At 39.0% G+C, this 144,179-nt stretch overlaps 7 protein-coding genes, 2 long non-coding RNA genes and 1 other non-coding gene across 10 annotated transcripts in view; 4 read left to right on the top strand and 6 right to left on the bottom strand.

Annotated features, from left to right (window-relative positions):
- The window catches only part of LOC144654317 (sodium channel and clathrin linker 1-like), a 19,566-nt gene extending 10,287 nt beyond the window's left edge, over window positions 1-9,279 (top strand). The window contains exons 17-25 of the mRNA XM_078514422.1: window positions 2,140-2,214; window positions 2,588-2,736; window positions 3,585-3,697; window positions 4,055-4,134; window positions 4,773-4,911; window positions 6,371-6,428; window positions 6,722-6,800; window positions 7,813-7,908; window positions 8,485-9,279. Coding sequence (XP_078370548.1) covers window positions 2,140-2,214; window positions 2,588-2,736; window positions 3,585-3,697; window positions 4,055-4,134; window positions 4,773-4,911; window positions 6,371-6,428; window positions 6,722-6,800; window positions 7,813-7,908; window positions 8,485-8,781 — 1,086 coding nt within the window. The 3' untranslated portion in view covers window positions 8,782-9,279. The remainder of the gene's footprint in view (window positions 1-2,139; window positions 2,215-2,587; window positions 2,737-3,584; window positions 3,698-4,054; window positions 4,135-4,772; window positions 4,912-6,370; window positions 6,429-6,721; window positions 6,801-7,812; window positions 7,909-8,484) is intronic.
- On the bottom strand, window positions 5,832-5,913 carry Trnas-gcu (transfer RNA serine (anticodon GCU)). Its single transcript has one exon. It is a non-coding gene; the product is annotated as a tRNA-Ser (tRNA).
- Window positions 9,280-24,063: 14,784 nt separating the features above from the next.
- LOC144655121 (trace amine-associated receptor 13c-like) lies at window positions 24,064-27,810 on the top strand. The gene is made up of 2 exons (XM_078515337.1): window positions 24,064-24,678; window positions 27,343-27,810. The coding sequence occupies exons 1-2, from the start codon at window positions 24,064-24,066 to the stop codon at window positions 27,808-27,810; spliced, it is 1,083 nt and encodes a 360-aa protein (XP_078371463.1).
- Window positions 27,811-28,882: 1,072 nt separating this feature from the next.
- On the bottom strand, window positions 28,883-30,515 carry LOC144654497 (uncharacterized). The gene is made up of 2 exons (XR_013570919.1): window positions 30,257-30,515; window positions 28,883-28,965 (listed from the first exon to the last, which is right to left on the bottom strand). It is a non-coding gene; the product is annotated as an uncharacterized LOC144654497 (long non-coding RNA).
- A 3,315-nt stretch (window positions 30,516-33,830) lies between these two features.
- Window positions 33,831-34,448, top strand: LOC144655120 (octopamine receptor 2-like). Its single transcript, XM_078515336.1, has one exon. It carries the CDS (start codon window positions 33,831-33,833, stop codon window positions 34,446-34,448), a length of 618 nt encoding a protein of 205 aa, XP_078371462.1.
- Window positions 34,449-35,010: 562 nt separating this feature from the next.
- On the bottom strand, window positions 35,011-37,718 carry LOC144655119 (uncharacterized). Its single transcript, XM_078515335.1, has 2 exons — window positions 35,987-37,718; window positions 35,011-35,633 (listed from the first exon to the last, which is right to left on the bottom strand). Exons 1-2 carry the CDS (start codon window positions 37,716-37,718, stop codon window positions 35,011-35,013), a joined length of 2,355 nt encoding a protein of 784 aa, XP_078371461.1.
- A 14,439-nt stretch (window positions 37,719-52,157) lies between these two features.
- LOC144655197 (histamine H2 receptor-like) lies at window positions 52,158-54,150 on the bottom strand. The gene has a single exon (XM_078515414.1). The coding sequence runs from the start codon at window positions 54,139-54,141 to the stop codon at window positions 53,197-53,199; it is 945 nt and encodes a 314-aa protein (XP_078371540.1). The 5' UTR covers window positions 54,142-54,150; the 3' UTR covers window positions 52,158-53,196.
- Window positions 54,151-55,990: 1,840 nt separating this feature from the next.
- Window positions 55,991-68,527, bottom strand: LOC144654300 (uncharacterized). Its single transcript, XM_078514400.1, has 16 exons — window positions 68,453-68,527; window positions 67,989-68,060; window positions 67,228-67,299; window positions 66,803-66,874; window positions 66,188-66,259; window positions 65,379-65,444; window positions 64,694-64,765; window positions 63,781-63,846; window positions 63,344-63,418; window positions 62,839-62,913; window positions 62,556-62,618; window positions 61,952-62,166; window positions 61,238-61,363; window positions 59,316-60,875; window positions 57,680-58,075; window positions 55,991-56,882 (listed from the first exon to the last, which is right to left on the bottom strand). The coding sequence occupies exons 2-16, from the start codon at window positions 68,057-68,059 to the stop codon at window positions 56,818-56,820; spliced, it is 3,066 nt and encodes a 1,021-aa protein (XP_078370526.1). The 5' UTR covers window position 68,060; window positions 68,453-68,527; the 3' UTR covers window positions 55,991-56,817.
- A 2,269-nt stretch (window positions 68,528-70,796) lies between these two features.
- On the top strand, window positions 70,797-75,802 carry LOC144654493 (uncharacterized). The gene is made up of 3 exons (XR_013570915.1): window positions 70,797-71,384; window positions 71,719-71,844; window positions 74,168-75,802. It is a non-coding gene; the product is annotated as an uncharacterized LOC144654493 (long non-coding RNA).
- A 3,314-nt stretch (window positions 75,803-79,116) lies between these two features.
- Window positions 79,117-89,052, bottom strand: LOC144655117 (ovochymase-2-like). The gene is made up of 14 exons (XM_078515334.1): window positions 89,030-89,052; window positions 88,756-88,888; window positions 87,227-87,356; window positions 84,998-85,157; window positions 84,448-84,620; window positions 84,123-84,146; window positions 83,823-83,979; window positions 83,207-83,379; window positions 82,486-82,719; window positions 82,021-82,138; window positions 81,315-81,386; window positions 80,181-80,252; window positions 79,761-79,832; window positions 79,117-79,192 (listed from the first exon to the last, which is right to left on the bottom strand). The coding sequence occupies exons 3-14, from the start codon at window positions 87,333-87,335 to the stop codon at window positions 79,117-79,119; spliced, it is 1,440 nt and encodes a 479-aa protein (XP_078371460.1). The 5' UTR covers window positions 87,336-87,356; window positions 88,756-88,888; window positions 89,030-89,052.
- Between the last annotated feature and the right edge of the window lie 55,127 nt (window positions 89,053-144,179).

Genomic DNA, 144,179 nt, shown 5'->3' with positions numbered 1-144,179 from the left:
ATTTCTTGGTAAATGGATTTCAGACCCAAAGTTAGATCAAGGAGTTGTTCTTTTTAACTATGGCACTCAAAGGGACACTTTCACGAGCTTCACTACAAAGATTCAAGAGACTTAAGACATGGAAACCTACAAATAGTGGTTCAGTTTTGTTGCTAAAAACAAGTGATTTTATTGTGTGACCATCAGGAACTTTAGATCTCAACTTGAAAAAGTTACGCTGACGTTCTGCCCTTGAGCCAAAACAGCTAAAAACTAATAACGGCTCCCCTTTTCCTTCAACACAGTTTGCTTTAAACTTTCACCTTGATGTTCTAGGTGCATTTCGTGTACGAGCGAAAGCGAAAGTACTTCGCCAATTTTAGTATCTTTACTGAAAGGCAGAAAAATCCCCGTGACAGTGTCCCTATCTGTTCGAACTCTAAAACCTGACAAGTTTCACGGCCTGAACAGCTGCTAGGAAAGTCGACAAGTGCCTGAAAATTGGACAAGGGAAAAAGATCGAATCTACCGGCAATTTCCAACAACATAAAGAACAAAGAAACAGTGACGGAATACTCCCCCCACCTTATCCCGCTCCTTTTATCCTCGCCCCCCCCCCCCCCCCCCCCTAGCAGGACGGATTTGGTTAAACATGTCTCGGGTAAAGCAATATAACGAAATCACTCATGCGTTGCGCATTTTTGAAAGAAAATTGTTGAAAATGTGAACGCGGTCTCAGGCTCGTAAGCGTGAACAAAAAATATTTTTTCTATTTGTATAATTTTTTTCTGTGTGATATCCTTGAAATTTCTTTTTGCTATTGCCATTGAATATAAGAAAAAAATTCCGTCATATATTACCTGAAATAATGTATGCGGGTTAATTTTAAAACCAGTTAATTTGTCGATGACATCAAATATGCCACTAGCATTGAAAATCCTTGTTGACATTTGCTGAGAGACGCGAGAGAGACGCTAAATGCTAAATTCTTCAGAACTAACTGCTTCCAGTCGAGATTTCGTCACGATATGGAAAAATCTCCTGCCAGGCCAAGAGATAAAGCGTGGATCTTTGAATATTACCCGGTAATTTAGCTTTTGTTTTCATTTATGTTCTGTTGAATGTCGTAGGAGTGGAGTTCGTTATTATTTCATGATTATACTCTGCTCGCTTCGGTGATCCCGTAATTTTCGTTTTGTCTGGCTTTTGCTGAACGTGGAAAATATATATACATATATCTTTATTACCTTTGGATCTCAGATTTAATTTTCGTCCCAGTGATCTTTTTTCGGCTCTGTTTTTACACAAAGCGTTGTCAGGTGATTTGCATAATTGCGGGTTTTAGTCTTATAGAAGCTAAGTAAAACGTGTAACAAAACTAAAAGACCGGTTTGTATATAAACGTATCCACATTATGTCACGATCAAGAAATTAAATCTCTAGACATGTGCCTGATTTTTCTTGGCCGGGATATTACATGAAAGATGAAATTCTGTTTAATACCTTCGTATCAATGGTAACGAACGGATCAAAATTTAAATTCGTTCACTTTCATGTTTACAGAATTTTGTCCCTGTTTCATATAGGCAAATGCCGTCTGGTCAGTTATTGTTTTGTAGTTCCACCTTGGTTTGATTTTGTTTCATTTAAAATACTCCACAAAAAAGTTTATTCTGAAAGTAGAGTACGGTTTTTTCCCCGAGGTTTTGTATCCACGCGCCATAATTATTGTGTGACACTCTTTGCAGTGTGTTGTCACGCAGTGTAGTGGGTCGTCACGCGCTGCTTCAAGTGAGTAGAAGCTTTGCGTGTCGATCTAGTGCTTGTTCGTCATTTTTAGAAAAGACCAGGTGAGACTTGAGAAAAGATCGTGAGCTAAACTGAACGCAGCGAATTTATCGAGTAGCGCTTTGTTGTGGGCGAGATACAGCTTCGTTGTTCACTATTTTATTTTAATTTTTAGTGCTTTGTAGGTAAAAGAAGGCCAGTTTTGTTATTTCCAGTACATTGTGTATTTATAGAAAGCTACAGTAAAAAGATTTTGCGGAAACGTCAATCTAATCAAACCACCGTGATACTTCTGGCGTTCGTTAGTTTTGTTTCACCTTTGCACCAGTGATATCGGCTTTAACTTGAACTTTGTAAAATTCGTTTTCTCAGGAAGGGGCGGAGAAACAGGCTCAGTTAGAGAGATCACTTAGAGAAAAATCTGCTGTGGAAAAGGAACTTGAAAAGGTGAGCTTCGCTTTTATCCCTCGTTATAGCACCGATACCGATGGTGATATCTATTTATCTTTATCTCTCGAGCCATAAGTCATTATTGGTGTGAGGTCGGGACTGTGTCACTTATTTTCAGGCGATATTCCAGGGTGAAAAATTACCTTTGAAGTTAAACGATCAGGTCTTGTGTAAACAGAACCCTAAAGTGCTTTTCATTTACCTCAATAAGAACGCAGTTAGTGGAATGAAACAAAAGAATTAGTTTTTACCAAAGCATTTAGGTCCAAAATATTGAGGGTCAGGACGCGACTCAAACCCTTTTCTTTTCTTTTTCGATTTCGGCATAATCCCTGTATGTAATTATGGCTATTTTTTAACTGTTTTTTAGTTGTATCAAGAGGGGCCGTCTGAGATTGCACGGACTGGTATGACTTTTGAGGAATTACAGAAACGGACCGGTCATGCCGAGAGAACCCGGGACGAGGCTTTACGGAGAGTGGACAGCCTCAATTCCACGCTCAAGAAAATAGAAAACAAGTAAATACACAGTGTGAACTTTATGGCTAATGTTTTGCGATTTGTAGAAAATTTGCGAGGACACAAGTCTGGTTTTGTGACGTGTTGAGAAATAGTGGAGCTGTACGAGCGTTGTTTTGAAGATCCTCATGATTGCTTTAGTACTATAATTTCCTAATTCAACTAGCGTTCGCTTGGCTTTTCAATTTATTATTAGACTGCACTCAACATTTTGAGATTCTTGTCATATCTAGTGTACAGTCGACTCTCTCTAAAACGGAAACCGTCGGGACCGGCTCCAACTGTCCGTTTGAAAGAGGTGTCCGTCTTATAGGGAATTTAGTTACAGTAAAATGACTGAAAAACAGCAGGAACGGTAGGGACGGGACCAACACTAAAAAAAAAAAAAAAAAAAAAAAAATTGCTATATTTAGGGAGGAAGCCACATCAGCGCTAGCTGGTTTTCATGCGGGTCCTCTGTCCAGGTCGAATTAGAATTTGGAAATGTTGGTTTTTCAGGATGGAGGAAAACCGGAGAACCCGGAGAAAAACCATCGGAGCAAGGCGAGAACCAACAACAAACTCAACCCACATATGGCACCGGGCCGGAATCGAACCCGGGTCACATTGGTGGGAGGCGAGCGCTCTCACCACTGCGCCATCCCTGCTCCCCAAGTATCCGTCTTAGAGGTGTCTGTCTCATAGAGGTGTCCGTTAACAGAGAGTTGACCGTACGTCTTTCTGGTACAGATAAATTTTTGTTGTTGTTGTTGTTGTTGTTGTCTAGTGTTTAAGGCGTTAAACTATTTATCCAACCCTCGTTGCGCGCTTGCCTTCGAACTAACTTTTGTCGCTACTTTCGCTAATAGGCACGAACAAGAGAAGTCTCAGGGTGCCTCAGAAATTGGCGAACTGCGGAGAAGAATAAAACAACTCGAAGAAGAAAATGAGGAAATTTCTGACAACAGACTTCAGCTGATAGGTAAGTTTAGCGCGGGCGCCTCGCATGTCTCTTGCACCCTTCCTTTTGGTCTTTTAAATTTATTTATTGCTTACGTGGTCCAGTGGAGATAAAAAAATTCCTCAACGCTGATACTGTAGAGAATATAAGGAAAGGGATACGGTGAAAACGCCAATGAATGGAGAAAGTAGGTCGTGCAAAGCTACAACGCTCAAAATGGCTTCGGGTATTGAGGGTGAAAGTTATTCAAAGATAACCAGATAAAAAGACGCTTTGTTTTGTAATTCCAGATTGGTTTTGGTTTTGAGTTCGTCACAATTTTCTGGCATTAAAAGCGAGCATTTACAAAGCTAAAGTGTTTTTTCTTCTTTTTTACAGATGAAATAGACAAACAAAAACGCGAGCTTCTCTCCGCCACACAAGCAAAGGAAGCCGCAGAACATCAGTGTATTACAGAGGTATTTACTCAAAATGTATTTTAGTGTTGCTGTTATTGTTGTTGTTACTTGTACCCGTTCAGTTCTTTAGCATGCAGGGTTGAGGTTGTGTAATACTTAAATTAAGTTAACTTTTTTGGACTCTTTTAACAGTAAAGCTTGATTCTTTTCCGACATTTTTTTTTGTGGTTTTCACAGTGCTTAGCCAATCAAACTTCTAGTAAGCCAATGAGGGTGGCAGGTCAAATTAGGCACGGACCATTGACTCATTCGTGTGGTTGTTCGCTTTCTGATTGGCTTAGAAGTTTGGAAACCAGTATAACGAAAAAAATTATTATTTTATGAAGAAACTGCACAATATACGGTGGGCGAGAGAAACACTTAACTAATTATCAAGTTGAAATTCGCCACCGCGTTTAAATTAAGCATGATGTTTTATTTTTCCCGCGAACGGCAAAAATTCAACTTCTGCCGTCTGCCGTTTTGCGTTCATGCGCGGAAATGAGTAGATTTGTGTTTGTCGAATTCGATTAAAAGGTAACAAAATGAAAAGCAAGCTCGCGTTCGCCGTCACCCGTATAACGTCATGCTTAATCTCTCTAATATCACTGAACTTCGCATGTAAAGTTGTAAGAGTTCGTTGTCTCTATTATTCGCAGGTAGCATCACTCAAGCAACAGCATGAGCTACGTGAAAGGGAGTTTGAATCGCGGCTACGCAACGTCGAAGAGATGAACAGGCAGTCAGTGAATGAACTCAGAGAAATGCTGAACGGACAACAGAAACTCGGGGCGCAGTAAGTGAACCATGAAAGTAAAGCACTGAAGAGAAAGCATGAGGGGATCTTTCCATGATATATCAACCTAAGCATTCGAAAAGAAAGCCCAAAATGGAAATAATGTTCCGAAGGGATTCCGGTGCAAACAAAAAATCTGAGTCCTTGCAACTTGGAACATTTGTACCCCTGCCCCTCCCCCTTCCCCCTCCATACACACACACACACACACACACACACACTAGATGAACTGGTACAGGGACAGAGAACTGCATTAGTTTAAAGTGCGTATGAAGCGAATTTTTTGGATGCATATTTTTAAAGTTTAACATCTTATAAGAAAACCCTGAACGTTTGAAAAAAAGAAAGGAAATAAATTGACGATTTTATAACGCATAAAAATTGCAGCATTTGGCTTCAAAATTGGCCGGAAAAATCGCGCGGCCAAAATACCACGTGATTCTTTTCGATTGATTCTGCACTCTTTTTCCTGGTAATTGCTTCGCGGTTAAAGACTAGTAGAATAAAGAACGTCGTACAGGCTCGCTGATGGCCAGTTGTAAATAAAATTTTGGATTTGATTTAAAGCTTTTCCCCGATCAACGGTGAAAAGCTGGCTTTGACATGCATTTATTGTGTGGAGAGCTTTGCGATTTGATGCCTATGTATATCAAAACCCTTGCTTATAAAAATTTAACTGACCACTGTTTTTTTGTCTGTACAGTTGGGATGGAATTTTTTATTTCATTTTTTTTTTTTGACAATTTTCAAATTTCCTGCCCGCTCACTGGCTTAATTTGTTGTTTATAAGAGTAGAGATACATTGCGGACGCCGTCGCGAATATCGAAAAAAAAATCCCAAAACTGTTAAGGACAGACGTTATTATTTATATCTTCTAAACGGGGCTCAAAAAAAGGAAAGAAAAGAAAAATAAGTCAGGTACGACGAGGATGGGATTCGAACCCACGCGTGCAGAGCACATTGGATTAGCAGTCCAACGCCTTAACCACTCGGCCACCTCGTCTTGTGGTTAGACTCCGCCACGTAAAGCATATAAATTACTGGTAAACGTGACGGTGGCCTGGTTGTGGCGATGGTCTTGTTTTCAAAAGCGTGAAACATACTATAGCAAACCCGAATGCTTTTGATTTCTACTTCTCCTTGCCGGCCGCAAATGATTTGTTCTTGTGTTAATGCTAACCCAAGATGAACGTTTATCGAGGTCTCGATCTCCCTTCTACAAAAGTGCATGTTTTTCACTGCAAATGTTTTGTAGAATTTTTACCTACTTTCAGACAAATCTAACAGACAAAATGTTAAACGGAAATTTCGCCAAAAAGCCACAGAACTTAAAATATATCTTTACGCAAATCGGTTCAGGTCTTTCGTTTTTATAACCTAGTGTCTACGCGAAATTGTTTATAAAAAGGTAATGTAATGGTAAAGTGATTTTTTATTTGCTTTGTTTGATCTGTTATGGTGGAAAGAGGAATCAAAAGCCGTAACACAGAAGTTCGAGCAAACAGTCAATGAGTTAAGGTGAGATTTTTTCGTGTCCGTCAAATCGTATTATTCTTTTGAACGTGAAGCAAAACTGCCTGCGACCGTTTTTAAAGGCGATTTTTGTAAAGGCGTTAAAGATTGCCATAGCAACCTAAAATTCAAATGGGGTACAGTGGAGCTATTAGCGTATGTTATAATAATTTTCACGAATTTGAATTAGGTTTTAATTTTGGGTCACAATAAAAGTTTAAGAAAGAGCTACAAAAGCTAAAATTGAAAACGTCAAATAGCCAAGCGAGTGTGAAGAATTATTTGATTATCTTCATTAGACAAGAAATCAACAAGCAGAAGAAAAGAAATGATGACCTCAATAGTCTGGTGAACGAAGAACGACAGAAACGTGAGCAGGTAATGACACAGAAACAAACATCAAATTAAATAATAATGCAAAAACTACTTTTTGTCTGTTCAAACCCGTTGGATAGAAGAAGCCCATGGTCTGCTGTCTTTTGTAAGCCCCTTCTCTATTAAGGCAGGGATTCACCTGAACGCCGTTTTCCTACCGGTTAACATGGGTTTAACTGAAATATCTCGTTCACGTTTCATAAAGGAATCCAAAAACCCTTCGCTCATCCCATATATCTATGCTTTGGGATGTTTTGTAAATTTTTGTTTTTTTGGGGGGGTGTGGGAGATAGTTTTTTTCTCAAACGATTAGTAAAAATTGAGAGAAACAAGAAATGTTGAAAATTTAATGCCGCTTTGAAATTAGAATTTGAAGTTAGAAATTAGGAGATGGACCCCAAAACAGACCCCTGACAACCTGGAGTGCTCTTGCGTGGAGGTCAACTATCGATTGTGTTCCAAAAATAATATTCTTTCTTTTACCCCTTATTTAAAATTTCATTCAAAGTCAGGTAGAATCCCACCTTAAGGCCCCTCCTTTCTAGTCTGTTAACAGAGCTATTTTCTCTACATTCGTTAAAACTGCGCAAGTTAACTATAACCTTTCATGTATGACGGTCTTTCAGTCACCTTTTATTGTTAATTTTAGGAGATGTGTCATTAAAAGGAAATAAACATTAAATACTGAAACAGTCTCCAATAGTTCGTTTTATGCGCTATTGCTGGTTGCTTTATACTTTGAATTAAGCCCCCCCCCCCCCCCCCCATTCCCAACCTCCAACAAGTCCCCTCAAAAGGCCTTAAAAAATTGAGAAAATTGAAGGGTGGGGAGGCGGGGTTATTGGAGCTTTTAGTCACTAAAATTAGTTTATCATGAGTAAAATAAAACAAACTGCTGCATTTCATTCTCTATTGACCTCAGTTGAGTCTTAAATACTAGGTCCTCTTAGGAGCCCACTACCCTGAGAGGGTAATGGGCTCCTGGTCCTCTAGCTTTAAGTTTTTTTTTTAATAGCTGGATTCTAAAGTTTCCGCGTCAAAACTGGCCCAAGAGAAACTTCAGAGTATGGTCGTCGACGCTGAAACAAGGGCAGATGCAGCGAGCTCTCAGGTGAGGAAGTTTTTTTACTTTATTTCGCTATTTGGTCATAACTACTTTACTGCTGCAGGGGTGTTAGGAGACAAGTGTTTCATTTTCTGTTGATAGAGCGGTTTTCGTTTGAGTGTCGTAAAACCAAAACCCTCTGGCCAATCACAAAGGACAAAGGCAATTCAGTGAACCAATCAAAACTTGAAGTAGATACATGTAGCCGTCCGCCTCGAAGAGCGGGGAAACGTGTGCGAGTGAGTCACGATTGGTTCTGATTTTGCTTTTGATTGATTGAGAAAATAGCGCGCGATTTTTAAACTAAGTACAGAGCGTAGAGAAGCAAAACCAATAGATTATTTTCAAAACTTAATCGAAAATTGCTCTGACATACCTAGTTCAAAGCAAAAACGTTCCAGCTTTTTTGTGAAATCTCGACTGAAAGGATAGTTGCTCTTAACATAAAAAATGAATGCAAATAATTTAAAAAGACGCTTTTCAAGTTCAAATGAGGAAAGACCTCAGTTGTTTTCAAAACTTTGGTGATAGTAAGTTTAATTAGGTTTCCGTTAATTGGTCATGGTATTTTTCCTCTTTTAGGTAACGACACTTCTTAATCGAGAAAGACAACTCTTACAAGAAAGAAAACTACTAAACCGAGAATTCGAGAGACTTAAATTAGAAAAGAGTCGTCCTGGGTCCAACAGAATCCGGGAACCTCCTCAAAGACTCTCAGACCTGCTGAGCACGGCTAACGCAGGCTCGTCTTTTCATGAGCCTGCAGTTCGTTTGGATTTGATGTCTCCGAGAGAAGATGGCGGCTACTCGCGAGAGCTTGACGGTATTGGTTCTAGAACGGCTTTCAACGGGATTTCAAGAGATAGAGTCATATTTTAATGAAACGAACAAAGTTTATTTTTGTAATTGTAAACTAGGAACTTTACTTAACCCGCACAGCAATTTGAGGACAATATGGACTGCTGTGAATCAGTTAAACTAATTTGTTTGCTTGGAGACTACAGAGTAGGTTGAAAAAAACGAAATGTGAATTCATCAGTGTTTTTGTTCGTTATTAGTAGGCGAAAAATGTAAGGTGTGATTAGATGTCTTCAAGGTTGAAGTCTCCGAGAGTTTATTTGCGGTAATTTCTTTCGTGCTCTCTGTTAGACTGCAAGCAGTCTGTTTCTTTTATTCCAAGGATTCTTTAAATTATGGAGCGAAAATTGCGGGAAAAAGAATGAGCGACACACACAAAAACAAGAAGTCAGGCTCGTCTCCCGCCCTGCATAACCGTGACAAATTCTCGCGAGATGTTTGCTCGAAAATTCCAAGGGAAGAATACCGACAGTTTGAATATCTCTTGCGCCTTGCAGTATTTCCACAGTACTTTTAATATTCCAAACCGGTGCAAACGGAACACAGTCGAACCCCATTTAAGCGGCCACCCATTAAGCGGTTACCCTCTATTGAGCGGCCAGTTATCACGTTCCCGAAAGTATCCATATTACACTTTCTTTCGTTCAAACAGCATAATCAGATTCTGCTTCATAGACTTCGTGCCTTACTTGCTATGGTCTTAAGTCTTAATAGAATTTATCGACAGTTGGATTTAAAAGCCCGTGCTTCGATCACATCACAAGCTTCGACTTTAAGTAAAGGTACTGACACCCCCGCTATTTGTAAAACACTTATACGGGGAGGCTCCGCCTCAAGGTCTAAACCCTTTCCCTTTCATACTCCATTTTTGACAGAAAGGGTACTCTTTTTGGGAGCAACTTAAAGTTGCTCGAGACTAACTTTTTTGCCAACTAGCCAAGTGGCTAGTGACAGCTTTGATTTCACTAGCCAAAACTTATTTTCTACTAGCCACAATTTTTAAGCATAGTTTTCTTTTAAGTGGGGGGGGGGGGGGGGGGGGTGCAACGGTGAAAACAGTGTGAGATAATGTTTAAACCTTGAGCCGTAGAATGTTCCTTAAATCTTCATGTTTTTTTTTTTCTTATAAAATTGGGCTTTGTTCTTCACTATAAAAATTGTACATGTACATGCGTTTTTGTCAACCAGCTTGTTTAAAGCTTCACATTCTATAATGTCAACAGTTTACTTAGTTATATTCTCTGAGAGACGATTTTAATAAATGCGGTTTCTTGCCAATGTCTGATTTTTTCACTACCCATTTTGGCTAGTGAAAGGCCAAAACCTACTAGCCAAAACTTAACAAATGGTAAACGTCACAGCGTGCACTATTGAGTTACAGATGCACGCGGGAGGTTGCTAAGCACGAAAGATGCGTAAGCATTTTACTAGCCTTTGGCTTGTTGGCTACCGTAAGTCTCGAGCCCCGAACTTTCGAGCACCTTTTTCAGAAATGTCGAGCAACCTTTTGAATAATTTCAAGCAACTTGTGGAAAGCCTTACGTCCACTCAAACTACGACAAAATACAAAGTAATAATAAATTAAAATTCACAATCAAATATTGTCGATAATAATGCCACCGGACAGGACAACGAGTAGAAGGCAAATTACAGAAGTTGTCAAATACCTTATTATAAGCATTTTAACAACGCGAACAAAATTTACGCGTTATAAAATTAACCGTTAACGCGAATGTAAGAAAAGTTAACGCGAATTTTTAAAATTCGCGTTAATAACATGTATCGTTAAATTCCCATCATAAGGAAGCTGGAATTTTCCCTAACATCGCGCGCTCCCATTGGCAACTTGGAGGTCACATGACATCTAACAACAAACTGCTACCCGCCAAAAGTCTCTGAGCGAGCAACATTGCAAAATCTATGACGTCAAAGGGTAACAGTGCACTGTTGCCCGCAAATGTTGACTGACGACCGCCATTTTTCTAAAGTCTTCGTTTTGCTATACAGTCAACTCTCTCTTAACGGACACCTCTATAAGACGGACACCTCCATAAGACGGACACCTGGTGATGGTCCATGCCGTTTTTCAGTCATTTTACTGTAACAAAACTCTTTGTAAGACGGACACCTCTCTAAGACGGACAACGGACACAAACCGCTAACGGACACGCACAAAAAGTTATTTTTTAGTGAAAAAAACTTCAAAACATGGTATCGACATATATCATAGTAAGTCAGCGCCTTAAGAATACCAAACTTACCAAAAACAATCCACTATAACGTATTACTTCTCTGCGCATGGGCACCAAAGAGGTAGTTTTATACTTACAGTATTACCGTTTGTAATGAGCAAATGAGTCGAATTCTAATATTATTTTTGTTCCACTTTATAGGTTTTGCTAAAGTAAGCGACTTAAAACAGACGTGTATCCGTTGTGCATAGCCGTTAAGCTTTTCATCTCAAAATTTCTGGTGTCAGGTTACCTCGACTCTCTATAAGGCGGACACCTCTCTAAGACGGACAGTTGGGGCCGGTCCCGACGGTGTCCGTCTTAGAGAGAGTTGACTGTATGACAAGTCATTTATGACTGGTCCCTCGGGAAACCAGTAAATTTTGCAGTCCCTCCAACCCCAATGTCTTCATCGGCTCCGCCTTACTATAGGAAATTAACGCGAATTTTAAAAAATTCCGGTTACTTTTCACCGTAGAAGTAGAAAATATCATGCTTTGATCAGCCAAGTGAAATCAAAGTAGCTGTAATATTATAGTTAACATTTCATATCAGACAATAAAATTGCCAAAAGGGCTCAAAATTGCGAATTACTGGTCGCCGATACGCCTAAAATTTCATCCTTGGCGACTAAAAATTCTGGTTTAAACGGCAATTTTCTCAGGTATCGTGTCTCTCCAGAATGTTGGAAGATCTTACTTGCTTCTAAAACATGCTAAATAAGAAAATAAGTCATATTGCACCATTCCATTCTCCGTACTTTGTTTGACGTAAAATACTCTATTGCCCTGGAAAACTTACAAATGACCGACTATCTTTGAAATCGCCCTGCAATATATTGCAAACCTTCGAGCATTAGGTATGTCATGTATGCATATGGATTGTGTCCCATGAAATGCATGGCTTCCAAAAACATGCTTGACAGCCAGAAAAAAAAAGCCTTGACAAAACAGCCTACAAATTCAGGCTAAAAGAAACCAAGGTCATGTTATTCCTTTTATATTATGAAGCTTGGTAAGGCAATTATTACAATTTTAACTAATTGTTCGTACATATTTAACCTCTGAAAACACAGTACAGTAAGCCCACATGTATTACGGTAGTAAAACTGTTCAAACGTCAAAAATAAACCATACCAAAAACTCGCTCTTTTCAAAGATATTAATGAAGTTAACACAAATGCAAGAGATGGGGGCTTCTTTTATCTTAGAAGCGGAGAAAAATTAGGCCAAAGTTGGTTGCTACAAGCGCCATTTTGCAATGTTAATGATTAGCGCTCTGCAATCCGAGTCGATATACCCTCGCGTTGGCAGCAATGTTACATGAATCGGCTTTACAACATGATTGTATCTACGCAGTTCGAGCGAAATTTTAGTCAAAGGCAGCAAAATTCTTTCGTATTTCATCTTCAAATATATTAATTCGAAAGCATTGAGTAACGTGCTAGAAAATACGTTTGTTTTTTTTTTAATATAAAAAAAAAAAAAAAGTTAAAAAAAAAAAAATCCATTATTTTCGCTGAAAATACGTTAACTGACATAACCGTATAGACAAGAACTCCCTTTTACCAGAGTACGAAAAGTGGTTATTTCTAATTTATAACCAACTTCTCCGCGGTTTTCGGAATAAGGTTATTACAAGAAAAAGGCTTACACGAACAAAAGTTACTGTATTTCAAGTAAGTAATGTTACTGCAAGTCAACGGCTGCGGTCACATCTACGACGTCTCTAGTTACGTGACGTCATACCTTACTGTAGTTAGTGCTTTCGGTCGTCTTTGCGGTCACACCAATGCACGCAGTTAACTATAGTTAGTTCTGATTAGCTTTTGAATAATTACGAATTAAAATTAGTTCACGACAACCCTTGTTGTTGATCTGTGTCTAGTTGTTTCTCTATGTCTTCTATTTTTGCACGGCATATCGGCGTTGAAGGAAATAAAATGAAGTAAGGATGCTAGACGCCGAAAAATTCAAGCTTTATACACCTTATTCCAAAAGGCGGCATCATTATCTTTTCCTATTGTTATTAGCCCTTATTGCCTCGTTTTAAGCCAATGATTCTTTTGATTCTGCAGATACGATCGAGGCACGGGCCCTGAAGACAAGATGTATGTCCCCGGAAGGTGTATGTTTGCTAACATTGGTGATATGTAATTTCTTGGCATGTTGTTTTTCTTTTTTCCCTTCCCTTGACGCTTTGTTTTGCATATTAATGTTCATCTCGCGCGTCCGAAAAGAATTGTCGCATTCTGATTGGTTTTTCGTTTGTAAACTTAACACTAACCCATGAACCCTGCTTGGGTATAACTATAGTTAGTCTGTATTGTTTTGGATCAGCGAGGCGTAAATTTTTTAACTATAGTTAGGGTGAACACAGAAGCGATCACATTACCGAAATAGCTAACTATAGTTATCCCCGTCTTAACTATAGTTAGTAGCCTAGATGTAACCGCAGCCATATTGTTAATGCAGAAAACACAACATGTGTAAACAACGAGCGCCAGATGAGGGTAATTTTGATCTTGTAAAGATCCTGAAACCGTTACTTGAAACCAAAAAAAAAAAAAAAAACTAGAGGAATTACTAAAGTGTTAATTTAGTGCCAAAATCCACTTATTGCCCATGGCGCTTTACAATAAAAAATACTTTTCTGCTCCCCCCCCCCCCCTGCTCCTGCTCCTGCTTCTGCTTCTTTTTCTGCTCCTGCTCCTGCTCCTGCTTCTGCTCCTGCTTCTGCTTCTGCTTCTGCTTCTGCTCCCGCTCATTCTCCTGCTCCTGCTTCTGCTTCTGCTCCTGCTCCCGCTCATTCTTCTGCTCCTGCCTTTGCTCATGCTTCTGCTCCTGCTCTCTGCTTCTGCTCCTGCTCCCGCTAATTCTCCTGCTCCTGCCTTTGCTCCTGCTGCCGCTTCTGCTCCCGCTCCCGCTCCCGCTCCCGCTCCCGCTCCCGCTCCCGCTCCCGCTCCCGCTCCCGCTCCCGCTCCCGCTCCCCCCGCTCCCGCTCCCGCTCCCGCTCCCGCTCCCGCTCCCGCTCCCGCTCCCGCTCCTACTTCTGCTCCTGCTCCTGCCTTTGCTCCTGCTGCCGCTTCTGCTCCCGCTCCCGCTCCCGCTCCCGCTCCCGCTCCCGCTCCCGCTCCCGCTCCCGCTCCCGCTCCCGCTCCCGCTCCCGCTCCCGCTCCCGCTCCCGCTCCCGCTCCCGCTCCCGCTCCCGCTCCCGCTCCTGCTCCTACTTCTGCTCCTGCTCCTGCTCCTGCTCCTACTTTTGCTCATGCTTCTGCTTCTGCGTCTTCTCCTGCTTCTGCTTCTGGCTCTGCTCTTTCTCCTTCTCTTGCTCCCCCTTCTGCTTCCGCTTCTGCATCTGCTTCTGCATCTGCCCATCTGCATCTGCTTCTGCATCTGCTTCTTCTCCTTCTCCTGCTCATGCTCATTCTCTCATGCTTCTGCTCATGCTCACGCTCCTGCTCCTGTTCCTCCTCCCCCTCCTCTTCGTATCCTTTATTTATCCTTGCTTTCCACACGACGTTTCCAAACTTCTGACCACTTGTTCTTCCCGCGTTTCTTTTCTTTTCGGAAGTTTCCTGGCTTTCGATATCTCTTCCAGAGTAATCAGCGTTATCTTCTCTCTTCTTTTCTTCTGGCTCTCCAGTCTTGCCCATATCGCTAACTGCCAGAGGATGGGCTTTCGTTCTAGACGAGGATGGTGATTGTTTTCTGTATTCCTTTTCCAAGCCACATTTCTTGGCTACTTCATCATTCCCTTTTTCTCTTTTCTCTTCTTTGCCGTCGTATAAATTCTGCACTTGAAGGTTTGACGCACGAGCTTCACCGCCTTTTTCGGCTTTCTTTAGTTCGTATCCGCTATCGTCACCCACTTCATGATGTAGTGGAAAATCAGCCTGCAAGTTTCTAATGGACAAAATCACCACTGCATTCCTCCGTTGCCCTGAATACTTTTGCCCTTTTTGATTTTGATATCTTTCAATTGCACACGCTTCTCGCCTTTCAACTCTGTCAACTTCATGATGTCGTACTTCATTGTTGCCGCCGCCGTTTAGCTTTACTTTGAAGTCGCTTGATCGAAGGGGTTCTTGAGAAACTGTTTGAATGCGTTGCGGCATCGGGGTTTTTGCAGATAGTAGATAACTGGGTTTAATGCGCTTGAGATGTAGAGACTGTACCAGGCAAAAAATGCAAACCAGGAGTCAGCCAGGTTTTCGTTTTGACCACCCACCACTGCATACAAGATAGAAGGAACATAACAGAGGAAATAGGCAGCTACTGTGATGGTGATGGTATTGATCGCTTTGATGTCGTCTTTTAGGCGAGCTTCAGCTTGAATAGGAGGCAAGTTCAACTCTGCTCTCTGTGAAAAAATAAAAAATAAGGAAATTTCCCATGGATCAGCGCAGTAGACTGACAAAAGAAATGGCCAGGGACCATTTTGACCATTTCATGGAATTTAACAAGCTTTGAGCGAGAAGCAAACGTTTATGAATGTATGTGTGTTCGAAATATTTGCGACTCCTGAAATGAAAATGGCACACAGCTTAGGTGTAAACTGTTACGTTCCAATGAAAACCCTTTAAGACGAATGTAGTCTTCTTACGTCCCTGTACTCTTATTGTTTGTTAACCGATTGAACATGCCGACAACAAAACCAGTCTCGAAACTAATAGCTTTAGGAACCACGCCGGCGACACCATGTAATGAGTAATTTCAGGTACATATAAAATAAAACCCCGAAGGCTGGTTTTTACAAATGGTTTTTAGTAGCGACGGAGTCCGAGTCAGAGTCCTAATCAGGAGCGCAGAGCGTTAAGATCTAATGAAAATCACACCGACGGTGTCGTTAGCAGAATTCCGATTCTGCTTATGACTGTGTCGCTTGTTCTCCAGTGAAAACAAGATTGTCGGAGTAGCAAGCAAAATGAAAGCTCTCAGAGGATCTGGCAACAAGAGGGGGGCAGCCAACGAGAAAATTTTGCTGTAGGTGTCGGAACACCGTTTTTACCTTATAAGCGTCCTTTTTGTGCGATTTGAAGCCTTAAATTAAAACGCTATGAAAAATTTATGGATCAATTTAGGTTTCTGGGAAAATGCTCACCTACCCCTCCCCAAACCTAACATTAACCCTTACTTATCGCTTTGGGCAAAATGTTAGGTTTGGGGAGGGGAACATAGGAAAAAAAAAAAAAAAAAAAAAAAAAAAAAAAAAAAAACCCAAAAATCTAATAATTTATTAATGAGCAGTTTCCCAGAAACCTAAATTGATCCCAAAAATTTATCTTTTCGGATGCGCTAGCTGGACATTCAATCTTCAGAAATTTTAGAGAGCGAAATATTATTAATCGAATTTTCCACCGGCTGATGCCTTCTCGAAAATCGTAGCTGGCCTTTTTTCGTACCCAAATCGACATTTCCAAAAAAAAAAATTTTCCCCCAAAAGAAAAATTAAAAAATAATCTTATTAATATTCATCACACTTTAATCCGAAAATCGTACTAGGCAATAAAGGTGTTCCGAACAGATATGTGATTGGTTTGTACTTCCTCTCTGCTTCAGAATGCGTCAGTCTAATATTCACTGAATCGTCAGCCACGGAATCGTAAGCGGAATCGAAAAAAATGGCAACGTTGTTATTCTTTCGACTCCGATTGCGTCGAACTTATAACTCCGCTTACGACTCCGCTTACGACTCTGATTTTCCATTTTTCACTAGGTAGAAAGGGCTCTTACGACTTCGATTACGACTCCGTCGCTAGCGAAAACCAGCTTTAGGCATTAACCTAAAATAAATGATAAGGTGAAATTTGTATATAGGTAGATTATCTTTTCTGATTGCCTTTCAAAGTCTAAATAGAAAAGGATATATGTATCACTTCACAATAAACAACGAATGCTAAATTGCAACAAGCGCAATTTAGCGCCCAGACACGAAAAAAAAAAAAAACATAGCTGGCCTTTTTTGTACCCAAAACTATCTTTTTATCTCTCCGTAACATCGAAACGGTCTGGTGGGTTCCTCTGTCACATGGGCCATCCCACAAAGACCATAAAATTAAAATAAATCACAAAAACATCTATAACGATCTAAATACCTCATTTTTCTTCTTCTTTATTGCGCGAGTTGTGAGAAAATACACAACTATGTCACAAATAATGAAGAACGCCACGAACGATGCGGCAAAATACTTAAATTGCTCAAAGATCGCCCCTCTGTATGCGTTTACATGAGCATCACCAAGATCGATATCGAGTAAAGGGATTGAGGACAACATCACAGCCACGACACTGAACAGCCAAATAAGGCTAACACAGACCAGCGACTTCTTTCTCGTCTTCCGGACGTGGTATTTGATTTCGAATGAAATGGCCATGTACACATCTACCATCATGGCGAGCATCGAAGTAAGGTTAAGCATCGTGAAGAGTCGATTCAAGATGCTGTTCATGATTGCCAAAGTCCTACCTCTGTACCAACTGGCTTCTAAAACGTTGTAAATCATTTGAAGCGTCAAGTTGATGGCTGCGTTAAACAGATCCACCACTGCGAGGTTGGCGACGAGAATGTTCGGAACTGTGTGTAAAGAGTTAAATCGCGCAATGATCGCCAGAACGAAACCATTGCCAAGCACAGATGCTGAGATCAGAATGACTGTGAACACGCTCATCACAACCTTGGTGAAAAGTGGTTTTGCAGGATGATGCGGCATTTTTGATTTTGTTTGAGTCCGAGTAGAACGTTTTTGAAACTCTTGTGTGCGAGGGCTAATGTGCACAAAATCTACGTTCAGAAACATTTAATCTGTCCTGGACAAAGCTTTCTCAAAACTTAATTTCATGTAAAATAATCAAAAGAAGAAACAAAGCTATCATCCATGCACAGTCCATCCATCATTGAGCAGTGACGGCCAGAACAAAATCATTGCCTAACACAGAAGCTGAGGTAGAATGTTTAGTAAAACGCTCATCGAAACTTTGATGAAAAGTGGTTTTGAATATGATCCATTTTTCTTTTGATTTGAGTCCGAGAAAAACGTCAACAAACTTTCGTGCGCGGGGGCACAAAATCTACGTTTAAAAGGCAATAAATCTAAACTGGACAAAAGCTTTTCTACAACTTAACTTCCGAATTTTTTGTTTAGTAAGTTTATTGATGATAGGTTTGTTATCTCGAAGATTTCTGGCCTTGGTAAAATCCAATTTCTATTTAATCTTTGTTAATTCCAAAATGTTGTTGGTTTGACCAACATTTCTTAGGTTCGGCACCTCAAATTTGCCAGACTTCGAATAAATCGGATAAAATCAACACTTTATTTATCGGTGATTGATTAATTTTTTGGAAACTTGCACCTGGCAATGTGCCGAAAAAAACATTTTAAAATTAAAGACCCTTTTAATTTACACCGGCGATTTCTAATGCAACTTTTGTCGGGCTGCCGCTTGCGATAAAAATGGCTCGAAAATCGCGTGCAAACTGGCGGCGATTTGTCGAATTTCGCCTATCTGCATGGACAGTGTTGTACTGTCGTGAATTGTAATAGAGTCGTTAATTGTACTACCAATCGCAAATTGTAATAACAGTTGTCGAGTGTAATAGCTATCGCAAATTGTAATAACAGTTTTCGTGGAATGTAATAGCTGTCGTAAATTGTAATAAAAATATTTACGTGAATAGTAATAATAAACCTATCGCAAATTGTAATAATTTGTTGCTGTAATTTGAAATACTCCAAGCTGTCGTAAATTGTAATAGCTCTGAGTATTACAAAATACGGCAATGTGTTATTACAATTTGCGATAGGTGCGTTGTTAGAGCGGTTTTCACTTGAGTGTCGAAAGTTAATTGCGTTTGATTTGGTTTTGCATTTCTACGCTTAGTGATTGGCTTAAAAATCTCGCGCCACTTTCTCAGCCAATCAGGAGTAAAACCAAAACCAATCGTGACTAGCTCGCGCACGTTTTCCCGCGCTTCGTACCAGCTACATGTATTTGCTTCGTGTTTTGATTGGTTCACTGGATTGTCTGTGTCCTTTGTGATTGGCCAGAGTAATTACTTTGGTTTTGGTTAACGACACTCAATTGAAAACTGCTCTACAATTCAAGACAATTGTTCTTACAATTTACGACAGCACAGTGGATTTTGTTCCTTTTACCGATTTTGTACAAAAAGTTAAGGTTAATAACTATTTTGGCAAGTGCAGATTTTATGTTTCAAAACGCAAATTTTGTGAACATAAGCACTCGCACACGAAAGTTTGTAGTGTCTTGCTCGGACTAAAACGAAATCAATCTATCGTCGCGTTTGGAAAACGTTCGCGTTTTATTAAAAAAATTGATTAATTTTAAAGTGCTAATATCTCGTGTTCATTTATTTAGTTTGTCCCAAAATTTAAAGTTTTATGATTTTTAAACATTTGTTATTTTGACTGCCAAAATTAGAGAAATTGGTTAACGTTTCCATACCCAGAATTCGATTAAAAAAATCCCACCTTCGCTCCCGGAAAAAAGCCGCGGGCCACCTTAAAACAGCTCACTGTAGTTCATTTGTCTAAGTGACTCCAAGATTAAATTTAAAAGAATTCTCGAGAAAGGTAATGTCAAACCTTGCACAATTGCTCAAAACACGGTTCCGTTTTAACTGAAATATAAATAACTTCAAAGCCATGTTTTCATTCGCGGGGTCAGCTTGAGTGCTTATGTTTTGATAAGTTTTTGTTACCTACACTCAAACTATGAAAGTGATAAATGATCATCGCAGTGAATTTCCAATTTAAGCAATTGGAATAAAGAAGCCTGAAAAAAAATTCAGGGCTTCAACGGGATTCGAACCCGTGACCTCCGCGATACCGGTGCGATGCTCTACCAACTGAGCTATTGAAGCCACACATTGGGAGCGAGGTCAATTGTGAGTTCATATTTTACCCGTGAGAGGAGTGAAATGATGTAATGTATATGAAATAATTCATATATGAACTGCGGATGGATATGAAAGTGATAAATGATCATCGCAGTGAATTTCCAATTTAAGCAATTGGAATTTCAGGCTTCTTTATTCCAATTGCTTAAATTCATATCCATCCGCAGTTCATATATGAATTGTTTCATATACATTACATCATTACACTCAAACTGTTACCATGCAATAAGTTCTATTATAACATAGCGCGCGCGCAAGCCCTATCTTATTCCAATTGAGCGATCATGGTATAATTCTTTATCTACGCACGGCCGTGCGTATATAAAATGACGTGTGCATTTGCAATTTAGCTAAGTCGGTCAAGTGTTATAGCTGCGAGTTCCTATCGTTTACTCAGAGTTTGCTTTAACCTCTCGTATCAAATAAGGGCGAATGGAAAATTGTTTTATTTTAAAATTCTCGCATCAATCCTTTTGGTCTGCGTAGTTGAGTTAACTATTACATTTTTGTGGATTTAGGGAAGACCGATTGCTGTATTTCTTGTGTTTGAACGCTCGACAATTTAACCAACTTTGTAGTCGTTATGTTATAAAAGAATTGGTTCATGCTTTTAGCTGTGCGTATATCGAGTTATGGACGCGGGAAGTTTGAAGGGCACTCAAAAAGCTAGAGTTGCTCTCGGCTCTCGCCTAGAGCAACTCATAACGCTTCTTTCGCGCTCTCCAAACTGTCCGCGTGCATCCATAACTCGATATACGCACGCTGAGCATGAACCAATTTATATTTGCATTTCCAAAACATAAACACGCCATTGTTCAACTCAGCTTAGCTCCGTGTTTTGCTATAGTTCTTCACGGATATAATTTTTTTAGCGAAAGGGCGATATGTTTTTTTATACTTTTAGTACCTATAACAATTGCCTCCGCTTGCCAGTGAATTTTCTGCTTATATTCCTTCATTGCCAAATAATGGATTAATCTATTTTCCTTGGTCGCAACCCCAGCGGGTGTTCATGTTTGTACAGGTCGTGCAAGGTACTTTTCAACCCCGCTAATTCGAACTCAGTTATTTCGAATTTCCCGTAATTTCGAACTTATCCCATTTCCCTTGAACTTGCCTTTAAGTAATTTCCTATCGGCTATTTCTACCTCTTCAGTTCAAGAGAACTCTTTAGTTCAAGAGTCGCCGTGGAAAATAATTTTTTTTCATAATCTTTCTTTAGCTATACCGCAAACTGACAGCTTCCAACATGTCGAATCTACCAGGCATTTGTTGTGCTTTATTGAGCGCTTGTTTTATTAAGGACCGCTTTGTTTTATCTCCGGCAATAAAGCATATTCCTGGCGTCATTTCAATATTTTGGGTTTGACAAATATGTTGCCGATTTTATTAATTTTTGCGGTACCTGTACATTTTTATTCAACGAATGTCCTGTAGATTTATCGAACACACCTCCTGGGCCGCTATTTCGAACTCTTTAGTTCAAGGATCGTCGTGTAAAATATTTTTTCATTCATAATCTTTCTTTAGCTATACAGTAAACCGACAGCTTCCAACATGTCGAATCTACCAGGCATTTGCGTTTGCGCTTTTGTTGAGCGCTTGTTTTATCAAGGACCGCTTTGTTTTCTCTCCGGCAGTAAAAACAGACTGATAGAAAATGAGGTTTTATTGCTTTACCACTATAAAAACAGTAACACTAAAAAGGGAAAAAGACGAAAAGGTGTAAATCGATGATTTAGGACTAGCAATTTTTAAAACAGACATGTATAGTTTCACGGATCATTTGCTAAATGGAAAAGTTGGTGTTAAAGTGAGGGAATTTAGGCACAACATCCCTCTGTTTTCAGCATAATTTTGGTTAGCTCTTTTGATTTCAGTTTGTACATGCAATTAAGGGACTAGTTTTACTCTATAAATCTTTTGACTGCTCCCATCCTTTACGGTCTCTAGCTCTCTTGTTTGGTTCACGGGAGAGGGGAGGAAAGGAACGTTTCTATTTAATTTTCCTCTTTTCACCATTCGTATAATTAGTGAACACTCTCAAAATTTATTTAAGTGTAGGTATTGTTTCCGCAATTTAACGTTACATTGCCATAGTAACAGTAGCAAACAGGTGTGCAGCTTTATTTGCTAATTAGCTTGATCCTGATACTGAAAGCCCTGCGTATAAATAATGAATGCTCCCCAAATTTATTAAAGCGTAAGTATTGTCTTCGTAATTTAACTATACATTAGCTTGGTACCAGTTTCAAACAGGCGTGCAGCTTTTTCAAAATGTAATATTTGCTAATAATCTTGATCCTAATATAGTGAAAGCACTAGTCTACGTATAAATAACGAATGCTCCCCAAATTGATCAAAGTGTAAGTACTGTTTTTGCATTTAAACTATACGTTGCCATGGAAACAGTAGCAAACAGGCGTGCAGCTTTTTCAAAATGTGATATTTGCTAATTTGCTCATTAACTAGATTAACTAGATCCTGATACTAGACTAACCAGATTAAATAGATCCTGATACTAAAAGAAGAAATTAATACGACAAAAACACAAGGGTCAAGGTTGCTTGCACTGTCGAAGACTGTCATTCTTATTATTTTAACACGAACTAACTGCTCTTATAATAATAAAAAACCCTAGAGTGGACCATTTCTATCATGTTTGTCAAAACATTGCCACATGAAGGTTCCCGGAAAATTATTTGATTTATTTAATCAGACTTTAGAGCCTAAAAAAACTACAATTTAATTTTTTTTTTACTATGGCCAAATTATTATTATTATAAAGGAAGATCCCTCCTACATCATACCATTTGCATTTGTTTTTTTTTACGAAGGAAATAGTTAACGCGCAAATTTTATAACAGTGCGAGAATCAAGTTTTATAGTCAGTTTTATAAAGCTTTTTTCCAATGCAGAATATATGTTTATAAGCGTAAATTACGCAAATTGCAAACAAAAGGTCTCGGGAGAAGCAAGACGATTTTACCGCAGACTAAAAATACGACAAAATGCATCTAAAAAAAATCACCGATAAATATTATTTTGATTTTATTCGATTTTTGACTAAACCTAACAAATTTAAAGTACCGTTACTAGTGGTTGTTAGTCTACATAACAAAATTTTGGAATCAACAAAGATTGAATTAAAATTGGTTTCTAACAAGTTGATTTCTGCGAGAAGACAAAATTAAAATGACAAAAACCTACAAAACAACAATTTTGTATGGAAGATGGCTTGAGATAGATAGAGAGTTTATTGAAACTTTAAAATACAGCATAAGGATTTAATTGGATAAAACTTGACAAATCCACAAATGCTAATCGCTAAAAAATATCTGAAAGACGATCTATTCATAAAAGCAAGTTTAAAAAGTTGAATTAATTTAGTTTTAACTAAACACAAGTAAAAACAAGAAGAAAAAAACCCCGACTATTTAAAATTAGTATTAAAAGACTGTTTTTAAACCTGTTCATTTTGCAGACGGGCATGTGGAATCCGGTCTGCTATTTCTTAGATTAAAATTACATTTGTTGGTCGCAGGTAAAATTGAATAATTTGTGCCTAGGTTTTTGTTTTTTTTACTGATTATTTTACAGGAAGTTAACTTTCAAGAAAACTTTTGTCCAAGGCAGATTTTTGGACTCAACAAAGATTAAATAGAAAATGGATTTTACCAAGGTCAGAATTCTCCGAGAAACAAAACTATCAATTAATGAAACCTACCAAACAAAAATTCGGAAATATGTTTTAGAAAAGCTTTTGTCCAGTGCAGAATTATTGCTTTTTAAACGTAGAATTTATGCCCCCGCGCACGGAAGTTGTGAACGTTTTACTCAGACTCAAATCAAAATAAAGATGCAAAACGACTTTCCACGAAGATTTTGATGAACGTATTTACGTATTACCAAACATTCTACCTCAGCTTCTGTGCTAGGCAATGATTTTGTTCTGGCTGTCATTGCGCGATGATGGAAAGACTGTGCATGGACGATAGCTTTGTTCGTTCTATTAATTATTTTACAGGAAATTAAGTTTTGAGAAAGCTTTTGTCAAAGGCAGATTTTGTTTCTAAACGTAGATTTTGTGCACGTAAGCCAACGCGCATGAAATGATGTAAAACGTTCTAGTCGGACTGAAACAAAATCAAAAATGCCGCATCATCCTGCAAAACCACTTTTCACAAGGGTTATGATGGGCGTTTTAACAGTCAGTCTGGCCTTAGCTTCTGTGCTTGGCAATGGTTTTGTTCTGGCAGTTATTGCTCGATTTAAATCTTTACGCACAGTTCCGAACATTCTCGTCGCCAATCTTGCCGTGGTGGATCTGTTGAATGCAGCCATTAACATGCCGCCGCAAATGATTTACTTCGTTTTAGAAGCCAGTTGGTACAGAGGTAGGACTTTGCCTATCATGAACAGCATCTTGAATCGACTCTTCGCAATGCTTAACCTTGCGTCGATGCTCGCCATGATGGTAGATGTGTACCTGGCCATTTCATTCGAAATCAAATACCACGTCCGGAAGACGAAAAAAAAGTCGCTGATCTGTGTTGGCCTTATTTGGTTGTTCAGTATTATGGCGGTGATGTTGTCTTCAATCCCGCTTCTCGATATCGATCTTGGTGACGCTCATGCCAAGGCATACAGAGGGGAGATCTTCGAGAAAGCAAAGTATTATGTCGCATCTTTTATGGCGTTCTTCATTTTCTGTGACATAGTTGTGTATTTTCTGACAACTCGCGCAATAAGGAGGAAGAAAAAGGAGGTAATTAAATCGTTATATATGTTTTTGGATTTATCTTAATTTTGTGATCTGTGTGGACCGGTCCATGTTACATGAAGTGAGGTTCCAGTTGTTTTTGAATCGGTAACAAGCAAACCCACCTCAATTTTTTTCTGGTTTTCAATCTCTTTTGTGAGGCAAGTTTGCAAGTTTTGTCAAAGTGGCAATTTTAGCCAGTTTTAAGGTTAAAAGGAAGGATTTTCAAAATCTCAGTTTTTTACTTGGAATTAGCGCATATACTACTTTTTCAAAATAATGGAAACCTTTTTGGGCAAATAACTTTTAGTTGTCAAAACTGGAAATTATTGCAGTTAGCATGTTAGATAATACAGGCCCAAGTTGTTCAAAAGGTAGATAACGCTCTCCATCGCATAAATCGCTATCCAGTGGATAGACGCAGTACGTTTTGTTATCTTATCTACTGAATAGTGATTTTTCCGGTGAATATCGTTATCTACCCTTTGAACAACTAGGCTCAGAATTATTGGTCGAGGAAAGTATAGACCATGAACGTGACGTCAGATCACGCCACAAATGCGCGTCGGCGAGAAATTTGTACGTTTGGTTTATCGATGAATGAAAGCAAATTTCATTTTTCTTTGTTTGAATCAAGTACGCATTTGCTTTCGGAAATCAGACTTGGACTTTTACTCAGGTGATCTAGATCTGTTGAATGAAAATTTACTACGCTTTGCATTTTTTTGTCTAACTGAGAAGAACAGTGCTAGCGAGCCGGCAGCAAACTGTCGAAGTTCAGTGTACAAGCGCTAGCAAGATCTTCAATCAGAAAAATCATCTTGTTCGAGCGGAAGGCAAACACAATCAACGAAAAAATAAAAGGTATTTAAAGTTGCAAATTTTTGAATTCTCGTCCATCTTCTTTTGTATCATTGTCGTATTTCTGTGTAATCATTACGTCACCCCGGCGAAGTCTCTTCACGGTCAGAAACCGCTTTTGATAAGTACTCGTTCGAGTTTGTTATTGTATAAAACAAATCGACCACATTTTTCTATGGTCTACACTCTTTTAGACCATAGAAATGACGCCATAAAATGTCTAAAACTTTGCAGCGAGACCACTCACCTTACGGCTTAAGATTCCACTATTTTTTGTACATTTAATGACATCATTTCTATCGTCTATAAGAGTTTATATAATAACCTGAATTCTACGCGCAGTTTGATTGGTTCTTACTTAAGATCTATTAGAGTACAGACACATAGATGTCGTCACGCGTTGGTGTGACTCGCGCGCGTGATCAGAGTTCATAGTCCAAATCAGAGTTGTCGGCAAAGTTTTTCAAACTTGCGGTGCCACAACAAAGCAAAAAAGTTCAGCTTAATTACAAATCTTCAGTGAGAAACAATACGCCAAGCATCGTTTACCTTTCGAAGCATTTAACTGGGCGAAACAAGCTTGAAGAAGACAGTGAATTATTCGAGAAATTATCCGAAATCTGTGTGAAAGTTTGACCGATGTTGTACAGTTGGACGACGCCACGGGAAACAACCGAATTGCGGTTGAACGCTTCGGTTAATGCTTACAGATTTGAACAACTTTCCAAATCGGAATAGAGGTTAGTTTTTTCATTAACTTTCAATTGACCATTTTTCTGTTTATTCAATCGGATTAACAGTGCTTCGTGTTAACGAAAACTTAATAGTGAAATCAAAACAACTTAGCTCATCGGTACGGCGGCATTGCTCACACTGAAGTGTGCTGAAGTCTTGTGTTATAATTATATAAAACAAATAGATTCCATTTTGCCGTGGGTCTGTTCAGTTATAGATCACGGAAGACGTCAAAATGTGGTATGAACATCAGTGACCCACTCGCCTTCGGCTCGTGGGCCACTTCTTTTGTTCATACCACATTTTGACGTCATCTGTGATCTATAACTGAACAGACGCACGGCAAAATGGAATCTATTTGTTAAGTAGACCATATAAAAATGTGTTTGATTTGATAAATAGATCAGCTTTTATTGTCTATAAAAATATTAAGGTTGCCCAGAACCCTTGCAGTCATTATTTAAGCATTTATTGAAAGAGTTTGCACGAACTGTGAGCTGATGAAAAGTCTAAAACCGCAAAGCAGTCTGTAGAATACGAGGCAAGACAACTGCGACTGATGCCGATAACAAACGAAATATTCATGTTTTTTTTCAAGTTCTTTGTACTAGTAATTACACGTTATTGTTTTTAACTTTGTGTGTTCTTCTCCAAAATGAAGCTAGCACGTTTCAAAAGTTTAGATTTTACATTTTGACTCTCTTAGAAGCCATTTACTTCTATGTTTGAAATCGAAAAAGATGTTTTGATTTATCACTAGGTTACATCATCATTTACTTCGGCGCGCTGTTCTATCTGAAAACTTGACACATGCAAAATCGCATTATCTGCAGTTAAACTGTTAACAGTGTAAAAACACAGTAAACGGTCATCTCTCAGTAAAATGACAATAATGAAGTAATTCAATCATCCCCTAGCATCCTTGATGAATTTGAGAGGAATCGATGTTCAAAATGTAGCGAATCAAAGCTTTACAAAATAGCACCCCGTCAAGAAATTTGGTCCCTGACCATTCCTTTTGTTAGTCTGCTGCTCTGATACATGGAAAATTTCCTTATTTTTTATTTTTCACAGAGAGCAGAGTTGAACTTAACTCTTGTTCAAGCCGAAATCCGATTAAAAGACGACATCAAAGCGATCAATACCATCACCATCACAGTAGCTGCCTATTTCCTCTGTTATGTTCCTTCTATCTTGTATGCAGTGGTGGGTCGTCAGAAAGAAAACCTGGCTGACTCCTGGTTTGCATTTATCGCCTGGTACAGTATGTACATCTCAAGCGCAGTAAACCCAGTTATCTACTACCTGCGAAAACCCCGATGCCGCAACGCATTCAACAGTCCGGATTATCCTAATATATTAGGACAGGGCCAACTTGGCTTTCAACCAATGGGAAGCCGCCTTTTGGTTTACCGATCGCATATCAAAACAAATCTCAATTTTCAAAATGGCGGACGAACGCAGACAGCGCGATGGTTTCCAGGTTGTAATGCGAACTTGTGGACGAGTATTAGAAGAATACGAATGTATATTTCTCTCTAGGAGGAATCTTTCAAGCAAGGCCAGTGTTCGAATCCACATTTACACACAATGCAACGTGAAGGACGGCCGTAGGAGCAAGGAGCTTGCACGCTGATCAATAGCTTCGACTGTTTTCGAAAATCAAATTATGTTATATTGAAATGCAATCAAATAGTAGGGTAAGTCATTTATGCTGTATTTTCCACTACAGTTGCAGGATTGGTTTCATTCAACTGGATGGAACTGATGCGTTTCATAACAGTAGCAGATGTATATTGGCTTGGTTTGTCATCCGATCGATCATACGTTCGTAAATTGTTACGTGCTAGTTATATTTATACATTGTTCCACTCTCGTTAACGAAGTTCCCAAGTACATCTATCTCTTGACTCAAAATTTTCTGTGATTTGTAGGTTGTTAGATAGTAGTATGAATGGTGAGTTTTGTTTTGCTCTTGAACCAAACAATTTTTGTAGGCAACACTGAATATTTGTAGTGTTTTCAAAATGCTAAAAAATTTTCCAATAGGTTGCACAAATACGACCATACATTTGTGAATGCTGTATAATACAGTGTACAAAATTGTCCTTGAAAATGACTTTTTCTTCGTACACATGGTATTGCATTAAAGGAAAAAAATAAATTTAACATGTGCTATTTTATAAAAAAAGCTGTACTGTTATTATAGTTTTCCAGGGGTGTATCATTGCACTGATTTAGCTTTTTGCAACATCCACTGGGTGCTAGGATGGACATTGAAATAAAGAAAACGTTGCAAAGTTGTGAATATTGGTTTCTGTTTATGCCTTACCCCAACTTCATGCAGTCATCACATAAAAACATAAAACTGGTTGAGTACCCTAGATAACAAACTGCTTACACTTAAAATGGTGTGTTGTGTTGTCCTACTGGTTATTTTTTAAGAGGCACATAGTATTTTGAATTCATTTAAAGATTCACCAAAACAAAATATGGCACAAAAATGTTCTGTAATGCAACACACTGAGCTTTGCAGGAGGCTGTCAAGAGGTGTGGGCTGGAAAGAACATCCCCCAGTCACTTGTATAAAACATAAAATGAACAGCAGTCAGAATGAGAGAAAAATAATTTCAAATTTATTTTCATTTTACAGTAAGTAAACACAAGTCTTTATTTGTTGTCAGCCAACTGCAGGACCTGCAAACAAAAATGAAATACAGCTATGATCAGTGTTCTGAAATATTACAGCATACAATAAACTAGTGAACAGCCATCAATAAAAGTTATTTTCCTTTCATAAATGGCAAAAGTTGACATGCAAAATCCAAGATACTATCCCATGTTTGAAAAACCAACGATGAAGCACACAAAAGACACTATCTGCTTTGAAATGAAAGGAACATGATCATTGTATATATCATGACTGCAATAGGAATTAGGGCATCACAGGTGTTGGCTACGACATTTGATTGCAGAATGCATACTAAAAGAATATATTGAGTTACCATTACCATTATTGAAAGCTAACCGTAAACAGGCTAACCGAAGTGTTATTTAGGCTAACCGAAGTGACTAGTAGGCTAACCGGAGTGGGTAGTATGCTAACCAGAGTGAACTTTTCACTCCGGTTAGCCTACTAGACACACCGGTTAGCCTACTATTCACTCCGGTTAGCCTGTTTATGGTTAGCTTTCAATAATGGTAAAGGTAACACAATACATTCTCTTAGGCTGCATTCTGCACATGTCAGACACCATTCGGAGAGGGGTGTGTGGAAATTTTTAAGTAATTATTGTATGGACTCAAAAGCAGTTTTATCTTTTCTATTACTGGCCACAAGGCAAACATTGTAACGGTATTTCAACAAACAAATTAATGATTTCCAAGTGAAAAATTGTGTTTGAACTTTGTATTTAGCATTCTTCAAGATTAAATGTGGTTCACAATTGCACTTGCCATAGTAAAAATAACAAAAAACACAAATTCTCCCAACTATCTATTGAAATTCTCATACACTGTCCTGTTGACATGAGGTTTATAAGCTAGTCAGTATGTGTATTAAACAGAAGTTCTCTATGAACAATAATTTTGCAATTTCCATAATTATTGTTGCTGAATAACGAACATTCCATATTCGATTATTCTCGTAATGAAAGTTGGTCTTCAGCCTTCGGCTTTTCGTTGGCCCAAATTATACAATAAATAACCCAATAATAGGAAACTAAAGCCGTCATCATTACTGCTAAAGAACGAACCAACACCATCTATAATGAAACTTTGGTTGTTCGTGGAACAGTTGTTTTGGTACGTGTAGTATTACCGCGTCATGATCACCGAACTTCTAAAAAAGTCTACCAAAAATCTAGGTTGTCTACCATGCTCAGACTTCGCACAATGAAACTTTATGGATGAAACAATCGGGGAAAATTATTTTCAACTCCAGGAAAAATCTTTGAATATAAGAAAATATGAACGATTCTTCACCTACCTTGAAACACGAGCCAAAATTCCGGCTAAACAGCACCTTCGTGGCGAAAAACACACGAAAAGTCGACTTGAAATCCTCTCAAAACATTTCCAAGATGGCTTCCGATCATTTGACTCACACATTTCGTTTCAAAGTCCCGGATGAAAGCTGAAAAAGCCTGGAAACAATCGATTGAATAACAAGGACCATTCGTCCGCCATTTTGTCCGAGAACAATAGATCCGTGACGTCATGACTGTCCTAATATATTGGGATAATCTGGACTGTTCAAGCAGTTTCTCAAGAACCCCTTTGGATCAAGCGACTTCAAAGAGAAGCCAAACGGCCGCGGCAACAATGAAAAACGACATCATGAAGTTGACAGAGTTGAAAGGCAAGAAGCGTCTGAAATTGAAAGATATGAAGATCAAACCGGGCAAAAGAATTTCGGGCAACAGAGAAATGCAGTGGCGATTTTGTCCATGGAAAACTTGCAGGCTGATATTTGCTCACATCATAAAGTTGGCGACGATGGCGGATACGAAGAAGAGAAAGCTGAAAAAGACGGTGAAGCCAGTGCGTCGAACCTTCAAGTGCAGACTTTATACAACGGAAAAGAAGAGATAAAAGAAGAAGGAAATGACGAAGTAGCTAAGGAATGTGGCTATGAAGATGAGTCCAGAAAACAATATCCATGTTCGTATAGAAAGAAAGTCCATCCTATGGGTGTTATCGAAATGGTCGAGACTGGAGAGCCAGAGGAAAAGAAGAGAGAAGATAACGAAAATTGCTTTGGGAAGGAATTCAAAAGTCAGATAACTTCCGAAAAGAAAAGCGCCATAACAAGTGGTCAGAAGTTTGGAAAAGGCTTGAAGGCAGCGTGGATAAATAAAGCGAAAGATGAAAAGGAGGAGGAGGAGGACGAAGAGAAGGAGGAGGAGAAGGAGGTGCAGGAGCAGGAGAAAGAGAAAGAGCAGAAGAAGGAGAATAATAAGAAGAGGCAGGCGCAGGAGCAGGAGCAGGAGCACGAGCACGAGCAGGAGCAGGAGCAGGAGTCGGGGCAAGAGCAGGAGCATGAGCAGGAGCAGGAGCAGGAGCATGAGCAGGAGCAGGAGCACCTTTACGACCAGAAGCATGAGTACAAAATGCAAAAGCAGTAGCAGTAGACTTGTAGTCCTAGATGGGCTTCTTAATATTTTCCTAATAAAACTGTTTGTTGATCTTCCTATCTAAAAATTCTTAACCAAGATTAATTTGAGCAAACGTAACCAGACAGAAAGAGTGCTAAGACCAGTAACGAATGCTGAATTTCTACATTCAAGTTTAAGGCTGATATTTCGTGTATAAAATTACCCTAAACGTTTTCAATTTTAGACAAAGGACGACAAACACTATACGAATAGGTGAGGACCAAGCAGTTTTGTCAGTGGTTAGCAAGAAAATAAATCTGAAACTTGACAATTTTTGGACGAAATTCAATTTCTAATAGGATTAAAACTCGATGGTTGAAAACCACGTGGTAAAGAAGGAAAACAATTAACGTCGAATCAAGTGACGGTTTTAGGTAAACACTTTCATTAAAAGATCAAAATTGCTCTCACATGGCGCTCGTTGTTGGCCGGTTTTGTGTTCTGTAATAATCACAGTTACAAGTAGCAACGTGTAAATTACTTAGTTGAAATACAGTAACTTTTGTTCGTGTAAATTGTCTTGTAATAATCTTATTCCTAAAAAGCCACGAAGAAGTTGGTTATTGATTAAAAATAACCAATTTCGAGCACTGGTAATAACTTGTTTTATTAGTTTTAGGGAATTCCTGTCAGATCAGTGTTGTCAGTTTAACATATTTCTATAAAGGTACTTGAATATGCTCTTTGCTCAAGTAAAAACGCACTCAGTTAATACATACGGGCTTTCTGTGTTTTCAGAAGTCTTAATAGTCCATTTTACAGTTGCCTGCCAAGTGACCTGGCCTTTGAATGGTAGTGAGGCTGGAGGTGACCTTGCATTGATACAAACCTCTCTGCTTTATCATGTAAATGCAAACTAGTTTGCATCAAAACAGCAAGATTAACACAACAAAAGCAGTGAGGTTTGTATCAAATCAAGGTCACCTCCAGCCTCACTTCCATTTAAAGGCCAGGTCACTTGGCAGGCAACTGTAAAATGGACTATTATGTAAGAATAATGAAGATCAAGAAATTAAAGTGTTGGTGCAAGTAGAACTCACAAACAGAGCGTGCCTAGTTATATTTGTTCAAGTGTGGGATTCGTAACGTTTGCTTGATCAAATTTCATGATATGAAAGAAATTAACATTACCTCCTTTTTTATGTCTTTATAATTTGATAAAAAAGAAAAAGTGTGTGGGGTGGCTGAAAGTTTTTATTTAATTTCCTTCTACCTCACCTGTACTTATAATTAATGAGTGTTCCCAAAACTGATCAAAGTTTAGGTTATATTGTTTCCCCACGTTAACTATGTACTGCCATGGCAACAGTAGCAAACAGACTTTCACCTTTTTTAAAATGTGACATTATTTGCTAATTAACTTGACCCTGATACTGAAAGCAAAATAAATTCGACAAAAACACAGTTCAACGTTGCTTGAACTGTCGTACAAAGCCTTTCTTAATACTTTACCAGAAAACAACCTCTCTTCAATTAACAAATAAACTTACATTGGACCATTTAAATCATGGTTATCAAAACATTGACACATGTTGGTTCCCAGGAAATTAACTCAACAATATATTTGGTTGTGATTTAATTTATCCGACTTTAGGCCAAAAACAACAAAAGTATTTTAACTACTACTAACTAACTACTATAGAAAGATCCCTCTTTCATCAAACCATCTGCAAAGACGTTCACTTTTGTTCCTTTTACCAAGGAAGTAGTTAACGCGGCTGAGTGAATTGTTTCGCAATTTTTTGAATATTTTATATCTATTATTCTATGAGAACTCAAGATAAAAAATCTCTTGCCCTGTGCAGAATTTATGTTTGAAAGCGTAAATTACGCAAACATAAGGTCTCGGGGGCGCAAGACGTATTTGTCCCGGACTAAAACAGAGACAAAATGCATCAAGCAAAACCACTTTTAATCAAGGAAACGTATGAACAAAAGAAACAAAACAAACAAAAAAAAGAGAAAAAGCAACTTAACGTGTACCTTAAAACGTGTTTATTGGCATATTTCCAGGTGCAAGTTCTCAGAAAATTAATCAATCACCGATAAATCTAGTTTTGATTTTATCCGAATTTTGACTGAGCCCAGCAAATTTGAAGCAACGTGACTAAAAGTTGTTGGTCAACGTAACAACATTTTGGATTCCACAAACATTAAATAGAAATTGGATCTTACTTTGGCCAGGTTTCGGCGAGAAAACAACGCTAGATGAGAAAACGTACTAAAGAACCATATTGCATGGAAGATGGCTTTTGTTCCTCCTACTGATTATTTTACAGGAAATAAAGTTTTAAGAAAGCTTTTTCCGGTGCATATTTTATCTATTGTAAACGTAGATTTTGTGAACATAAGCCCTTGCGCACAAAAGTTTGTAAAACGTTTTACTCGGACTGTTACAGAATCAAAATGTATCCTGCAAAACCTCTTTTCACCAAGGTTGTGATGAGTGTGTTTACAGTCATTCTGACCTCATCTGCTTTGCTGGGCAATGGTTTTGTTCTGGCGATCATTGCTCGATTTAAATCTTTACGAACATTTCCCAACATTCTCGTCGCTAATCTCGCCGTGGTGGATCTGTTTAACGCAGCCCTTAACTTGCCGTTTCACATGATCCCTAGTGTCTTAGAAGCCAGTTTGTTCAGAGGTAAGACTTTGGCAATCATTGCGACCATCTGGCATCGACTGTTCGCGATACTCAACCTTGCTTCGATGCTCGCCATGATGGTAGATGTGTACCTGGCAATTTCATTCGAAATCAGATACCGCGTTTGGAAGACGAACAAGAAGGCTCTGGCCTGTGCTTTCCTTATTTGGTTGTTCAGTATCGTGGCGGTGATGCTGTCCTTAATCCCGTTGCTGGATATCGATCTTGGCGATGCTCATGTCAACGTATACAGAACGGAGGTCTTCCAACGAGCAAAATACTTTGTCGCATCGTTCATGGCATTTTTCATCATCTGTAACATAGTTGTGTATTTCCTCACAACTAGCGCAATAAAGAAAAAGAAAGAAAAGGTATTTTAACTGCTATAAATGTTTTTGTGATTTATTTTAATTTTGTGGTGTTTTAACTTTTGGACATGATCTACAAAGACGTAATAGTATTCTGCATTTTTTGGTTGATAAAGGACTACGCGTTTAGGCTGTTTCAGGTAGAGTTATCAACTAGGTTCCAAGTTTGAAAAATTAGCATCTAAATGCCCTTTCCGCCTTCGTTCGATGTCTATTAGAAGTAGCCATAATATCCTTAATTTATCCTTTCCAGATGAATTGAGGGAACCTTGCCACTTCCTTAGAAAATTAGAAAAGTTTATGAGCAAATTGATATTGATAGAAATCCACACAACTTAGGACTTCAAAAATCTTTATTTCCTTCAGAGGACCGTATACTTTCACATTCTCGGTGCAATCTTGACAATCTTTTTGACACGCCCGTGATCCCACTCACGTTTTACAATTAAAAATCTAGAACCTTCTCACTCTCTCCCCACATGACTTATCTGCCAATTTACTTGAAGCATGTGACCAGATACGTGACACTCTCTCTCCCTCTTGACTCGTATGAGTCAAGATTACAGTCACAAGATCAGTCGTTTTCTTGTTTTGCCAGGCTGCTTATCCTTTTAGCAGCATCCAAAGCTGTCACTCTGCGAGGCCGACTGCTCCCCTGCAGATCTGCTGGTTGCACTCGATTTCTGTCTCGTCTCTTACCTGCATTGGGCCCAGCATGAACTTCAATCGGATACAATTTCTGTACAGTCCTAGTTATATAAACATCCCTCCTCTTGGTGATTATCCTCACATGTGCCCCTCTTACCTCATTTTCGCGTCCACAAATCACCCCTTCTACCACTCCCATCTTCCAGAGGCCTCTTTTCACTCCATCTCCTTGTACTACTACGACATCTCCTTCCTTAGGCGATCTTCCTTTCCCAGAAGTTGTGCTTTCGTTACTCTCCCGTAAGGCAGTTAAATATTCCCGCTGCCACCTCCTCCAAAAATGTTGCAGCTTCTTAGTCGGGTACGTGTGCCTCCTGGTATATGTTAAACTACTTTCTCCAAACTCTTCTTCTGACGCTAGTACCTCTGGTAATGACTGAATCCTTCTTCCATGAATCAAATGGGATGGGGTAATAACCTCCTCTGATGGGTTGTTGTCATCGTAAGTCAGGGGCCTTGAATTAAGGGTACCTTTAACCTCCACAAAGACTGTGGAAAGGAAAGGAAAGGAAAAGGAAAGTCTTCCATTTCCAATGACCTTTTACAAGCATCGTTAAACACTTTTCACCATCCTTTCGAAGAAGCCTGCCCACCATGGGGCCTTTGCTACGTTAAAACGCCACTCGATACCTTCGTTTACTAGTTCTGCTCTTACCTCAGGATGTCGAAAAAGTGTGCGTTTCTATCTCTTTGCTCCATGAACGTCTTTGCGTTGTCAGACATGATCAAGGTGGGAGTTCCTTTTCGCGCGGTGAACTAAAAAATGTAGGAGTCGAGAGATCTTCCACTAAGTCCAAGTGCAGTGCCCGAGTAACACAGCATGAGAACAAGCAGACATAAACCTACAGACTTTAACTGCTTCGCACGACCCTTGATATACATTGGCCCAGCAAAATCTACCCCAACCTTTGAGAAGGGCGGGGCCAGATTTACCCTAAATTCTGGTAAATTCGCTATCGCTGGTTGGGTATATGCTGTCCCCTCCCACTTCTTGCACGTCACACACAGGGACAATATCTTATTCACTACCTGTCTTCCATTGGAGACGCAGAATTTGGTGTACAGTTCTTTAAGAGTACTCTTCACTCCGCAGTGAAGGACCTTCTTGTGACATCTTTGAATTTCTCGAAATGTCAGGTGGTGGTCCTTGGGTAAAATTATTGGCTCCTTCGTTTTCGCAGGCAAATCAGGATACTCTAGCCGTCCCTTGCATCTTATCACACCCTTACTGTCTTCAGTCAGACCAAACTTGTTAAAAAGCTGCTTGAAGTTCTCTTGACCCTTTAACTCTCTTTGTGCTGCTTTTATCCAGTCAATCTCTGCCTCAGTCAGCTCTTGCAAGGATAGTAGTCCATGCTTCCTCTCTGACCTTGTCTTCTTGGCCACATTGAAGCAAAACCGTTTAAGCCTCGCTGTCACTCTCAAAACCATCCTTATGCAACTATACTTGCCAATTTCAATGACTTTGTCTATCCCAACAACCAGGTCAGATCGGGCCACAAGGATTCTGGTCGTCCTTTCTTCTTCTCGACCTTGAGTGGTTGGTGACACTGATCTTTCTGAAGGCCAACTCTCTTCTGACTCTGTTAACCAAGCAGGACCTTGCCACCACAATACATTCTGCTTCAACTCGGATGCAGACGTTCCTCTCGACCGAATGTCCGCAGGATTCTCTCGACATGGACAGTACCTCCAATCTCCTTTGTCACTCAGCTTCAAAATTTCGTTCACACGGTGCTTGACAAATTGTTTCCATTCCCCTCTGTTCATAATCCAGAACAAGGCAGCCTGATTGTCCAGCCACAGTTTCGAACGCTTAACCCTCTGCTGCGAGGCAAGAGCATCTTCAACATTGACCATAAGTTTCACTAGTATAAGTGTCATCATAAGCTCTAGCCTTGGAATTGACAGCTCCTTCATGGATGCCACTCTTGTTTTTGAAGTCAACTTTCGTACATATCTACCTAACTGGGTTCTATAAACAAGGTACGCCACGCCATAGTAGGCCTTCTTACTTGCATTTGCGAAACCATGAAGTGAGCACTCCACCACTTCCTCTTGAGGGTGGTCATAAACAAAGCGGTTTACATCAATGTTATGACAGTCAATGAAGCCCTTAATCCAATCTTCCACGCCCTTCTTGACCCCTCCCTCTAGCTGCTCGTCCCATTCACACTTCTGAAGACAGATCTCTTGGAATATAACCTTGCCACTCACCGTAACTGGACTAATTAGTCCCAAGGGGTTATAGACTCCTGCTAGTAGCCTTAATGTATTCCGCTTAGTGGCGGGTAAGCCTTTGGCGCGCTGTGCAATCGACGTCAGATCAAGAGTGATGACATCAGCTTCGTAATCCCACTCACATCCTAACACCTTCTGGCCCTTGCTTCCCAACTTCAAGCCCACAGAAGACTTAGCATAACTAATGTCTTCCTCTATCACCACATCTTGTTTATCACCAATCTGAGTTTCAGTTGCCATTTTGGCCCTTACCTGTGAATCATTTGTCAGCCATTTCCTGAGTTTGAAACCTCCTTCAGCCATTCGACTCTGAGTCTTCTGGCACAACTTCATACTTTCATGCGCTTTTTTTTAGATTTTAATCCTGGGTGTAACAATTAGTTTTCGTATGGGTGGGTTAAAGCGTTTGTACATTTTAATATTTTTAATCATAAAATATTGTAATATAGCTATTTTTAATTTTTTAATTTTTTTAATTATTAATAACTTATACTTATTCTCATTGTTTTTATACTACATTTTAATCATTGTCATGCGCTTTTTACATGAGCCTCCGGCTCGGATAGAGAGGGCAACCTCACCCCGCGCCATTACTTTAATAAATTGATTGATTGATTGATTGATTCTTGGTAGACAATAAAACTGAAATATTTTACAGCAGCTTGAAAAATATCTATTTTTTAAATTTTCGAGACGCCGTGGCGGGTCCAAAAGGAGAAAACTATTTGATGGATTCTAATGCGGCCAGAAAATCATTTTGAATTAAAATCAAATCTGTTTAATTCTAGCTTCGATGAAATTATTTTTGACGCGAATTTGAGTGGGTAGCTTTTAAAGAGACAGCCTCTTAATTATTTAATTAGCATTTCCGAATCCAGCCATAAAGACAACACCGTATAGTTCGATAACAACCCCTTGCCCCCTTTCGCTCGAAAAAAAGCCCCCAAATCTCATAGGCAAATGTCCTGCCAACATAAATAGGCCGCCGGAATATGAGTCCATGTATTTAGATAAAATTCTTCACATTATTAGACATCTTTTTTTGACCTGCTTGTATGTAATGCCGTCTCTGTATGTTGAAAGAAATGTATTTTCCAGGCTTTCAAAAGGAGTCGTTAGTGAAAATTGGGCTCATGTCCAACCACATTAACAGCATTAAAATACAATTTTAAGATTGTTTTCATGGACATGACAGGAGATCTAAGAGTCATGGTCGAATATGGCAACCGTTCTTTTGTGTTCTGCAGTCCGGATTTTTAATGGTCGCTCCGTTTGACCGTTATTTACCAAATTAAATTTGGTGCAACTAATTTGAATACCACGTCAGAATTTGGGCGGTCAAGATCATTTTGAGCCTTTGGACGCGGAAACAAACTGTTCACAGTTTTTAACGGTTTGTAGGCTCTCTTGTTGTCTTAAGATGTTGCCAATCTTTTTGGAAATGCCTTGAACATAAGGAAGTACCACGAAGCCATTAGCTGGTTAATTTAGCTAAAGGTTTTGACGGTGCTCTCTCGCACTTGTTTACGAAGTATGATGGATAGTTGTTATCGCGCAATACCGTCTTCACTCGTTTTTTTTCTTCGCGTTTCCCTTTCTGTGCGGAAGGAATGTTCTTAGCTCTTCGTAGCAGTGTGCTAATTATGGATCTCTTATGGCAAACAGGGTGATGATAATTGAGGTCAAGGTAACGGTGTCTTTCTGTGTGTGTTGACTTCCTGTAGACTTTCACTTCAATTCGTGTACCAATCCTTGCTGTAATAGTATCCAAGAAGGGTAGAAGGTAATACCTAAATTGTATGCTGGGATTAATGGAGTTCAGATGTTGATGAAACTCATTTACATGTTCCTTTTCTGAGAAATGTGTGACTGTCATCAACGTATCGGAACCACCACTTAGGAGGATGACAAGCTGTGGCGATCGCAATTTTTTCAATCTCCCCCATTACAAGGTCGGCTTGACAGTGCTGATTGGGGAGCTCATCGCACATACACAGATTTGTTTTTAGTAGATGTTATCGTATTTTTTTAAATCACGTGTAACAGCTTTTAAATGACAACTAATGAAGGCTTACGCACTAGCCAAACGTCTTGAAAGTAATATTTAAAAAACAGTCAGCATTAAACCACTAATAAACTATGTCATCCCCTGACTACAATTACACTATTTTAAAAAGGCGTTATCAATACTGTTTTCCGTTTTTGCGTTTATGGCCTTTAAAAGGGATATTTTTTTTTCAGAGAGCAGAGTTGAACTTGCCTCCTATTCAAGCCGAAGCCAGACTTAAAGACGACATCAAAGCGATCAATACCATCACCATCACAGTAGCTGCCTATTTCCTCTGTTATGTTCCTGCTATCTTGTATGCAGTGGTGGGTAGTCAGAAAGAAAACCTGGCTGACGCCTGGTTTGGATTCATCGCCTGGTACAGTGTGTACATCTCAAGCACCGTGAACCCGGTTATCTACTACCTGCGAAAACCCCGATGCCGCAACGCATTCAAGCAGTTCCTCAAAGACCCCTTCGGATCAAGCGACTTCAAAGAGAAACCAAACGGCCTCGGAGGCGGCGAAAAACGACATAATGAAGTGATGGCAAGAAAGAGAAATGGCGAAAAAGTTGAAAGCGGAGAAGGATACGAAGGATATGCAGGAAAACGAAGAAATGCATTAGTGATTGTGTCCATTGAAGACTTGGATGATGTTGGCGAAGCCGAAGCCGAAAAAGGCGTTGATGGTAGTGCGCCGAATCTTCAAGTACAGGATTCAGAAAAAGAAGAGGAAGCTGTAGAAAGTTATGACGAAGTACCAAAAAAACGTGGCTTGAAACAAGAGTCCAGAAAACGGCAGGCATCTTCGTGCAAAACGAAAGTTTATCCACAGGGAGTTATCGACATGGCCACGACTATCAAGCAGGAAGGACAAAAACAGGAAGTTAATGCTCACTGCACTGAGAGGGAAACCTGCGATGTTCACGATTCTTCAGGAGAAGGAACAAACGGCGTAACATCCTGTTAAAGGTTTATGAAAAGCATTGAGACAGTCTCGATTAATAAAGAGAACCAGGAGTATGAGCTTACGCAGGGGCAAGTGCAGGAACAGAAGCACAACCAGAAGCTTAGGCAAGAGCCAGAAGAAGGAGCCAAAGCAGGAGCAGGACCAGGAACCGGCAGAAGCAAAACTGGAAGCAACAGCAAGAGCCAGAAGAAGGAGCGAAAGCAGGTGCAGAAACAGACGAGAAAGCAGGAGCAGGAGCAGGAGCAGGAGCAGGAGCAGCAGCAGCAGCAGGAGCAGGAGCAGCAGCAGCAGCAGCAGCAGCAGCCAGAAGCACGAGGAAGAGGAGAAGCGCAAGATAAAGAAGCGCTAGCTGGACATTGAAAAAGAGCAGAGGCAGAAGTAGGAGCAGGAACACTGAGGAGCAGGTGCAGCAGCAGCAATAGCAGTGGAAGTAGTCAGGCCCGTAGGCTGGTTTTTGCCCGGGTAGGTTCGTTTTCTTTTAGAACGGACCATTAGTTACCAGTGTCCCACTAATTTAAAAAAAAATACCGTTACTGAAGAAGATTTTCCAGTTGTAGTCGACGGGGGTGAAGGTGGGCGTAACAGTTGACTACCGTGTCTAGCTCCACGGGGGTATCGTAGTGAATGTGCAGAAGCGCAAGGTTGGACAACCTTTCTTTTCCCATTGACGCTCGCATGTAGTTATTCAGTCGTCGCAACGGCGAACCAAAGCAGCCAAGCCTGACAGTCCTTTTTTAGCTGTTGTGAGTCACTCGGCTCCTCACGGGCCGGAGACAGCTGCTCCTCAGTATATATAAAGCCACAACTCTCCAAAATCAGTGAGAACGAGAATTTAAGGACTCAGAGCGCACTATCTCATGTACTTATTCGTTTGCCAGCTGGCCTTATCCTGATGGCTTTTAAATAAGAATTTTGTTTACCCCGCTACCGTCATGACGTGATTCAAAGTCATTTCTTTTAATTTCCTTCTTTGCTCTACTTTCCACAATGTCACGCTGTCCAGGGGAATTGGATGTCAATTATATTGTTTGCGTTAGGCTTCAGAGCTTAGCTTCAGATATATTTAATTTATTTATACGACCGCGACATATTCAAATCGGTGAAATCAACATCAGTTATAACTTGAGTCACACTTTGCTAATGGTTCCAGTCTGAAAACCGAAAAAGAGGGGAATACACGAGAAACGTTTGAAAATTAGTCGATATTGTTGAAAATCAATACAAATAACGTCAGTATGTTTTTATTTTTATTTTATTATGCGCGTAGGCCATATGTATGCTGTACCATTCAGACCGGACCTTTAAGAGCGAAATTCTCTATCTTTTTAGAATTTTCGGACAAAAAGGTTAAAATCGAATTTTTTTTTATTACGCCAAAAAGACCCTTTGGGTAAACTATTTTTGAAAATATTATGTAAAACTTCCAGCGAGTTTAATTTTTTGAGAAAACGAGGAAAGTTTGTAATTCGAGCTCATGCTGTCTGAACACCGAGGAAAACTAATTAATTGACAACAATTTCGTGGCATTTTCGATGCGCTCGTTCTCAACTTCAGAAACTTGCCTTGAGTTCATTTTTACATGAGTATTTAACCATCCCTAGGTCTTCCTTTTAAACAGAAAATCTTCCTGAAATATGTAATTGTTGACACATTTTCACCGCGTTAAAAATTCTATCGATCGCAATTTAATTTACACACCGAATTTGACCTAACTTCAGAGGGCTAGAACACCAAGGGTATACGCTTCTATCGGTAAAACATGGGTTCTTTGGAAAGCCCTATTCTTCCTTCTTATCATATCCAAAGCGTTAGTTTGGCCCGTAAAAAGTGAGTGCGCTAGCACGAAAAATATACAGGCATTTTTCACATGTTTCCGCCATAATTTCCATTCTGCAGTCAACCGGATAATGTCGAACTTAATTGTTAAAACGAATTAAATTTGGTCTTATGCTTCGCCGTTATCAGTTTCAATGAGTTAAATTTTTTGCTACAAAACTACAATATCTCAATTTTTAACAGAAAGGAACAGTTTTAATAAAAAGAAATAAATAAAGCAACAAACAAGACATGCTCACCTTCATTGTGCCGCCATTAATTTATGCGAGGGAAGAGAATTGTCGCTGTACATGTATGTTGTTTTCATTTCCACTGAAGCGTTTCCTTGCACTTCTCTGTTTTTAAATATAAGAATACCCTTTTTACGCATATACATCTCAATTTAGACGACATTCCTGACATTTAGCAAGAATCTTATCCACCAAAACGGCAAATTCGTGCTATGTGCTGTTTGACTATACTCGTCACGCAAGAGAATTTATTGATATCATATTTCCAACACAAGTTGACGTGACGTAGGACGGACCATTGAAATAACCGGTGGGGTGTTGACTTTTTCCAAAAAAACTGTTTCAAGAAAAAAGGGATGTGACATAATGCATAGTTAAAAAAAATAAGGTAAAGAAAGAACCAAAACGAGAAGTAGTGGTCATCTTTTAAAGAAGGAGTTTTTTTTTTTTTTTTTTTTTTTTTTTTTTGCGGGGGGGGGGGGGGTGGTGGGGTCGTATTTAACATTTGGATTTTGTGGGGGAACAGGGGGGGGGGGTGGTGGGGTCGTATTTAACATTTGGATTTTGTGGGGGAACAGGGGAAGACGTTCTGATAAAGAAATGGACAATATATTTAACAGGCATAATCAAATCCCTTCCCTTTAACCCCATCGGCAAACTAAACGGTCCCAGGAGCCCCCAAATGTCGCTGCAATGCTTGTGCCCTAGAATAAAATCCTCCAGACAAGTAGGCCAAAAATGTTTGCTCCCACCCTCCTCCAGCAAAGTACGGAACTTGATACAGTGTACGGGTTATTGGGCAATATATTTGCGTTGGCTCTTCGAGCTGGTGTCATTTAGATTTGCTACACCGCATTGAGTCCCAATAAGAACGAGAAAGCTGTCTGCGGTTGCAATCTTCTGTATCGGTTCTAGTCGCGGTGGTGTCTCGCCAAGTCAACCTTTCACGTAATATACGATCAGCCTTGCTTTCAGTTGTCTATATTTAATTGTACGCCCATTAGATAAATCTGTTGTTTTCGACTCAGGTTTTTTGCTGAATTTAGTATGAAAATATTCTTATGAACATTCTAATACTCGTTTATATCGTTTAACATTTCCGTTTAGTACGCAATGGGTATCTATTGATCATGTCAGTGCCGTAGCAAAGGTAAAATAAGGGAAGAGGGGCACGTGAGCGCCGGAGGCGCGAGCTGCCAGCGGTTCTGGGGGCATACCCCACAGTTTTCTTATTAACTAGATTCTTATAAATAAAAACAGTGTATTTTGATCTATTTATGTGTGACACTAATAGACGTCAACTATACTTCTTACAGGTGTAGGGTGGCTACACCTCGTATTTGTATGTCAGATCATGATGTTCCCTATTTTTGTATTACCGTATTTTCTCAATTAAGCACCCCCGGCGATTATTTCGAACTTGGATTGGTGGACCCGGCGTTTATTTGAAGCCGGGGTTTAATCCGGGCCGAGCGTTTATTAACGGAAGGCACATTTCTGTCAAATTTTCAGATTGATTTGCTTTCAGTCGATCTCCGAGACCAAGGGGCAGTTTTTCAAAGCAAGGCGATTTTGCTCTTCGTTTTGCCCCGAAAAACTTTCCCTGGCCATCTAAGTTTTACAGTTTCCCAAAGGTTTATTATTGCGTATTGAACACGTTTATGTTGCAACCATGATTTATGACAAAAGGAACATAAACGGTATTTTAACTACACAAAAGAGCACGAAGTTAAAGGTTATGGATACAAAGTTTTAAGTTCATAAACGCCTCGAACTGAGGGTTTCTCGTGATTTCAACGCCTGTAAGCACTAACACAAGAACGAAAATGCGTCAGTAAGAAAGACGGGAATGCGAAATCTGCTAGGTGAATAAGGTTATATTTTGTTGTACAACGTCCATCCTAGCTACGTTACGCCAGCGTTCATTGAAAATTCCAAAGTAGCATACCGTACTAGTGCCATTCATAGCAACGAACGAACACTCCCGGCGTTTATTAAAAAATAAGCAATTTTGACCCGGCTTTTATACGAGGCCGGCGTTTAATCGAGGTCCGGCGTTTAATCGAGAAAATACGGTAATTTAAACCATGCGGCGGCTGAAATTTTATCCGCCAAACGTAAACCGGACGACCATTGCTAATTTCTTTTGCTTGTAGCTGACCAAGAACCCTGGTGAACACTTTGGGAGTAGCACGAAAAAATGCGATTAACGAGAATAAAGGCAAGCGGAAAAAGTTGCAAGGGTTTTCTGCAGGCGAAGTAGCGGAAAAATTTATTCATTCTCCCTGTCTATCAGAACAACCCAAAACTCTTTCTTTTCTATTTATTTTTACACATATATATATTATATATATATTGTTTGATTAAATTATTTATTTACTTATTTATTTATTGATATATTTATTTATTTATTTTTTGCGCTGCTCCAAAACTAATACCTGAACTATAAACCGACTGCCTGAAGCTATATCAAACCCGCGGGATCAGGCTACGGCTTGTTTCGCGGACAAAATTTCACCAGGTCTGTAAGAAGAACAGTGGACGTCTATATCTATCACATATAGCAAATCGATTAATTTAATAATTTTCCGCTAAGTTGCTGTTTGTGACCTATTAGTGACCATTAGCTGGAAGGGGGTTAGTGGGCCTACTTGTCTGTAGGATTATATTCCAGGGCACAAGCATTGTATGACGTTTAGTTTTTGCCTAAAGATACAGGCCTTCAGTCGTAACGCATGTAAGATTTTATACGCAAGAATTATTATAAATATCATAACTGAAATTCATTTCTCTGGTCAGTTGTTTTCTGTATTAAGCGGCATTTGGGGGCTCCTGGGACCATTCAGTTTGAATGGGGTTGAGTCAGGGAGGGATTTGATTATGCCTGTTGAATGTATCTCCCCTCTCTTTATCAGAACGTTTTTCCCCTGTTCACCCCACAAAATCCAAAATTTCTAATACGAAACCTTCTCCCACCCCAAAACTCCTCCGCTAAAAGATGACAACTACTGCTCGTTTTGGTTCTTTCTTTGCATTATTTGTTTTTTCAACAATGCACTATGTCACATCCCTTTTTTCTTGAAACAGTTTTTTTTTGGAAAAAGTCAACACCCCACCGGATATTTCAATGGTCCGTCCCTACGTCACGTCAACTTGTGTTGGAAATATGATATCAATAAATTCTCTTGCGTGACGAGTATAGTCAAACAGCACATAGCACGAATTTGCCGTTTTGGTGGATAAGATTCTTGCTAAATGTCAGGAATGTCGTCTAAATTGAGATGTATATGCGTAAAAAGGGTATTCTTATATTTAAAAACAGAGAAGTGCAAGGAAACGCTTCAGTGGAAATGAAAACAACATACATGTACAGCGACAATTCTCTTCCCTCGCATAAATTAACGGCGGCACAATGAAGGTGAGCATGTCTTGTTTGTTGCTTTATTTATTTCTTTTTATTAAAACTGTTCCTTTCTGTTAAAAATTGAGATATTGTAGTTTTGTAGCAAAAAATTTAACTCATTGAAACTGGTAACGGCGAAGCATAAGACCAAATTTAATTCGTTTTAACAATTAAGTTCGACATTATCCGGTTGACTGCAGAATGCGGAAATTATGGCGGAAACATGTGAAAAATGCCTGTATATTTTTCGTGCTAGCGCACTCACTTTTTACGGGCCAAACTAACGCTTTGGATATGATAAGAAGGAAGAATAGGGCTTTCCAAAGAACCCATGTTTTACCGATAGAAGCGTATACCCTTGGTGTTCTAGCCCTCTGAAGTTAGGTCAAATTCGGTGTGTAAATTAAATTGCGATCGATAGAATTTTTAACGCGGTGAAAATGTGTCAACAATTACATATTTCAGGAAGATTTTCAGTTTAAAAGGAAGACCTAGGGATGGTTAAATACTCATGTAAAAATGAACTCAAGGCAAGTTTCTGAAGTTGAGAACGAGCGCATCGAAAATGCCACGAAATTGCTGTCAATTAATTAGTTTTCCTCGGTGTTCAGACAGCATGAGCTCGAATTACAAACTTTCCTCGTTTTCTCAAAAAATTAAACTCGCTGGAAGTTTTACATAATATTTTCAAAAATAGTTCACCCAAAGGGTCTTTTTGGCGTAATAAAAAAAATTCGATTTTAACCTTTTTGTCCGAAAATTCTAAAAAGATAGAGAATTCCGCTCTTAATGCTGTACCATTCAGACCGGTACATTAATGCTACACCATTCAGACCGGACCTTTTCAGGCGGTGGTGGGGGGAGGGGGGGGGGGGTTCGTCCGAACCCCCGAACCCCCCCAGCCTACGGGCCTGGTAGTAGGCGAGCAGTAACAGTAGTAATAAGTAGCAATAAATGTAGCACTAGAAATAACAGAAGAAGTACCAAAAGTAGTAGCAGTAGCAGTAGCAGTAGCAGGAGCAGTTGTATTAGTAGCAGTAGCAATAGCAGCAGTAGTCGTAGCAGTTGAATTAGCAGTGACAACAGTAGCAGTAGCAAGAGCAGAAGCTGTAGCAGTAACAGGGGTAGTAGCAGCAGTAACAGTATCGGACTCAGAAGCAGTAGCAACAGTAGCAAGAGCAAAAGCAGTAACCGTAGCAGCAGCAGTAGCACTAGCAGTAGCAGTGGCAGTAGCACTAGCAGTAGCAGGAGCAGAAGCAGTAGCACTAGCAGTAACAATGCCAGTTCGTAGCAGAAGCAGTAACAATAGAAGAAGCAGTAGTGCTAGCAGTAGCAGGAACTGTAGCCGTGGCCGTAAAAGTTGTAGTAGCAGTAGCGAAACAGTAGCAGTAGCAGCAGAAGCAGCAGCAGCAGCAAAGAGTAGCAGGAGCAGTGGCGGTAGCAGTAGCAATAGTAGTAGAAATAGCAGTAGAAATAACAGTAGCAGTAGCAGCAGTAGCAGTAGCAGTAGCAGAAGCAGTAGTAGTAGCAGTTGTAGTAGCACTAGCAGTAGTAGGAGCACTAGTAGAAGTAGTAGCAGTAGCAGTAGCAAATAGTAGCACTAGCAGTAACAGTAGAAGTGGCTGTGGCAGTTGCAGTAGCTCCAGTAGTAGTAGTGGGGACTTTAAGGTTTGGGACGCGACAGCTTTTAGAACGCGATTGCCGAAAACCGTCCTGGGACAAAAATGCCGTTTGTTAGAGTAAGAAACCATAGCTATTGTTTTTTAAACTTATCGAAGGCGTTCAAACGGCGAAATCCAGATAATGAGATCGACAGCAGCAAGAAAACCGTAATTGTATGGTAATGGCCTGGAAGTGTGAAATCGGCCGGAGCGGCAAAAACAGTGAACCGTTAAAAAAAATATATTCGCTGGTCCAATTTCAACACTGGCTTAAAACATTTTCCTATGTATGGTGAGTAACTTGCAGTTTGTTTTAGATTTGTATCTTCCCGGACCCTTGAGAAACTGGAATTCGAAAATGCCTAGTTTTGCGACTTTTGAAAATGTCAGGAAGCATGCCTTCTTAGTTTGCATGCAGATCGTGAATGATATACAGAGAAGATTTGTTCTAGTATGCATTTAAACAACCAAAGGACAAGTGTTATGTTGATGTAAATTAGAGTCTGTTGCTTGAATAAATCTAGAGATATATGCTGCTAAAGTTGACCTAAAATCACAACTTTTGTCACGCCACTGGGGCAATTTTTTTTTGGGGGGGGGGGTGGGGGTGGTTTGTTCTCGAAAACAATAAAGTCAATCAATCAAAAAATGTTACCATGGTTACTAGTTAGGTAAGGCCTCCATACCGTATAAATATGACGGAGATCGGCCGACCCCCTTCTTCCGACATTTTGCAATGCAGTAGAACCCCGGTAACTCGAACTCTGAAGGGAAACGAAAAACAGTTCGAGTTAGCGGGGTTTCGAGTTATCGGGGTCGATTGAATATTTAATTTACCAAGTTAATAATTGATAGTTAACTGATTTTTCAGCACTTTAGTGTACAGTACAGTGCAAACTTAACTTATCTCGTCAGAAACTCTAACACGATCATAAACTCTTATGATAAGAGTGGAAAAAGGCTGTCAAATACGTGATCTGTTCGTTGCTCTAATCAATGGGTAACCGTGCCAAGTTGCAAGAACCGGAATTCGAGTTATCGGGGTAAATTTGACCCAAATTTTGATCAAGGGAAACAAAATTTAGTTCGAGTTAGCCGGGTTTTCGAGTTATCCGAGTTCGAGTTAACCGAGTAAAAATGACTGAAAAGTGAGTTCAAATCCAAATGAAATGGAAGTTAGTTCGAGTTAGCGGGGTTGTTCGAGTTATCCGAGTTCGAGTTACCGGGGTTCTACTGTATTGCCTGGATCTCCCAGTCAGAAACTCTTAACTCAACCGTGACACAGTCCCTTTTCAAGCCACTAACAATATATTATATATCTAGAAGTACAGGTTTACAAGCTTCAGAGTAAACATTTTAAATAGTCATTCAATTCTAAAACGGTTTTTTTTAAATGTTTTCAAGTTTTCTCTGCATTTATGCTGCTGCAACTCGACAAAAGCTAACTTTCATTACCAACAGCCTTGAAAAAAAAATTAGTAAAAAGCTGAGCGAACGTCAAAGACAGTTGTAAAATAAACCCGCAGAGGCAAAGCCTTGCATTGTAAGTCAACACAGACTTTTAAATAAGCAATTTGTGTTGGCTGTTGAGCAAATACGCCAGGCCATTTGTCAAACTCATTATTCAAACGAAACACCATTAAGCTTTTAAAAATTAAATTCAAATGATCACTGAGCCCAAACACCCTAATTGTTTATTTAAAATGACTTGAAGCCTTTTCTATTTACGAAGTTATGTTCTTTAAGCCTTCAATAGCAGGGAATGACCCCGGCGTTTAAAATTTATTATTTTAAGATTAAACTGGCTCGGTTGTCAGTTAAAACCGGTTTGACGGTACAATTCAGAACTACTTAACAATAAAGCTTCTGTCTTTTGAAGTTGTACTTCTAACCATCTTTCTTAATATAAAGTCACTATATTTAAAATGCAATGTATTACCATCTTGAAACTTTTCTGAAGTTCCAGTACTTCCTTTCGGCAAGTGTGGTTCGCTGAGCGATTCTGATGTTTCTTTGCTCGTCTTTGAAGCAACTTTCTTGGTGTAATTGTTGGTAGTTTTCTTCTTAATAAACGGAAGTTTCACAGAGTCACTTACAAACATGTCTGCAAACTTACTAGCTTTTTTCCTTTTCGACGGCCTCGCGTAAGGATCTCTAAAAACAAGAGGCGTGTATTTGTGAGCTTCAATTTTTGGTAACTTGAGGCCATAGTTCGCTTCGTCGAAAATGTCTAAATTGTACGGCACCTCGTGGACAGTTACCAAATTGTCAGCGAAGCAAACTTTAGCTTTGTTTAAGCCCGTTTTACCCGCGTTTCGGCGTTGAGAGTCACTAGAAGTTCGGCGAGATTTTAACTTCATCTCGAAGTCTCGATGTGCCCAGTTAGTTAACGTCATAATCGTGGCATTTCATTTTGTTGTCAGTTGCTCCTCATAAAGCGACCATTTACACTGCGAACAAGCAGTCATCTCTGGACTCCATTTTTTGCGGCATTACACCTAGTAAGAAACACCATCACTTCATCACAAGGAATGTCCATTTGCCAACACTCCCCGAGTTCATAGCAGAGCAACTTTGCTCGTATATATAGGCAGCACAACAAACACTTAGTTTACGAACTCTTCAAATCCTTTCTGCCTTAATCATCTGGAACAATAGTGTAAGCAATAGATCTTTTCACAACTTCCAAAACGTCTGCCACCCTCTTGTGAGGAACCCAATTTTTCATATTATGATCACGAAATGAATTGTAAACATCTTTGGTTGTGCCTTTGTTGTTTTATGGAAAACGTCTTACAAAAGTCAACTTTGTTAATCCTTCTTTGAAAGACGTTCTAGTCTTTTTTGTCCATTTCATTTGTTTCACGCAGGATTTTTTCTTTTGCTGTGACGAAGGCTCGATATGTCACGATTTTTTAATTCGGCTTATTAACCTTGTAAACTTGCAGTTGATAATCAACTAATTGCAAACTTTTAAGGGTGCGCGAAAGGCGACGTGAAGAGACAGATTTGATCACCACACACTACAGAATGTAAATAATCTTAACGAAAAATACTTGTATAGTTTGTGTATTGTCACGACTCAAAGCACAATTTAATAGACCTCTAAAAAGGAAGCCTTTAATCTCTCTTACAATAAAGTAATTAAAGTGTCCCTGACTAGTGTTTGTTAATTTTAGTGTTTTGCAAACAATACACCAAGTTTTTTTGACGATATTATTAAATTTCAAATGCTAAGAGAAGTGGGTTATTTGGTTTAGCAAACAGTGAAATCCCTAAAAGTCCCAAAATGTTGAGAGTCCTAAAACCGTTTTTTTAATTTACACATATCAACGGCTTGCCTATCCCTAAATGTACAGGTTTAGATACTGCCTTCAGAAAGCACAACCTTTACAATAGCAAATACTAATCTGTGACCACACAAGCTGCGATGGGTGTCTGTAAATGGGGGGGGGGGGGGATGTGGGGAGGAGGCGGGGAGGGGGGTTGGTGTTAGGGATGGTGTGGTGAATAGAGATACGCAAATCCGCCGATTCGTGCTACTTCTTGGCCCAATTTGCCCACCCGCAACTATTTTTGCTCAAATCTGGATCTGCGTTACTTGCCTTTTTCAAAAAGTTTCTTATTATTGCTTGGTCATACCGAGGTTACACTACAATGCTTTATGAAACATCGATAATGCAACACACCTTGGAAAAATATACCGAGAAGACCCAACACAAAAACTAAGGCCGATCATAGATCCGTGACCCGAACGCTTTAAAGAACCACGATCCGAACTTTAAAATCGGATTGTGTTTCTCTACAGGCGGATTTCGGAATCTGAGCTAAATTCTCAGTCGATCCGCAATCCGCCGTCTTTTAAAAAAATCCGCATACTTTCTCACAAAATTAAATTCCGCAATTGGTGCGCTTTTAAAGGCCAAATCCGAACCTTTTCGCCTACCCCAGGGCCCGGGCCAAACCTCGCTTTTTCACATGAGTCGAACCTAATGCAAATGAGCAAAACCTATTGCTTTCGGTCATTTGCATAAGTTTCGACTTATGTGAAGTTCGACGTTTAGCCCGGGCCAAAGCGATAACTAAATGAAGAAAAATGCTTTATAGCAATTTATGGACTACATGTTTCAGGATTTTGCTCGATGTTTTGCACTCAACTTGGCGTGTTCCCTGTGTGGTCTTTGTACTTTCCGGTTTCCTTCTCGCTCTTAAAGGTAAAAAAGAAAACAAAATCGAACAATGTACCTTTTAGTGAAAGTGCGAGACCTCATGGAAATGAATTCATGCAATTTATTGACAACTCTGCCATTTTTTGACGCTTGCGCTTCGAGGCAGTACTACGGTGATTTTGAAGTTTTTCAGTGCTTGGCAAACGTCACTTAGTGCCTGCAGCCCCTTCCTAAGGATGGCAAGAGGTAGTAAAGAGGTTGAAAATAAAAATCCTTTCCAGAACTAACAAATTATTTGATAGTAAACCAGATGGCGAAACGACCTTTTGTCGTAGAGCAGCGAATATTTTTCGCCTCTTGTTTACGGAATAACTTTAGTTTATTGACTAAAAAATATATACTTCGAATATTTAAACGATAACGTTAATTTATATCGATAAATTTAAAACGACCAATGACAAAGAAAAGCCTTAATTATGTCATATCACACGGTGAATAAAAGCCTTGTCTAATAACAAGGTGTCCAATAACGAATTCAAGTTCCAATACCTTGCTCATAATTGCATTCCTTATAACAAATTATTCGTTATTTATGTATATCTATATACATTTCCCAAAAGGGGTTTCTCTTTGACTTCTAACTTACAGAGATGATTAATAGTTTATAGGTTTCTCTTTGTCTATTTTTCTTGCGATAAATTAGTAATAAGACTTTCTGTCTTCTGATGCGTCGAAAGTCGGCATGTAATCATACCCTTGATTAAAATCTGACTCTAACTTCGCCGAAGTTCAATTTTGTTTATCTATGCATAATTACAGAACGAAATTTGCTCTACACAATGATAAGCAATATAACTACGGCCCTGCCTCGTCCCCAGGCGTCCTCGTCCTTGGTCGTGCACGGTTCGCTTGGCGTTGTGGGACTGACGTGCACGGTTCGCTTGGCGTTATGGGCCTGATGCGGACGGGAAAGCGGCGCGCTCGCGGCTCGCTCCCTAACCATCAACCCCCGCGCTCCCTGTTTTCCCGCCTTACCGCCTCAACGGCGCCTGGGGACGAGGCAGACTACGGCCAATGACTAAGTCCTGTTCGCCAAGAATAAGGCAATTTATAATGTACAATAGGACATATGGTGTATGGTCACGAGCTATTCTTACCAAAATATGCCCAGTAGAGTTACGGTATTTTGTTTTAGAATACGCTACTAGACTCTACGCATAACATTGAAAAACGTAAAGAAGTATTGTGGCGAGGACGCTTAAAGAAAAACAAAAAGACTTGTCAGGTTTTCTTCTTAATATATACTCTGTGCCGGGATTTAGATATACAGTATGTTAAAATTGATAGAAATTATGAATTATATGGCAAAAGCAATAGACGACCTATTTACATGTAGGTACTTTTTTATTTTAAGAGACTGGCAAAAAATCGATTGAGTTAATGACTTATCTTCCTATAAAGACGTTTGGATGTGTCCTTGGACAAATTTTTTGATTAGTTATCACAAGTCAGAACTTTCTTGTAAGCTTCTCGGAAGCGTTTCTGTGTCAAACCGTAGATCACAGGATTAATAGCTGCATTTGCCGCACCAGTAAAGGACAAAATGAGGTAAACTTGACGTTTCAGCGTGTATTCCCCTTGAAGTATGTCCCAAAACTCGATGGTAAAACCAGGGATCCAACAAATCAGGAACGCAATCAATACAGCAAAGAGAATTTTAGTGATTTTGACTTCTTCCGCAAATGATTTGTGAATGTCTTTGTGAAGAGTGGAGTTTGCAATTTGCGCGAAATGAGCGCGAACTTTACGGAATACCTTGTAGTAGCAGAAAAGCACTACTGGAAAAGTCACGGCGATAAGAACAGAGTAAGGACCAAGAAGAAGAGCTTGTTCCTTTGCGCTTTCGCCTTTACAGGGGAAGCAGGCTAAAATACCAGGATGGAAACAAAACTTATGCCAAACATATGCAATAATAAACACTCCAGAGAAAACTCCACAAGCCGCAATCGATAAGAGGACGTTGTTTTTGGTGTATATCCTCTGATAAATGTTCACCGATCTAACCATTTTGAAGTAGCGATTAACCGCTATGAGCGTCATGTTTAGAAGCGAAAAGCTTGCAAAATAATATATTAAGCTGCCCTGTATCTGACAAATTGTATCGCCAAAAGGCCATCTTCCCAGAATCATTGCTACCAAAGCCAAACTGACACAAAGTAGTGTTAATAGCAAGTCTGAGATTGCTAACGTGACGATGTAGTAATTCTGGATTGTACGCAGAGCACGGAATCTGTAAATTGCTGCACAGAGCAACATGTTTCCGATCAATGCTACTGTTACGACCATTGAAGCTGAGGTGAATTCAACAGCAATTAACCATGTTTCTCTGTTCTTTAAATCCTCTTCGATGCTTTTTCTCCTTTCCAGTACATTATCCATTTTGTAAGTTAAAGATGAATTGGGGATTTGCTTCTCTTCTCTTTTTCAGATTACAGGGTTGAATTTTACCTTTTTTACTAGTGCTCTGTATCGCATATTTAAATTCATTGCATAATTTAAAGTCGAAGACTGGCACATTTAAAACATTGCGGTATCCTTGACGATTTATTTGCAGGGGGTGAAGTGGTAAATGACGTTTTAAAAATTGATGTACGTTAAACAGTCGCTCAGTCTAAGGTACTCCATTTCATACAATGAAAACACTTTGGGTTATGGAGTGATGTGTTAGAAAAATGGAAAACATATCGGCTGTATTTTGCATTTAGAGAAACCTCAACTTCACATTTAAACTTTCTTCCCCAAGACAAAGTCTCCTTTCTTATTTCTTATTTATAAGTAATTTAATTGCATATTCTTATTTTCGCAGGCGAGTGTAAATAATACTCTAATTTCGCCGCCACTGTTTTATGAAGTTAGGAAGACATCGTGGAAAACTTGTCGCAAAATATTTCACGGCGATTCAAATTAGTCAAAGAAATAGCGACAAAATAATAATTACAAGACGCACTCGAATACAGGCTTATCTATTTATTAAAATAGGGGACAATGTGTCGTTTTTAATTGATCTATCCGCGTTAGTTTACTTTTACTTACTCGGCAGGGGAGAAAATTATTTATATAGACCAAAGATTATTTTGTATAAGCCGACAGTTTTAATTTGTAGAAGCGCCTGGTTAGCCTGATGGTTGTAGACATTTATGCCCTTTCATCTAAGACGACGGTTGAAATAACTTTCTTTTTAATATAACTGTTCAATCTCTGCATGATGATCCCTTGTACTGCGCTAGGAAAATTCACAGAATGAAAATTGGGATTTACATGGGATTAAAGGTGGTTAAATCTGCTGTAAAGTTAGGTATCCAGCTTAACACCATCAATTGAATGTTGTTAAAGGTGGTTAAATGTGATTTAAAGTTGGTGTAAAGGAGTCTCGTTATCCGCCTTTAAACTTGAGTTTAAAGCTGGCATAAAGATCAGCTTTAAAAAAACTTAAGCAAGCGTAATGCTGATTAAATTCCAAATATACACCAGCTTCACTAGAGCTTTACACTTCAGTAAAGTTATGTTTCATGCTGTAAAACTCCTGTAGCATTCAAATTTTCAGAAGCTTAAGCGATGATGGCCTTAAATCATACTTAGTTTAATCATACTTAGTATAAATATACAAGCATCGTACTAATCAGACTTATTTTTGGCCAGTCACGCAAGACTAGGGCCTGTTTTATATGGAAGAAAGTTGTCCCTGGTAAGTGGGTTATTCTCTCAAAGAGCCAAAAATTAGCCTCCCGGTTTTCTGCATACCTAACAGACTTGTTGCTTGGTAGCATTCTCGTTCCCAGAGCACGCGATCCATTTTGACTGCTCCAAGGATCGAGACCTCTGGCCGGCTCCAACATTGGAAGTCCGCGCGGAATTATTGCTAAATCTGACAAACCTGTTTGGATGAAAATACACAACGTGCACTCGGCGCGTCAAAAAAATTTGGGATTGAGTGCCCTGGTGACACGAATGCCCTGATAGGCGTGCAAAATTGCCAAAATGTTTACCTGAGAAAAAATTTGGCTGCCCCCCCCCCCCCGCGGTCTCCCTACCTTCAAAGCGAGTGACCCTCCACCCAGGGTCACCTTACCCTACCCCCCTCTCACACAAACCAACTTTGCGATGTCTCATATAAACGGTTCGCAGCTGTTTATAAAGAAATGTATGAAAAGCTTTCTCGCCCAAAGTCAAGGGTAAAAGTCCGTATAAACAGGCCCTAATTTGAACCAAACTGGGGCCTGCAGTTTGAACAAGCAAGAGACCATATTTGTCACCCTCCACAAAACAATCCAAACTATTATTCCTACTTTTGTGTTTTACCAATAGAAAGCTTTAAAAATATCTACATATCCCTTTACATCCAAGCTAAACCGTGCCTTTTATAGAAAAGCATGCGTGCAACCTCGTTGAAAGGTCTGAGATACGGTCACAGCAAATAAAGAGATAATAGAGTGCTTCTCTGTTCTGTTAAAATTACAGATAAGGATTCGTAAATAAAAGCTAAACAGCTTACTTAAATGAAAATGCCAATACAAAGATTACATATTTCCTTTGTCTCATTCTCATACATATTTACTAAGGCAGGTTTGAATGGTTTATCTTAGAAGTAAAAGATTATTTCTGACAGCTTAACAGTCTCGAGCTTGCAGTTGTTCTGTTTATAAATTTGTACACCACCAAAAAGCCAGGGACGTTTCTGGTAGATATCTTGCACTTACTGACATAACATAAAGAAAACCTAAAGGAAAGTTTGTTTAATAAAAAGACAGACAGTAACGTTTCTTGACCTGGCCCCATTTATCTACAATTGTCAGGGGTGTCACGAGTGATTAAAAACAACTGGCTATTAGATGATTGCTAAAGTGATCATAAACAAATTGCGACCTCTTTGATATCTTTACACAACCTCTTTCTTCTTCCCGCCCTCTTAGGAACGAAGTTGTCTTTATCTTATACACTCTTCTATCGATGCTTGTTAGTTTAATTAAGATGGAGACAGGTATATATTTTGCCTCCTAAGTTATTCTCGCTAGCGTTACTATAACCTAGTCATGTTATGTAGCTTGCGATCTCATTTTATCCAGATCCAGTACTTTTTCCTTCACTGGCTTCAAAGCCAGGCCGATTTTGGGAACCGAGACCTGCAGAAAAAAACCGTACACATTTAACAGTTAAACCGGAATTAAATATACACATCGTTAACACAAAGTTCAAGATTATATCCCAAGGAAGTCAAACACCTATTCGCAGAATTGTTTTCTAGAATGAATCCAATCCGTGAACCCTGAACGATAATTGCTGTATTTTTTGGAAAGGTTCTTCATGCCGTGGTTATACTTTAGCTGTCACCACTATTTCATTCTATGGTATTGGTAATGGTTTCCTTCTTGTATAGCGCATTTCCCAAAGCTGAATGCACTTCACAATTACAGTCACGGGATGAGATGGCAGGCATCAGCATATCAGGTGCCTTTGCCAGCCGCCATCCGTCCATGTATATGATCTCGTCCCACCTCCCAACCCATGGATACGTGTGAATAGGACAGACCACAACACTGGAAAACTTCGTGTCCTACTCTATACGATTACTGTGTGGGTTTTTTTAAGTCCCCTGCTTACCATAACACTCACTGAAGATGCAGGAGACGGGGCCTACGGTTTATCCCGTTTATCGTCACGGTCCTTATCCGAGAAAACTAGAGTATCTAACCATTTGCAGATGTCATTGCAAAGGCAGCACGTTCTCTTTCACCTAAGACCCTAATCTTTCTAAGCTTCCACCGATGGTTTGGCGCTCCTCACTAAATGTTATACTGGCAAATATATCATTCAATAAAACGCCCCTGTTGATTTATAATCAATTGAACAAATTACAATGTAAATTACTGCAAGTGATATATATTACATATTGAACCCTATGTCCGCACTTTGCACTTACGGGTATTTACTCTTGGTATTTCGTCAATTTGCTCGTGTACAACGATATCAGCAAACAATAAAGACAATGGCTCAGTCTGTGTCCATCGGTGGCGTTGCTTGCTTCTGTATTCGGCTTGACAAATGCCATGTGCCTTTATTGTACCATCGTCACCTTGTTCGCTTTCTTCAAGAACAACATCAATAGCTCCACTGTTTTTCACGGCAGCAAGAATAGTTGGAACGACTAACTCATTTGCCTGCAGCTGCTCATGAAATAAATTTGTTGCAGCTAAACCACTGATTTCTTCTTGCAATTCTTTGAGAGGGAGAAGCAAAGCCAGGCAGCAAGACAGTGACCAATGCGGATTTTTTAGCCATTCCTTGAGGTTGTGATATAAGTTTAAAACGAACTGAACTAAAAGTAAAAAAGAAACAGAAAAAAAAAACACTTTGTGGAACACAAGACAAGAACAGACCGACAGTTGTTAGCTATTCCGGTTTACACTGGAGTCTAACAGCAACTTCTACCTATAACAGTACCGCAATAGCAATCGAAATTGCAGTCATAGAATTCATTTTAAATGTATTAATGTTTCTCTGGTTTAAAAGCATTCTGTGGTTAAAAGCATTGAGAGAAATGAAATAACTTGAAATAGGGCTTGCATTATGTTCAGATATTTGATTCCAGCAATAAAAACATTTCTTTCCCAAGAAAAATAAGAACTTTTTTTAGAACCTAAATAGAGGGTCTGAATGGGGGTACATCGATAACACTAAACACTTAAACTTATTTTTTTGGCTCTGTAATATGAAACAGTTAAATTTTAGGCAATTAAACACTAACAGTAAAAAATTCACTGAAGCAGTAAATTTTATCCAGAAAGAAACAAAAACGGCTCAAAAAAGGCCAATATCATTTTTGTTTAGTATGTGAAGAAGTTTTCGGCGATTTCCGATCATTTCGGGATATTTCCGAAGACTACCGAATATTTTCGAAGAGTGCCGAAGATTTCCGAAGACTACAGAAGATGTCCGAAGACTACCGAGTATTTCCGAGGGGAAATCCGAAAATTTTCTCTACGTTCGTGAGTGATTTTATCCGATTTTTAACAGCAAACACTAAGAATTATGGACAAATAACACTAAACACTAAACCCCATTCAGACCTTCTAAATAGCCTAAACTGATCCCAGTAGACACCATTTATATAAGAACCTATTTAGGCTTCCTCGAAAAAATACAGGTTCATATATGCGGGTTTTTACTGTATTATATAAGATATATATGATAATTAACGGCACACTAACATTGTAAAGAAGTGCTTTTGATCAGTGACCTTACATACTCGTAAACACTGATAAACCATCTAGCCTAAACATTACAATTACAGTGCAACGCGCCTTACCGTGGCCACCCAACAAACTTTTTTACAAGTGTGCTCTCGTATTATTATTATTTGTTTGACGAACACGACTCATTGCAAAGTGAAAGACGATCAAATAGATACTTGTTACATCATATTTATCAACAAAATCTAGTGAAAACGTAAAATAGTACAAGATGACACTTGTAAAAAAGTTTGTTGGGTGGCCACGGTAAGGCGCATCGCACTGTAAAACCAGCTAGCCTAATTAGTAGAAAAAGTATTATCTTACCAACAACAAGGCTGATAACCAAAGTATTTGCTAGAAGTATCAATATCTTAAACAAGACTGCGTCCACGTACGGGTCACTTGAGGCTGATATGTTCTCGGCAGGAATTCTACCCACAGCTCCAATACCCAAGTTGAATACGGTAACGGCAAGGGACACTGTCATCAAGCTGTTTTCAGTTACGTCCTTTACGGGTCTTATCCAGGAAAAGAGCATCCCGTACATCCCAGCCATAACCCAGGCCAAGCCAATATAAGACCTACTCTCTTGGCCCACAAGAATCAGACCAGATGTAAGGATTACTTTACGAGACATTTCAACCAGTTCCCAATACCACGAAACTTGTTTGTAATTTTCAAAGAGAAAACGCAATCCTGTGATCATTTCTGCATTAGTGTCCAGATAGTGAGAGGTTTTGGCGTCTTTTGAGCCTATTGGAACTCTTTGTTGTCTCCAAAGGGCGACGAAAGAAGCGGCAGGGAGGGCAACGATATAGGCACAAGAAACGTACGCGACGATCACCATCTTGCTGTACCTTGAAACATTGCACTGGATGCTATAGTCTGCTTTCAAGTACTTGTTACAAATCTCGTCCTTTTGATCTTGGCAAATTGTTCGGCAAGCAAATGGCAGGACATTGGCGGTCTTGGAACACGTGCTTAGGTACGTCACGTACAAGAAGAAGAATAAATTTTTATACACGAGTTCTTTTGTCTGTGAAATTTCTCGTGACTTTACTTCGACGCCCATGCTTTCAGTTCGTAAAATGATCATTTTTTGTACTCCGTAAGCAACACAAGAAAAGCCAATGACCAGAGCATTTATTGCTAACATCGCAAACAAATTTCCAAAGGCATCGGCGTTTAATCCCGGAAAAAGGCAGCTAGCGGGGGCTATCTGAAGTATATTCAGCTGGAGTATTTCTGAATACTTGCCAATGATTTGAAGGGAATCTGGCCATTTTATGTACGCAAAGGCTTCCATTATACCATAAGTGACTTGATAAAAGCCAACAACGATCTTGAGTTTGGATAAAAACATGTCCATTACAGAACAGCCTCGGTATTTCTTGGCCTTCCTTTTGCTCGTCCAAGCCAAAAAAGTCACAGTTATCAATAAGATCACTGCAATGATTGACAACTGCACCATCATCAACTTCTTTGATGGACATTTTTTGCACGTTTGCAATTGCTTAAAGTATCCTGAGCTGCAGACTCCACAGAGAGGTCCTTTGTAACCATTCTCACACGGGGAATCTAAACCACCCTTGCAAGATCCTTCTATTGGGCACCTATAAGGCGTTGGCATTGGAAAAGGATATTGTACGCTGAAACTATCCAGTGCTGGTAGAGGTGCCAACAGATTTGCCTGAAAACTTCTGTAGCGATCTCTGTATGTCTCATTCCTCCACTTCCACCAATATCCAGATTTCAATGAAACATAGTCATCTTTGCATTCCAGTCCTCGCCCACATTTGTGACATTTCTTGAACAGATGAGTTCGATAGAATCCTATCAAGCATTTACAAGCACGGAGTCCAGCGAAGAAGTCTGTTTCTGTCCCTGTCAAATAGAAATAGAATGTTTGCGCTTAGCTTTTATTTATAAGTAAGGGCCGCATTATTTACAAATAATGTAACCTTAATGTAGTATTTGTCTCATAGACCCGTGACTGATTGACTCATTTGACCCATAAGGACTTTATAAATCTCTGTCCACCCCAATGAACTTAAACACACCACCAAGCGAGCGTGTGCTTCACAATGCATTTAAAAAATCGTGTATACAAGCCCACTTGTCGAACGATATGCAGCAGTTATTGAACTCGTGCTCGCTTATTGGAAATAATAATTACTTTCTTGCATTTCGAAAATCTATTTTTTCCCTTGTCTTCGGCCAAGTAAATGATTATCCTCGTTGTTTACCTTCAGGACAAGCCTTGCAATCTTGAGGTCGTGTTCCTGGTGCTTTGTCATATGCAACAAAAGAACCGTTTGGGCATTTCATGCAGCTTTCTGACACATAGCCAAAGATATCAGAGTAAAACCCTCCTGAAAAGGAAGCATAATATAATTTAATCTTGCCCTCTTCAATGCAAAAGAAAGACTGTAAGATGTAATGGAAAGACCATAAGAGATGTGCTGAATGGAGGGGCGGGCGTTAGGGAGAGGGGGAGGGACGGTGAACGCAGTGGGAAGTAAAAGGCGTATTTCAAAGAATAAAGCCAGCTTGCATCAACAGCACCATCTTGAGAAAGAGGGAGAAACGTTTTTGTTTTGCTGGTGCTTTTTCTCATTTTTTTCTTATTTGTAGGGTCAACGCTCACAAGGAAAACAGAGGCTTTTTTAAATCAGCACTTAAAATTACCACAGAGTTTCTGCGCTATAATTGAATCTGTTTGGCTTCTTTGGGAACAAATTGTCAGTTGATACATCATTCCCAGCAAAGAGCTGTAATTGTAGATTTTGTACGTTCTTTCCTTTACGGAATCGTGCAATGACGAGACTGAACTTCCTTTTGTCTTGTCAATTCTCTAGGCTGAATGTCGATATCATTTAATAGACAACAAACTATTTTATATTCATCCTGCTCAGCCAATTGAGCCGGTCAATTGCGCTGCAAAAAAGCGCACACGATACCTGGAGGGCACTGTGTACATCCATGTTGGCCTTTTGAGGAAGAGTTGGAAAATGTTCCCACCGGACATGGTAGAAGAAGTGTATCATAGTCGCTGTGATTGGTAGAAACTTGTTTGAAGCCTGACGCCAATAAAGCGGAAATCAATGCTTCCTTCACTGATGCGTCCATGTGTCTCTTCAGTTTGACAGCTTCTGCATCGGAACCAAGAGAATTTCTAAAAAACGTAATTATATGCGTTACTCTTGATCTATTTGTCAGTATATTTTAAGATATTGAAGCTAGGCAATGAGGACATGTAAAGAGGGAAACACGAGTTTTGACATAAGGGTCCACAGCGAATTGTCATGCAGATTTATACTTTGAAACCTAAAAATGCGAAAGTCCCGGTGGAGGTTTACTGAGTTACCACCGTGTATATAACTGTATCCCTTTTGTGCTCAGGAATGAACCAAACGCAGAGTATCTTAACATGCTTCTAACAAAAATGTAGTATAAGTTCCCCCTAACTAGTGTAATCTATGACTTCACGCGAATTATTCCTTGTCTGTACAGGGCTCATATGCCTTACGAAAAAAGAACTGTCTGAATTATTAAGGTACTAACAGATATATTATGCTGCCTTCTGCGCCGTATTTCAATGTTCCAACCATTCCATTTCTGATAAACCTGAGGCCAAAAAAGGCAAGTCAGCATCGCCATTTGATTTTCGTTACTTGATTTTTGCTTAGTATTGAACAGATATTTACCGAAGGTGAGGTGAAATATCAGTGGAGGACTGATTTATCTAACATCGAAGCCGTCATATTCTATTAGCCGATACTCTCACAGTACGGCACTCCCATACACGTACATAACTGCAATATGCATCAAAATTAGTAGACGTTACATTTGAATGTTATGACCACGGAAATTGGCAAAGGACTGTAGGCTTAATATCTTTAGTTTCGTCCGCAGCAAATATCTGTTAAATAGATAAAAAGTAAATAAGTATTAGTTTAATCAGTAGATCAATCAACCAACCAACCAACCAATCAATCAATCAATCAATCAATCAATCAATCAACCAATCAATCAATCAATCAATCAATCAATCAATCAATCAATCAATCAATCAATCAATCAATCAATCAATCAATCAATCAATCAATCAATCAATCAATCAATCAACCAATCAATCAATCAATCAATCAATCAATCAATCAATCAAAACTAAATGGCCATATGATAAAATACTTATTGTTTAAGCTTGTAAGGTAAGATCGGACGGGAAAATATTTGGCTCTCGATGTGGACGCACAGAATTCGAATCGACCTCGAGTTAAATTTTCTTCGTCCGGCCATCCCACATATTCAACTGGAACATATTGTATTTACTGTTGTATTAAACTTACACTTGCAGTGGAAAGTAGTCAGTCTTCCTAAATGCCTCTGGATCGATTGTCGTTATAGGATTATCCGATAACATTCTTAAAAGTAAATCAGCACAAATCAGTACTGTTAAAAGTAACACAGAAAACGCCTAATTTAGTCCGTCCGTTCGTCCGTTCGTCCGTTCGTCCGTTCGTCCGTTCGTCCGTTCGTCCGTTCGTCCGTTCGTCCGTTCGTCCGTTCGTCCGTTCGTCCGTTCGTCCGTTCGTCCGTTCGTCCGTTCGTCCGTCCGTCAGTCAGTCAGTCAGTCAGTCAGTCAGTCAGTCAGTCAGTCAGTCAGTCAGTCAGTCAGTCAGTCAGTTGGTCGGCGGACCTGCAAGACGGTGGTTCCTGTATGCGTACTGCTGTACACTATACCTTATGAAGAAAAACTGAATTGCCACTGTTCATAAATACTCACATTATCCTATTCTGATAAAAAAAGGCTCGATATGGAATAGTCTTCAGTCGGTTCGCGCTAAGGAATCTAAAAGTTAAGAAAAATAACAGATGGCACTCATAAACAAATATTAAACCAAAATTATGCAAATTCACCTGGGTTTCAATTAAAGGAGGTTTTACGAATTAGAAATATTATAATATAATTAAGATGATTATAATAATAATGATGGTAAAGTTGATGATGATGATGACGACGACGATGATAATAATTATCACCAACTTTCAGTTTTAGTATTAAGCGATTTTATATTTATTTAATTAGTAATTTATTTATTTGTTGGTTTGCTTTAATTGCAACTTTTGGTTAAAAAAGCGGTTATTTAATAAAGATTGTATTTTCAAATTATTGCAGCTCGAGGGGCTTCTAGTTTAAAGGGACTATGTCACGGCTAAGTTAATCTCACGTTATTAAATTTTGCCAAATATTCGCTATGAAACTAAATGTTTGCATAGAAATTAATTCTTTGATACTAAATGACAAAACCATAGCTTCCTTGCAGCTAAATGTGTCTCCCGGGCGTCATAAATTGAAGTTACAAGCAGACAAGATTAACTTTGAAAACTGTTCCGCCGGACCATATTTCAAAAGCCCACATCGCAATCCGTTTCAATCTTCGACACTTTTGGCCATCCGTACCTTCTTTTGCATTTGGTGTGTTATTTAAATATTCCTTCACTGTTTTAAGAAGTTATTTTATACATTTAAACAAATTTGATGGTCATTTGCTATGCCTAAGTTTGGCTAAAATCCGTGACACGGTCCCTTTAAGGTTTCATGGAGACATACAGTTGGTCGAAGATGGAAGGCTGGCGTAAAACGACATTTGTTGCTGTAATTAGTACACTTACAAACATCTACCTATAATACGTACAGATAATCAATCTCTTGATATTTCACAAAGGTCTCGTTTGAAATGAAGTCTATCATGTTATTCTGCAAACCCCTAGTAATCAGCAAATTAAGTGATAAGGACGAGTAATATATACATAACGCAATCCTTGTTAATGAAGTTATGTAATGTGTTTTTTTTAAATGTTGACATAACAAAAAATTCTTTAAATCTTTTAAAAATTTCTCAATTTTTTCCAACATTCATGCATTAGGTGGCCTAATGTTTAGCGCGCTGGAATCCGGATCGAGTGGTGCGGGTTCAAGCCCTGGTCGGGGTCATTGTGATGTGTGGGCAAGACACTTTTAAAAACACTCTTGGTTCCCTTTCCTCACCCATGTGTATAAATGGGTACCGGTGAATTTAATGCTGCAGGTACCCTGCGATGGACTAGCATCCTATCCAAGGGGAGTAGAAATATTCCTAGTCACTTGAAGCTAGCTACAGAAAACAGGATTTGTTACAGCGGTATGGGCCGCTTGGCTCGAATGAACCCTTGACCATTCATACATTAGAACAATAATGACAAAGGGAAGGGATCTGCTGTTGACAAAAGTGGAATTTATTTACAAGAAATAATTTTCAACGGCCTGTGAAGTGTTTTAAATGATTCCATATAAATAATTTTGTTATTGGTCTCATGAAATCATTTATGTGAGATACATACAGCATCTCTAAGTTTACTCCGAATAATTGGTTTGGTAAGTATTGAATTCTGTTGTAAGAAAGATATCTGTAGACAAAAAAATTCGAATTAGTATTTGGGCTAATGGTGGCTGGTTTAACAAATTTATCCCAGGTATAAAAATTATAAAGTAGGCGAAGACTTACGTGCGGTTACAAATTTTTACAGGTATAAATCTTCTTAATAGACACTTCTACTAAAAATGCTCGAACTTCATGGGTTCTCTTATTGTTATCTATTTAACAAATATGGTAAGAACAAAAAAGTGGCCCACGAGCCGCTAGGCGAGTGGGTCACTATTGTTCTTACCACATTTTGACGTCTTCTGTGATCTATAACTGAACAGATCCACGGCAAAATTGAATCTATTTGTTTTATATAATAAAACTCTGATTTGGACTTTGAACTCTGATCACGCGCGCGAGTCACACCACCGCGTGACGTCATCTATGCGTCTGTACTCTAATAGATCATGAGTAAGAACCAATCAAAATGCGAGTAGAATTCAAGTTATTATATAATTGCTTATCGATCACGATCACGCCAGCGATGCCATTAAAAGGGAAATTATTCTAGTTTGGTGTAAGCCGTCTGCACCTTGTCCAAAGAAAAAATATCCTAATTCGAAACCTCTAATCTGTCATGTAATTGATATTGTGACATCTACCAATCAAAATGTCATCTTAATAAGTTACATACTTACTGAGATAAACCACAACCTCTATTTTTGTGAATATTTTATTTTCTATTTTATTTCAACCTTGAAAAACCTGAAATTGCGTCAAACTTACAGTACTTTTAAAGCTGTAAGAGGGTAGAATAAATTCTCAGTGAGGTTTTGGATCTTATTCGAGGCTAAGTTCCTGGAAAGAATAGGAAATAAGCAAGGAACAGAAGATCACAAATTAAGATACCAAATCTAAGCGTATGTTATGGTGTAAGACGAATACCTGACTCAGAGCGGGGAGGTGGAGTATGTCCACACAGACTTTAAACTTAAGGTTTGTAACTTTTTGAAAATGTTTCTTTCGTTAGGGGCAATAAACTAATGTGAAATCCTTCGTTGCTCCACGATCCAACAAGTGGCAACAGCAATCTATAAAAATTATCCTTTGTTACTAGGTCAAACAAAAATAAATTATTTAAAAAGTAAACCATCTTTACTAATCGAGGTTATTTGTAACATTTGATCCTCTAGACATCTAATCATCTGATCATTTCAGCGGTAATAATTTGGTTCGACATCTTTCGTTGCTCCACGATCCAACAACGGAAAGCTCACAATCTATGAAAATTGTGTTTTGCTAATAGGTCAACCCAAAATGAATTATTGAAAAAGCTATTTCTTCTAGTCGATAGTAGATGATAGATCTGATCCGCTAATATTATATTTGTGATACACTTACAGAGACTCTAAACCTTTCATACAACAAAACAGCTCCTGTGGTAAGTATTGTATTTCGTTATAAGAAAGATCTCTGCAGGTAAAAAGGGAGTTAGTATTTAATCTCACGACTGGCGTACACCTTTGTTATGCAGGCTTGGAATTTATTATTTTATTATCGCCCGAAAAAAATCGGCTTTAGTTTTTTCATAATTTCACGAGATAAACCGACAGCCACATTATAGTAAAAAAATCGACACCAGGTCATGTCTCTAGAAAAATGCGGGTAGAATAAAGCATTATTGTTATCGCCACGCTAGTGCGTTAGAAACTTTAACTGACGAGAGAATAAAACAAATGACCGGGGATACTGACCCTGTAGCTTTTTGCAAGGTTAATTTTTATCCATGTACGTTTAAATTACAATATTGCAGGTGCTTTGCTTACAGGAGATAAAGTCTTTGCGTATATTGGAATAACTTAGGAGAAAGGTGTTGAATATTGTTTGAAGATAGACACCTGAAAAGAAGATCAACAACAAAGATCACAAAACGGGAAGTTATGTTAGTCCATGACTTCACTGCATGAATATGTGTACGAAGGCGGCTAATTAACCCGAACTCATTTGCTATCACACCCAGGTTGACCTTAGGTCACAAAAGAGATAGTTATCACAATTGAGAACAGACGTTTGGCACAAATTTAAGTTTCAAGGCCTTATTAATCTGGACTTTCCTTCCTTTGGGGGTCAGCATTCCTACGACACAATTTAGAGGGTCTGCATGAATGAGGACTAACTGATAGCTGCGAATTATGAAAATTTTAACAAAAGCTGAGAAGTGACAATAGTAAGATCTGGTATCCGCAAAATTTAGTGAGAGCTGTACGTGTTATGTACATGTTTACGGAAGTCGATGCACTTGGCTACACCAAGCTAGTTCACGGAAAGGCACCAACATGGCGGCCGAAAATCAATGAAAACATCTGGAATTCACTTCATGCTAGAAGATGCTCTTCTTATAAAGACGAAGGATGCAATCGAGCTGGAAACCTTCAAAAACGTATATATTTAGGACCTGTAATAAATAGTCAATAAAAGATGAACACTCAGAGCCCTTAGCTTACGATTTTTGGAGTTTGGAATTTTAATGACGTCGCGTGGAAACAAAGAAGAAGTTGTTAGGTCTAAACAGTTTTGTTAAACTTACAAAAAATATAAACTTGTAAGAGTGGAAAATATATCCTGGTCAAGATTGCGAATAAAGTTAGAATCCAACATTCTGTAAAAATTTGGGAAAGAAGAACACAAAATGATAATAAAAGTATATACTTTTAGCCTATTGGAGGCCAAAAATTTATATGCTCATATAATCCATATGGGAGCATCCATATTACTTTAGTGGATCTACATCTCCATACACATTGACTGTTCTACAGTCCCATCTACAGCTCCAATATGGCTTGTATGGGACTGGGGTTTAAAGCAACCTTCGGGTTCGCCTCTGGAATAAACGGCAGGGTCGATGATTTAATATGACACCCTTGCGTCTGGCTATTCCATACTGATGAGTTCTGACAAAGACTAATCACTATTTTCTCAGAACATATATAGAAGAAACTTGGCCTTTGTAGTCTTTTAATTAGATACAGTACTTTGTAATAGTTTGCTTACAGGTATATCAGATATTTCACTGCCTTAAACACTCCATCAGTTAAAAATAAGATGTTGTTTGTTGAAATATCTCTGTGAATGATAAGACTATTGGAGTGAGTGTTACAAATTTCATTGAAGATTAGGGCGATTGTTTCCAGATAAAACACAAGAAAGTTTGTCACAGCAATAAAAAAGTAATTTGTATAAGGGGATGTATTATGACACACGATAAAAAAGAGGATAATACATGGTTGCGCGGAGATATGAAATTTATCTTCGAGTGTTCAAATTAGTAGCTCACGAGTGAGCTCAGATAAATTTCATCTCTTTAAGAAACCATGTACCATAGGTTTATATTATTATATAAACCTACTAATTACGATGTTTTTGATTTTCAAGATTTCCGACCATTTTCCTTAATATCGATAAACTTACATTTTCCTTAATATCGATAAACTTTGGCTCATTGACCATTAAAACATGACAAACTCTGGGAGCTGATTGGTCAAAAATGATATCACACTTGCGTGGATATCATTTTTATCCACACATGTGTGATACCATTTTTATCGATTTGCTACCACTCGATATACCACTGCAGTTTATATAATAAACGACATTAACACACACGAATCAGTTTCATGCACTTGGGTTTTAGATACCGTTAAAGCCCTATTCATTCCTGCAGGGTCAGGGCTTATAGAGAGGGGTTGAGGGCATGGGTGGATTATTTAGATTATATGTCAGTTAGGGTACAATTTTTATATTTTAGTGCCGTCTGGTAAAAAAATTTCCGAAAAATAGCAGCAATAATAAGTTAATGTAAAGGACCTTTGGATGAAAAATTTCCTTGTTCGTAAACTGTCATGATTTTCCATCTAGGGAAGGAGAGAAACTTAATAGAGAGGGATAGCTAGGGGTATCTAGATTTGGTCAACAGTGTTAAGATATTAGGTGTCACCATCACCGATACGTTGCATTGGGATAACCACGTTACGGAAATCATAAAGAAGGCCAACAAAAGACTATATTTTATCAAATTACTAAAAAGAGCTTGTGTCTTAAGAAAGGTCGTTCTTAACTTCTATTGTACATGCATAAGACCAGTTCTAGAGTATTGCGCGCCGGCTTTTCACCATAGCCTTCCCGCTTACCTAAGCGACGATATAGAACGTGTACAGAAACGCGCGCTATTTATTATCGATCCACAAGCGTCATATCAGGATATCCTATCAAGTTGTAATCTAAGCACCCTAAAGGAACGACGTTCTATCTGGGGCAAGAAACTCTTCAATAAGACCATGCTCGATAGTAGCCATAAATTACATAAGTTCTTACCACAGGAAAATGTAAATATGTATAACCTTAGAAGTCAACGTCATTATCAAGCATATAAGGCTCGGACCAATCGTTATAAACATAGCTTTTTTTCCTTCTATGGCAAATTTTTAATATAGTCATAATAGATTTTAATAGTTGTATTTTTAATAATTTATCTTTGTAAATTTTTACGCAATTCAGTTTTTAGACTGTCATGTAAGAATATCAATAAACTATCTATCTATCTATCTAGCCTAAGGAACGAAATCCCCCGGACTCTTCCCCTGCATCCGCCACTGATATCCCTTACAGCCATTCCAGATATGTCAGTTTGCGAAACAATCCATCTGGTAGAAATTGAATAGCGTTGGAAGAAAAATGCCTGTCAAAAAGGTATCCATAGACAAGAAAAATAAAGCAATGGAACAGTCAGTGTTTATGAATCTTGTTTAGCCTTTTTAGGCTAAAAGAGTCAAACGGAATGACTGCTGATTGTATCTTTCTTACAGTGCTTACAGTATTTCCAGATTTGTTGCCTTGTTGAACACCTCACTATGTAGAGATGTAATAGCGTTTGTAGAAAAGTCACTAAAAATGAGTTGTAACATAAGTAGGCACATAAGACCGCTGACTAAAATATATCACGGATCAGAGAAGGCTGTTTTTGACTGACTAACTAGACCTGGAGAATCTCGGGTGAAATGTGTGTTTTTGCTCATATAATTATCTTGTGGACAACCGAGTTTAACGGAATGAATTTTTTAATATTTTCTGAAATGTCTGTTATGCACTTACAGCACTCTTAGTTTTTTCAGGTTGTTAAACACTCCTTCAGGCAGAAATGTAATAGCATTCGAAGAAAAATTACTATAAAAATGATTGATAACATAATGGCTTAAAATTATTAAAAACGTGCTTGTTTAATTTTAAAATTTTGAAACGTTAAAAGTCTATAAATTATTTAAACAGCATTTGGTTATTCTAATAATTTTCAGAGTCAATGCTATGAACACGCGCATTCATTATAGCGGAGCTCCTTAGCGGCCCGTAAGGGCCGCAGAGCGGAGCACCATACCCATAAAAAAAAACACATGAAAAAAAAAAAACACATGAAATAAAATAGGAAACCTCTGCATCCGAGTTTTCATGGTCATCATGGCTAGCGGCATGCCTCGCGGGCGCGTACGGCGGCGTACGTACGTACGGTGTTGCGCACATCCGGGATCTTGAAAGGTCTTGACAACTCGCGCAGTACTGGCGCGAAATAATTTTGCAGTGTGAGGTCTAAACAGCTAGTCTGAAAGTTAGAACTTGAGACAAACACATTTATTTTGGCTCCTTGTTTATATGCCGATGACTACAAACGAGAGCAGGGTAAACTTAACTTCGAGGAAACAGGGTTTAAGCGATTTGCGACGGGAAAGAGATCGCGAGAGATCCAGAAAACCCGGACAGAAAGCAGGCGAAAAAGTATAGCAAAGCGCCTGTCGAACCTGGTAGCAAAGTAGCGAAGAAAAGCGACTAAAATAGCAAGAGAGGTGCCGAGGAAACAGGCAAAGAAATAGCGGAGAACAAGGGAACGGAGATAAAACGAGCAGACGAGTGTACCTACTGTGGCCAACTGGTGAAGGTGAGTACAAAACTGCAGTGTTTCCGTCATTTAATATCTCTACGTTTTGTCTTAAGCTTACTTTATACGCAAAGTAAGCTTATATTGACGGCACATTTTACTTGCTTTCGCCACTAAGCATTTGCTTGTGACATGAACAATGTTGAAAAATACTATTCGTTAAAATTCAGTTTTACCAGGTTTTACTGATCAAATAGGAGGATTTGATTATGTAAACAAATAATTGTTGGGCCTTCGAAGAACGAATTCACAAAGAATATCACTTCAACACATCTCGAAGAAAATTAAGCTTACGATTTTTAAATGCTTGTGATATGATTATTTTGTTTTACAGTGCTGGAAGAGCAGTTGAGATGAGAATGAAAGTGATGTCAGTTTGCACGAAGCACCTGGAATTTCGTTAACTCCGAGTGAAATAGATCGATTCAGTGTATGCAGTTTATTGATATTCATGATGGAGGTAAAATTACTGTTCATTTAGTCAGAGTAAATAAACTTCAGCTTCATTACTTAGCTCTTTCGTTCCCAAATATATTAAATAATCCACTTGTCATGTAGTTCTGTTCACTATTGAGCTTTCATGTGGATTACATAACAATGTCAACAATTTTGAGATTTTGAGGTCTGTTTTGCTGGTTTCATTCAGAATGTCAACAGTAAATGTTATATTTGTCATAAAAATATCACAATCTTGTTGTGGAATTTGGAAAATGCACACAACAAAGGTTAATGACTACTGGAAAACTGGAATCTTTGTGAATAAATTCATGCCATTTTAGACACTGTATGCAGCTGTGCATGCAAACTTATTATTAATTAAATGTGTATCTTTAAAAATCTTAGTATTACTGTTAAGAGAAAAGCTTTTAAGATGTGGCAATGTTTTTCCTATGCATGTACATGTATATATAGGGGTAGAGGGGAGGGGGAGTATTTAAAGGTCAAACCTTTTAAAGAGGGGGTGTAAGGGTTTGCAGTGATGCTTTGAGTTTATTAAAATATCAGGACCTGAACAATCGATGGAATCGATAATCGATGGCAATCGATAACAATTGATGACAATCGATATCAATTAATCGATTGATATTGATAATCGATGAACAATCGATCGCTAAAGTTTTTGTGATTATCGATTGTCATCGATTATCAATTTCATCGATAATCGATGACAATCGATCAATTAACTAACATCGATTTTCATCGATTATCAATATCATCGATTACCAATTCAATCGATCATTTAACTGCCATCGTTTTTTATTTGACTAGTATTTGATAAATATGTTTACTTTAAAACACACGGTCTCTCTTGTATGTTATATTTTATTAGCAACAACAATGATAACCTTTCCAAAAAATGTCAATACAACGAGAAACTTACTAACTTAACAGTAATAAGGCAATAATTATTTAAAACAAACGTTTTGAGCTTAAGTCTTATTCGCCTCCATCAACGAAGCGTACGCTTTTCGGTCTGGTTTGCTTTCGAACCAACTCCTGGCAAAGTAAATAGAAATCGCAACTTACAGAATTCCTCGCTGTCTAAGTACAATGTAATTTTTCTAAAACTCTGTCTTGTAGTCCATAAACATTTTCTCGCTCGTCCGAAATATTTCAAATCAAACAGTAGCAGAGAGAACTCAAAAATACGTCGTCCGTACGTCGGAACGAAAACGAGACAACAGTGGGAGTCTGGGGATGAGTTTCGCCTGTCACGTCCGCCATTTTTTACTCGGTCACGAATAACGAAGTGTCTTTGGAATTCTAGCGCTAGCAAACAGTAGGAAACTCGAATGAAAAACAGAAACATTAAAGCTTATGATGTAAACTTCATCTCAATGGAAAGGAGCTTTATTATTTTTTTTTACAAAACAACATATGTAAGTATTTACTTCATGCTTCGGATTGATTGTGTGTTTAATGCCAATCGATGGCAATCGATGAAGTTCGCGACCACCAAAGTGTGATTATCGATTGATCATCGATTGGCCGATGCCAATCGATGCCAATCAACAGTAATTAATCGATTGTCATCGATTGATCGATTGATTTTCCGATCATCGATTTTCATCGATTGTTCAGGTCCTGAAATATTTACAGTAGAACCCTGCTAACTCGAACTCTGAAGGGAAACGAAAATGAGTTCGAGTTAGCGGGGTTGATTGAATATTTTATTTGCCAAGTTAATAATTGATAGTTTACTGATTTTTAAGCACTTCAGTAACAGTACTGTGCAAATTGAACTTATCTTGCCAGAAACTCTAAAGCGACCACACATTCTTTTGTTAAGAGTGGAAAATGACTGTCAAATACATGATCTGTTCATTGCTATAATCAATGGGCAACCGTTGCGAGTTGCAAGTTCTGGAATTCGAGTTATCAGGGTAAAAAGTTTGACCCAAATTTTGTTCAAGGGAAACAAAATTTAGTTCGAGTTAGCGGGGTTTTCGAGTTATCAGAGTTCGAATTTAACCGAGTAAAAATGACTGAAAAGTGGGGTCAAATCCAAGAGAAATGAAAGTGAGTTTGAGTTAGCAAGGTTGTTCGAGTTATCCGAGTTCGAGTTACCGGGTTTTTTTTCTGTAGTTGACTTCGCAGTTATCAGTAAAAAAAAAATAGTCTGTGCTGATACATCTCTGTTAAATATATAAGGTATCCTTTCGCATCCAGTAGTTTTGCTTCACTTTATACAAGCTTGCGTTAAGTGTTTTGTTTTATAAATTATTGATTTTCATACCAATTAATCAATTTTAATTTAATCTGTGGCATTTGAATTTTTTCAGGGTTAACATGAATTTCAGAATTTGCAGAGCCACAGACACAAATACAGAATGTGGACAAGGACATCAAAAGAAAACAGGAAGGATTAAGATTATCCAGCTTGATGTTTGGGTGTCTTCATGATGCCATTTTCAAGAGACTAGTAAATTACATGTAAATTGAAATCAAGAAAAGCTGCAAATGAGCAAAGTTTATATTTTAAATGTTAACGTATTTACAGTGTACTTCAGAAAACAACTTCTTGATTGACCTGTCTCTTTCACATCTTTTTAGATGTAACAAGGGCATTATGAAGTGATCTTTTTAAGAATAATTTATGCAGCCAAAACAGTAACAGCAGAAATGAATGGGAGTTTAAAATTGCTATTTTCAATGTTTTGGCTGGTAAGAAACCACATGTGACCAAGCTAAAATCTCTTTGGCCGGTTAACATGACCTGTAAGTGTCCAAATATTTTGAGCCCTCGACTACACAGGACTTACATGTAGTTGTCTAATTACTGTATATCATAAGATCTTTGGTTGACCTTGGGGGAGGTAGTGAGTTAAAAAGCAATGTAATAATTTGAATTTGGATTGGTAATGCTGAAACTGGTGGTACTGTAATTCTTAAGTATAGACGTTAAAATCGTGATTGCAAGCAATATGCAATACCAATTTCATTCTTATGTGTTGTATGCTGCGTACAATTTATAAGAACAGCTATAATGTTAAAATTAGTGAAATATTCTAAAGCCAGATTAAATTTGCAGTATCCATTAGGTACCATGAAGCAACCAAATTGTGACTCATTTGCTTACTTTGTGAACTTCATGACGAATGGGCAACATGACTCCACAAAAATGTGTACAATAAAGCATACAAATTTTTAAAAGAGCAGTCAAAGTATTGATGCTTTTTTTCTTGCATAGTTTTATACACAAGCAAACATGATTCTATTTTTTCTGCGTAATCAAAGAACAAAACTGAGTTTGAGACACACAAACAATATTCTATCTTCCCAGAATTTTTGTTTTTTTATTTCTGTAAGTGAAGTGAAACCCCTTAAGAGGAAGGGGACTCAAAAAGACATGTAAAATTAAAAAAGGTGCTATCATCCTTTTTTTGGGGGGGAGGGGGTGGGATGGGGTTACAGAATGTCCCTTCTTTGCTTCCAGTTAGTTTCACTCCGGTTTGCTTGTAGTTAGGTTCACCCCTGTTTGCTCGCAGTTAGCTTTATTCATCCGGTGTGCTTGGGATTAGCTTTCACTCTAGTTTGCTTGTGGTTAGCTTTCACTCCGGTTTGCTTGGCATTAGCTTATGGCAATATGCTGTACTAAACCCTTTGCTACATGTATGACCTCTGCCATTTCCATTCAAAATTAAAATATAGGCAAATAGTGAAAATAAAAACAAATGAATGAATGAAAAAAAGAAAATTAACCATATTCTTAATGTAGATGTATATTATTTCCTATATACTCTAAATGTTAAGTGCTTTGCTAATTTACCACGTGATATGCCTATCTACCCCAACATGCAGCCCTACTACCCCCTCCTTATCTACGAAGGTTACATAATTACCCGTTTTGCAGCATAATTTCCCATCCAGACTTCTGGATCATAATGCTGTCGGTGGAATTAAAACGTTTTGATTGATTTTGTTTGTTCTCGGCTTATTTGGTGTTGCTGTATACGGTACTCCCATATAAGGGCTATACGGGTATGTGCTGCTCAACAGGGTATGCCTTTTTCCTCTCTGACTCTGAAACAGGGTATACAAATCACTCTTTTGACTGTGGAACACTATCAAGTTTAGCTATGAAAATCCGCTCCTCTCATTGGTTTTTCTCCAAGCCACAGACAAAGTCAAGTGAGCGCTTTGTGATGTACGCTAGTGTTTTTATATCTATCTTCATATATTTTTCATTTGTCTGCAACAGGGTACCTATTTTGCACTGTTTGTCTGGAACAGGGTCGCAAATTGAGCCGTTTTTCTCTGGAACAGGTCCAGAGTCTCAGCGACTCAGTGGCACACCCCTTGAGTAAATTTTAGGGAGTACCTCTTCCCCCCCCCCCCCCCCGGGACACGGTAAAAAAAGTAAGTAACAATATTAAAATTTATAAAAAAAAAAATAAAACGAATATTATATTCTTAGCCTTAAAATTGTACAATGGCTTGAATTCAGGTTTCAACAAAGTGCAAAATAATTAACTGGGGAGCTCCGCTTTTAGGCTTGCCTAAATCTATATATTAATACTCATTAGCACTCATTATAGGCCCAAAGGGCCGCAGAACGGAGCCCCATAACCATGGATAAAGGACAATCATGTGTGCATTTGATTTTTCAAGGTCGTCTTGCTAGCGGCATGGCTCGCGGGCGCGTACGTACTTACCAACAACGCCCAACATGGCAGCCAGTGTTACAGTACACCTGATAGTTTTTTAAGAAAGATCGCTTTAGCTAAATAACAAGTCTTGTGCTTAATAATGGTAATAGGACTGAGTGGAGTCCAATTCGGTCTGTAATCATACGAGTGATAAACAAAATCGGACGACCGCGAAGCGGGAGTCCGATTTGTTTAATCACGAGTTTATCGGGCTGCTGATAACCAATCACCGATCGAGAATTTTGTTATAGTTTTGATTAAGGTGAAAATTGACCAATATGATCTATTGCCTGGACGACAGAGTTAAACGGTGATCCATTTCTTATGTGTTTGGTATGCCATACACTTACAGCCACACTAGTTCGGTTGCATTGCCAAAAACCCCTTCACGTAGAGATGTAATAGCATTGGAAGAAAAATCACTGTAAAATGATTCATAACATAAATGACATGATAAAGCTCTCGATAAGGCAAGATATTCGTCTGTTTAATTTTTAAAAAAATCGAACCGCGATTTTAAGCATTCTTAAATTAGCAGATGTTTTTGACTATTTAATCGTCTTTTTGTAAAACAGTAAGAAAACGTTCACGCAGTTGATCCTCAGTTTTGCAAACTTGATCCTCAGTATACGATTTTCGTAACTTTATCGAAGCTCTAAAAATAAACACATACACGACCTGTTCGCAACATCGGTGATTAGTAGCTACTCGTCTATAATTTTTTGACAGTTCCCAAAATTTAACGAGGCTACTTTTGTACTAATCAGGGCTCTACATTGGAAAAACTGGATTTTGCTTACAGAAAGGTCAGTTTTACTAGGTTGTTAAACACCCCATCTGGTAGAAATGTGATGGCGTTCAAAGATAACTTCCTGTGAAAAAGAGTAATGCAGTAAAAGAGAGGGAACAAAAACAATAGTTTCGTAGTTGAAGGCATCGAGTTTGTTTTTACTGGTTTTTTTGCAGCAAAACATAACTTATTAAACTTCAGCCACACTACACTTACAGGTCAGTAAGTCTAGTCGAAAATTTGAACACATTGTACGGTAGAGATGAGAAGGCGTTACCGGACAAATCCCTGTTTTAAACCAAAAAAAGGATGAGAAGGAAGTCGAAAGCAAGAGCGAGGAAAAGAAGGATGAAGATGAGAATTAGAATGAAAATGTGAATGAAGTTGACGATAAGCTTGAATATGGCGATGATAATGATGATAAGGGTGAGGACAGGGGGGGGGGGAAAGAAAGTCGGCAATTTTCTTTGAATACATAGCAGTGCCTGGAAACGGTGCAAGTCTATGTCAATCAAGCCGTTGATAAGAAAGACGTCAAACCAAAGCTTTGATTTTTCAGAAAGATTTAAATGTCAATGACTGCGTGCGTGTGAAATGCGAATAGTCGCGGTGTTTGCATTTGATGTTTTACGCCGCGGAGATGTTTTTGGCATTTTCAGCTAGATTTCTCACCTAATGTCTCACGTCACTGAGAATGTTTTGGCGGCGTGGAATAACAAGCGAAAAGTTTGTCACGGTTGAAATTTAACAACCAAAAGTTGGGAAATAATTCAGAACCATTGGAGTTATTTTTAATTAGTATAATTCACAAGCCTTAATTTTGCCAGACTGGTCACCGTTATCACTGTTTGTTGTTTTGATGTCCGGAAGACTTCAAAGGAGCAATCAAAATGCAAATAACTATTGTGTTTTGTGCACGGTCAAGACCAAATCATGCGAAATAAACAATGAACTTTGTCAAGCTATTCTCTATGCCCTTAGCAAGCATTGAATAGCTACTGCGCAGTCTCGGTTGCCCGGCACCGCTATGATTACTTTTTGAGTCGTGTAACAAAGGAAGTTTCTTCCCTTCCCCCTGGGTGAGAAGGACGGGAAGAAAATTTAGGTGGAGACGGAGGAGACGGGTTAGTGTGGAGGCGAGGGTGTGGATGAATGTGATCGCGAGGCTGAGGTAAAAGGTAAAGCCTGCTATCGAGGCTTGTTGCTCATCAGGCCGGAGCTTATCCCGGTTTCTGTAGCATTAAGCGGCTAGGAGTATTGCTATTCCCCTCTGGGATGCTATGCTATCGCAGAGTTACCCCAGCAGAAAAATCGCCGGTACCCATTTAAACACCTGGGTGGAGGATGAAACTATGAGGGTAAAGTGCCTTACCTAAGGGCACAACGCCGTGCCCCGACCGGGGACCGATCGATCCGGAGTCTGGAGCACTATCCATTAGGCCACCGCAGAAGCACGCCTCATGGCGAAGGTTGAGAGATAGGATGGAGAGGATGAAGATTAAAATGAGGGTAATTGTGAAGACGAGGATGAGAAGCAGAAGAATTTCCCCTTTCTATTTACGAAACGTGATCTACAATCAGAGGAGCCAGGTGTTTTATGAGGGCCGTTGCTTAAATTCTTTTCTTGTAATCATCATTCCTTAATTTTAATACTGCAGCTTATAATACTAAATAAGAAGTGTCCAAGCGGCCCTCAAATAAAGTAAAGTCAATTCCCTCCAAAAACGAGCTTTTACATTTCTGTAAAGCTTAAAAGTAAACCTTTAATTTATTCGGGGTGTGTTTGTTCTACTTACAGCCATTCCAGATACTTCTGGTCAATGAACAATCCGTCAGGCAAAAGAGTAATGGCATTGGAAGCTAAATTTCTGTGTAAAACATTACAAAATGCATTACTGCTCATTTTAGATGATTATTTATCTTCCGACGCTGATTCCGCCTTCTCCTAAGCATAATTGTTCTGAATTTTGTAAAGGCTTTTAACTCTAGAATGCTTAAACGTTGCAAAGCTGTTTATTCATCACATTTCGATGTGACAATTAAATATCCAAATTTGAATTTCAAGATACTTTTACCTCTACTTTTCCAGTAAATTGGCAGTGCCACTGTAATAGTATGTTTTTCAGAACTTTCCATTGCTTTAAAACATTTTGTGTTGCTTTGTGCTATTTTATGAAGTTATGAGTAAAATGCAAGTTAACTTGTTTTGACGTTATATGACTTATAGACGTCTATGACATCTTTGACGTCATATGATGTAAATTGTTAATGAAAGTATAGAGTTTAGCTTTAATTTTTAAGAATATTCAGAGGCAATGTTTTTTATTACCCAAGTTTTGAAATTTACTATGGCAGAGCTCTTACAGATGACGAAAATAACTTCCAGACATTTGTCGGCTGAACGATTTTGTATTGGGGGTGCTTTATTTTACTTACAGTGTTATTAATCTTGTCAGGTTATTAAACACCCCATTAGGTAAGGACATAATGGCGTTTGATGATAAATCCCTGTAATTGAAGATTCAAAATTGCATTAGGACGCAGTAAGTTTAACCGTCACTGACTCTGACTCTACTTCCTTAGCATTCCAAAAATTTACTATAATAAAGCTTGGAAGATGACTGGAATACTGAAGTTTATGTTGTATGCTGGTTAAAAACGGTTTAAAACCTCAAAGACCTATTGTATAGTCGAACCTCTTATGCGGGCACCAAAGGAAACAGAGATAATTCTTCGTTTTATAGAGGTAGAAATGATTAGAATTCTGCTTTCTCTAAGACCAAGTCAGTGAAGTGCCCTCATAAAGAGGCCTCTGTAACGGTATTACAGGTATTTACAGTACTTCATTTCACTTACAGTCCTCTTAGTTTTGTCAGGTTGTTGAAAACGCCGTCAGGAAGAGACAAAATAGCATTCCAAGATAAATCCCTATGTACAGTAAAGGAAATGCATATATTTAATCTTATCCAGTCACTAAATTAAAATATATAAAAAAAATGATAATCTTCGCAAGATACTACTTCATTTCTGTTATAAGTATAATTTCCAGAGGTGAACTCAAGAATGGGTCATTCTGATTGGTCGAGAAGTTCGGTTTATGATGCTGTGTTCACCACGCTAGGCGGTGAATAAAGCATTTCAAGGCTTGTCTACTAAGCCATGCCAACTTTTCCATCCAGGAAAGTAAAAATGGCGGCTTTTGCTGAATGAAATGTTCGCTTTTTCGAAAGAAATCACTCCAAGTACTGGATGTTTAAAACACTGGGAATTTTGCAAGTTGACTACCAAGGCTTCTGGACCGAAAATATTTTGAAAGGCATTAAAATTGATCGTAAACACGGTGGCTTTGGAGATCGCACATGGCAATGAGAAACTCAGTCAGATATATCGATTGACCAAACATGATTCAGTTCTGATTTCTTTTGACCGGAGCTGCTCATTTCGAGAGGATTCGCACAATTGTTCAGAAGTCACCAACAATTAGGTAAAGGTAACAGACATCTTTCTTTTCCGTACGTAGTGCTTGTTTTGTCCCGTTTGTCACGTTTGCAAAGCGAGAACTTGTGTCTGTTTAATATTTTCGTGTTTTCTACTCTAATTTTGCAGTTCTTAGGGGGGATTATTCAACAATAATCACTTCGCCTTCGGCGAATAATTGTTAAATGTAACTAAGCGTTTCCACGAAAACAATTTTTTGGACTGACTGCTTCACCCGAACAGGGCATTTGTCATACACTGTTTTCATTTTAAAAAGTTATTCAGTATCTCTTTAAGACATCGTACACGAGGACGCATTGTAATGCCAAAACAGGCAAAGACGAATCCCTTCAAATAAGATTTCATAATTATAAAAGATGGAATACCGAAGCTTTAGTTCGTTTTTGGAGATGAAAGGGATAGTTTTTCCTCCCTCCTCCTTCCCTTTCCCTCGCTTACGACAAAACGGTCAGGCCGAAAAAAAAAAACAAACCGATTTATTATTTTACTTACAGCCATTTTAGTTTGTAAAAGTCATTAAAAATCCCATAGCGTAAAGACGCAATAGCGTTCCGAGAGAAGTCTCTGTGGAAAGGTTTCACACAGTAAGTGAAACTAATTAAAAGCAATTATTGGATGAGGTTGAGCATGATATGATAGCGATAGTTATCAAGGCCAAAGTTTGTGTTATTCACCAAAGCCAAATGCTAAACGTAGGCAACCAAAAAGAAGCATTTTTAATCTCGCTATCAAGCAAAATCCGAATCCAATATTTCTTTAACCATTCATCTCAACACTAATGTGTTTGTTTCCAACGTTTTGTAAAATTTAGAGCACTTGGTGACTTTTCGCCAGAGCCTTTTTTCGCTGATCACAATCTGCCAGATTGTGGAATTGTGCATTTCTTCACCACTTGTTTAGCGGATAATTTTACATCAGATGTTTGCCTTGCCACTCTAGGAAACCTTGAGCTTGTAGGCGGAAATTTGCACCAAGAGGTTCCCAGACGTCACGCAATATTACATGCATAAACTTATTAATCATTTCTACGTGCATGAATTCCAGCCTCTAATGCTGAGACACAATGCCAACTTGAATTCTGCGGGACTTAAATTCGGGCTGAACAACGACCGAAAAACGAGAAGTCTAAATTATGTAATTGATTTCATTAAAACAGTTATCAATGCATGTAAAGAGGTAAATAAGTACACAATCTTACATTTTATCAGTAAATAATGGTGTGCATTTAATAAGTTCTTCAAGTGGCGCCATATTCCTGCATGGGAGAACATTGCCCCATTCTTGGCTCCAAGAAGGATAGCAAGAAGGTCCACAATCTGAAAACAAGAATGTAGTCAATAAATGGCTCACCAATTTCATAGAGAAACTGCTTAAAAAAATCAAAAGAGGGCATTTGCATGATTTCATCGCTTGCCTTTAACTACCATTTCTCTATTTCTTACAAAAACAAAATTGCCATTAAAAAGCCATTTTAAAAGGAAAATCATTCGTTATAGCAACTTGGAACTGCCAGCATAAATTATGACCTGTTAGAGGAGTTAATCTTTGTTTAAAGAACACACTAAGCTGCTTCGTACAAGTCGTTTCATTCAGTGCTCAATTCTAAAACCAACGTATTGTCTAAACCTTAAGCACTAATCGTTTTCTTTCCAAAAAGTCTTACCGTTGAAGATGACTAAGAAGTTTCTCACGTCAGTTCCATGCTTGTTGGTGGCTACGCAAGTGTAGTTTCCTTCCTCATATAACTCGATAGTTGCTGTGTTTGTGGTGTTAATCAGAGTGGTAGATTTCCATACTATTGCCGTGTGCATTGGAGGACTTCCGGTCGCTAAACATGTTAGTCTGAAGTTTAATAACGATCGCACAACAGCAGCCGGTGATGTTATCTTGGGTAAGGCTATTGAGAAAAAAACCGTTGTAACACAAGTTATCGAGTCATATTTTTTTGTTTTTAGAGGGAGTCAGTCAGACAGACAGACAGACAGACAGACAGACAGACAGCAGACAGACAGACAAACAGACAGACAGACAGAAACATAAACATACAGACAGGTGGAATGAAGGGAGGTCGAGCCCACACATAGACGTACTGATCGTTGGACAAATAGGTAGCTCTATTTTGTGGACGGTTTTCCTCCATATTTGATTTTTCAAACATATCTGCCAAGGACTGGCCAAAAGACTTTGTAAAAACTAGTGGGAAGATGTGGAAGTTAATCAAGCAGAATCAGAATTGAAATAAACGGCAGCGATACCATACAAATTCCAATAAAACGTTTACAACACCCTGTAGTTAATCTTAGTTAACACTTAAAAATATTGTAGATAAATTTAATTTTCAATAACTGGCCTATCAGGTATCCTTTGCCATTTGTTATACTTACCGATTGGAATAAAGGTAACAAATACCAGAAATCCCCTTCTTTCAATACTGTAGTCTGAGTGAAATGTTATTACTGCGAAGTCTCCAGTCACAAGAACATTTCGGCCAGTCTTCATACCACAGTACGCGCCAAATGTTTTGTTCTTTTCATTTGTTATTTTTAAATAGTCACAGCTAAGGGAGAAGAGTATTTGTTAAAATGCTTTTCCACACACCACATGGACACATTTCGAGACAAAAAATGTCTTCCACGCATGAAGCTGTTTTCTTTTATGTTATAAGTGGGAATTAGAAGGATTAACGAGGGCATTTTTACAATTAAATATTTGTTCAGCTGCACGAAATTCTTTTATCTTAACTTTTTTTTTTCATATTGTCTTAACACATTGTTTTTTTACTATAGCTCAACGTTTGGATTTTTTAATATTGTTAGCAAATTATTATACATTAGATCATAACTTTTTATCATAGTTTTATTTATACCTTAACCTTATATCTTAGTTTTTAATTCAGTTTGCATAGAAGAGCCAATATTGTTGGAATGCAAATAAACCATTATTATTATTATTATTATTATTACAAAGTAATAATGCAGGCAATATTGTACTGTTACTTACAAACATGAAGGACCATCCTCCATTTCAAAATCCTTGAAATCAATTTTCATTTCCATGTCACGTGGAATATTCACTGAATAAACGCAGTGCATATTTCTAGGATATTTCTTTGGATGCCCAGGACTTCTCAGCGAGTTGTTTACCACTTTTCCACATTCTAATATTAAAGCAAAAAGTCATCTGTTATTTTACGCATATCTTTGTTTTTAGATCCTTTTCTGAATCACTTTAGGGTGAGCTAGGCATTCTCGATATAAACTTTCAATTTGACAGGAGTTACACATTTTAAACGTTACATACCAGCCGTGGGTTGCGTATCATTCCCTGCCAAGGTAAAAGCATAAATTACTGACGAAGAAAATTTGGCCATAATACTATTCATAAGCATAACACATATTCAGAACCTTCATTACAGTTCAAACTTAACTAAAATTTAAACTAATTACTTTACGGTGTTTACCTATAATTGTTGAAATCGTTGTATTAAGACAATCTTTTTTCTGAGGTTTGAATATTTTTGTAAAATCAAACTTATCCTATATAGTCAGTACCTCGCATGGAAATCAGACAACTTTAAGTTACCCCGCACTAAATGATGGAAAGAAGACATTACAGCTGTACTTACCATGTGGAACGGGAGTAAAAAACAATTTAAATCCTTTTTTCTCTAAAAAGAAGTCTGAATGAAATTTTATGACTGCCGACGTTCCAGTTACTAGAACAGCTTTTCCAGTCCTGTGACGACAGAACACACCAAATGCCTGACCTTTGTCGTTAGTTATCTTCAAATAGTCGTCCCTGCCAAAAAAGGAGGAAGTATGTGGCGCTTTACAAATAAGATAATCTGTGGAAAAATACATTTTTTGATATAATGTGACAAAGTGTGTGATGACTTATATGTGAAAAAGTAAGAAGCATACCACCCAGCTGTCCACTCGTTGCAATCGCACGAGTGCATAAATTTGAATAGGTAATATATCAGAAGCTTATTGTCAGCTGCCAACTGATCGAAGTCTTGTTAGGTTTGTTGATGAGATTTTTTAACACTGCATGACTTTTTGATATACCGTCTGCGCCTTCTTTAAGTAATGTTTTCTTAAGCCAGCATCATTTGGGAGAAGATGTACTTATTTTGCATTTCAAGAATTGTATTATATGGTTTCACCTTTACTTACTTGCAAGATGAAAGATACCCAACGTCGAAATCACGAAAGTCAATTTTCAGTTCCTTGCCATCTGCAATTGGAACTACGTATTCACAGTCCATATTGCTTGGGTAGTTGTTTGGATAGCCAGGACTTATCAGTGTATTGCTTACCACTGAGCCACATCCTGCTAAGAACAAAGTATAATTCTTAAAACTCTCTCTCACAATTTGAATGGGCAAAACGTTGTTGTTAATGTCACAATCTTAGTTTGCAAACAGCTACCACTACCATTACAAAATAAAATTACACACGTCATTTGTTAAAGCATAAAATATAAAAATGGTTTAAACAGATCTAAAAATATAAAAAAGGATACTCTAAATTTTCGATCGCCTTCTGCGGTCTTCTTCAGAGAACGATGGATTTTGCAAGGTTCGCAGAATTCTAATAAGTTATTGTTCGCTGCCCCTCTGGGGAGCAACTAGCGATGCGTAAACCCTGGGAAGGGCGCTCTTTCGTTTATAGTGTTTTTGTAGAGGAAAGAATGTAAAGACTCCAGAAACAGTCTTTAGTTTTATTTTGTTAAAGCATTCAACATTATTATGGCTAACCCTACTGTAAAACTAATTACACGTATATAGCACCCTGAAAATACCGAATCTGGTGAAAATAATTGAGGTTTTGCAAATAGTACCAAAACAATATTGGCGTAATCGCTCCGCAGACTTATAATAGAAGACACGTTTATTTGGACAGATAAGTCTCCCCCCCCCCCCCCCCACCCAGCCCACTCGCCTGCATCTCGAAGTGTTCGTTGGCAAGTTTTCATGAAAATTGAAATAAACAACATTGAAGAGGGCAGAGGGGGACGGGTGGGAGAATGTGCTGAGCGCTTGAAGTGTCCCAGCTAACTCGGATTGCAATAAACAACATTGAAGAGGGGGAGAAGGGAAAGAGGATGTGCCGAGTGTTTGAAGTGTCCCAGCTTATTGTAACTCGGATTGTAGCTAGGCTTTTATAGATTGTGCTCCTAAAAGTGGCATATTATGCTACTAGCAGTGCTCAAAATTTTGCCAAATTATGCAAAAATTATGCCAGAATTCCCAAATTATGCTTCTGATTTCCGAAATTATGCTCACAAAATGACGTAGATTCTATACATAGAGGTGCGCAATAACGACACCAAATTATGATGTTTTTTAAATAAACTGTTGTTGTAAATTTATTTGTGTTTATGGCAGTTTATCACGGCCGTCAGCTGTCCAAATTAGCTGCTCGCATCTCTTAACCGTTTGTAAAATGCCTCCAACGACTTAACAATCACAATTGTATAGCTAAAACACGCATTGCAAGAACAAACTACCTAAATTTCATTTATTTCTGTAGAACGTACACCATATTTACTACATTTTATGAATTTATGCTCCAAAAAGTGCTAAAAATTGCTAATTATGCCGTGGCAGTGCTCGTTTCACAAATTATGCTTTTTAGCTCCAATTATGCCAAAAATTATGCTAGCACAATCTATAAAAGCCTAATTGTAGCTGTTGCATCAAGGACAAGAGAAGACAAAAGAGGAAAAAAGAGAGATGACTTTCCTGGAATAAACTCCCAGTTTTTGTGTTTATGCGACACGAAATCCTCCGGCTTGAACACAGGGACGTGTAAGGGGAATGACTAGTAACAGAGAGACCTGACATGAAGAGATGCGTAGAGCACTCTGAAGTTGGAGAACAGAACATCACTCTTCAGTGACGAAAAGAGGAAGGCTATTTTACGAGATTTCACGCACGGCACGGCAAACGCTGCTACCACCCAGCAACAACCTTTACAGCATGGACTTTTTCCTGACGTATGCTTACTACACTATTGTCTAAGTCGAAAAATCTTCGGATCTTCCTCGGCAATCTTCGGCAATCTTCGGATATCTTCGGAAAAGTTCGGAAAATGTTCGGAAACATTAGTACGTCCTTCGGACAACATTTTGCAAATCTTCGGAAATCTTCGGAAAATGGTCGGCAATCTTCGGAAAATTGTCAAATCGTAATTAGTAGGTTTATATAATAAACAGAATATTACATGGTTGCTTGGAGATATGATATTTATCTTCTCGTGTTTAAAACGATATCCCACTCGTTGGCTGCGCTCACTCGTGAGCTATCGATTTGAACACTCGAAGATAAATTTCATATCTCCGCGCAACCATGTAATATCCTCTATTTAATAACAATATAAACAGCAAATATCTGTATTCACCTTGTATGGCGAGAGCGTTGTCCTTTTCACTCCACATGGAGGCCAAAAGTAAGAAAAGTATTTTTATGATGCAGAAGCTAAAGGGCATGTCGTCGATAATCGCACACATGGCTTACGTTTTGAAAGGAACCTTCCTACCTGTGGAAGCAGAAGAAAAATAATTGAATAGTTATGTAAACAAAGCTTACTGTTTACCACTCAAAGTCTCGCTTTATACATGTAAATTTGGTAAAGATTTGCTTATGTGAGCATAACGTTAAAAGGAACCTGTCTGAAAGATTTTCACGTTTTGTCGAAATAGGAGACAATTTAAATAAAATGCAGAATTTATGTAAAACGTATACTTTAAAACGTATGTTTAACTTGCTCATATATAAACAGAAGGGATATTTTTGTACAGAATTTCTATAGCATCATTTGACTGAGGATTAAAGGGGAAGTATCTCGTGGATTTTGTGTAATTTCAAAAACTAAGAAACAATTCAGTGTTAACAAAAACCTTAAACAACGGCCCAGGTTTGTTATAAATTACCACCCAGGGTACTAAAACTGTCGACGAGAGTCGACGAGTGTCTCTGGTCAAGGAGGTAGAGGATCGAAATGAATTACAACTTGAAAAAGGTTAGGCTGACTTTTTCAAGTTTTCGCATTTTTGTTTCCAAATTACGTTAGAAACGATCAAGACATGTTCCTCTTTAGAGATAATTTGGCTGATATCTTTCACTTTATTCTTTAAACAAGCAGAGGTATTATAGCACAGTTTCGACGAAAAACAATCAAAATCCCCTTGATACTAGAACAGTTTTGGTCTAAGACAAAATAATCAAGAAGTAATTTGCGTTCTTTCTTTTTAACATTCCCATCACCATTTGTTCCAAAACTGTTAAATAATAGTATTGAATAGATGCTGTATGTTTACTGGGATTCCATCTGTTGAACGATAAAATTTTTTTCTTGACTCCCTAAGAGTAGCGATGATTAAAGCCGTAGCAAGACAGTGAGTAAGGAGGACTGAGTCTGCGGAACAGGACCGGAACAGGTTTCTGACTCTTCTCTTTAAATTTGATTTCCTTCACTATAATGCAAGGTTGGAGTCGTTGAAGCCCAGATACATTTCGACTGTTGATCGCCAGGGAACCGCGGCTATTAATTTTAGTATCAAAGTGCTAATAAATCTACCATCTGAAGAAAATAAGAGGGACATACTGACTCATGTTTACCAAATGACCGTCAGATAATGGACAAAATTTATTCAGACTAACATCCCCTATTGTAACGACTCAACCATGTGGGCCCTCTGATCAGGGACATTATTATCTGCCAATATGTAGCTGAACGTGGGTTATAACCAAATGTTATTTGACTTATATTTAGCCTGAAAGCAGAATTAAGCATATGATTTCCTGTCAATTCAATCAAAAACTTTCGATACAATAATAATGAACATTTGTCTTCTGATATTTATGATATACAAGCGCGAAGTCGTTGAATTGTATTTGGTTTACTTTTCTAAGCTTCTAAGTCATTACTTCTCACCTTTATTGATAAATGTAGTCAACAAATGGTAAGGAACAGCAATCCAGAAATGCTTGGCTCAAAGTTTCCCAGTCATTCCTCAATGAACGCAGGCTGCAACCCACTCTTAGAAATTCATTTGCATTGCTAAAAACAGGTAGAGAAGTTTATGTTATTCGAATAGAGCAATAGGGTAGTTTCGAAGTACGTTCTACAGATCCCAAACAATGAAATGAAGTCGAGGTTGAGGGGATAAAACAAAAGAAAGTTCAAATTATGCCCCCGAACCTCGACTGAATTCTTGTGTTTGTGATCGGTGGAAAGTAATTTGAAACTAGCCCCTAAACGATTAAATATTTTTTTGTGATAACTGACTAGTGCAAAAAGCATGCGCGAGCACAATAATGACATTAACAAAGACCCCCAGAATAGATCTTTTCATAAATAGTTTTCTGTTTCTCTGTTATTATTAAACTTTTCGCAGAATAAAGACCTACTGGAAGCTAGGTCTTTACTCAAAATGTGACCTTATTGTTTTTTGTTTACACAAATTTTGATTCAAATGGTGTGAGCTCAATAGGGAAGCTAAGGTTTCAAATTATATGCTCCCAAAGTGATATAGTTAGTAATACATCTCTTTCAGGGACAGACGGGCACATAAAAAATGTTGAATATTTAAATTCTTGAAAAGCAAGCATGGAAGAACAACTGTGGCACATTAACGCGAGTCACTTGATTCGTGTTATTGTAATGATTCTTTGCAATGTGTTTGATAAAACCAGCATACTAGAAGTGAGGTAAAATTAAGGATTTTTTTACCAGAAGTAATAAATACATAATTTTTAAAAATCAGGCGACCTTTGAGGTTCTCTGACTTAATTCATATGGGAGAGAGCTGTGACTAGCAGTTATCCGCTTACATAGTTGTGTCTCATGGCAAACGTTCCTTGGCCTCTATTTATTCATTCTCTATTTCATTTCTGTAGTTCTCTTCATTGACGAAAGTATAAAAGCAGGTGCACATTTAAATGACTGATCTCTGATTGATTTGCTTCCATGCAGACTTCCTTAATTACGAGGAGCAGCAGCTAAGAGAATTCATTTTAAAATATTTAAAAAACTTTTATATTTCGGTGATAGACACCCTGTTGATCGAAAAGTTCGCAATAAGATTGGCGCAATTTCTTCGCGTGGTTTAAGCGATTTCCCCAATCATATGTAAACTTCTCTTGAAAAAAGCGTTAAGTTTCAAACTGATGTCTGCGTCAGTTCATACATATAGGGCGTGAGTTTAGCCTTTCAAGCGCAATACAGGCTATAGAACGCAGAACACCTTTTTTTAGAATGCTCGGTGGGCCCTGGAAACTTGTCGTCAAATACTAGCCAGTATTTCTGACAAGTTTAAAGATGTTTGTTGATGTTCGTCAAAGTTCATAAATTTAAGCAGGAAGAGTTACGTTGTATCGAAACAAAGTTATTAACTCAGATAAAAGGGATAACTTAATACTAAAGCTTTGAAATGGCTCTGACTAAGCAGGTGTCTCGTACAAATTAAAACCGCCTGCTTACAAAATAATAATAATCCTTGGGCACTTTAATTGTCTCCTCATTTTTCATCCCAGACATCATCCCACGCACGTCTCGAGATACCCACAGACTTTTTCAAGAAAAGCACACTTTGTTCTGAAGTTCTACATCTTTAAAATTTGAAGATCTAGAGGGATTACCTATAATCACCATCAGTAAAAAATTAAAGTAAAAAATCAATCAACAGTTCAAACACGGGTTCGGTCCTCGATCGCGTAACATTAAAACAAGAGAAAAGCATGCATCAGAAACAAACTGACTTTGAACTTTTGAGGTTCTTCTGCCTTTGATTGCTTATTAAGCTTATCGACCGTGCTGTAGTCGACCACAACTGAAAAAGTTGACTCAGTGATTTTCTTTGCTCAAGTTGTGTCCCAAAACATAATTACGAGTGCTTGGCCGCCACGAGTTTTACCATAGTTCTTCCCAAAGTTGTGTATAGACATTTTGAAGGAGAATCAAGCAAAAGTAGAAAAAGTAGAAAATAAATGGTTACAAAAGACTACAAAAGAAGCTATAAAATGCGTCAAGAAACTGAAATAGAATGTCTCACCTTGGAATTCGTTCACTTGTTTGTGTGATCACGAACCTAAGCCGAGCAATACCGAACGATTCGATGTAAAGACGAACTATCTAATATCTTTGTCAACTTCGCTTTGAAGCTAATTCGTCCCGGGGGTGCTAGAAGGATATTTAAATATAGCGATGCAATGTGGACACTGCAAAGAACTGCCGAAAAGTCAACACTTTGTAAACACAAAAGGTATTGTTTGAGAAGGATTTTTTGTAATTTCCGAAGCACGTACTTGTTCGAGACCATGACTAAAGACATCTCAAGTCCGACAAATTAATGTTACCTCAACACCCTTTTACACGTGACTACACGCATTACATTTATTCCTTTCACGACAAACTCCTCGTTTTAAAAAGTAAATCTGCGTAAAAAGAATAGATTTGCATACAGAAAGTTAAAGATCCGTAAAGAACGGCGCGTAAAGATTCATTAAATGATTTCAAATAAGACGCTTAAAAAGACTTACTGTGCAGAAAAAGAGACAGAGGTACGTAAAGAACAGCGCGTAGACATGCATAAAATATGTAAAAGACGAGCACAACGTTCGGAGCGAAGCAGGTTAAAATGGTTAGATATAAACATTTCACTTTTTTCTATTATGTCTTTGAATAAAAAGTAGTGAATTTATGACCATCTTTATCAATAGCCTTTACGAAAATGAAATATCATTATTTTTATTCTTTACGCCTTCTCTGTTTTTACTCACCTTCACCAAACGAAGAGTGTTCGTTAAGGTAAGCATTGTAATTACTGTTCTTTATGCAATAGGTAAAGATGCGGTGTCGCGATTTCACGCTGCGTTATTTACTTCAGAGAGGAGATTTCGTAGCAGAAAATAACCCTGACAGTACAATAAAAAGCCGGTTCCCTGGCGATGAGTAGTTCAAATGGCCCTGGGTCATCATGTTAGGTTTCAAAACAGTTGTGGTTCATTGTTTTCTCACATTTCAAATGACTGGTGGAACAGCTCCAACCGTGTTTTATAAGAAAAAATAATTTTAAGAACAAGAGTCAGAAATTTATTCCTGCTTAAACGTTGCCCGTACTAAATAACTTGCTGCAGCTTTGTCATCGCCAATCTTATGGAGACTAGACCAACTTTTTTTATTTATCGTTTAACAGATGGAATCCCAATACAATTCAACACCTATTCACTATTGTTTTACTATAATTTTCTGTTGATTACATATTCGCTCACCTTAAACTGTCATCAGTAAATCCTAACCAAAGTTTACATGTAAATAGGTGCGATTTTTTCATGTATTTTACTCCGTCACAACGCGACAGTATATTAAAAGCCAGTTACTTGGCGATCATCGGCTCTGGATATCATTGCTAGTTTTCAAAAGAGTTGTGCTAAAACTTTCTTCGCAAGTAAAATAACTCCAGACAACCTTAACGAGTGAAATGGCTATTAAGCATGGCAAACTTGAAAGGACCAAACAAAGATTCCGAAATTTAACGAGCTTTCGAAAACGAGGTCTTGAGAGGAAAGAAGCACTGTGGGTACATCAGTGAAAGCAAGTAGTCTAGCACCCACTTCTAATTTAACTTCTTCGTTCCAGACGTGTGTTTCTTGAGCGCAAGAGCTACTTTTTGAATATCACTTTCTATTAAATGGCGGTGTAGTTTTAGGCCTACGACTGATCCTTTATGTTTCGAAGAGGTAAGATTTCATTGATCACTTTAAAAGTCAGCAAAAACTGAATCTTTGTTGGTAAACATTCTGTAACAATACAGCTTTCCGGGTCCGAATGTCTTCAGGGGTTTTGTGAAACGCACGCCAGAGGAAATACTTATGGGTTATACTAATAAATGTTATAATGTAACCCCTTCTTTTCGCGAAATTTGTCAGAAAAAGAGTTGGTGCCACCATTTGTTACCATACCACGTTTTTGTTTTCGCTCTTTACAAATAGAACACTTGTTGAAGGAACAAGACAGACGGGTCAAAAGTGGCGGGAAAACGAGGAAAACATACATGCATTGCTGCCCTGAATGTTGTAACATGATCATTGGCACTTCAGTGCTGTCCTATGATTTTACATTTTACCTCTAACCGTTCTTTCCAGAAGAAAATCAAACAAATCATGCCTTGCTGTCAAGACACTGGAACGTCGAAAAAAAAAAAAAAATCGCGGAGCTCGTCATATTTTCTGTCAACTCTACTTTGACTGTCCGTTACATATTTATTTACGAATTGTATAAACCCTCCACGACAAAGAGGAATAAAGCACTAAGTGACATTATTTTCGAAAAAATAATGTTTTTATGTTGTCATTAATCCTTCCCTCCCATCCTTTCATCCTTTAAATCAACTTTCGGTGAAGTCCACTAAATAAATACCTGTCACAAAGTTAAAAAATATAGTCCATTGGGAATATTCTCAAATGAATAGCCCTGCTAGTTAAAATAAACAAAGGACTGTCAGACAGTTTCAGTAAATATCGTAATATTTATTCATCTAGTTCAGCTTTCGTTGTTTTATGAGCATAATGCTATTTTGACTGCAACGTAAACGTTCTTCAAAGCTGCTCATTTACCATCTATTATTGTTATCCTCCTAGTATTAAGGTGGCTGCATAGCCTGCGAGCAGACTCACCTTGGGGCACGCGCGAGAGCGACACGTAAGCGGCAAAGCCGCGAGAGCGAGCGGCGTCAGCCGGGAGTGAGCCTGCATCAATCTCCGTTACATGTAATTTTTCAGTCCCACCCCGGAGACCGCAGGAATACTGATAAGCCAAATTAATTTCACCGGAAGTAGAAGTTTGTCAGGAACGTTAACAAGATATGAAATTAAATAAAATTACTATATTTAGAGAGGAAGCCACATCAGCGCTAGCTGGTTTTCATGCGGGTCCTCTGTCCAGGTCGAATTGGAATTTGGAAGTGTTGGTTTTTCAGGAGGGAGGAAAACCGGAGAACCCGGAGAAAAACCCTCGGAGCAAGGCGAGAACCAACAACAAACTCAACCCACATATGGCACCGGGCCGGAATCGAACCCGGGCCACATTGGTGGGAGGCGAGCGCTCTCACCACTGCGCCATCCCTGCTCCCCTTAAAAAAATTCTCTTTTCTTTAACTCAAGAAAGCACATTTCATTCCGTGTAACCTTGCTTCTGCAATCTGGCCCTCGATGATGCTAGTTAAGGAACAAATAACCAAGATACAAGCCTTCATGTTGCGCTGCTTGGCTGTCATTACGGATCATTACGTTGTTTTGGAAAATTAAACTCTTGCCAAATCCAGCCGGCAAAACGGCGAGTACATCGCGGTTCATCACCAAACTTTTAACAGCGGTATCCTGCATGCTCCTTTTTTAAGTCGTTTTTCACACCAGACACAGACTGGAACTTTGCTATAACATTAGGAATACATGCATACAGTACGCACTTATCATATTGTTGTTTGTTGACGACTGATTTACGACAACCCGCGGCAAACTGTATGACTCTGTGGGGAACTAAACGCACCTCTCGCACCTCATCAAACGAAACAGATTGACAGTTTTCTCACCTTTCTTGCCTTTCGGCCAATGGTATTTCACTTTGCTCAGGCAAAGTAGAAATGAAAAAAATTACAGAGATCAAAGCAGGCTTACTTTATTGGCGTCTCTCCACCAGTCTCTTCCCCACCGTATCGCTTCGCTCGCCACTCGCCAGTGCCCCAAGATATATTCGCGCGTGCCCCAAGGTGGGCCTGCTCGCAGGCTAGTGGCTGCATTGTCTTGGAAACACGCCACTGTGAAAATCTCTAATCTATCAAATGAACCTTAGCTATGATGTATTTTTACAATTACTTCATATACTAAAGAAAAAGTTCATAAAAACAAAAAAACTGACATTAATTTTTTTTGTCTGAAACAATACAGAACCTGCAGTTTACGTCTTTTGGAGCATATGCAAAATTCTAATTTTTACTTTTGCAGTCATGGCACGTTAAGTCAAACATTCTAAAATCGAAACATGATTCAAAATCTAACGAAACCAGTATATATTAACAGAATAAACTACACAAATTACAAGCTGAACATTCTCACCAAAAAAATGAAAAGCATTTATTCGGTAAAAAGTGTCAGCTGCTTACGTTTTGACAACTGGGCCCTTCTTTATCAGAACGTCCTCTTTAAAATCGAGCGTCTCAGTCACATTCAGTAATATCCAAAAGAGGTCTCCTTTGGTCCGTGCGCCGTTGAGGGCTCTGAAGCTGACGCAAGCATCCAGTCATTTGCCTGATCAGAAACACCAGCAACCTGGCCAGCTGAGACAAAATCGCAAAGATGACCAAACCAGACACTAACACTGGGACAAAAGCAAGGGCGCACACCTCAAACCATTCCAGAGCGTCCAAATAAGATCGGTAAGGCCCATCGATAGTGACACCAAATGACATCAGGGTAGCTTTTGTCAGATTGATGAGGGCAATCATAGTTAAAGCGGTAAGGGACAATGTTTCAGCTTTGTTAGCCAGTGGTTCTCGAAATGGTTTCTTCAAAACGTGATGAATGGTCATCAGTAAACATGCTGAAGCCATGGAAACCATACGTAACATCGAACTTCTTATGAACGAATGGCACGCGAGAAGAATAAATCTTCGACCGATCAAAACGCTCTCCCAGTAAAGCGTTCCTTTGTCTTCATTGTTTGGCGGACGGAAAGGACCATGAAGTACTTCCAAGACATCCTTGTTCTCAACTTGCGCTCTGGTGGAATTTTGCCCTGTTTGTTTCTTCGTTTTTTTAACAAACCAGTGGATGAGAAATGGCAATGGAAGCATGCAAGCAGCGAGGAACTCACTCGCAGTGATAGACGCACTGTAAAGCTTGGAGGACCCGCAGTAGAGAACAATAATAAAGGGAACCACGAACACTGCAATATAGGCCAAAAGAAAATACTGCCACCATTGCATACATGGAACATTTGCATCGATGAAGAGCCTCTTTGTAGATCCGATCGAGACGCAGTGCATTAGTTTCAGGGACGTTTCTGCCAACCTTTCGTAACCTAGTAGCAACACTTCCATGACAACGGCCATGTAATGGATAAGGGCTGGTGTTTCTTTTCGCCTTAGCGTGTTGCAGATACAGTGAATGCAATAGATGAGTACAATGTCAGTCATTGTTATGAAAACTGTACCGGAAAGGACCAACTGCTTACTCACTGCTGTCATCCCTACGAAGGGGCAACTCATTCCGTTGTTTATAGCTCGAACTTGAAAATTAAAAGCGGCAATCACTGGATAAAGAAATGACATTTTGTTTAGAAGCTTTTCCGTGGGACCGATTATGAGTAGCACTGCAGCTTGATAGAAATAGAATGTGATCTTGATGAAGCCGGTGCCTCCGCCCGATTGTTGATGGATGGAACCCAAGTCTTCGTTTCCAGGGTTTTCTTCTTTTCTTCTAAACCATAATATCTGGTTTGCAAGAAAACCTAAGATCGGAGGTTTTATAAGCATGAAGAGAGCTAGTCCAGTTGTCAACGAAATCGTCAAAATCCAAAAGTAATAGTAACCGCATTCCTCATTCTTATGGCATTCAGCTGAAAAGAGGGTTTCACTGTATCCTTGAGTGCATTTACCACACAGAGTGCCTGTTCTGTTTCCCTGACAGCTGTTGTATCCTTCTGAGTCTGTTGATGGTGTTTTACAGTAATGTTCCGGACAAGACATGAATTTAAGTGATGGCTGATGGCTTGATGTGAGATAACCCCAAAAGTTTCTCTTGGCAGCTATGTTCCTTTCAATGCAATTGGCACCGAACGGACATTGTAGACACTCGACTGTGTTGTTTACAATTAAACCACGTGAAACTCCTTTTCGCATACTGTAAAACCCCGGAGAGCACAACTGGCAAGAGTACTTCAAAACGGTGATATTTAATCTGCAAAAGATGTTGTTTTGCTCTGTATACACAAAATGTGTCATATTGTCCAATAAAAGCTGGCTTCCGATAGGACATTTGATGCTCGAATTATCATCCATGTGTACGTAACCTCCGTTGGAAATGTCTAGTACGGGATAGGGATTCTTTTCAGCAGCAAATGACACCATAGTTGTATTTTGAAGATTTATAGGTCCCTCACTTTCTGACTGCAAGAACGTCGATTTTTGAAACGTAATGCCGTTTCTTGTTGTATTTACTTTTGTTGAAGAGAATATGCAGTCTTTGAAATCAACTTGGCCAGTTCCATATGCTGAATGAACATGTCCTGAATGCTCAGCAGCGAAATTATTTCGGAACCTGCATCTTTTAAAAGTTGTGTAGCCATTACATATGTACACAGCACCAGTGATTAATCCTCCATTGCCCTCAAATAAGGTATCGTCAAATGTCACGTGAGTCTGATAATGCCAAAGAGGATGAACGTCTTTCTCTGTTTCCTCATTGACACATCCTGGACTTAGCTGTGTATCAGAACTTGAGATGACCGATACAGCGCCAGACGACATTTTGTAAACGCTAAACATGCTGATATCAATCCATTGGAATCGATCGAAACATAAACCATTAATAAAAGACGATCTTTTTATACGTAACGTTTTGTTACCTCGAAATAGCAAACCAACAATGTTGCATGGTTTCGAGTCAAATGTTACGTTATCCAGCTCGATAATGGCTTTCGAAAAACTAAGTATTTTCAAAGGTTCTATATAGATTAAAAATCCAAATGGGTTGGTTACAGCCTGTCCCTTAGTGAATTTGAAAATGGTGTTCTTAATTGTTAATTCCACTTGAGTTGGATCGGGTGATGTTGCCACCATATCACGGACATTATCAAGGAAGGTGCAGTTATAGATTGACACGTTCAAAGGGTAGGCTTCAGAATATGCATTTGGCAACAAATCCTTTATCATGAGTCCGTAATAGTGTGAAGTTAATACAATGTTTTTAAGACTTATGTGAAATTGCGAAGATGCAAATATGGCACAAGACTCATTGCCACTTTTGCGTTGACTAGATACAACACTGTCTACAATCGTTAACGTGCCCAGTTGTCGACTGTAGCAGATTACACCAACAACGGCTATTTTCGCGTTGTTGCGAGCAAACGTGCAGCCAGATATTGTCACATCCGTGTTGTCACCTGTGGTGATTACTGTCAGAGCACTTCTTATGGATTTGATGTTGTTTTCCCAGGAAGAGTCATTGATGATCACTTTGCCATTAAATAACTTGAGGATGATACCGTCGCACAGACCGTGAAATCCAAAGCAATCACGCACTTTGATTTCTCTGAAATTTGCAATCAACTTGTTTGTTACTGTTGCCTTTTCCTTTATTCGTGGCTTTTGATGAACCAAAATTGCACATCCAAAACCAGCGGCACATTCAGTGAAATTAACATTTGTGATATTTAGACTCAATTTTCCAATCTCACTATTAGCATACAAAGCCCCACCGCCTTTAGCTGTATTCCTGCGAAACCTGCTGTTCAATATGGCTACAGACCCACCTAAGGTCGAGGAAAAAAACATGGCTCCCCCATTTTCCTTTGTAAGACGCTGCCCGACGAATGAGGAGTTCTGAATTTCTACTTGGGCTTCTTCAGACTTAATTTTTATACATCGTAATAAATGGTTGTGAGAACATCTGATGTTGCTGAACTCAACACGTGCTTTCTCTGTGTCAGAATTTTACAAACTGTTCACCACGTGACGCCCTTTACTACCAGCCTTTGCCTTAAAAAAGTCGGAGATGGTATTGTTGAACAGCCTGACGTCATTATATACCTCACTGGTTTCGGCTGATGGCAGATCAAGATTAATAAAATGGCCATAGTTCCTGACGGATATGATGTTAGAGCAAGATATTTTGACATGTATGCTGGACGGTAGCGTGGTTTCTGATTGGATTGTTACTACACCCCTTGCAATTCGCCGATTGTAAATTCCATTTTCCGAAAACTTTGTCTCGCTCATATTTATGGCTAGAAACTGATCTTTGACTAAACCATCACTTTGCAACGTGATCTCCACACAAGTAGCGTTGTTCTTAAAGAAGGAAGTCTGCTGAATATTTAAGTGCATTTTGGCGATGTTTCTTATAAAAATGCTAACAGCAGTGGCCGCGTCTTCAAAAGAACAGTTTGTAATCGTTAGACTGTCACAATCGTGGAACATAAGTGGCGTTTGGCGGAAAGCAATTCCAGACAAAGTTATGTTCAATGCCTGAGTAGTCGACCACTTGATAAAATGAAATCCATCAAAACATGATATTAGTGGCGTAGCTTTCCAAGCCTCTATTTCCAATCTTTTCTGAACAAGAATTCCCGGTTGTCGTCCGTGCGTCATGCTAAGGTGACAGTCATAAGGATTTTCCTCGGTCCCAGTGCCATCAAGATAAATGTGTCCGCCCCAGTCCACTTGATGAACTGCTTTAGTGATAGACCTGCATGGATGACTGACTGTACCACAGCTTTCGGAATCGTGTCCACTCAGGGAAACATAGACATCAGTAAATCCACTGTATTGAGCAGCTAAAAGAAATATAATACGGTATAGTTTAATTAACTACGCTTTTTTATGATCAGTACATTTCATCAAACTACCGTATTTACTCGAATAACCACCACAGCGCTTATTAAATTTTACGCGCCTGATGTGCGGCGCTTATTTGACGGCGGCGCTTATTTAAAATTTGGACGCCACAGAAAACTAATATTTTGCAGTTATCTAAAATAGCGTCTCTTGAGTGTCAGTATTCGTCTCTTGCTGAAGAGAGAAGTGGCGCTAGTTGTCCTGGCAAAGTTCGCGGCTTTCAGAACATTTACAGAACTACGTATTGTAAGAATGTTGGATAGAAAACAAATGGGCGAGCGGTAAAACAATCACTTTGAACTACAAAACATCGCTTTTGATGGAAAGAAATGTCCAAATATGTTTTATAGTTGCTTTGTAGTGCTGTTTTTAGTTTAAGCGCCGTATCGGGACTGCGGCGCTTCTTAACTTTTTTGTCTCAGGTGCGGCGCTTATTCGGGGGCGGCGCTTATTCGAGTAAATACGGCATTCAGTAATTATAAAAGTCATGAACGTGTGAATGTGCATTGCAACACTTAATCAAAGAAGTGGCTGGCGAAAGAAATGAAAGTGTGCAAACTGTTTCCACTTCCTTAGTATCAAGATATATCGAGGACAAAGTAATTTTCCATTTCTGTGACATGTATAAGTTACGTGCGGCCAATACTGCTTAGTTCATATTGTAATTTGATTAATGCGTAATTCTACACGAACCAACAGGTTGTCCCGCAAGCAATGCTTAAACATTACAGAATTCATCCTTAATTGACACGAAAGCCAATAATAATAATTTACGATATGTAAGATTTCTTAAGGAATGTAAAGATTGAATGAATATTTTTATGCCATTTCCCGAGTTTGTTTTATTCCAATACTTTATTTTTTTGAAGACGGCTCGGATTCATCTCCTGCAGCTTTACTTTTGTCAATCTCACATTTTAATTATTCGTTCCCGCATCCAAAATTTTAAAGGAAATCATTTTCTCGTTTTCCGTTTCGAACGTGGGGACTAAACAACATAAAAGCCAAATTAGTTTTTTTTTAGTGTCGTGTAACTTGAAAAAACAATCCTCAAATGCATTTCCCATCACACAGTCCCCACTCACACGAAAATATTGCGGTCTCGTGATTACATTTACGTCGTTTTTGGTGCTTTATTAAAATGATTTCCTTCCTTCCTGGTTCTGAAAACTGAAAGTTGCCGTGGTCAAATAAGTCTCCCAAAATAATATATAAGGGATGAGTCCTTGGTGTAATTGCGGGAAAATAATCAAAGAGCTCTTCGAGCCACGACTGAATTTTTTTCACCAAGGTTTACGGTTGGTTTTCATACCTTGAATATATATGAGCAGCAGGTGATTCAAACATTTCTTTGATGCAATTAAATAATCAGAAATGTGGAAACATGCGTGACAATTGCAGATAATCATCGGTTTAATAGAACCCACGATGTATATTACATTGATATAGGATGTATTCGTCGCGCATGAATGAGTCTGTCGGATTAGCTCACTAGAGTGGTTGTCAGGATGTAGCACGAGGTGTTGTGATTTCAAATCCCGAGGGGTCAGGGTTTTTATTTTTCCTTTTTTTTTTTTTTACCCCGTGGCACTAAAATGGTTTGTTTATTATATCGCTTCGTAGGTATGCTTTAGAGAATAAAAGCATTTACATGTAAGCCGTAAAGTGATTACGCTGTAAATAAATATATCAAGACATATAGACTGATTCAGGTAAAAATGTACTTTTGCTGTTACATCTAAAAAGCTTTTTTTATTGCGAACAAGCAGCCACGCACTCGATCTCAGCCAACCCTCTGGTTTCTATATAGATCCATCGTTGATGAAGCCTATGTGAAACCCGATTTAATTTTCGAATGCTCGTTCATGTACGGCGCTAGCTCTACAGACTCAATGTCCACTTTTTCGGCTGTCGATTACTTTGTACACGTAATTTTCAGCTACCTTTTTGTTTTTCAAACTCCTTTAAATTTAAATGGTCGCCTTGCTACACTCTTTCTACTATTATGTCCGCTGGTCAGCGGAGTTGCAAAAATGTTTACAGGAAATGGACCAACCAACCAACCAACCAACCAACCAACCAACCAACCAACCAACCAACCATGTGAGTGCGACTGGGATAGCTACTATACTTTCTGACTTAAAAAATTCAGTCGTAAAAAGTACAGTGGAACCGCTATACAACAAAGGGTGAAGGGACTGGCAAAAACGTTCGCTACACCGTAGAGTTCTTTCGCGTATATTTTACTATTAGGGAAATGGTAAAAAATATTGTACTCAGACAGGGCCCACCACTCTGCAAAAAGAAAGGTGGTCTCTTTATGCCCTCCCTACTCATTTTCCAACCTTAAAAGATGGTGTCTTGTTTGTATAGCCCCCACTCTATCAGGAGTAGAAACCAAAAAAAGATTCAAACCTCCTTGTGCCATTCCTCCAGAAATAAAGGCTTCATGCGCACCTAATATAAAAGTCTCAACTCAAATTTTGCCCGTTTGGCTAATCACAGAGGTGGTATCTTGTGTAGCCCCACCCCTACACACGGGGGGTACTCGTCGAGTACACTTCTTGTAACCACTTCCCTTACTAGGACAGAGAATAACATTCGCTATTTCGAGGACTTCAATATGTAGAGTTTCGTTAAATCGCCGGAGGTTCCACTAAACAAGAAAGGAAATTTACGTGTTGAAAATTTAACTAATCCCTAAATGAGTCTAGAAAGGCTCATCAATAACATTTCTCTTGTCAACTTTCGACTGATTGCTGTCGAATATATTTTCGGTGAAATTACAGGAAATCTGATCATTTGATCATATAACTTTTTTCTGCAACATAATAAGTTAACAAAGTGTCAGTTTGCTTCTGTAATGTAATTCTGTAATTACCTGATTTCTTGTTTGATAGCGAAAAGAAGATCCAAACGGCCATAAAAATCCGCAAATACGCCATTGAAAAACACTTCCCAAGTGACGCCGAAAACCGAACTCGCTTTTCTTCCTTTTGTAGTTGCATTACATTTTCGAACTCCCTCTGAAGTGAATGCAGAAACACTTTTGAATATTTCGAGTTTAAGATGTTCAGAAACCGAAATATCTTGGGCATGGAAAGCGAAATATATAGACGTTTCCGCTAAGCCAACCCAGCTAAGTTTCCAACTCCGTTCTCGTTTGAATTTTTAAAAATTGACATGTTTTCGTCATTCGACGTGACATTTCAATTATATATTTGTTTCGTGATCTTTCAGTTTCGAGAAATTGCTTCAGGACTTGGTCTCCCTCCTTTCGAGAATGGCCATGAACTAAAAGCTTGGCGCCTCCCAGGGGCTTTTCTCTGTGTTGCCTTAGTCTTGGACCGGAGAAAGACCGCAAAGCAAACAAAGATATTTTCAAATTCAATCGCATGAGGATCCAACGGCTCCAAAGAAGGGTTAATGCTGTCAAACCAGCTGTAACAAGATGAAAACAGGAAAATGACAATCCATTCGAGACAACACAACATTTAGTAGAACGTGTCTTTCCTTAACATAGCCCATGGTAATCTCCTAAAGAGGAATCGCCTACAACTGGGGTCCAACCCTCTATCAGCAGCTTTCCAAATTCGCTGTACGGCCATTAATTTACCTAGCTAGCACAAACTGGACAGCAACTAGCCAAGGAAAACAGAGGTAACGCTAACAAGGGGGAACGTTAGGGGGACCAGGGATGCGGCAGTGGTGCGAGCGCTTGCCTCCCACCAATGTGGCCCTGGTTCGATTCCGGCCCGGTGCCATGCATATGTGGGTTGAGTTTGTTGTTGGTTCTCGTCCTTGTTCCGAGGGTTTTTCTCCGGTTTCTCCGGTTTTCCTCCCTCCACAATAAACAACACTTTCAATTTCCAATTACATCAGGAATACACGGCCCCACAAGCTTTAAACGTTACGGTGTCTAAACGAACGCAAGTTATTTATTTATTTTACAACGGTTGTATATACGTAACGTCGTGTGTGTTGCATAAAGGGGAGTTTTAAATTAGGTTACTATTTTGCAAGACATTTCTGTGCTGATTTCTGCTCACAAGGCTTACAAGGTTTTGAGAGAGTAGTGTCTTTCCTAGTAACACATCACTTGAAAGAAAGTGGTCTTGCGGCCACTTCTAATTAAACTTCTCCGTTACAGGCGTGTGTTTCTCGAAAGTACAGAGGACACTTAGCACGCGCAGAATTGTGAACCGTTAGAAAACCGTTGGCTTTTTAAAAACCGATGAAGGCCGTAGTTATTTTGTCCAAAGCTCTTTAAAGTTCTATTAACGTTGTTTCTGTCGCTAGCACAAGCCAGTGTGGAGCACAAATTTTATATTTCGATGTTAATCCATAACTGCAATTTTAATATTTTTATTTAAGAGTTGTATAAACAGTCCACAACAAGGAGGAATAAAACACTGATTATCATTATTTTTGAAAAATGTCTATACGTGCTCATTAATCCTTCCCTCCCTCCCTCTCTCTCTCACTCCTTCCGTCCCTGCCTCCCTTCCTCTCTTTCTTTCTTCCTTCTCTTGGCGCCTCTCTTCAAGGTCCCTCTGTAGACACATTTTGAACGAAAAAGTGTCGTGAATCACCTTTCGGTGAAGTCCGCTAATTCAATACCTTCACAAAGTTTAAAATATAGTCCGTTGGGTAAACGTGCAGACTAATAGCCCTTCTAAATAAAATAAACAAAGGACTGACTGACATTTTCCGTAAATGTCGTTATATTTATTTATCTGGTTCACCTTGCATTGTTACTTGTGCGTAATGTTATTTTCGCTGCAACGTAAACTTTCTTTAAAGCTGTTCATTAACCATTACATGTAAAATTATTTTCCTCTTAATATTTCGGTGACTGATTATATTGGAGACACGCTACTGTGAAACTCTCCAATCACTATAAAATAACTCTCCGAAGCTAAAATCTAAGCTATTATGTGTTTTTAAAACAATTACTTCATATACTAAAGATAAAGTGCATAAAATTAAACCGGGCATTTCTTTGCTTAAGAGTTTCGCTATAGATAGAAACTACAGTTTATAATTACACCTTTGGGATGCATATGCGAAACTTTAATTTTTACTGTCGCAGTCATAGCACATAGAGTCAAAAATTCTGAAACCAAAACATGATTCAAAATCTCACGAAACAAAAATATACTATAAGCAAAAAAAGGCAAATTACAAACGTAACAGAACATTCTGACCAAAAAAATGAAAAACATTTATTCGGTGAAAAGTGAGCTTTGTCAGCTGTTTACGCCTTGACAACTTGGCGTGAGAATGGCTGGGCCAGGACCCTTTCAAAGCGGAACGTCCTCTTTAAAATGGAGCATCACTTTTATATTCAGTGATATCCAAAAGAGGTTTCCGTTGGTCCGTGAGCCATTGAGGACTCTCACCTTGACGCGAACATCCAGTAATTTGCTTGATCAGAAACACCAGCAGCCTAGCCAGCTGAGACAGAATCGCGAAGGTGACGAAACCAGATACTAACACTGGGACAAAAGCAAGGGCGCACACCTCAAACCATTCCAGAGCGTCCAGATAAGATCGGTAAGGCCCATCAATTGTAATACCAAATGACATCAGGGTCGCTTTCGTCAGATTGATGAGGGCAATCATTGTCAAAGCGGTAAGAGACAATGTTTCAGCTTTGTTAGCCAGTGGTTCTCGAAATGGTTTCTTCAAAACATGATGAATGGTTATCAGTAAACATGCTGCAGCCATGGAAACCATACGTAACATCGAACTTCTTATGAACGAATGGCACGCGAGGAGAATAAATCTTCGACCGATCAAAACGCTCTCCCAGTAAAGCGTTCCTTTGTCTTCATTGTTTGGCGGACGGAAAGGACCATGAAGTACTTCCAAGACATCTTTGTTCACAGACTGAGCTCTGGTGGAAATTTGCCCTGTTTGTTTCTGTATTTTCTTAAAAAACCAGTAGATGAAAAATGGCAATGGAAGCATGCAAGCAGCGAGGAACTCACTCGCAGTAATGGACGCACTGTAAAGCTTGGAGGATCCGCTGTAAAGAACAATGATAAACGGAACCACGAACACTGCAATATAGGCCAGAAGAACATACTGCCACCACTGCATACATGGAACATTTGCATCGATAAATAGCCTCTTAGTCGATCCGATCGAGACGCAGTGCATTAGCTTTAGGGACGTTTCTGCCAACCTTTCGTAACCTAGTAGCAATACTTCCATGACAACGGCCATGTAATGGATGAGAGCTGGTTTTTCGTTTCTCCTTAGCGTGTTGAAGATACAGTGGACGCAATAGATGAGTACAATGTCAGTCATTGTCATGAAAACTGTACCAGAAAGAACCAACTGCTTAGACGCCGCTGTCATCCCTGGAAAAGGGCAACCAATTCCATGGTTTATAGTGCGAACTTGGAAATTAAAGGCGGCAAGAACTGTATAAATAAACGGTAATTTTTCAAGAAGGCTTTCTATGGAACCAACCATCAGTAGTTCGGCAGCTTGATAGAAATAGAATGTGATTTTGATGTAGCCACTGTCCGCGCCCGAGTGTTGATGGAAGCCACCCAAGTCTTCATTTTCATGATCCTCTTCTTTTCTTCTAAACCATAATATCTGGTTTGCAAGAAAACCTAAGATCGGAGGTTTTATCAGCAGGTAGAGAGCCAGTCCAGTTGTTAAAAAAATTGTCAAAATCCAAAACCAGTAGTTGTCGCATTCCTCATTTATTCGGCATTCAGCTGAAAAGAGAGTTTCACTGTATCCTTGAGTGCATTTCCCACAGAGAATACCCGTTCTGTTTCCCTGGCAGCTGTTGTATCCTAGTATCTCAGATGTTGGTTCTCTACAGTACTGTTCCGGACAACTCATGAATTTCAGTGATGGCTGATGGCTCGATGTGAGATAACCCCAAAAGTTTGGCTTGGCCGCTATGTTTCTATCAATACAACTGGCACCGAACGGACACGGCAGACATTCAACTGTGTTGTTCACAATTAAACCACGTGAAAGTCCATTTTGCATACTATAATACCCCGGAGAGCATAACTGGCAAGAGTACTTCAATGCAGTGACATTTATTCTGCAAAAGCTGTTGTTTTGCTCTGTATACACAAAATGTGTCGTATTTTCCAATATAAGCTGGCTTCCGATAGAACATTGGATGCTCGAATTATCATCCATGTGTACGTAACCTCCATTGTAAATATCCAGTACAGGATAGGGAGTCCTTTCAGCAGCAACTGACACCATAGTTGTATTTTGAATATTTATAGGGCCTCCGCTTTCCGACTGCAAAAACGTCGATCTTTGAAACGTAAAATCGCTTCTTGTCATATTCACTTTTGTTGAAGAGAATATGCAGTCTTTGAAATCCACTTGGCCAGTTCCAAATGCTGAAAAAATATGTCCTGAATTCTCAACAGCGAAATTATTTCGAAACCTGCATCTTTCAAAAGTTGTATAGCCATTACCTATGTATACAGCACCAGCTATTATTCCTGCATTACCCTCGAATAAGGTATCTTCAAATGTCACCTGAGTCTGATAAAGCCAAAGAGGATGCACGTCTTTCTTTGTTCCACTTTTGACACACCCAGGACTTAGCTTTTTATCGGAATTTGAGAGGACCGACACAGCGCCAGACGAAATTTCGTAAACATCATACGTGCTAACATTACCCCAAAAATATTTATCGAAACAGTAACAATTCATAAATGAAGATCTTTTTATGCGTAACGTTTTCTTACCTCGAAATAGCAAGCCAACAATGTTGCATGGTTTCGAGTCAAATGTTACGTTATCCAGCTCGATAATGGCCTTTGAAAAATTGAGTATTTTCAAAGGTTCTATATAGATTGAAATTCCAAATGAGTTTGGTACAGCCTCTCTGTTGGTGAATTTGAAAATGGTATTCTTTATTGTTAATTCCACCTGAGTTGGATCGGGTGATGTTGCCACCACATCGATGACATTATCGAGGAAGGTGCAGTTATAGATTGACACGTTCAAAGGGTAGGCTTCAGAAGATGTATTTGGCAACAAACCTCCTATCATGAGTCCGTAATATTGTAAAGTTAATACAATGTTTTTTAAGCTGATGTGAAATTGCGAAGCTGCAAATATGGCACAGGAACCATTGCTACTTTTGCCGACTTGACTAGATACGACACTGTCTACAATCGTTAATGTGCCCGCTTGTCGACTGTTGGAGACCACACCAACAACGGCTATTTCCACGATGTTGCGAACAAATGTGCAGCCAGAAATAGTAACATCCGTGTTATCGCCTGTGGTGACTACTGTTAGAGCATTACCAATGGATTTTATGTTGTTTTCCCAGGAAGAATCACTAATAATCACTTTGCCATTAAAAAACATTAGTCTGATAACGTCGCACAAACCATGGAAGCCAAAGCAGTCACGCACTCTGATTTCTCTGAAATTTGCAATTAACTTGTTCGTTCCTGTTGCCTTTTCCTTTATTCGTGGCGTTTGGTCAACCAAAATTGCACATCCGAAGACAGCCGCACATTCAGTGAAATTAACATTTGTAATATTTAGACTCAATGTTCCAATCTCACTTTGAGCGTACAAAGCTCCACCGAGTTGAGCAATGTTCCTGTGAAACCTGCTGTTGAAAATAGCTACAGACCCGCGCACTGTAGAGTTAAAAAACATCGCTGCCCCTCTTTCATTTGTAAGACGCTGCCCGACGAATGATGAGTTCTGAATTTCTACCTGGGCTTCCTCAGAATGAATTTTTAGACATCGCAATAAATGGTTGTGAGAACATCTTAGGTTGCTGAACTTAACACGCGTTTTATTTGTATTAGAGTTGTACAAACTGTACACCAGGTGACGCGCTTTTCTACCAGCGGTTGCCTTAACCAAATCAAATATGGTATTGTTGAACAGCCTGACGTCATTATATACCTCGCTGGTTTCGGCTGATGGAAGATCAAGATTAACGAAATGGCCATAGTTCTTCACAGATGTAACATTTGAACAAGATATTTGGACATGTGTACTGGACGACATATTGGTTTCTGATTGGATTGTCACTACACCCCTTGCAAACCGCTGATTGTGAAATCCATTTTCCAAAAACTTTGTCTCGTTGATATTCATGGTAAGAAACTGATCTTTGACTAAAGCATCACTTTTCAACGTGATTTCCACACATGAAGTATTGTTCTTAAAGAAAGAAGACCGCTGAATGTTTAGGCACATTTTGGCGTTGATTTTTATGAGAATACTTAGAGCAATGGACGTGTCCTCAAAAGAACAGTTTGTAATCGTTAGAATGTCACAATCGTGGAACATCAGTGGTGTTTGGCGGAAAGAAATTCCAGATAAAGTAATGTTCAGTGGCAGAGTGGTCGACCACTTTATAAAATAAAATCCATTAAAACATGAAATTCGTGGCGAAGCTTTCCAACCCTCTATTTTCAAACTTTTCTGAACAACAATTCCTGGTTGTTGCTCGTGCGTCATGCCAAGATGACAGACATAAGGATTTTGCTCGGTCCCAGTACCATCAAGATAAATGTGTCCGCCCCAGTCCACTTGATGAACTGCTTTAGCGATAGACCTGCATGGATGACTGACTGTACCACAGCTTTCGGAATCGTGTCCATTCAAGGAAACATAGACATCAGTATACCCAGGGTATTGAGCAGCTAAAAGAAAAAAGTGTAATACCGTACAGTTTAGTTTAATACAGTTTTTTGTATTAGCAGTATATTTGATAAGAGATAGAACGGCCGATGTCAAAATATTGCAGTAAAAGTCATGAACGTGCGAACGTGCGTTGCAACTCTTCATTAAAGAAGTTGCTTGCGAAAGAAATAAAATTGTGCGAAGTGTTTCCACTTCCTTAGTATCAAGATCTATCGAGGACGAAGTAATTTTCCTTTCTTGCCACATGTTTTACTGACTTTTGGCCAAAATTGCTTAGTTCCTACCGTAAACTGATCAACGCGTAATCCTAGGCGAACCAACAGATTATCCCGCAGGCAATGCTTAAACATTACAGAATTACTCCTTTATTACGATATGTAAGATTTCTGAAAGAAGTTAGGCTGAAATGAATATTCTTTATTCTATTTCCCGAGTTCGTTGAAGACGACAAGAATTCATCTCATGCAGCCTAACTTTAACTTGTCAATCTTACAATTTTATTATTCGCTACCGCATAAAATATTTTAAAAGAACTCACTTTCTCGTTTTCCGTTTCGAACGTGGGGACTAAAAACAGCATGAATGCCAATTTTATTTTCTTGTGGTGTCATGTACCTTAAAAATTACTCATTTTAACAATGAAACAAGCCTCAAAATTCATCCTTTAGTAATAATAAGTTTACCATATGTAAAATTTCGTAAAGAGGGTGAGGCTGGAATGAATATTCTCAATTCTATTTACCGATTTTGTTATTCCAATACTTGAATTTTTTGATTAAAACAAGAATTCATCTCACGCAGCTTAACTTCAACTCGCAATTTAATTATTCGTTCCCGCATACAAAATTTTAAAGGAACTCCCTTTCTCGTTTTCCGTTTCGAACTAAACTTTGACTAAACTGCACGAATGCTAATTTTTTTCTTTTGGTGTCGTCTACCTTAAACATTACTCATTCTAACAATGAAACATTCCTCAAATGCATTTCCCGTCATACAGACCACACTCACACGAAAATATTGCACTCGCGTGGTTACATTTTCGTCGATTTTGGTGCTATATCAGAATAATTCTACCTTTCTGGTTCTGAAACTGAAATTTGCATTGGTCAAATAATTCTCTTGAAATGATATATTATGGATAAGTCCTTGGTGTAATTGCGGGAAATAAAAAATCACTACAGTGGAACCTCCATATAACGAAGGGTCAAAGGACTGCCAAAAAACGTTCGCTATATCGAGGTTTCCTTATATCGGGGTTGTTTCTCGTATATTTTGCTTTTACTAGGGCAAAGAATAACATTCGCTTTACCGAGGACTTTGTTATGTAGAGGTCATTAAATCGAGGTTCTAGTGTAGAAGAAAGGAAATTTACGTCTTGAACGGAATTAAACTAATCTTTAAATAAGTCGAGAAAGGACAATTGGGCTGATCAATAACCTTCCTCTTGTCAACTTTCGACTGATTGCTGTCAAATCTATTTTCGTTGAAATTACAGGAAATCTGATCATTTGATCAGATAACTTTGTTCACTGACATAATAAGTTAACGAAGTGCTAGTTTGCTTCTGGTAATTACCTGATTTCTTGCTAGATAGCGAAAAGAAGATCCAAAGGGCCATTAAAATCCGCAAACACGCCATTGAAAATCACTTCCTAAGTGACGCCGAAGGCCCAACTTGCTACTCTTTCTTTCGAAGTGGCGTTACATTTTCTACTCCCTCTGATGTGAATGCTTTGTGCGTGAATGCAGAAACACTGTTGATTGTGTCAAGTTAAAGATGTTCAGAAACCGAAATAACTTGGGTATGGAAAGCGAAATGTATAGTCGTTTCGCTGAGCCAACCCAGAGATGTTTCCAATTATATTCCGTTCTCGTTTTTGAAACTTTTAAACGTTGACACGTATCTTCGTCATTGGACGCCAAAATTTAATTTTTTCTTGTTCTTCCAGTTTCGAGAGATTAGTTTAGGACTTGGTCTCCCTTCTTTCCATAATAACCCGTAACTAAAAAGCTGGGCGCCTGCCAGGGGCTTTGTTCATTAATTTCAATGGAGCAAGGAATATCTTTACTGTTAGTACTATTAACAGGAACTTGGTAGGGAATGCTCTAGTGAACAATTGATTTTTTATCGGAACAGGAAAGAAAATGCAACTGTTGGTAACTAGAAAAGAATCTGTTCTAAATTCTAGCTAGCGACTTTTAGTGTTGCACTAGCCAAGCTAGAAACGGAAAAAGATCGCAAGGCAAACAACCATAGTTTGAGAACCTATATATATTCAGGTAACTTCAAGTGTCTTTCAATCAGCTTAACTCAGATATTTTATTTTAATTACGCCGACATTATAGTTGTCTGTATTTCAGAATTGTCTTTTTTTGTTACTGAAACTAAAGTTAGACTATTATCTATTATCTATTGTCTATTGTCTATCCACTGGGGAGAGTTAAAAGTCAATAATTGAAACTTGAGACGTATACATTAAGGGCCTGTTTACAAGCAGGTGTGGTAACCCTAGTGCTAGGGTTACCCTAGCAGGAGGGTTACCCTTGCGCTCCTACATTTCTTCTTTTTTTTCATCGACGTGTTTACAAGGCAGCTAGGGTTACCCTAGCATTAGGGTAACTCTAGCTGAGCGCTAAGGTTACCCTAGCGCCAGGGTCACCCTAGCGCCTTGTAAACGCTCTCCCAGGGATAACTCGCCTACCCGGGACAACTTTATTTTGGCTCCAAGAAGCTAAATATGTTTAAAATACCGCCAAAATCAGCGAATTGTGACCAAGAAACATCGTGTTAATTCACAATTTGTCGTATTTTTGCGCTGGAACGGAATTGTTTTCGAATAACAGCTTCTTACGACAAGGTTAACTGAAGCGTAACCGGTGTAAGTTGTTGGGTAGTAGGGTTACCCTACCTGCGAATTTTTGCTTGTAAACCCGGGCTATCTTCTAACCCTCTTGCTAGGGTAACCCTAGCACTAGGGTTACCCTACCTGCTTGTAAACAGGCCCTAAATAGGCGAGTCGTATTTACGAAGCGGCAGACAAAGTAATATTTAAAACTTGCGAGGTAAACCGTCTTGATAATCGCCTCTAAAACGACCCAAAAAGACACAATAACACATGTAAATATTTTTATATTAATGATTATGTTAAAGCTAATACAGCGTTTGGTTGTCCTGTGGTGCGCACTTGATTGCAGCCAGTTTTCGGCAGAAGTTAATTAATTATAGCCAAGGATACACCGGCAATATTTTTGCTTACAACCCAAGGGATCGCTGCCACGCGGCCGATGCAAATTCATCACCTCGAAGTCGTGGGTTCGAATCTTCTTAAACAAGGCCAGGGAGCCCATACAAGCGGCGTGACTGTTTGTATGTTCGAAATATAAAGAAATGTATGGGGATATTGAAAGGGTCTTCTTATCGTAAACTTATTTCGAGTAATGTCTAACTTACCTCAGCTGCTGTCTGTTGTCGTTATTGAGCCTCAGAATGCCGAATTTGGGCGATTTGGAGGGTTTTGCGTTGAATGTTACTTCACGTTATAAGAAGAGAACAATGGTGCAAAGCTCGACCGCTCCAGCGCCAAGCCGGATCCAGCACCGGCTCCAGCGCCAAGCCAGATCAAACACCAGGTAAACTGAAAGGTTGAAGCTTCTTCTCGTCGCTTTCAATCGAAGATCCATTCAAAATCCAAGCGCTAACGGCCGAATAATTTTCTAGAAAAGCAGCTTTCGAAGCGACCAGAAACCGCGGACGTTATTTAGTGTTCCATTGAGCAACCGTCACGCTGTTTGCTCCGCGCTGATTGCATGATGGTAAACAATGCCCTTTTACAAACGCCTCATGTGGGACGGGAGCCAGGGTCATATTCGCAGCGGCGATTCATCGACTGACTAGTCTGGTGTGGGGTTTATGGCGCGTGAAGGAAACCCGACACGATACCACACGACGCCGACTCTCTTTTAGACTTGCTTACAAGTCGAGCAAACGAGATGCGAACGACTTTTGGAAAGTCTAACCCTCTTTGTTTGTGTGGTGTCGTGTCGGGTTTCCGTCACGCGTTTATTTTGACCTTAAGCATAGACATTTACTCGAAATAAGTTAACGATAATAAGGCCCTTTCAATATCCCCATACATTTCTTTATATTACGAACATATAAACAGTCAGGCCGCTTGTATGGGCCCCATGTGAACAAGGGCTTTTTTAAATAGTTTGGGGGCCGAATAACTTCACTCTCCCTAGAGAAACCGCCGACCGGTTAACTTAGTTGATAGAGGACCGGACTGTCGTGCGGGAGACTCAGGGTCTTGAAATAATTGAGGAGAACGCGCTGCCTTTGCATTGAAATTTGCAAATGGCTAAATATTCTTGACTTCTTGAATAAGGACGATAAAGCGTTGGCCCCGTATCCTGCATCTTTAGTGTATATGGTCAGCAGCGGACGTTGTTGTGATATGGCCTATTGACATGTATCCATGGGTTGGGTGGTGGGACGAGATCACATACATGGACGGATAGCAGCTGCCAAAGGCACCTGTAATACGTATACGCTGATGTTCGATCTAGTCCCATGCTGTAATTGTGAAGCGCATAAAGCTTCGAAAAGTGCGCTATAGAAAAACCATTACCACCACCACTTTTAAGCCTACGGCTCCAGGAATTGCTCTCCAGCGGGCTTGGGGGGCCTAGCAATTCATCCCTAGAAATTCGATCCGATTTCTTTCCTGTTTTTCGGTTTTTTAAATTTATTTCTGTAGAACTGTTTTCGGCTTTTTATCGTACACCATCACTTTTCAAACGCTGATGAACCATAAACAGGTTAATTTCCAAAATAAACCGAATGATTTGGAGGTAGTACAGACTTACCAACCGGCATATCCAAACAGAAAATGTACTTTACATACACTAGGAAGTAATACATTGAAACACAGCCAATGGAGAAATAAATAACGTACCTTTAACCAAAACCCAGCTTTAAACAGGAAGGGGCCATATTTGTCACGCCTTACTAAACTGGCTCAAAACGCGATGCGTTATAAGATGTTTAATATTTTTTTCTGCCAAAACTACCAAAAAACTATGAAAACATATACATATTCATTAACAAGCAGGCACAACTAGCAGTATCAATAACAATGGTATATTTTCCTTACGGATATATGAACACCTTTCTGTAACAGACCTGGTAAATTCCGATTTCGTGAGCTGGTATGGGTTAAAAAGATACCGTAAACACCCGCGTAGTTTCGTAATCAGTTCGACAAATTTTCCATCAAAGTGCAAAATGAGAAAGAAACAATTGGCCATCTTACTCGTGAATACTCGTGGTATTTTCTCGCTCGTAAAAGTATCAATATTACTGTTAAAGTTATAGGGTATTGTCGACACTGCAAACAGTATAGGAGCTGTCAAACTTGCAAAGGCAATGACCGGTACTCTCTTGTAGTTTTATGTTATATTTATTTACATAATTTTCCATAAATTAGCATCAGTTAACGAAAATTTACGGCACCTTTTCCGAATGTTCCCGCAGATAAGCCGCACCCCCGCTTTCGCGCGAAAATTTTTGGAAAAAAGGTGCGGCTTATCTGCGGGTTTTTACGGTAGTCATTTCTATTTTTCTCCAGTGGGGCGTGCCGTCCGCAGAAAAAAAATTCCATTAACTGGTCCAGGCCACATATATAAAAAAAACTATATTGTGATGACCTTAAAGCTGATTTCCAGTCCGTACTGCGCAGACTCGGGGTTTGTTTACGTTTTTGTTTTGAATTCGTTGAAACGTTACACTTCGGTGACAGCATACATGAAGTTTTTTAGTCCGCCATTACAGTTTGTTTGGTTCAAGAATTTCCGATGAGCTGAAACGTCGGTTTGAAATAGCGTCAAGGTTCCTCTACTCGTTATTATTTGTTCTGCAAGGATATCTGGCGTTAATAATGAAGAAACAGGTAAGTTTGTCGCGGAATTTTTAGTTTTGCTTGTAAACATTTCTTCGTGTTGGGCTCACATAAACATTGCAGCCGAGATTGCGCAGTACGGACTGGAATTCATCTTTAAGGGTGATTTTGGGCGATTTTGGAGAGACCACCTTTGGTTATTTAATCGCACGTGGTTTTATTCGGTTCCGTCCATCGGGGTCATGAAACGTCCTCGTGAGCAGTTTATATTTTATCCTTGGCAAATATCAATATTGCACCAGGTCTGTTACAGAGGGGTGTAAACATGTAAAGTTAAAAAAAAGTACAGTCGAGCACCTTGTAAAAATGTCTTCTATTTTAGCGGTAAATAAAACGAGAAAACTGACACCTCTGCGTTCTTCAAAAAAATCACAAGAAAACTGCAACTTCTAAGAAGCCGACAAAAGTTAAAATTCGAAGTCGACGGACAGTCATATTTCAGTACACTTTTTTACTGACTTATAAAATGGCAAATTTGAATGAACGCAAAAGAAACCAGCTGCTTTTTGGACAGATGTTCAATCATTTGCTGGCTTAACCTAAAAAAAAGTTCTCTAAACCAAACAATAAGAAAGAAACTTGATCTTAATTGGCGACGTATACTATTTTAAAAGAAAAAAGCAAATAACTTACGACGTATTCTAGGAATACAATGTTAAAAGTAACCTTTACCTTTGATCCCCATGGGAATAACATCCTGGCGATCTTGACCTAAAATTAAGGACTACATAATGATTACTTAAGTAGTGTGTGACATCATTGACGTTTTCATACTATACTTCTACTGCTACAAATATTTGTTATCAGTTCAAGGTTGAACTAGAAACTACAGTTGAGTATTGTAAAGTCATTATCAACGTCGTTTTCCAAATGGTTACATGCGCATTATACCATGACCAAAACATGCTACATGACACTTGGGCATGTCTTATCCGGTTCCAGTACTTCCTCTTTTGCTGATTCCAAAATCCGAGTCTGATTACGAGATCCCAGACCTAAAAAAACAAATTCGTGGACATTTTCATATAGAATCTTTAGAGAATTTAACTTGAATTAAAAATACAAGTCGAGTTAATTTTGAAGTTTTAGCTCACAACCACCGAAGAAAGTCGGACATAAATATTTATCCTTATCATCAGCTTTCAAGATGAATTTCATTTGTGAACACTCGAACACAATCCAGTGTATATATTTCTATCAGCGTGATGCTCTAAATGCCATGTAGCCTGATCTGCATGCTAGATGTCATGTTTTTAACAGTCACATGCATGTTTGATGGTCTCTCAGGATTCAAATATTTTTTGCTTATTATTCCTTTCTATAAGCTAGACATTTGTGTCTTAAAAAGAATAATCCGCATGCATGCACAAAAATCCCGGACTACAGAAATATTGTTTTGTCTCATGTAGCAAATGTGACACTGGCAAAAACACATAAATATGTGACAAGAAGGAAACAAATTTATAGTTTTGATTAATGAAAATTAGACACAATTTTACTTAAGTGATGGTTAACGAATAATAGATAATGCCGTTCCCCTGTACTCACAGGAGTTCACACGCGTCTTCTCAATTTGTTCATGAACCAGGGTATCAGCAATCGAAAGCAAATATGGATCTGTTTGTGTCCCTTGATGACTTCTTTTGTTACCGTATTTGGCGTCTTGAGAACTGCCACGCGTCTCTGCTGTAACATCGTCACCTTGTTCGCCTTCTTCCAGAGTGACATCAATAGCTCCACTGTCCTTTACAGCAGCGAGAATGGTTGGCACGGAAATCTCTCCTGTATCCAGCTGGCTTTCAAGGACATTCGTTTCGGCTAAACCACAAATTTCTCTCGGCAAGGCGTTTAGAGTGAGAAGCAAAGCCAGGCAGCAAGAAAATGACCACTGCGGATTTTTGCGCCATTCCTTGAAGAAGTGATACAGGCTTAAGACGTACTGAACTGAAAGAAAACAGGAACTAGAAAATAGCTATGAACGCAAAGAAATGTTGTGTAATATTTATGCTATAATATTTGTAACTGAACCATTTGCAAAATAACAATACGAATAATTAGTAGGATTTTTTGCACAACCATTTGCATTGGTAATTAAATGCAAAATAACTATAAGAGCTTATAAGGATTAACGTTTTGTCTGATTTTCCTGTTGGAATAACTTACAATTCTTCTGTTTCGGCCGGCTACTATTTGGACGACTTATCATGACATTGACAGAACAGCTTGTGAAACGTTCGTCCCACAGCTTAGCTGCGAGCAACATACTCCAATTACACTTAAATTCCAAATAAAAAATGTTGAAATTTCCAGATATGGATACTCTCGATGTGGGTGATGTTAGTTGGGAGAGGAGGGACTTGTAGTAATTTTAAAATCCATGAATGGATTGCTCGTTGAGAGACAGATTCATCCAAGATTCGGTTAGTAATTACAACTTATAGTTAGCTAGACTTGGCAGCGTTTGGGATAAGGTGTAAGATTTTTTTGTTAAGCATTCTCCAAAAGTTACTTTCTTAACCGCGATGCGGTACTTATTAGGGTAATACATTTCACTCGGCGTGCCAATTTTGTGAACCAAACTGAATAGGGGGAAGGCGTCCGAGCCAGTCAGAGTACGCAAAAATCGATCACTTATGTAACAAATACTAACGGAAGAAATCAAAACCTAATGAACGCACTCCCAAGAAGTTTTAATTATCTACTATATATTCATTTAGAATGCTTTCACCAATAAATTAATCTAATACGTAGTAAAAGTAGAATCTTACCGACTACAAGGCCGATAACCAAAGTATTTGCTAGAAGTACCAATATCTTGAATACGATTGCGTCCACGAACGGGTCGCTTGAGCCTGATATGTTCTCAGCAGGAATTTTACTGATAGCTCCATACTATTGCCGTGTGCATTGGAGGACTTTGAAAATCAGGCGACCTTGGTAGTTCTCTGACTTCATATGGGAGAAAGCTGTCATTTTTGTGTTTCATAGCAAAAGTTCCTTGGCCTCTGTTTCTTCATTTCATTTTTGTATTTCTCTTCATTGATGAAAGTAGAAGCAGGTGCGCATTTGGATGACTGATCTGTGATTGATTTGCTTACATGCAGACTTCCTTTATTACGAGGAGCAGCAACTTAGAGAATTTTTTCTCAAAAATTTTAATATAAGGTCTCATATTTCGGTGATAGATACCTTGTTGATCTAAAACTTCGAAATAAGATTGGCGCAACCCTTATGACGCTATCAGTCTACTCTAGAAACACTTTATTTCTTCGCGTGGCTTAAGTGTTTTCCCCAATTATATGTCAACTACTCTTTTAAAAAGGTGTTAAGTTTCAAATCGATGTCTGCATCAGTTTATACATATAGGGCGCGAGTTTAGCCTTTTGAGTGTTATGCAGGCTACAGAACACATTTTTGAGAAGGTTCGGTGGGCCTTGGAAAATTGTCGTCAAACAAAAGGTTTGAAATTCTTCGTTGATGTTCGTCAAACTTCATAAATTTTAAGCAGGAACAGTTATATCAAAACAAAGTTATTAACTCAGATAAAAGGGATAAGTTAATACTAAAGCTTTGAAATGGCTTTGACTAAGCAGGTGTTTCGTACAAATTAAAACCGCCTGCTTACAAAATTATATAAATCCTTGGACAATTTAATTGTCTCCACCCTTTCATCCCAGACATCATCCCACACACGTCTCAAGATACCCACAGACTTGTTTAAGTAAAGCACACTTTGTTCTGATTTAACAAGTTAAAACCTTTTTTGTAAACATCTCGGATTCTTTTTTGCATCAACCCTAGATCAAAGGATTAAAAGCACATTTTTAGGCACCATTTTGAGGCATGATAAGGTAAACTTGACAATGTAGTGTGTGACCTCCTTAACCCTTTCACTCCTAAACGCGCATTCAGGCGCTATTTGGAGGTGCAGTCATTGATTCACTTGTGACGTCATCAATAAGCACGTCAGTGGAATTTCGTGATAAGAATCTAATAGAGATTGGATCGACCTTGCTACAGGACTGTTCATTTTGAATATCGGTTGCATTCTGACAGAGCTAATTAAAGAAAAACAAAATCCATTTTTGGTGCAAAATCGTTGCTTAAACAGGCCAGTTCACCTGTAATTGGTCAAGGTCCCCTTTTCAGGGTTTTCCAATGATAACGTCAAAACATTTTTGGCCAAAAGAAAGGATATGAAGAGTAGAAAGTAACGAGAATAAGAAAGCGAGAAAAAAAGGAAGCAAAAGGGGCAAAAAAAAAATTGGAACGGTTCAGCTTATATGCATGCACCAAAGTAAAATATTGCATATTTTTACACAGAATTCTTATCAAAATGTTGCTGAAGTGTAAAAAATGTGCTTCTTTAGCAAAGTTGAGGTAAATTCAAGACCATAGCACCAAAATTTCAGTTTAGCGGCTAAAAAAACGCGTTTTTTGGGGAAAATTTGGGAGTCAAAGGGTTAAAATGTGCCCGACATTCCGAATGTAAATGCCGGCGTCTAGCATGTCAAGAATTTAGTGACTCACCATTATGCTTCTGTTTCTTGTCAGAAAACATTATTCGGAAAGGACAATTCTATTATCAATTCTAAGATAGCAGCTTCTAACCGGCTGAGAATGGCGAGGAAGAAAGTCAAGCAATACTAAACATGAATTGTCCAAGCCTTCTCAACTGTAGCCAAATAAATTCCTTCCCAAAAAAAGCTTACACACGTTCGAACAGTGAACATATTATTTTGGGGCGTGTGATAAGATAAAATGAGATGAAATGATATAAGATGAGATGTGATGAGATGAAATGAGATTAGATGAGATGGTGAGGTGAGATGAGATGAAATGAGATGAGATGAGATGAGATGAGATGAGATGAGATGAGATGAGATGAGATGAGATGAGATGAGATGAGATGAGATGAGATGAGATGAGATGGTGAGGTGAGGTGAGGTGAGGTGAGGTGATGAGATGTTGAGAAAAACTTGACCGGCACCTAGGCTATGTATATTAAATAAATGATCAATGAATAAAGAATAATAATAAGCTACTTTAAATGATCTCGTTATTGTGTTTAATGTATGAAACAAAGCTAGAATAGCGTTAATAAAACTAAGTAAGACACAAAAACCTTTGAGCAAGGCGATCCCGAAATTGGCGAGTGCAAAAGCCGCAAATCGCTTATATTATGACTTGATGCCAATTTGAATTTCTTTAAATTTCTTTATTTTATTTAATATGCTAAAAAAGGGCGGTAAAACTTAAGTCACTTTTAAAATAATGTTTCAAGATGGAGAAATATAAGGTCACGGACGGTCACGTGGTTTTGTCGTCACGTTTGTTAAGGTCATTGCCCTGTATTGCATTGCGCATCCTTACTGCGCAGAGTTTTACGCGTAATTAGCGCGCGCACATAAACAAAGCTAAGCGAAATGGCGGCTTTTTTCTATGCGGCTTAGTCCGCGAGAGAAGTAAATTGTCGCTTTCTCGTAAACGAGTATGGTGACTTATCAATTTTTTCTCATATTTTGGGTGTAGCGATCAATTCTTTCTGTAAAATGAAAACAGATCAATTCCTATGTTTGAAAAATAAATTATCGCTAAAAACGTGTACTTTGTCAGTACTCGCAGAGGAATTATTAAGGAATTATATGGAATATACAAGGTCTTTCTGCTCCTAAACGAATATGATGATCCCTTCTTTATTTCAAAATTTAAGTTCCCTTAAAGTGATAAACCAGTAGGCGAAGTTTGGTTAAAAATATATGTTCAGTTCTATTTCAGGGTAATGACCTTAAAGCTTAATCATTTTGAAGTTATACACTTTTAAAATTGAAGCGGGATTACTTGCAACACATGTACAGCAAAAACATCAATCAACCTTCAAACACAGGTTCGGTCCTCGATTGCGTAGATTTAAACAAGAGAAAAGCATGCATCAGAAATAAAGGTATACTTAGAACTTACCTTGGACTTTTGAGGTTCTCCTGCCTTTGCTTGCTTATCAAGCTTATCGACCGTGTTGTAGTCGATCACAGCTGCAGAAGTTGACTCATTGATTTACTTTGCTCGAGTCGTGTTCCAACACATAATAGCGAGTGCTTGGCCGTCACGATTTTTACCAAAGTCCTCCCTAAAATTGTGTATTGACATTTTGAAATAGGATCAAGTAAATTCTGCCTTAGCTTGATTCATAAAGTAAATAAAAAATGATTACAAACGACTAAAAAAGAAGCTGTAAATCGTGCCACGAAACTGAAATAGAATTTCTCGCCTTAAAATTCGTGCATTCAGGTTGTAATCACGAGCCTAAACCGAGCAATAACGAACGATTCGATGTAAGGCGAACAGTCTAAGAGTTCGTCAACGTCGTTTCAAAGCTTATTTGTCCCCAGGGGTGCTAGAAGGATATTTAAATATCGCGATACAATGTGGACACTGCAAAGAACTGCCGAAAAGTCAACACTTTATAAACACAAAAGGTATTGTTTCAGAAGGATTTTTTGAGACTTTCCAAAGCACGTACTTGTTCGAGACCACGGCTAAAGACATCTCAAGTCCGATAAGCTAATATTAAATCACCACGCTTTTACACGTCATTACACGCTTCACATTTATTCCTTTCACGGCAACCTCCTCATTTTAAAAAGTAAATCTGCGTTAAAAAACAGTATAGATTTGCATACAGAAAGTTGAAGACTCGTAACGAACAGCGCGTAAAGATTCATAAAGTCGCGTCAAGATTCACTGTGCAGAAAAAGAGATAAAAGTACAAACAGAACAGCGGGTAAAGATGCACAAAATAGGTTAAAGACGAGTAAAATGTTCGAAGCGAAGCAGATTAAAATGGTAAGATATAAATATTTCACTTTTTTCTATTATGTCTGAATAGAAAGTGGTGAATTATGTCCATTTTTAAAAAAAATAAAACTTAAGGTAAAAGCTGTTAAAATTGATGCTTAACGTTTTCGATCTGTTCGATCATCATCAGAGTGAAAAAATCTGCATACTATAAGAACGTTGAGCGTATGCAGATTTTTTCACTCTGATGATGATCGAACAGATCGAAAACGTTAAGCATCAATTTTAACAGCTTTTACCTTAAGTTTTATTTTTAACTTTTTATCGGCGAAATGTATATATGTCCATTTTTTTCAATGGCCTTTACGAAAATGTAATGTCCTTTAAGGTCGGGACACACTAGGCGACAAGTCGCTGCGACATGTCGCCTCGTGTGACATGGTGCATTCTTGCATAGTTAGTACTAACTATGATTCTTGCGACATGTCGCTGCGACAGAATTTTGTCGCTGCGATGTGTCGCATGGATTCAAACCAGTATGAATTCGTGCGAGACATCGCAGCGACAAAATGAGGGATAGTAGCGTTGTCGCAGCGTGTGTACACGTCTGCGACAAATCTCTGCGACAAAATCTGAATAAACCAGCGAGAGAGCGTCATGTATTTTTGCCATATTTAATTGGAAAACTAGTTACTTCCCCACTCTTCAAAATTCGCTGTGTGTGCAACGAACAACAGACCTGTCGCTGCGACTTGTCGCCTAGCGTGTCCCGACCTTTACGCATTCTTTACGCGTTCTCTGTTTTAACTCATCTTCGCCAAACGCAGAGTGTTTAGGTAAGCATTATAATTATGGTTCATTACGCAATAGGTAAAGATGCGGTGTTGCGATTTCATGCTGCGTTATTCACTTCATAGAGGAGATTTATTAGCGGAAGATAACCGCGACAGCATAATTACAAGCCGGTTCCCTGGCGATCAGTAGTCGAAATGGCCCTGGGTCATCATTACTAGTTTCCAAAACAGTTGTGTTTCATTGTTTTTCCTTAGTTTAAATGACTGGTGAAACAGCTCGAGCTCCAACCTTGCGTTATAGCGAAAGAAAAATCAATTTTAAGAGCAGAGTCAGAAATCTATTCCTGCTTAAACGGTGCCTGTATTAACTAACGTGCTACAGCTTTATCATCGCCAATCTTAGGGAGACAAGACCGACTTTTTTTATTTATCGTTTAACAGATGGAATCCCAATTCAATTCAACACCTATTCACTACTGTTTTACTGAAATTTTCCATTTTATTCCAAATTGTCCTCTATTTTAACAAAACGTGAAAATCGTTTACACATATTCGTTCACCTTAATCCGTCATCAGTAAATCCTAACCAAAATGTACATGTAAATAAGCGCGATTTGTACATGTATTTTACTCCGTCACAATAATACAATATACAATAATAATACAATAATAGTCACAATAATACAATAGGAGAGAAACTAGCCAGCGGCCTTCCTCAAGCAGAGCGACAGCACCCCTTAGCAAACCTATCCCGTGTCACACCCACGGTAATGACAATTGATCTAACAACAGATATTCTCAAGAAGGCGCTTTTTAAGTTGAAACCAGACAAAGCAAGTGGCCCGGACCACGTTTCCTCCAAACTTCTAAAGTATGCTGGTAATGTCATCATACCGTCACTGATGTCTGTCTTCACTGCAAGTACTGCATCCAATTCTGTCCCTGCTACTTGGAAATTAGCTAATGTGTCGTCATTGTATAAAAGTGGTGACGAGACAGACAAGCATAACTATCGTCCGATATCCCTTTTGTCCGTTCCTGGGAAGCTGATGGAGTCATGTATAGGCTCCATCATCACCACGCATATAACAAATCACGACTTAAGAAGCAGGAACCAGTGGGCATATAGAAAGGGCTACTCGACAGAACTACTGCTGGTGAAGATGACTGAAGACTGGAGAACGGCGCTGGACAGTAACCTGGTGGTGGGAATAGTGTTTGTGGACTTCCGCAAAGCCTTTGATTCTATATCCCACTCGCTGCTGCTACAAAAACTCCAAGGGCTTGGCATTTCAGGAGACCTTTGGTCTTGGATCAAGGTCTACCTTTCAGAAAGACACCAGGTCACGGTAATAAACGGCAGTCGATCCAGCCTACAGACAGTGAAATTTGGCGTACCACAAGGATCTGTCCTTGGTCCTCTACTTTTTGCATTGTTCTGCAACGATCTGCCAAATATAACCGATGGTAGTGAAGGAGAGCTTCACATGTATGCTGATGACACAACCATCTACGTCGCGGCCACAAGTCCGGACATGGTAGCCACCGTGCTAAATTACATCTTACGGAAATTATATCGCTGGTGTTGTCAAAATTTTCTGACGCCACACCCGGGAAAAACAGAATATATGCTGCTATACCGAGGATCATTTACTGGCCCTTTACAAAGCATTAAGCTTGGGGAAAATAACATCAGGCAAGTCACTTCAGCAAGGTGTCTAGGTGTCCAAATAGACAGTGCACTCAAATGGAACATTCATGTCAAAGAACTGTGTAAACGTTTTACCCAGAAACTGAACCTTTTAAGATCATTGTATTTTTTGCCAATTCCTGCGAGAGTAGACTTTTATTTTAAAGTAATTTTACCGTCTGTAATGTACGGTATGATAGTCTGGGGGTCGTGTGGCTCAACACTTTTTAGTGACTTAGAAAAAATCCATGTGCGTGCCGCCAAGATAATTTTCGGCTTAGACTGGTTCACCCCTTCAGAAGACGTACTGCGTAAAGCAAAGTGGATACCATTGAGGCAAATGTACATCCGCAGGGTACTTTGTTTTGTCTTCAAATGTGTATCTGGAGGTGCTCCGGTCCAATTACAACACTTGTGGACGGAGCAGAAGACTAATTACAATCTTAGAAGGAAAAATTGCTTGTCAGTACTAAGACCAAAGACTGACTTTCTCAAAAAGTCGATTACTTATGAAGGGGCCACATTATGGAATTCTTTGAATAACGAGGCCCGCCTTAAAGAATCGTTGGCAAGTTTCAAGGGTGCTTTGAAAGTATTAGGGATTTAGAGGTTGTGTATTTTTGTTTGTTTGGAATGCTTAGTTTGTAGTCTTTATTTGTTATTTAAGGGTTTAGTTAGCTTCAATAGTAATTTGTAAACACGACCACATCAGCTATGCTGCAAAACATTTATCGTGTATAAATAAAAGCTTTTATTATTATTATTATTATTACAACTAGCCTGCGTAGCTGGCGGGATTTGCGAATGCGCGTGCTTTAAGCGGGCGAAGCCCGCGCGCGTGAGTGGCGAAGCCGCGATCCGCGAGCGGCACAGCCGCTAGTGAGTCGACTCCTTCCCAATTTGCCTCGCGGCTCCTCGGTTCCCTCTCTCTCTGCCAATATTCACACGCACTCGATCGCGAATCCTGCCAGCTACGCAGGCTACTTCACAACGCGACAAAATATTGCAAGCCAATTCCCTGGTGATCTTTGGCTCTGGACATAATTGCTAGTTTTCAAAACAGTTGTGCTTAATCTTTCTTCGCAAGGGACATAATTCCAGACATCGTAAACAGAGTGAAATGGTTATGAAGTTCGGAAAACTTAAAAGGACCAAACAAAGATTACGAAATTTATTTTTGAATGACCACGACTGTGCACAATCTTTGCCGGTTAAAATTTCAATCAGGCTTAACGAGAGAAGCACTGTGAACACAACAATGAAAGAAAGTAAACTAGCACCCACTTCTATAATTTAACTTCTTCGTTCCAGGCGTGTGTTTCTCGAGCGCAAGAGCTACTTTTTGAATATCTCTTTCTATCAAATGGTGGTGTAATGTTAGGCCCACGACTGGTCCATTTTGTTTCGAAGAGGTAATTGATCACTTTAAAATTCATTGATCACTTTAAAAGTCAACAAAAACCGAATCTTTGTTAGTAAACATTCTGTAACAAGACAGCTTTCCGGGCCCGAATGTCTTCAGGGGTTTTGTGAAACGCACGCCAGAGGAAATACTTATGGGCTATACTAATAAATGTTATAATGTAACCCCTTCTTTTCGCGAAATTTGTTGGAAAAAGAGTTGGTGCTACCATTTGTTACCATACCACGTTGCGTCCTAACAGCTCACGTTTTCGTTTTCGCTCTTTAGAAATAGAACAGTTGTTGAAGGAACACGACAGACGGGTCAAAAAGTGGCGGGAAAATGAGGACAACATACATGCATTGCTGCCCTGAATGCTGTAACATGATCGTTGGCACTTCAGTGCTGTCCTATGATTTTACATTTTACCTCTAACCTTTCTTTGAACAAGAACATCAAACAAATCATGCCTTGCTGTCAAGACACTGGGACGTCGAAAAAAGAAAAATCACGGAGCTCGTCATATTGTCTGTCAACTCTACTTTGACTGTCCGTTACATAATTATTTACGAATTGTATAAACACTCCACGACAAAGAGGAATAAAGCACTAAGTGCCATTATTTTCGAAAAATAATGGTTTCATGTGGTCATTAATCCTTCCCTCCCATCCTTTCTTTCTTTTCTTTCTCGGTGCCTCCCTTCAAGGTGCCTCTGTCAACACATCAGTTTGAATGATCAAGTGCCGCAATTCTTTAAATCACCTTTTGGTGAAGTCCACTAAATAAATACCTGTCACAAAGTTAAAAAATATAGTCCGTTGGGAATATTCTCAAATTAATAGCCCTGCTAGTTAAAATAAACAAAGGACTGACAGACAGTTTCAGTAAATATCGTAATATTTATTCATCTAGTTCAGCTTTCGTTGTTTTATGAGCATAATGCTATTTTTACTGCAACGTAAACGTTCTTCAAAGCTGCTCATTTACCATCTATTATTGTTATCCTCCTAGTATTAAGGTGGCTGCACAGCCTGCGAGCAGACTCACCTTGGGGCACGCGCGAGAGCGACACGTAGCGGCAAAGCCGCGAGAGCGAGCGGCGTCAGCCGGGAGTGAGCCTGCATCAATCTCTGTTACATGTAATTTTTCAGTCCCACCCCGGAGACCGCAGGAATACTGATAAGCCAAATTAATTTCACCGGAAGTAGAAGTTTGTCAGGAACGTTAACAAGATATGAAATTCTCTTTTCTTTAACTCAAGAAAGCACATTTCATTCCGTGTAACCTTGCTCCTGCAATCTGGCCCTCGATGATGCTAGTTAAGGGGCAAATAACCAAGATACAAGCCTTCATGTTGCGCTGCTTGGCTGTCATTACGGATCATTACGTTGTTTTGGAAAATTAAACTCTTGCCAAATCCAGCCGGCAAAACGGCGAGTACATCGCGGTTCATCACCAAACTTTTAACAGCGGTATCCTGCATGCTCTTTTTTTAAGTCGTTTTTCACACCAGACACAGACTGGAACTTTGCTATAACATTAGGAATACATGCATACAGTACGCACTTATCATATTGTTGTTTGTTGACGACTGATTTACGACAACCCGCGGCAAACTGTATGACTCCGTGGGGAACTAAACGCACCTCTCGCACCTCATCAAACGAAACAGATTGACAGTTTTCTCACCTTTCTTGCCTTTCGGCCAATGGTATTTCACTTTGCTCAGGCAAAGTAGAAATGAGAAAATTACAGAGATCAAAGCAGGCTTACTTTATTGGCGTCTCTCCACTAGTCTCTTCCCCACCGTATCGCTTCGCTCGCCACTCGCCAGTGCTCCAAGATATATTCGCGCGTGCCCCAAGGTGGGCCTGCTCGCAGGCTAGTGGCTGCATTGTCTTGGAAACACGCCACTGTGAAAATCTCTAATCTATCAAATGAACCTTAGCTATGATGTATTTTTACAATTACTTCATATACTAAAGAAAAAGTTCATAAAAACAAACTGACATTAATTTGTTTTGTCTGAAACAATACAGAACCTGCAGTTTACGTCTTTTGGAGCATATGCAAAATTCTAATTTTTACTTTTGCAGTCATGGCACGTTAAGTCAAACATTCTAAAATCGAAACATGATTCAAAATCTCACGAAACCAGTATATATTAAACAGAATAAACTACACAAATTACAAGCTGAACATTCTCACCAAAAAAATGAAAAGCATTTATTCGGTAAAAAGTGTCAGCTGCTTACGTTTTGACAACTGGGCCCTTCTTTATCAGAACGTCCTCTTTAAAATCGAGCGTCTCAGTCATATTCAGTAATATCCAATAGAGGTCTCCTTTGGTCCGTGCGCCGTTGAGGGCTCCGAAGCTGACGCAAGCATCCAGTGATTTGCCTGATCAGAAACACCAGCAACCTGGCCAGCTGAGACAGAATCGCAAAGATGACCAAACCAGACACTAACACTGGGACAAAAGCAAGGGCGCACACCTCAAACCATTCCAGAGCGTCCAAATAAGATCGGTAAGGCCCATCGATAGTGACACCAAATGACATCAGGGTAGCTTTTGTCAGATTGATGAGGGCAATCATAGTTAAAGCGGTAAGGGACAATGTTTCAGCTTTGTTAGCCAGTGGTTCTCGAAATGGTTTCTTCAAAACGTGATGAATGGTCATCAGTAAACATGCTGCAGCAATGGAAACCATACGTAACATCGAACTTCTTATGAACGAATGGCACGCGAGAAGAATAAATCTTCGACCGATCAAAACGCTCTCCCAGTAAAGCGTTCCTTTGTCTTCATTGTTTGGCGGACGGAAAGGACCATAAAGTACTTCCAAGACATCCTTGTTCTCAACTTGCGCTCTGGTGGAATTTTGCCCTGTTTGTTTCTTCGTTTTCTTAACAAACCAGTGGATGAGAAATGGCAATGGAAGCATGCAAGCAGCGAGGAACTCACTTGCAGTGATAGACGCACTGTAAAGCTTGGAGGACCCGCAGTAGAGAACAATAATAAAGGGAACCACGAACACTGCAATATAGGCCAAAAGAAAATACTGCCACCATTGCATACATGGAACATTTGCATCGATGAAGAGCCTCTTTGTAGATCCGATCGAGACGCAGTGCATTAGTTTCAGGGACGTTTCTGCCAACCTTTCGTAACCTAGTAGCAACACTTCCATGACAACGGCCATGTAATGGATAAGGGCTGGTGTTTCTTTTCGCCTTAGCGTGTTGAAGATACAGTGGATGCAATAGATGAGTACAATGTCAGTCATTGTTATGAAAACTGTACCGGAAAGGACCAACTGCTTAGTCACTGCTGTCACCCCTACGAAGGGGCAACTCATTCCGTTGTTTATAGCTCGAACTTGAAAATTAAAAGCGGCAATCACTGGATAAAGAAATGACATTTTGTTTAGAAGCTTTTCCGTGGGACCGATTATGAGTAGCACTGCAGCTTGATAGAAATAGAATGTGATCTTGATGAAGCCGGTGCCTCCGCCCGATTGTTGATGGATGGAACCCAAGTCTTCGTGTCCAGGGTTTTCTTCTTTTCTTCTAAACCATAATATCTGGTTTGCAAGAAAACCTAAGATCGGAGGTTTTATAAGCATGAAGAGAGCTAGTCCAGTTGTCAACGAAATCGTCAAAATCCAAAAGTAATAGTAACCGCATTCCTCATTCTTATGGCATTCAGCTGAAAAGAGGGTTTCACTGTATCCTTGAGTGCATTTACCACACAGAGTGCCTGTTCTGTTTCCCTGACAGCTGTTGTATCCTTCTGAGTCTGTTGATGGTGTTTTACAGTAATGTTCCGGACAAGACATGAATTTAAGTGATGGCTGATGGCTTGATGTGAGATAACCCCAAAAGTTTCTCTTGGCAGCTATGTTCCTTTCAATGCAATTGGCACCGAACGGACATTGTAGACACTCGACTGTGTTGTTTACAATTAAACCACGTGAAACTCCTTTTCGCATACTGTAAAACCCCGGAGAACAAAATTGGCAAGAGTACTTCAAAACGGTGATATTTAATCTGCAAAAGATGTTGTTTTGCTCTGTATACACAAAATGTGTCATATTGTCCAATAAAAGCTGGCTTCCGATAGGACATTTGATGCTCGAATTATCATCCATGTGTACGTAACCTCCGTTGGAAATGTCTAGTACGGGATAGGGATTCTTTTCAGCAGCAAATGATACCATAGTTGTATTTTGAAGATTCATAGGTCCCTCACTTTCTGACTGCAAGAACGTCGATTTTTGAAACGTAATGCCGTTTCTTGTTGTATTTACTTTTGTTGAAGAGAATATACAGTCTTTGAAATCAACTTGGCCAGTTCCATATGCTGAATGAACATGTCCTGAATGCTCAGCAGCGAAATTATTTCGGAACCTGCATCTTTTAAAAGTTGTGTAGCCATTACATATGTACACAGCACCAGTGATTAATCCTCCATTGCCCTCAAATAAGGTATCTTCAAATGTCACGTGAGTCTGATAATGCCAAAGAGGATGAACGTCTTTCTCTGTTTCCTCATTGACACATCCTGGACTTAGCTGTGTATCAGAACTTGAGATGACCGATACAGCGCCAGACGACATTTTGTAAACGCTAAACATGCTGATATCAATCCATTGGAATCGATCGAAACATAAACCATTAATAAAAGACGATCTTTTTATGCGTAACGTTTTGTTACCTCGAAATAGCAAACCAACAATGTTGCATGGTTTCGAGTCAAATGTTACGTTATCCAGCTCGATAATGGCTTTCGAAAAACTAAGTATTTTCAAAGGTTCTATATAGATTAAAAATCCAAATGGGTTGGTTACAGCCTGTCCCTTAGTGAATTTGAAAATGGTGTTCTTAATTGTTAATTCCACTTGAGTTGGATCGGGTGATGTTGCCACCATATCACGGACATTATCAAGGAAGGTGCAGTTATAGATTGACACGTTCAAAGGGTAGGCTTCAGAATATGCATTTGGCAACAAATCCTTTATCATGAGTCCGTAATAGTGTGAAGTTAATACAATGTTTTTAAGACTGATGTGAAATTGCGAAGATGCAAATATGGCACAAGACTCATTGCCACTTTTGCGTTGACTAGATACAACACTGTCTACAATCGTTAACGTGCCCAGTTGTCGACTGTAGGAGATTACACCAACAACGGCTATTTTCGCGTTGTTGCGAGCAAACGTGCAGCCAGATATTGTCACATCCGTGTTGTCACCTGTGGTGATTACTGTCAGAGCACTTCTTATGGATTTGATGTTGTTTTCCCAGGAAGAGTCATTGATGATCACTTTGCCATTAAATAACTTGAGGATGATACCGTCGCACAGACCGTGAAATCCAAAGCAATCACGCACTTTGATTTCTCTGAAATTTGCAATCAACTTGTTTGTTACTGTTGCATTTTCCTTTATTCGTGGCTTTTGATGAACCAAAATTGCACATCCAAAACCAGCGGCACATTCAGTGAAATTAACATTTGTGATATTTAGACTCAATTTTCCAATCTCACTATTAGCATACAAAGCCCCACCGCCTTTAGCTGTATTCCTGCGAAACCTGCTGTTCAATATGGCTACAGACCCACCTAAGGTCGAGGAAAAAAACATGGCTCCCCCATTTTCCTTTGTAAGACGCTGCCCGACGAATGAGGAGTTCTGAATTTCTACTTGGGCTTCTTCAGACTTAATTTTTATACATCGTAATAAATGGTTGTGAGAACATCTGATGTTGCTGAACTCAACACGTGCTTTCTCTGTGTCAGAATTGTACAAACTGTTCACCACGTGACGCCCTTTACTACCAGCCTTTGCCTTAACAAAGTCGGAGATGGTATTGTTGAACAGCCTGACGTCATTATATACCTCGCTGGTTTCGGCTGATGGCAGATCAAGATTAATAAAATGGCCATAGTTCCTGACGGATATGATGTTAGAGCAAGATATTTTGACATGTATGCTGGACGGTAGCGTGGTTTCTGATTGGATTGTTACTACACCCCTTGCAATTCGCCGATCGTAAATTCCATTTTCCGAAAACTTTGTCTCGCTCATATTTATGGCTAGAAACTGATCTTTGACTAAACCATCACTTTGCAACGTGATCTCCACACAAGTAGCGTTGTTCTTAAAGAAGGAAGTCTGCTGAATATTTAAGTGCATTTTGGCGATGTTTCTTATAAAAATGCTAACAGCAGTGGCCGCGTCTTCAAAAGAACAGTTTGTAATCGTTAGACTGTCACAATCGTGGAACATAAGTGGCGTTTGGCGGAAAGCAATTCCAGATAAAGTTATGTTCAGTGCCTGAGTAGTCGACCACTTGATAAAATGAAATCCATCAAAACATGATATTAGTGGCGTAGCTTTCCAACCCTCTATTTCCAATCTTTTCTGAACAAGAATTCTCGGTTGTCGTCCGTGCGTCATGCCAAGGTGACAGTCATAAGGATTTTCCTCGGTCCCAGTGCCATCAAGATAAATGTGTCCGCTCCAGTCCACTTGATGAACTGCTTTAGTGATAGACCTGCATGGATGACTGACTGTACCACAGCTTTCGGAATCGTGTCCACTCAGGGAAACATAGACATCAGTAAATCCACTGTATTGAGCAGCTAAAAGAAATATAATACGGTATAGTTTAATTAACTACGCTTTTTGTATGATCAGTACATTTCATCAAACTACCGTATTTACTCGAATAACCACCACAGCGCTTATTAAATTTTACGCGCCTCATGTGCGGCGCTTATTTGACGGCGGCGCTTATTTAAAATTTGGACGCCACAGAAAACTAATATTTTGCAGTTATCTAAAATAGCGTCTCTTGAGTGTCAGTATTCGTCTCTTGCTGAAGAGAGAAGTGGCGCTAGTTGTCCTGGCAAAGTTCGCGGCTTTCAGAACATTTACAGAACTACGTATTGTAAGAATGTTGGATAGAAAACAAATGGGCGAGCGGTAAAACAATCACTTTGAACTACAAAACATCGCTTTTGATGGAAAGAAATGTCCAAATATGTTTTATAGTTGCTTTGTAGTGCTGTTTTTAGTTTAAGCGCCGTATCGGGACTGCGGCGCTTCTTAACTTTTTTGTCTCAGGTGCGGCGCTTATTCGGGGGCGGCGCTTATTCGAGTAAATACGGCATTCAGTAATTATAAAAGTAATGAACGTGTGAATGTGCATTGCAACACTTAATCAAAGAAGTGGCTGGCGAAAGAAATGAAATTGTGCAAACTGTTTCCACTTCCTTAGTATCAAGATATATCGAGGACAAAGTAATTTTCCATTTCTGTGACATGTATAAGTTACGTGCGGCCAATACTGCTTAGTTCATATTGTAATTTGATTAATGCGTAATCCTACACGAACCAACAGGTTGTCCCGCAAGCAATGCTTAAACATTACAGAATTCATCCTTAATTGACACGAAAACCAATCTTTCTTAAGGAATGTAAAGATTGAATGAATATTTTTATGCCATTTCCCGAGTTTGTTTTATTCCAATACTTTATTTTTTTGAAGACGGCTCGGATTCATCTCACATTTTAATTATTCGTTCCCGCATCCAAAATTTTAAAGGAAATCATTTTCTCGTTTTCCGTTTCGAACGTGGGGACTAAACAACATAAAAGCCAAATTAGTTTTTTTTTGGTGTCGTGTAACTTGAAAAAACAATCCTCAAATGCATTTCCCATCACACAGTCCCCACTCACACGAAAATATTGCGGTCTCGTGATTACATTTACGTCGTTTTTGGTGCTTTATTAAAATGATTTCCTTCCTTCCTGGTTCTGAAAACTGAAAGTTGTCGTGGTCAAACAATTCTAATGGATGAGTCATTGGTGTATTTGTGGGAAAATAACCAAAGAGCTCTTCGAGCCACGACAAATTTTTTTTCACCAAGGTTTACGGTTAGTTTTCATACCTTGAATATATATGAGCAGCAAGTGATTCAAACATTTTTTTGATGCAACTGAATAAGCAGAAACGAGGAAACAGCATGACAATTGCAGATAATCATCGGTTTAATAGAACCCACGATGGCTATTACATTGATATAGGATACTTTCGTCGCGCATGACTGAGTATGTCGGATTAGCTCACTAGAGTGGTTGTCAGGATGTGACACGAGGTGTTGTGATTTCAGATTCCGAGGGGTCAGGGTTTTTCTTTTTCCTTTTTTTTTACCCCGTGGCACTAAAATGGTTTGTTTATTGTATCGCTTCGTAGGTATGCATTAGAGAATAAAAGCATTTACATGTAAGCCGTAAAGTGATTACGCTGTAAATAAATATATCAAGACATATAGACTGATTCAGGTAAAAATGTACTTTTGTTCTTTAAACTCCTTTAAATTTAAACGGTCGCCCTGCTACACTCTTCCTACTATTATATCCGCTGGTCAGCAGAGTTGCAAAAGTTGTTTACAGCTGATGGACCAACTAAACAACCATGTGAGTGCGACTGGGCTAGCTACTATACTTTCTGACTAAAACATTCAGTCGTAAAAAATCAGTACAATGGAACCTCTATATAACGAAGAGTCAAGGCACTGGCAAAAAACGTTCGCTACATCGAGGTTTCCTATATATCGGGGTTCTTTCACGTATATTTTACTATTAGGGAAATGGTAAAAATTATTGTGCTCAGACAGGACCCACCACTCTGCAAAAAGCCAGGTGGTCTCTTTATGCCCTCCCTCTTCATTTTCCAACCTTAAAAGATGATGTCTTGTTTGTATAGCCCCCACTCTATCAGGAGTAGAAACTAAAAAAAGTTACAAACCTCCTTGCGCCATACCTCCAGCAATACAAGCTTCATGCACACCGAATAATAAAGTCTCAACTCAAATTTTGCCCGTTTGGCTAATCACACAGATGGTATGTTGCGTAGCCCCACCCCTACACACGGTGGGTCCTCGTCGAGGACACTTCTTATGACTACTTCCTTTAATAGGACAAGGAAAGCCATTCACTATACCGAGGACTTTGTTATGTAGAGGTTCGTTAAATCGAGAATCCACTTTACAAGAAAAGAAATTTACGTGTTGAAAATTTAAATAATCCCTAAATGAGACGAGAAAGGCTCATCAATGACATTTCTCTTGTCAACTTCGACTGATTACAGTCGAATATATTCTCGTTGAAATTACAGGAAATTTGATCATTTGATCAGATAACTTTGTTCTGTAACATAATAAGTTTACAAAGTGCCAGTTTGCTTCTGGTAATTACCTGATTTCTTGCTTGAGAGTGAAAAGAAGATCCAAACGGCCATAAAAATCCGCAAATACGCCATTGAAAACCACTTCCCAAGTGACGCCGAAAACCGAACTCGCTTTTCTTCCTTTTGAATGTGTACTACATTTTCTACTCCCGCTGATATGAATGCAGGAACACTTTTGAATGTGTGGAGATTAAGATGGTCAGGAACCGAAATATCTTTGGCATGGAAAGCGAAATATAGTCGTTTCCGCTGAGCCAACCAAGCTAACTTTCCAATTATATTCCGTTCTCGTTTGTATGTTGACACGTATATGCGCCATTGGACATCATAGTTGAATGTATTTTGTGTTCTTCCAGTTTCGAAGGTATAGTTTAGGACTTAGTCTCCCTCCTTTCCATAATAACCAGTAACTAAAAGCTGGGCGCCTCCCAGAGGCTTTGGTCATTAATTACAAGGGGGCAAGGGATATCTTCACTGCTAGTACTATTAACTGGAGCTTGGTACGGAAAGCTTTAGTGAACAACTGATTTTTTTATCGCTGACTTCATACAGCTGACGGCTTGAAGTAACATTTCAGGTCAATGCGATCTCAGCGTTTTTTTTTCTTGAAAGTGGGGGCTGGAGGCTGCTACTTTATTAGAAATTTTGAGTTTATTTGGTCGGGGAAATATTATTTTTATCAGGAAAAGTCAGGAAATTTTGAAAACTTATGTCTGTGGCAACCATCTAATAGCCCTGCTAGATAAAATAAACAAAGGACTGACTGACAATTTTAGTAAATACTGTTATATTTATTCATCTGGTTCACCTTGCATTGTTTTACGCTATTTTAACTGCAGTATTAACTCTCTTAATAGCTGTTTTTACCATTTCATGTAAATTTATGAATATGTCGTTCTCTTAGTATTACGATGACTGCAGATCAACATTTTCTTGGGAAAAAACTTACTGTGGAAATCTCCACAACAAATTAACACTCCGAAGCTTAACCTAAGCTATTATTTGTTTCAACAGTTATTTTACGTACTAGTCATGTCAAAAAACTTTTGTTAAATGAAACTGACATTTTTACCTGCCTAAAACAAGAAGTTTCGCTACAGACAGAACCTAGAGTTTACACCTTTCGGATGCATATACGAAATGTTAATTAATACTTTTACAGTCACGGCACGTAAAGTCAAACATTCTAAAATGAAAACATGCTTCAAAATCTCACGAAACCAGAATATACTATAAACAAAATAAGCTAGACAAATTACAAACGTCGTAATAGAACATTCTCACAAAAAAATGAAAAGAATTTATTTGGTAAAAAGTGTACTTTGTCGGCTATTTACGCTTTGACAACTATGCGTGAGAAAGGCGAGGTCCAGGACCCTTTGATACCGGAACGTCCTCTTTAAAATCGAGCGTCTCAGTGATATTCAGCAATATCCAAAAGAGGTCTTCGTTGGTCCGCGAGCCACTGAGGGCTCCCAAATCGGCGCGAACATCTAATAACTTGCTTGATCAGAAACACCACCAGCCTTGCCAGTTGAGACAGAATCGCGAAGGTGATCAAACCAGACACTAACACGGGGACAAAAGATAGGGCGCACACCTCAAACCGTTCTAGAGTGTCCAGATAAGATCGGTAAGGCCCGTCAATTGTGATACCAAATGACATCAGGGTCGCTTTCGTCAGATTGATTTGGGCAATAATAGTTAAAGCGGTAAGGGACAATGTTTCAGCTTTGTTAGCTAGTGGTTCTCGAAATGGATTCTTCAAAACATGATGAATGGTCATCAGTAAACATGCTGCAGCCATGGAAACCATACGTAACATCGAACTTCTTATGAACGAATGGCACGCGAGAAGAATAAATCTTCGACCAATTAAAACGCTCTCCCAGTAAAGCGTTCCTTTATCTTCATTGTTTGGCGGACGAAAAGGACCATGAAGTACTTCCAAGACATCTTTGTTCACAGACTGAGCTCTGGTGGAATTTTGCCTTGTTTGTTTCTGCATTTTCTTTAAGATCCAGTAGATGAGAAATGGCAATGGAAGCATGCAAGCAGCGAGGACTTCACTTGCAGTAATGGACGCACTGTAAAGCTTGGAGGATCCGCAGTAGAGAACAATGATGAAGGGAACCACGAACACTGCAATATAGGCCAAAAGAACATACTGCCACCACTGCGTACATTGAACATTTGCATCGATAAATAACCTCTTAGTCGATCCGATCGAGACGCACTGCATTAGCTTCAGGGACGTTTCTGCCAACCTTTCGTAACCTAACAGCAATACTTCCATGACAACGGCCATGTAATGGATGAGGGCTGGTTTTTCTTTTCGCCTTAGCGTGTTGAAGACAGAATGAACGCAATAGATGAGTACAATGTCCGTCATTGTCATGAAAACTGTACCAGAAAGAACCAACTGCTTAGTCACCGCTGTCATGCCAACAAAAGGGCAACCAATTCCATTGTTTATGGTTCGAACTTGGAAATTAAAGGCAGCAATCACTGTATAAATAAACGGTAACTTTTCAAGGAGGCTTTCTATGGAACCCACCATCAGTAGTTCGGCAGCTTGATAGAAATAGAAAGTGATTTTGATGTAGCCACTGTCCGCGCCCGAGTGTTGATGAATGCCACCCAAGTCTTGTTCTCCATGGTCGTCCTCTTTTCTCCTAAACCATAATATCTGGTTTGTAAGAAAACCTAAGATCGGAGGTTTCCTCAACAGATAGAGGGCCAGTCCAGTTGTTAACAAAATCGTCAAAATCCAAAACCAGTAGTTGTCGCATTCCTCATTTTTACGGCATTCAGCTGTAAAGAGAGTTTCACTGTATCCTCGATTGCATTTCCCACAGAGAGTGCCCGTTCTGTTTCCCTGACAGCTGTTATATCCTTGTGTCTCTGATGTGGGTCTTCTACAGTAATGTTCAGGACAAGCCATGAATCGCAATGATGGCGGATCGTCGGATGTGGGATAACCCCAAAAGTTTGGCTTGGCAGCTATGTTCCTTTCAATACAATTGGCACCGAACGGACATTGTAGACACTCAACTGCGTTGTTTACATTTAAACCACGTGAAACTCCTTTTCGCATACTGTAAAACCCCGGAGAACACAACTGGCAAGAGTACTCCAGAGCAGTGATATTTATTCTGCAAAAGCTGTTGTTTTGCTCTGTATATACAAAATGTGTCATGTTGTCCAATACAAGCTGGCTTCCAATAGGACATTGGATGCTCGAATTATCATCCATGTATACGAAGCCTCCATTGTAAATCTTTAATACGGGATAGGGAGTCCTTTCATTAGCAAACGACATCATAGTTGTATTTTGAAGATTTATAGGTCCCCCGCTTTCTGAATGCAAGAACGTCGATTTTTTAAACATAAAACCGTTTCTTGACATATTCACTTTAGTTGTAGAGAATATGCAGTCTTTGAAATCCACTTGGCCAGTTCCATCTGCTGTAGAAACATGTCCTGAATTCTCAGCAGCGAAATTATTTCGAAAGCTGCATCTTTTAAAAGTTGTGTGGCCATTTAGTATGTACACAGCACCAGCGATTAATCCTCCATTGCCCTCGAATAAGGTATCCTCAAATGTCACGTGAGTCTGATAATGCCAAAGAGGATGAACGTCTTTCTTTGTTTCCTCATTGACACATCCTGGACTTAGCTGTGTATCAGAACTTGAGACGACTGATATAGCGCCAGACGACATTTTGTAAACGCTAAACATGCTAATATTATTCCAAATGAATCGATCGAAACATAAACCATTAATAAATGAAGATCTTTTTATGCGTAAAGTTTTGGTACCTCGAAATAGCAAGCCAACAATGTTGCATGGTTTCGAATCAAATGTTACGTTGTCCAGCTTGATAGTGGCTTTCGAAAAATTGAGTATCTTCAAAGGTTCTATATAGATAAATAACCCAAATGATTTAGGTACAGCCTGTCTGTTGGTGAGACCGAATATGGTGTTCTTAATTGTTATTTCCACCTGACTTGGATCGGGTGATGATGCCACCATATCACGGACATTATCGAGGAAGGTGCAATTATTGATTGACACGTTCAAAGGGTGGGCTTCAGAATATGGATTTAACAACTCGTCTTGTATAACGAGTCCGTAAAGATGTGAAGTTAATACAGTGTTTCTCAGACTGATGTGAAATCGCGAAGATGCAAATATGGCACAAAGTTCATTGCCACTTTTGTCTTGGCCAGAAACAGAACTGTCTACAATAGTTAATGTCCCCGGTTGTCTATTGTAGGAAACTACACTAACAACGGCTATTTTCACGATGTTGCGAACAAATGTGCAGCCAGATATCGTAACATCCGTGTTACCACCTGTGTTGACTATGCTGAGAGCACCATGCGTCGATTTGATGTTGTTTTCCCAGGAAGAATCATTGATGATCACTTTTCCATTAAAAAACAAGAGGGTGATAGCGTTGCACAGGGTGAGGAAGCCAAAGCAGTCACGCACTTTGATTTCTCTAAAGCTTGCGATCAACTCATGTGTTCCTGTTGATTGCTTTTGATCTTCAACCAAAATCGCACATCCAGATCCATTCCTTGTTGCGGCACATTCAGTGAAGTTGACATTTGCAATTGTAAGACTCAAGGTTCCAACCTTACTATTAGCATACAAAGCTCCACCGCCTTTAGCTATGTTCCTGCGAAACCTGCTGTTGAAAATAGCAACAGACCCGTGCACTGTCGAGTTAAAAAACATTGCTCCCCCTCTTTCGTTTGGAAGTTGCTGTCCAATAAACGACGAGTTGTGAATTTCTACTTGGGCTTCCCCAGAATGAATTTTTATACATCGCAATAAATTGTTGTGAGAACATCTTAGGTTGCTGAACTCAACACGCGTTTTCATTGTATTCGAATTGTACAAACTGTTCACCAGGTGACGCGCTTTTCTACCAGCTGTTGCCTTAACAAAGTTGGAAATAGTATTGTTGAACAGCCTGACATCATTATATACCTCGCTGGTTACGGCTGATGGCAGATCAAGATTAACAAAATGGCCATAGTTCTTCACAGATGTAACATTGAAACAAAATATTTGGACATGTATACTGGACGGCAGCGTGGTTTCTGATTGGATTGTTACTACACCCCTTGCAAACCGCCGTTTGTGAATTCCATTTTCCGAAAACTTTGTCTCGTTGATATTTATGGCTAAAAACCGATCTTTGACTAAAGTACCATTTTTCAACGTGATCTCCACACAGGAAGTGTTGTTCTTGAAGAAAGAAGACCGCTGAATGTTAAGGCTTATTTTGGCGTTGTATCTTGTGAGAATACTTAAAGCAATTGATGTGTCTTCAAAAGAACAGTTTTTAATCGTTAGAATTTCACAATCTTGGAAACTCAGTGGTGTTTGGCGGAAAACAATACCAGATAAAGTAATGTTCAGTCCCTGAGTAGTGGACATCTTTGTAAAATTAAAACCATAGGAGCATAAAATACGTGGCGTGTATCTCCAACCCTCTATTTTTATACTTCTCTGAACAAAAATTCCCGTCTGTTGCTCATGCGCCATTTCTGTGTTACAGACATAAGGATTTCGCTCGGTCCCAGTGCCATCAAGGTAAATATATCCTCCACAGTCCACCTGGCCAACTGCTTTAGCAATGGTCTTACATGGATGACTGACTGTACCACAGCTTTCGGAATCGTGTCCATCCAGAGAAACGTAGACTTCCGTATATCTACGGTATTGAGCAGCTAAAAAAGTAATGTAGCGCTATTAATTGCATTTATGACCCGTTTTGTATTAGTAGACTTAGTAGGTGGTACATTTTATAATGGCGACCCGTGTCAAAATATTTCAGTGACGTATGAAAACGTAAACGTGGGAAGGTGCATTACTTAATTAAAGGAGTAGTTCTAAAGCGAAAAAAAAAAAATAAAAAGCTATCGAGGAAGTTATGACATCGAGTTAGAGTTAACGACTTCCAGAAACTTGAAATCAAAAGTTTTGAAGGCCAAATTCCAAAATATTGAATTCGAAATGTTGGAAGTTTAACTCTAACTCCACGCCATAACTCTATAAAAACATCTATCTGAACCCTTATCAAGAACGAAGCAGTGGCATCCTTTTCTTTTCGCATGGATTAGTCACTTTAGCAATGACTGAGCAAAAAATGCCTGCTAATTAGATCAGAACGTCATCAGACCAACTCGTAATCCTACACGCACCAATAGATTGTCACGCAAGCAATGATCATTAATTAATTTAGCCAGACAGTAAAACCAACAAAAAAAAAGTTTTTCAACATAACATTTTTAAGATTTTCAATATAAGATTTTTAATGCGAGGCTGGGATAAATATTCTTTACTCTTCTTTTTTCCAGCTTTTTTTATCGCAATATTTGATTTATTTGAAGGTGATGATGCGTAATATTACATACAGCTTCAATTTGTGTAACTTGCATCATAATTATTTCTTGCTGTATAATATTGAATGAGATCCCTTTTTCGTTTTCTAATGCGAAAACTGGAACTAAACAGTACATATTCCCTTGGTATCGCGTGCCTTAAAAGTTGCGAATTCTTTCAATTAAACAGACTTCATTCCCCATCATTCAGTCTCAACCCGCAAGTCGATTTTCCTTTCTCCGTTCTGTTTTTACATTTTCCAAGATTTTAGCGCTATATCAGGTAACGTCGTTAACTCCCTTTGCTTGATGATTTTCTTCTTCTCCGATTCTGAAAACCGAAATTTGTCGTGGGTCGAAGGCCCATAATAAAGGAAGATTATTCTTTTAAAATTTGGCAACACATCCTGGATGGATTTAGTCCTTGGCGTTATTACAGGACAATTTTACAAAAAAGTAAACATAAAACAATAAATTTTTGTGGTCAACGGAATGTTAACCAGTCGCTGAATGCGTGGTGTAAGATCTCGGTTTATAAGAAAAATGGGCTGATCGATAGTATTTCCCTTATAAAATGCCGACTGAAATGTTGTTAATGCCATATCTTTTTCTACAAATGAATAAATTATTTTTTTTCAATTTACGTCTCTGATAGAAATTTGCTTGTAGATCATGCGGTAGTGGAACAGAGCAACCGTGATGAATTCAAAGTTTTTGAACTTGAAAAGGATAGTAAAGAAAATCCAATATCGTACAATTTTAGAGCTCCGCACTAGTTGCTGCTCAAAGGGACTATGTCAGGGGGATTTCGCAGATTTTTGTTCTTAATTGTTCTGGAAGGCAACTTAATCCTAAATAAACAATATCTTTGAACGTTTAAAGGAATATATAACCTTAATTTGCGGATAGCAATCAAGCTAGCGCTATTAATATCGATATTTCGAAGACGCGCGGAAACAACTTGAAAACGTTTGCCTCACTTTTTCAAATTACAATCTGTTTCCATCCGAGCCATCCGCAGCCAAAGATGCTCATAAACAGTTCCAGTGCTTTAATATACCAATTTTTAATAAAAATGGACTATTATTTTTAGGTTCCCTGCGTCACATATATACATTTTGGCGGTTGAAACATCTGGTAAAATCCGTGACAGTTCCTTCAAGACAAACCCTGCAACCAAAGTAGTTGCTGTCGTATACACCTAATTGAAGAAACGTTAACTTTGTGAAAAGCATAAACCGTGAACGATGAGACCGAATAGCATTCTGGGTAGACAGCCTTGGTAAGCTAAGTAATATTCCATTTATCGATAATCAAGATATTTTCTTCTTTTGGGGCCTTACAAGCATGATTTATGCAACCTGTTATATCATAATGTTTATTTTGTCACAAAGAGGGATTATTTTTTCAACTTCACAGTAAACATTTGGGTCACATCGTTCATGGTTTACGCTTTTCACGGGTCAACGTTTCTTCAATCAGGTATATACATGAAATGTATGAAATTACAGTGTTAATTTGCATTATTACCTGATTTCTTGCTTGATAGCAAAGAGAATATCCAAACGGCTATAAAAATCCGCAAATACGCCATTGAAAATCACTCCCTAAGTGACGCCAAAAACTGAACTCGCTTTCCTTCCTTTTGTCGTTGCATTACATTTTTTACTCTCCTTGATGTGAATGCAGGAACACTACCGTATGTGTCGAGTTTAAGATAGCCACGAACTGAAATAACTTGGGCATGGAAAGCAAAATTATAGTCGTTTCCGCTGAGCCAGCTAAGCTAAGTTTCCAATTCCGTTCTCGTTTTAATTTTTAACGATTGACATGTTCTTCGTTGGACATAACATTTTAATTTGTTTTGTGATCTCTCAGTTTCGAGAGGTTGGTTCAACACTTGGTCTCTCCCCTTCCGAGAATGGCCATAAAGTAAAAGCTAGGCACCTCTCATGAAGGGCTTTGGTCCTTAATTTTAATGGACAAAGGAAAATCTCTATTGTTAATAAAAATCTTCAGTGAACAAATTATTTCTTTTTAAGGGGAACAAGTTAAAAGTGCATAACTATCAAGGGAACATGTGATGTGATGTACTGAAAAACCCAGTATTACCTTGGTCTAGGACCGAAGAAAAACCGCAAAGAAAACAAAGATATTTTCAAAATCAATCCCGTGATGATCAAAGGCTCCGACGAAGGAGTTAATGCTGTCAAACCAGACGTTACAAGATGAATTTGCGGATAGCAGTCAGGCTAGTGCTATAAATATCGATATTTCAAAGACGCGTGGAAACAACTTGAAAACGTTTGCCTAACTTTTTCAAATTGCAATCCGTTTCCATCCGAGCCATCCGCAGCCAAAGATGCTCATAAACAGTTCCAGTGCTTTAATATAGCAATTTCTAATAAAAATGGACTATTATTTTAAGGTTTTCTGCGTCACAAATATAAATTATGGCGGTTCAAACATCTTGTAAAATCCGTGACATAGTCCGTTCAAGACCCACCTTGGAACCAAGTAGTTGCTGTCGTATATCCATGAAATGTATAAAATTACAGTGTAATTTGCATCTTATAATTACCTGATTTCTTGCATGATAGCGAAGAGAATATCCAAACGGCTATAAAAATCCGCAAATACGCCATTGGAAATCACTTCCTAAGTGACGCCAAAAACCAAACTCGCTTTCCTTCCTTTTGTCGTTGCATTACATTTTCTACTCCCCTTGATGTGAATGCAAAAACACTACCGCATGTGTCGAG

This window comes from Oculina patagonica, chromosome 5 (assembly GCF_052425735.1).
Source record: "Oculina patagonica isolate OP01 chromosome 5, crgOcupat, whole genome shotgun sequence".
Classification (NCBI taxonomy): Eukaryota; Metazoa; Cnidaria; class Anthozoa; order Scleractinia; family Oculinidae; genus Oculina; species Oculina patagonica.
This window is presented reverse-complemented; position numbering and strand designations above follow the sequence as displayed.

Bases quoted from the DNA above. Each gene is read 5' to 3' on its own strand.
- LOC144655121 (XM_078515337.1), top strand. From the start codon at position 24,064: ATGCCGCATCATCCTGCAAAACCACTTTTCACAAGGGTTATGATGGGC. The intron at 24,679-27,342 runs GTAATTAAATCG...TATTTTTCACAG, and splicing joins TAAGGAGGAAGAAAAAGGAG to AGAGCAGAGTTGAACTTAAC.
- LOC144655120 (XM_078515336.1), top strand. From the start codon at position 33,831: ATGTATCCTGCAAAACCTCTTTTCACCAAGGTTGTGATGAGTGTGTTT.
- LOC144655119 (XM_078515335.1), bottom strand. From the start codon at position 37,718: ATGAAGTTGTGCCAGAAGACTCAGAGTCGAATGGCTGAAGGAGGTTTC. The intron at 35,634-35,986 runs GTTTATGTCTGC...TCCTTTCCACAG, and splicing joins GAAGCAGTTAAAGTCTGTAG to TCTTTGTGGAGGTTAAAGGT.
- LOC144655197 (XM_078515414.1), bottom strand. From the start codon at position 54,141: ATGGATAATGTACTGGAAAGGAGAAAAAGCATCGAAGAGGATTTAAAG.
- LOC144654300 (XM_078514400.1), bottom strand. From the start codon at position 68,059: ATGTTGGATTCTAACTTTATTCGCAATCTTGACCAGGATATATTTTCC. The intron at 66,875-67,227 runs GTAAGCAAAGCA...TTTTACCTGCAG, and splicing joins ACGCAAAGACTTTATCTCCT to AGATCTTTCTTATAACGAAA. The intron at 56,883-57,679 runs GTAAGTGCAAAG...TTTTTTCTGCAG, and splicing joins AATACCAAGAGTAAATACCC to GTCTCGGTTCCCAAAATCGG.
- LOC144655117 (XM_078515334.1), bottom strand. From the start codon at position 87,335: ATGTGTGCGATTATCGACGACATGCCCTTTAGCTTCTGCATCATAAAA. The intron at 85,158-87,226 runs GTGAATACAGAT...CTTTGTTCTTAG, and splicing joins CAACGCTCTCGCCATACAAG to CAGGATGTGGCTCAGTGGTA. The intron at 79,193-79,760 runs GTAAGTAAAATA...TGTTTTACACAG, and splicing joins CTGACAAGATTAATAACACT to AAATTTAGCTTCCAATGCCA.